The following is a 144,179-nucleotide window of genomic DNA, read 5'->3' as shown; positions in this document are numbered from 1 at the left end:
TAAAAATACAATTATAGAAATAACTAACACTTACATGACCTGATCAAGGGGACGCGAACCATAAACCCAATATATTAAAATGTATCATTTTAAGTTAGAGAAATCTTGTGCAATATATTCAGGCCCAGAAATCGGCGGTATTCCAATGTAATTACTGAAAAACCTGCCGACACCACCAGGTCTTCAGTTCCTTATGGAAATTGGATAATGTAGGGGATTGCCTGATCTCTTTTGGCAATGCATTCCAGAGCCGGGGGGCCACTGCTGAGAAGGCACGTTCCCTCGTCCCCACCAGCCGCACTTGAGACGGTGGTGGGAGCGCGTGAAGAACCTCCCCGGATGAACTCAAGGTCCGCACTGGCTCATAGGGGGAGATGCGATCACGGAGATAGGTAGGGTTATCACATGGGGTTTGGGCTCTGTCCTAGGACGCTTTCAGAATAGGGCTACATCCTGGCTCTGTTCTGACAGTGCTGTAGGATGGAGCCCTGAGAACATGGGTGGCTACCATGGCTGTGTTCTCAATTGCTAAGCCATAAACAGTGTGTGTGTGTGTGTGTGTGTGTGTGTGTGGTGGTGGTGGTGGTGGGGAGCCGGGCAGCAATGGTTTCCCCAGTGTTATGGGGAAGGGGAGATGCAGTGATACAGGGGGCTTAATGCTGGTTTCCCCTGTTGCCCAACAGATTTTCCCCACTGGTTGATGGCTTCCCCTGCTGTCCTCTGGCTTAAGGATCCCAATGTGATGAGGTTCTTAGTCATTTTACTCTTACAATTTAGGTTTCATTGCTTGTTTTTAACTTCCTAATATTTTAATGTTTTGATTTGGTTTTTTTAAAAAACAACTACTTTTTAATTTATTTAATTGTGAATTGTTTACACACTGCTGTTCCTAGTTTTCACAGAATACATATATGAGTTCTGAGTCTACACATTTGCAAAGGAAGTTCTGACCTTGAAAGTAGCATGCCTTAGAAAAAACTTAGTAACATGTAATCACATAAAACTATTGAAAGGGAGATATTACTGAAAATACAAAAATCTAAATATACAGATTGAATACATTAGGAATTAGCAAATTCCATGGTAGAGCTTCATACACAATATGGTCACAAATGACTAATAGAGCACGTTGCTTCAGATTGGGGGAGAATATTAATAAGGCTGAGAGTATTTGAGGCTGAACCAGAGCTTCCCAACATTTTGTTTTCCGGGTGTTTTGGACTTCAACTCCCAGAAATCTCAGCCATTTTACCAGCAGTTAGGAACTGGGGGAACGGAAGTCCAAAACACCCGGAGGATCAAACTTTGGAAACCACTGGGCTACAGAAACTGAGGTTTAAGAGGCTGCTAAAAGTAGAACACAGATTTTTCAAATGTGGGAACAGTAAGTACTTTTCCCAATAACACACACCGATGCACACCAAGGGAAGGGGGGAGCAAGTGGAAAGAAATTTGAGGGGATCTTCTTAGGAAGCAAAGCTCTTTGTGATGTAAACAGGAAACAACGCCCTTTCAGAACGCCTTTTGATCAAAGCCACATGCTCAAACCTAATCCCTGTCCCACAATGCTTTCCCCTGAATATAGTTTCTCTTTAGATATAATTTTTGGTATACAAAAAAAGAAACAGACAAATAGAAACACCTTCAGTTCAGAAGATCCTCTAGAACAGAGCTATCCAAACTTTTTGTGTTAGTGATATGCTTTTTAGACATGCATCTTTTGTGACACATTAATTGAGTTTTACTAACAAACCAGAGGTTAAACTGACCCCATTATAAGAGTTTCATATAGTATATATGTTATAAAACATACATTATATAATATCTATATTATATATTACATATACATTTCATCTATTCTTTACTGTATAAATGAGGCTTGGATTTTTTCCTTATATACTATAGTTGATTCTTGTGTAGTTTCCTCCATAGCCACTCCATGTAGTTCATCAAAAACATCATTGTCAACAGATTTTTTTATCCATTTTAGTGGTCACTACTCTTGTCACTTCCACTGCCACTGCCACTTTCTCCTCCTCCACCTCCTCCTCCACCCTGTGGAGTGCCACAGGGTTCTGTCCTGGGCCCGGTTTTGTTCAATATCTTTATTAATGACTAAGACAAAGGGTTAGAAGGCACAATCATCACATTTGCAGATGACACCAAACTGGGAGGGATAGCTAACACTCCAGAAGATAGGAGCAGAATTCAAAACGATCTTGACAGACTAGAGAGATGGGCCGAAACTAACAAAATAAAGTTCAACAGGGACAAATGCAAGATACTTCACTTCGACAGAAAAAATGGAATGCAAAGATACAGAATGGGGGACTCCTGGCTAGACAGCAGTACGTGTGAAAAAAATCTTGGAGTCTTCGTGGACAACAAGTTAAATATGAGCCAGCAATGTGATGCGGCTGCAAAAAAAGCCAATGGGATTCTGGCCTGCATAAATAGGGGTATAGCATCTAGATCCAGGGAAGTCATGCTACCCCTCTATTCTGCCTTGGTCAGACCACACCTGGAATACTGTGTCCAATTCTGGGCACCACAATTGAAGGGAGATGTTGACAAGCTGGAAAGCGTCCAGAGGAGGGTAACTAAAACGATCAAGGGTCTGGAGAACAAGCCCTATGAGGAGTGGCTTAAAGAACTGGGCATGTTTAGCCTGCAGAAGAGAAGGCTGAGAAGAGACATGATAGCCATGTACAAAAGGAAGTCATAGGGAGGAGGGAGCAAGCTTGTTTTCTGCTGCCCTGCAGACTAGGACGTGGAACAATGGCTTCGAACTACAGGAAAGGAGATTCCACCTGAACATCAGGAAGAACTTCCTCACTGTGAGAGCTGTTCGGCAGTGGAACTCTCTGCCCCGGACTGTGGCGGAGGCTCCTTCTTTGGAGGCTTTTAAGCAGAGGCTGGATGGCCATCTGTCGGGGTGCTTTAAATGTGATTTCCTGCTTCTTGGCAGGGGCTTGGACTGGATGGCCCATGAGGTCTCTTCCAACTCTACTATTCTATGATTCTATGATTCTATGATTCTATGATCCTCCTCCTCCTCCAGGGGCAGCCAACATGCTCCAAGTGCATGCCAGTCAGCCTTTGTTTATGGGGGTGAGGTGGGGTGAGGGAGAGAAAGTTTTTCATGTGACATACCTGAGGACTGTGGATGACAAAATAGTGTGTTGCAACACACAGTTTAGAAAGCTCTGCTCTAAAACAAAAGACCCATCTGATTTCCTTATGAGAAATTACCAGGTACCTTTTAAACAAAAGACAGTAATCTCCCAGACAAGCAGGCCTGTAGCGAGGGGGCGGTTTTAGGGGTTCAACCCCCCCCCCCCCGAAATTTTTCAGGTTATAAAAAAAACCTGGTTTACTCATGAATTCAGTACTTCACCTGATACTCAACTGAGAAGAAAAAATATTACTGATTATCCTGGCCTCAAAAGAACCTTCCCTATCTATCTATCATCTATCTATCTATCTATCTATCATCTATCTTGTTCATAATGCCAACTACAAAATGTGATATCAAGAGACAGAGAATTCATTGCTTAGGTGTATTCATATTTAATGCCTGCTTGATATCCTACAACATTTAATATTCAATAGTTACTGTTATTTGGAAGTTATATTTCTATAATTGTCCTCAGGATGTTAACTTGAACAACTAGAGGGAGATTTCTTTTCACCTACTTTTCAGCTCCTGTTCATTACAGTTTCAGCTATATGGTCATGCTAAATTAACACTATGGGATAATCCCAAACACTAAATCGAACTGATGGCTAAAGTAGTTGGGTGCTGAATGCTTTGACTGTTGAAAAAATATTTATACTCCAGGGTTAGAAAGATAAATATTCACCATTTCTCATTCAGTGTTGAGAAGATCTCTCTGTTTTAGCTATACATGAATAATGTATTTTATGGATGCCAAATTCAAGAAAATGTATTTGTGGAAATATAGTCAGCTTATATTCATATGTATCCATGTTTGTGCTATGTATCCTGACCTTTGCCTTTTTTCCTTTTTTCATTGTAATTATGTTTTAAAAATTCAATAATGTGTCTGCTGTAAACATTCTTAGCCTGAAAACTGCTAGCTTTTTTGTTGTAATGGTGCTCTTGTAGCAGTGAGACCAATATTTGACTTTACTGCAGATAATATTACAGCTATACTTTTGTATTCAATTTTGTATTAAGACCACTCTGGAAAATGCAAAATTTCCTCATCAACAATTTTAAAAAAAATCTATAAAGAAATTGCACAAAATAACAATAGTGGATACCTTGTTGCATAGGGGAGAAAGAGTCGCTGGATGTATTCTTTCCATCTTTTTGTTTTTGCCAGGCACTGATACTGTGCTGGTTCTCTGTGAGACCTTCTAGTTACTATATAATAAAGTTTGAAGTTGACTCAAGGCCGTGTGGCTAAAAAATGTACACTGCCAATGCATGCTACAATGTACATCAAGAGTGATACAACACTTTTTAAAAGTCCCAGGATATGTGCTAGGCTTGTGCATTTTGGCCAAACCTCGATCCATTTCTGCTGGCCTAATTCTGGGAGACCAATGGATCCATTTTCGCGCACCTCCCAAAAATGGCCGGGTTGCTGAATAGCCATTTCTGATCTGCAGCTCTCCTTTCCATTCCTGAGTTTCTTTAATGTCTTCCTTTCAAGGGAGCCTAGGTCAAAGAAGTATCCTTCCTGGGACCCTTTCCTATCTTCCTTTCAAGGGTTTGGAGAACAGGGTTAAGGAAGCAGCCTTCCTGGGAACCTTTCCTTAGGCACAGCTTGCATTCTTCTATTCTGATTGGCCCAACAGGCAAGGCTCATAGGGAAACTCTATGCAAGCAGCACACAGCCTCTCCATGCCGCGTGATGCCAAATAGGGAGGAGGGGCCATGATCGGCTACCATGTTGTCCTGTAATGGATGAAAACATGTGATGGCCCTTACCATTACGGCCATCCAGTCAAGCCAAACAAGCTGGATTGGCCAAAGGGAACCGATCACTCCAATCCATGCACAAGTCTAATATCTGCTGCAGCTGATCCCTATGTGTGTATCCCAGATCATGACAAATTTGTAAACCCTCCCCCCCGAAGCACAGTAAAGGATCCCAAACAGAGGTTGCCATAATTTCCAGAAAAGTCCTAAGACCATGGCTTGGTAGCAGGGTCCCCCTGGAAGGGGAAAGTGCTTACTTCCATACCTACCAGTAGCTTCCCACCTTTTTTTCTAACCATATGCTCCTGGTGCACTGAAATAAGGAATAAAATCCTGCAAAGAGGTTTGAGGCCAGATTCTATGTTCAATGTAATTGCCCTCCTGGCCTAAAACCTATTCTAAACCTGTAAATTTAATCACTTCACAATGAAACTGGTTCCTCTTAAACTAGTTACACACTGGATTGTAGTGTCCATGTAACAGTACCCTGCATGCTTAGCTACCTTCACAAGACATTAGTTTTGTGCAAAGATACTTCACACAAGATGTGGGAGATTTGCTTTTAAAAAGTGTTTGTCTTGTACTTGTTTTTGTGGATGCAGTCTCATATAGGTTGCATGTTCTAATTGTGATGGTTGTTTTATCTTGACAAAAATTTTAAAAATTAACATTTCTCCAGACACCCCCTACAGTTTATATTGCCAGAGCACAGCTGAAAGCGTTTCTTGACGGCACAGTAGTAATTGATAAACTATTCAGAAAATCGAATGCCAGCAGTCTATAGGGAAACAAATCAATGCAGGTCACATATGTAGGCTGCCTGCAGGGTTGTCTCTTTCACACAATCTGCCCCATACACTCAGGTTCTCTAGGGGAAATGTACTTCCAGTAGCCTGGACTAGACTGGCAACTGTCACCCAGAGGACCTTTTTGTAGGCCACCCAAGACTCTGGAATGACCTATCAGAAGAGATTTGACAGTTAAACATGCTGTCTGAATTTTAAAAAGCATTAAAGACCTATGTCTTCTGGCAGGCCTACCGAGATGATTTTGAACAATGAATTTTAAAATGACATTTTTATATGTGTGTATTATTTTATTGTTTTACAGTTGGCTTTTAATCTCATTCTTATATGTTTTGATCTATATACTTTACATGGTTTTATGTGTTTTAATTATATCTTATATTTTAATCTATGTTGTACCCACGTCGATTCTTGGGGAGAAGTGTGTAGGAAATAAAATCATCATCATCATCAAATTTTAACTCCTTAAGTAATTTCTTGCCTGGTTCTAGCCAACCTTTTGCATTGCAAAATTTTAGATCAATCTATGAAAAAAAATTCATTTGATAACATCCTAGAATCAACACGTCTGTGCCAGAATAGAATAGAATAGCTTTATTGTACAACAAAATAAAAATTCTGGTTATAATAAATGGGATGTGATTCATTCCATTCATTTTTAATATAGGATTTTAAATTCAAATAAAGGACATGTAATCCACACTAAATGACATGGGAACTTTATCCCAAAATGAACTATTAGTCAGGCTGGTCCTGGGTTGTGGCCTCTTAAATAGCAAACAGGGGATATATACCGTTATCTCCTAGATTTGTCCTAAAAAGATGATTTTGAGAATTTCTACCCACACTTCTAAGCCCATGTAATTACTGTTTTTATATTAAATCAGTAGCATGGAATACAAAAATCACTGAACATTTTGATAGAAACGGAAATAGATCCAGTCAATGATTTTTAATTACTCCGTATTCTATAGACCTATTTCTGGATCAGTGACAATAATGTAACATGAACTGAATTCCCAAAAGCTTCATTTCTGAATGTTATTTTGCACACACACCCATCGCTAACATTGCTCAGCCAGCTGTCCTTAAAAAAAACTCCAAACCCCCTCTTCCTGCTGTTTCATATTTAAAACACCAATACACCAACAAAAGGGCAGTCAAATTTATGTGAGCACTTCTCATACAAGACATTTGAAGAGGTTAATTGTTTAAGGCAAGAGAATCATGGGTGGGTCTTTCATTTGGAAACATTTGCAGGTTAAGCAGAAGAAATTTGTTCACAGTACAGTCAAAAGTTTAGCACAGAAGAATCACCAAACATTCTGCTGAAAAGGAGTGAAAATATAAAAACTGTGGACAGGTCAAATAGTCAAGATATGTAAACGCTGTGAAGCTGTAATTTAATCATGTTCTATCAACCCATGAAGAGGGGGTTGTCATCCTTTGTCGCCTTTTCCAGTGCTCAACTCACATACTATATGAATTAGAGAATTTTCCTCCAAATTCTCTCAAATCCAGGAAGTCCCATAATGGAAGTCTCGAAGTTTCAGATGTGGATCTACATTTTGTAGCCTTCCAATTAAATCAACTCACTTAAACCATTAGAAAAAAAATATTTTCAAGAAAAAATGACTCTCCTGCAGAGTTTAAATGCCCAGTCTTCAAAATCACAAAGGAAAATATGGAGAAATTTAGATTCCATATGCCAAATATCTTCAACTGTTTGGATAAATAGAAACATATCCTGGCACTGGATCCCACCTACCCACTTCCCCTCTCTCCTCATTGGAAGTACCTAAGAAAGCTCAGAGCATTCTTGGGGATCCATCTCACCTGGCATATTCTTTTTTTGAATTATTGACATCTGGCAGATGGTACAGGGTGACAAAGAAAGGACAAACAGACTGAATGATCACTTTATCCTAGAGTGTGGCTATGTTGAACTCTGTGGTTTCGCATTGATGTGGCATTGGGGGCTGTGTGGTGGTGGTGGTGTCTGGTGGGGTGTTAAGTGTTTTTTTGCGGTTTATGCAGGGGAAGGCATATAATTTTATTTTGAAGTACCACAATGATAAATAAAGCTATTCTTCTTTTCAGCCCTTCTTTCTACATGTGTGGTTTATTATCCATACACAATAAATCAGTTTTGTAACTGGAAAGAGAAAGACCTATACAAAGTACAAAAAAATTTTAGAAGAGGAAAACTCAAAAAAATAGAAGATTTGCCCATGGAATTTGCACTGGTGGCTATTAGCTGACTGCAATCGTCCATTTTTGCATCTAAGCATCTATAGCGGAAACCCCAAGGTCTCCAGCATTGAGAAAATACATGTTGACAATGGATACTCACCAAAAGGGCAAGTTGCAGTTATCTCTATTTGTCTAATTAAAATTCATGCAAAATAGAACAAAGTTCTGAGGGAAGGTAGGATCTTGAAATGACAGTAATAGAGGCTGATTGGTGAAACACAATTGTTAAAACTTGCTCAGTCCTTGCTAAAGAATTTGTACTTATTTTCACTCACAAAAATCATTTCACCAAAACTGAAACATCAACATGTTGGAAAGCTTGGGAAAATAAGGAGGATTACATGGACATATGGCTTGATTGCCCCAAGGTAAACCAATTCCGATATGCTCTTCTAGAGCTAATCTCATCTATCACAAAACAGACAAGAAAGTTTTGTCCAGGTGTCCTGTTACTTTCTATTTACTTCAAAGAAAACAAATCCAGAAGGTAGAGAAACTGTGTGGCCCTTAATTGTCACAGCAACTCACATAGGGACAATTAAACATCCGAAGACAAGGGACCTGTCATTAGATAATTGGTGAAAAACAATTTCAGACACCTCGAGTTTTGGAAAACATTATGGAAACATAAGAGAATCCAGAAGTCATAATACTTTTATTGAAAAACTATATCCTTTTAATGAATAGATAAATACAAGATCACAACCTTCGAAACTGCCTCCATATCATATCGGTCTTTGTAAAGATACCCTATGTTTTGAAGCTCTCAGTTGTATTGACAAGGATTCCAGTTCCATCTTGACTCCATTAAAAATTAATAAATAAGACACTGAAATGAATGGATATACATTGCCTAATTATTATGTCCTGATTATTTTTAAGTTGAATGATTTTATTGGGAATTTTATATTAATTGGAATTCAATAATAAGAGAAAAGGGATTTTTTGGGAGGTGGGTGGGATAATGTTTTAATTTTACCCCACTGTGGGTAGACTCCAGACAGAGCCGGCCCTAGGTATTTTTCAAGTGTAGGCGAACAGAATTTTGGCACCCCCCCAAAAAAACCAATCACTGAAAAATAAAAGCGTTGGATAAGTGAGAATGTTGGATAATAAGGAGGGATTAAGGAAAAGCCTATTAAACATCAAATTACATTAAGATTTTACAAATTAAGCACCAAAACATCATGTTTTACAACAAATCAACAGAAAAAGCAGTCCTGACTGCACCCCCGTATGTTTTGCGCCCCAAGCAACCGCTTAATTCACCTCATTGTTGGACCGGCTCTGACTCCAGACCATGACCTTTTGCTACCATTGCCTATGCCAGCATAGTTATATTGTCAGTGGCATCACCCATAGTCTGGATTCAATACCTGAATGTACTGTGCAACAGCTACTGAAACAATAAGAGGAATAACAACAGTGGATGAAGAGGAAACTGAGAATCCTTGCCTGTGTAGAAATGTGTCTACACCTTTCATTAGCCAATTTTGAAAAAGATTAACCTTTCCTCAATTCCTATGATTTATCTACCAAAAATAGGAAAGCAAACCCCTTTCACTCATGTATAATATCATCGCCATTATTGACATCAGAGGATGACATTTTGAGATAAAGCAAGAGAACAGGATTTTAGGTTGCCATTTATATTTCCATGACAATGTCATAATATTGTGTCTTGGCAATCAACCAGCTCTATATTTAGCTGCTGGACCCTTCTCTTTTTCCTTATCTGCTCTTTTATCACCAGATGCCAGCTGTAAGCATTTATCCATCTGAAGGCCTACATGCATGCTATCAGGGAGTCGCTTATCAGATAGAGAATCTGGCAAAGAAAGCACTAAATTATTTTTCCATAGGGACAATTGTTACATTGTTTCCCTTGTGGCCAGGAGTCACTTCAATGGTTTTGTCATAATGAAGCTACCATATTTACTCATGTATAAGTCGAGGACAGTTTTGGGGTCATAATTATGGATTTCAATATGATCTCTAGATAAGTCGAGGACCATTCTATGGAATTAGGACAGCGCCAGCATCTATCAGGTAACCAATGCCCCCTGGTTACTATCACCATTTCCCAGCTAAGGCATTCAAAAAAGCGAGAAGCACTATCATGGCTGAGAAAGTAATTGGGGCCAATTCTTCTTTTGGGTTCTCCAGGAGTGAACAGAGCTATTGCCTTTCACTATTCTACTCAGAGTAGGACATGGTTCCTTTTTTGATATGACTTAAGGTACAATATTCACATTAACCCATTTTTAAATCAACCCAGTTGTTCTGGGTTGATTTTTTTGACTAAAATTTCTAGACTTATACATGAGTACATTTTGGCTGCAGCTACTTTTCAAAAAGTTGTAACCATTTGTGGCCATTTGTTTATTTCATATAGCAGATGGCTTATGAATCTGCAGAAAATATATGTTTTGGTTTTCCTCAATTTGGCAGTCCCTGAAAAGTGTTGGGTTATAACTTCCATTATCATTACCCAGCAGTGAGAATTAGAGTTACTGTAAAATAACTAGAAGGTTACAACTTGAAGAAAGTCAATCTAAGATTTGGAATTTAATGCCTTCCCCCTTTAAATATAAAGCTTAGCAAATTACAAGTAAACTGCATTCATTTGTCCCAGTAAAAGTAGCTTCACATGTTTAGATAGACCAGTGTCACCCTCATCCTGTGGTTTGTTTTCTGCTGCCCTTTAAACTAGGACTCGGAGTAATGGGTTCAAATTACAGGAAAGAGATTCCACCTGAACATTGAGAAGAACTTCCTGACAGTACGAGCTGTTCAATAGTGGAAATCTCTGCCTGAGAGTATGGTGGAAGCTTCCTCATTGGAAACTTTTAAACACAGACTGGATGGCTATCTGTCAGGGGTGCTTTGATTGTACTTTTCCTGCATGGCAGGGGGTTGGACTAGATGGCCCATATGGTTTCTTCCATCCCTATGATTCTATCTTTAGAACATTATTATTTTTAGACCATACATGAACAACATAGTCATTGTAATGCTTGATCAGACTAATGGACCATCTAAACGTGAAATATACAAAAAGTAGTTTGCCCTGTGATAAAACCTAAATTAATTTCTTGTTTCCTTCTGATTGCTCTGATTAGGCTGGGCTAGATGAACATTGATCTGAACTAGAAAAGACTATTCTTAAAATTCTTAAGCCAAAGAAAACATTTAATGTAGTTTTTTGCTGACTGCCATGAAGTCGATTTTGATATATGGTGACCACATGAATGAGAGACCTCCAAGTCACCCTAACATCAACATGGATTCCTTGACTGAATCTATCCATCTGTAATGTGGTCTTCCACTTTTCTTACTGCCTTCTGCTTTACCAAGCGTTATTGTCTTTTCCAGAGAGTCATGTCTTCTGATAATATGGGCAAAGTATAACAATCTCAATTTAAGACATCTTGGCTTCTAGGAAGAGATCAGGTTTCAGTTGTTCTTGGGCCCATTTATTTGCCTTTTTAGCTGTTCGTGGTATCTGTATAATACTGTTGAACTTCTCCAGCACCTTATTTCAAATGAATTGCTTTTCTTCCTATCAGCTTTCTTCATTAGCCTTAAATGGTTCGGGTCCCCCAGCTTTGAAACTCCTTCCCACAGGAAATTAGACAAAACCCAACATTGGCCACCTTTCGCAAGGATTTGAAAACCTGGCTGTTTCAGCTTGCTATTGACAATGCCTAGTCCCTTAGTTACAAATGCCCAGTCCCTATGTTCCAGAAGATTATGCTGTTATCTTCACTTCGGCCAATACCCGGCCCTATTGATGCCACTTGCACTATCTCATGCTTTGCTGGGTCTTTGTATATCCTGATCACGCCCATTGTACTATGTCAATTGGTCTCGCTGAGTATTGTTTACGTGGCTGTTTGATATTCTTATGTTTTTTTTAAATTGTGTTTTTAACTGCTTTATTACTTTTATTGTTTTTACTTTACCTATGTTTTTACTTTGATGGATCCGGTTTTCATATCCAATATAGAAATGGGAAATACAAAGGCATGGATAATCCTAACTTTATTATTCAATGATATAGCTTCAGGATTTTGTCTAGTTAATTCATAGCTTCCCTTCCTAGTCTTTTTCTGACTTTTGGCAATAGTCTTTATTCTAATTAATTTAGATTAACAGATTAAATATGCTTTAATGCTAAAAAAATTCAAATATTTTTTCACTCAAAATACATACATAGGCTAATCATAATGATAAACCTGAAAGCACATTTTCTGAAGTACTCCTGGATATATCTATGATCCTGGAAGATCAGATTTCACTGGTTGCCATTGGGGTATTTGCATTATTCAACCCTGACCGGGACCACCTTCTACCTGGAAACCGATGTCCTCACTGCGGGAGAACATGCAGATCAAGAATAGGTCTCTTCAGCCATCTACGGACACACACCCAAGATGGAAGACAATCATCCTCGAACTACGAGGGATCGCCTAAGTAAGTAATTTGCATTATCAAAACAGGAGTCCCCGCAGTGGGTTAAACACTTATGCCGGTAGGACTGATGACTTGAAGGTTGGGTTGATGACCTGAAGGTTGCCGGTTCGAATTCAACCTGGGGAGAGTGTGGATGAGTGCCCTCTATTGCTTTGTTTGCTTTTCTATTGTTGTGTCTGGGCATGGCCCCATGTAAGCCGCCCCAAGTCCCTTCGGGGAGATGGGGCGGGGTATAAGAATAAAGTTGTTGTTGTTATTATTATTATTATTATTATTATTATTATTATTATTATTATCTCTAGCTCCCCATGCAGGGACATGACAGAAGCCTCTCACAAGGATGGTTAAAAACGTCAAAACATCTGGGCGCCCCCTCGGCAATGTCCTTGCAGACAGCTGATTCTCTCACACCAGAAGTGACTTGCAGTTTCTCAAGTCACTCCTGACACACACAAAAAATATCACAACTAACTTCCCAGTTAAGTCTGTAAGAACGAGTACCTATTTTGGAGAATAACTCACACACCTGCTAGGAATTGGGCTGCTTCATATTTAATTTTTTATGAAAAGAGGTCTGGTTGGATGAATTTCTAGGCATGCTGCTTACCTAAGAGATGTGGGAATGAACTCAGTAAAGATTTTTTCTACATAAAATGAAGAATGTGAGCCGGTGAGATGCAAACCTTTTCAGGCCATATTTAGTTGCTAGGAATATGCTTAGAGTTCATTTCCTCCTTACTAAGGAAAGGATGGAGCACTGAATAGTGCTTCTGGAGGTGTGATCACATTTCTCCTTCTTTGTAATGACCTGCTTTGGTGCCCGAAAGTGAAAATCTGAGTGCACCAAGAGAATGGGTGAGGGATTCCTGCTCCCCTGATGGGCAAATGTTACTTCTAAATAGGGAAGGATTATGCCCCATCTATCTAAGCTGACATATCTTTTCAGTGTTAGTAGGGCAATCATTCATACTAATCACTAATTGCAATTAAAACAAGAGCTTGAAATTCTCTAATGTGCTCATAGCCTGGGATTTTGAATTAGTCCAAGGCGGCTCAGGGATTTGTAATATACTGTGAGCGTGTTCTGTTCCTGGAAAAATCTGTTTGTTCATAGTCAGGTGTAGTCTGGTGGGTTTAAAAAAAAAAAAATGAGCACTGTGCAAACACAAGCTGACTCCTTTTAAATCTGTCAGCACATTCTTTACATCTGTGCATAAACATTATTATTGCAAACTCAGTGCGTTGCCGCAAAAATGATCAGAGTCCTCAAAAGGTACTCAGCAGCTTCGAGCAGAACACAACTTCAATAGATTAACATAAAAACAAGCAAGGTTCTCTGTGTATGTGTGTGAGTGTAGGAGGCTGGAGAGGCAGCTATTCTGTGTTCAAAGGAAATTAATCAATATTTTTCTTTACTGTCATATGTACATCCAGGGTACATGTTTTGATCTGAGGACAATATTGCCTTATGACGCAAACTTGGCCCTGATCTTTTCTAAAATGCACTGCTTTCACAAAACTTATTAAATGTGGATAAAGACGTCAGATCTAGGGAGAGATCAGAATGGGGCACACTATCGGGAGTTTCTCAAGATTTCTTTATAGAGATCAAACACCTAGAAATGCTCAAATAGTTGTCAGGAGGAAAAATGTTATGCAGTTTTTTATGTTCATAGTAGATGGGATGCTTGATTCTCCCACACGTGGTATTTTGGGATAAGTTTTATTGTTTTTCAGGTTATGCTTTTAAATTACCCTATTATTGAGCACGTCAATTGTTCTACAGGATGAATGAACACTGTGCTATCCTTGGGGAGTGATGTCTTCCATGTTAGTGGGGCAGCAAATCTGCTCCACGTTGTGCAATTTGAAGCTATTCAAGTTGCTAAACTTGTTTTGGGGATAGGAATCAGCATTCTGGGTGGCTCATTTAAAGTTCAGGGGCAAAAACATACTCACCACTCCATTAGCATGGCAGCTACAAACCACAACCAGATAACTGTTATTGCTGTTTTTAAATTGCTTAGATTTTAGCTTCTTTTTGTAAGCCACTCTGAGCTCTGGGGGAGTGTTTTTAAGATGTTTTTTTAAAAAGATATTTTAAAGATGTTTTTAAATTGTTAGATTTTAGCCTTTCTTGTAAGCCGCCCCGAGCCCTAGGGGAGTGGCGGCATATAAGTTTAAATAATAAATAAATAAATAAACAAACATGTCTTTATTTCCCTGTTCCTCCTCTTTCTCTTTTCAACAAAGTGGTACACAGTGTGGAATCCTTTCTCAACTCTCACCATCATCATTATCATGTTAGTAATAATCAAACAATATATCTCAGGAGGATGACAAAAGCCTCCTTGGGCAATGGAAACCAATTCTGTCCATGTTTATTCAGAAGCAAACCCTACTAAGTGTAATGGCAGATGAAATGTTAAAATGCGGACAATCTAAGACATCTCAATCATTATTTCAAGCTGTTCTTGGTGGGTTACAAGAAGAAAAATAATGAAAGAGTGGAAAGGAAGGAAAAGGAAAATGACAACTCTGAGTTAGAAAAAGTGGGGTTAGAAAGGGAAAGAGCAGAGAGAAAAAATGAGTAATGTGGAAAGTGGAAGAAGGCAAATGTAGTCATAAGAAAGGGAGGAATGAGGAAAATAAAATTGACAAAAGAGATGGAGGAAGGGAGGGGAAAGTGGGAGATGACTGTATGGGGAGGAGAAAGGAGAGAAATGGAGGAAAGAAGACATTTAACTAATGTTGTTGGTTAGAGGGAAGAAATATAAAGATGATGAGGGAGCAGTAAAGTTTATCCAACAGGTAGAAACAGCATGTAGACAAGGAAATGAGGGGCAAGATTAACATAGGCGGGAGGTTCTTGTAGGTTGGAGAAAGAGAACAAGAAGATGTTTACCCAGGAATTATTGGGAAGGAGGGATGGAGAAGAAAGACAAAGGGAAAAAAGAAGAAAGAGAGAGGAGGAAAGACCAAGAAAGGACTCCGCAATGTAGCAGCACTATAGAGTAGATCATGCTTTTCTATATACAGGCAGCCCCCAAGTTTCTGTAGTTTTGTTCTTAAGTTGAATTTGTTTGAAAATCAGAACAGGTACATTTGTAAGTGTAACACCAGCCATATGCGTGTGTGTGTGTGTGTGTTCACACACATGCACACACATACACATGCATAGCTTTGGATAGCAAAAGGAAGGGTTGACAACCTTGTGTTTGTTTTGCAGTCTGTGCCTCTGTTAAGAAGACTTCCCCTCTCTTTCTGTCCTTGTGATAATTGCATTTTGAAAAATCTGGCTTGTAGTGAAAATAAGGATTGGTGATAAAGTTTCAATGGAGATATTTTTTCCCCATGATAAATCTTTCAGGAGTGAAACTTTGTGTTGTTTCACCCCATTTCTAACTATGAGTCATTTGTAAGTCAGATGTTTGTAACTCGGGGACTGCCCGTATAGTCAGGCAGTACCCTGAGATCTTTTTCCTTCTGGAGACGAGAGATTCTGCCACTAGGTAAAGGGAAAGATTAGGCATACCTACTATGGATCAACCACTAAAATGTGGTCCCTGATATAACCCTGGAAGTACCCAGACCACAGCAGAAAAAGAGCTCCTAATACCCTGGTCTAAGGACTAAAAGGTAAAGGTAAAGGTTTCCCCTGATGTTAAGTCCAGTCATGTCTGACTCTGGGGGTTGGTGCTCATCTCCATTTCTAAGCCGAAGAGCCGGCGTTGTCCGTAGACACCTCCAAGGTCATGTGGCCGGCATGACTGCATGAAGCACCGTTACCTTCCCGCCTGGAAGGTTGACCTACTCTCATTGGCATGTTTTCAAACTGCTAGGTTGGCAGAAGTTCGAGCTAACAGCGGGCGCTCACTCCGCTCCCGGGATTTGAACCTGGGACCTTTCGGTCTGCAAGTTTAGCAGCTCAGTGCTTTAACACACTTCGCCACCGGTCTAAGGACTACTTACATATAATTCATTTTTTCACATTTCAGTAATTCATAAACAATAGCCAATACCCTAAAATGCACTTTTGTTATCTTCCTTCTTCCATTCATATGAAATGTGTTTTAGCTACTCGTTCTGAATTGTTTAGGCTTTCTTAAGAAAATGGTTTGGGAATATGTTGTCGAAGGCTTTCATGGCCGGGATCACAGGGTTGTTGTATGTCTTTTGGGCTGTGTGGCCATGTTCCAGGAGTATTCTCTCCTGTCGTTTCGCCCACATCTATGGCAGGCATCCTCAGAGGTTGTGAGGTATGGATAAACTAAGTAAGGAAAGGAAACTGAACAAAGGATGCCCCCAGGCAAGAGACAAAAACCTTTCCAATGCTAATTAGGGTGATTAACTGAAGCATTAATGCTGGCTTCCCAGTGACAAAGGACTCTTGACACACCCTGGACTCTACACAGATATATATTCTTTCCTTTCCTTACTTAGTTTATCCATACCTCACAACCTCTGAGGATGCCTGCCATAGATGTAGGCGAAACATCAGGAGATAATACTTCTGGAACATGGCCATACAGCCCGAAAGACATACAACAACCCTGGTTTGGGAATACAGTAGAGTCTCACTTATCCAACATAAACGGGCCGGCAGAACGTTGGATAAGCAAATATGTTGGATAACAAGGAGAGATTAAGAAAAAGCCTATTAAACATCAAAATAGGTTATGATTTTACAAATTAAGCACCAAAGCATCATGTTATACAACAAATTTGACAGAAAAAGTAGTTCAATACGCAGTAATGCTATGTAGCAATTACTGTATTTACGAATTTAGCACCAAAATATCATGATATATTGAAAACATTGACTACAAAAAATGTGTTGGATAATCCAGAATGTTGGATAAGCGAGTGTTGGATAAGTGAGACTCTACTGTAGTTTTCCTGTCGTGAATGGCTCTTTGGACTTTGCTGAATTGCATCCCAAACCCAGCCTAGTTATCATCCTCACCGCTACCACCTTCTGAAACACTACTCCTAATTTGTAGACACCAGCTTTTCTGTGATAAAGCCACACTCCGAAGAAAGCTGTAGATTTAAATGCTTTCAAAAGGAGCAGGGGCGATTCAGTATTTCATTTTGTTATAGCTTCTACAGACCCCCTGCTTTTTTTTTGGTAAACAAATCTTTGGCTTTAAAAATAAAATTGGGAATTGCAAGAATGTTTCCATTTTTTTGGGTTCCTTTCCCCCTCCTGTCAGTATTCCTGGATACCTAATGAGGTGACAGAAAGAATTAAAAATGACAGATTGTTTTGGCTGCAACTGAGCCATCTGAGATATATTTCCCTGTAATACAGCTCAATAAGCTCAGCTTGTGTGAAGTCCTCTGTGTATGATTCATTGCTGCAGCAAGGGTACTCGTGGTGTTTTTAACGAGAGATGGTCGTGAGCTGGGCAGCAGGGAGATGGAATTGCTGTCAGAAGACAATGGTGACAACTGTCTGCCAGCATTGCTACATGAATTCACTGAGGTTGGCCAGACTACAAAGTAATAGACTATTACTCTCTAACACACCTAATTAGGAGCTGCACAGGCTGGCTGACACAAAAAAACACATGCCTAGCCAATCACCTTGGGCAGGGGGAGAAAATGTGCAGCTTCAAATCCGTAATGTCTGCAGATCTGTGGCTGCCCCGTCTGCAGGCCAGTCCCGAAAGCCCTGGAGTTAACTCAGGGAGATTAGAATCGGGCTTTCAGTCCGCAGTAATAAACCTCTTAACATCCATGCACCATTAGTCTGCCAAGTGTCTGGCGGAACAATAAAACATATCAAAAGGGATTCTTCAAGACAGAATGGTTAAGTACAGGTGTTAGACTGATAGCCAGCGTAATTAAGAAAAAAGATCTGTCATTTCACAGTCAGCCTGGAATAAATTCCAGATATCTCTCCATAATCTTTCAAAGTACCTTTATCTCCAGAGCCAGCAAGGGTGACCATGGAACACCCTGAACCCAATTATGTGGCTCTCTGATTAACATATCTTTATTTCTCAAGGCACAGGCTAGAGTGAAATATATTTTTTTAAAGTTTGAACTGTAGCAATTTCAGATATCAAGCACTAGTTATGCTTTTTAACCAGCTCCTAAGGCTCAACAGGATAAGCTTCTCACCATGATTCCTCCAGAGGAGTGAAAAGAATGATGGGCAAATTCAAAACAAGTTGGTCCCATGAAAACAAATGAGTCTACAGAGGTTTTCAGATGAGTAGAAACATGATAATTTCAGATGCCATTTTAAAAATAAAGTTTGTCAAGAGAAAACATAGGCATGTTCAACCAAGTTTCTGAAAACCAAGATCAGTTATCTAGACACAAACACCAAACCTGTATCAGTGGTTGTTTTTGTTCAATGTGTTGTCGAAGGCTTTCATGGCCAGGATCACAGGGTTGTTGTATGTCTTTCGGGCTGTGTGGCCATGTTCCAGAAGTAATCTCTCCTGACGTTTCACCCACATCTATGACAGGCATCTTCAGAGCCCTCACAGCCTCTGAGGATGCCTGCCATAGATGTGGGCGAAACATCAGGAGAGAATACTTCTGGAACATGGCCACACAGCCCGAAAGACCTACAACAACTCTGTTGTTTTTGTTGTTAAGCAATGACTTTCCATCAACTGAGACATTATTACACTATAATGGAGCCCCCAGTGGCACAATGGATTAAACCCTTGTGCGGCAGGACTGCTGACTGAAAGGTCAGCAGTTCGAATCTGGGGAATGAGATTAGCTCCCGTCTGTCAGCTCTAGCTCCCCATGTGGGGACATGAGAGAAGCCTTCCACAGGATGGTAAAACATCAAACATTTGGGCATCCTTTGGGCAGCGTCCTTGCAGACAGATAATTCTCTCACACCAGAAGCAACTTGCAGTTTCTCAAGTTGCTCCTCACACGAAAAAAATTACACTATAATGTAACCAGGACAAAGCTATGCAAGTGGAAGGGACAAATTCAACAGGGACAAATGCAAGATACTTCATTTCGGCAGAAAAAATGGAAATCAATGATACAGAATGGGGGACGCCTGGCTTGACAGCAGTGTGTGCGAAAAAAAAAACCTTGGAGTCCTTGTGGACAACAAGTTAAACATGAGCCAACAATGTGATGCGGCAGCTAAAAAAGCCAACGGGATTCTGGCCTGCATCAATAGGGGAATAGCGTCTAGATCCAGGGAAGTCATGCTTCCCCTCTATTCTGCCTTGGTCAGACCCCACCTGGAATACTGTGTCCAATTTGGGCACCGCAGTTGAAGGGAGATGTTGACAAGATGGAAAGCGTCCAGAGGAGGGCGACTAAAATGATCAAAGGTCTGGAGAACAAGCCCTATGAGGAGCGGCTTAAAGAGCTGGGCTTGTTTAGCCTGCAGAAGAGAAGGCTGAGAGGAGACATGATAGCCATATACAAATATGTGAGGGGAAGTCATAGGGAGGAGGGAGCAAGCTCGTTTTCTGCTGCCCTGCAGACTAGGACATGGAACAATGGCTTCAAACTACAGGAAAGGAGATTCCACCTGAACATCAGGAAGAACTTCCTCACTGTGAGAGCTGTTTGGCAGTGGAACTCTCTCCCCCGGGCTGTGGTGGAGGCTCCTTCTTTGGAGGCTTTTAAGCAGAGGCTGGACAGCCATCTGTCGGGGGTGCTTTGAAAGCGATTTCCTGCTTCTTATTGGGGGGGGGGTTGGACTGGATGGCCCATGAGGTCTCTTCCAACTCTACTATTCTATGATTCTATGATTCTAAGGGTAAGGCTATCAAGATAGGCAGAGCCAAAGCAAACATTAGGAAAATGGTGGTGACCACCTCAGATTGCATGTTTTGATTGCCATCCACCCACAAAAAATTGTGACAGATATATACATTATTCCCATTGTTATGTGAACTCCTAGACATGTGAAGAAGTAATTGTGGTGCTTCTTGCTTAATGTATCAAAATAGCTGGCCCTGCTTTGGGTACTGTGCACCTTGATTTGAGTAAGAAGGGAAGAGGTACCATTTGCTCCTCTACTTCCGTTGGGAAAACGTTTAGAACTAATCCTGACTGAACGAAGATATGTTTCTTGTCAATGACATCATTATGCCTTCAAATCTTATTGATTATCTACCATTTACCATACTCACTGTGGCCCTATTATTTTTACTCTATGGTATTTGACTGGCTGGAATTACATAGTCAAGAAAAATTCCAGTTATAAGTAATAATAACCCAGAACCAAAGCAGCAAATGTACTGAGGAAATAATTGATATAGGAAATTACGTGAAAACGTGAAGGGTTTCTTGTAGATGTTGTTGCTCCCTTTCTGAAAAGTCATTATAATAGCCAGGTTTTGAAGGCCTTGTAAATGAGGCCATATGGAAAGCTGCACCCCCACCCCCTGGTCAGGCTGAGGTTGGCAAGTTTGTTTATCTCGGCCTGATGGAAGGATGTAAGTGGATTTACATGCGTGATTCTGATGCACCGTCAAATCTAATGCACACTTTTGGCTATGTAATTAAGCCAGAAAATATGAGCATTAGATTCGAGTAAATGCGGCATTTTCTTTTTTCTGTTTTTAATGGCATATAAATATTTAAAACTTGCTTTAAGAATAAAACACAATTAATTTTTTTTTGAGAATTCTACACTCCAAAGGCTGACCAGGTTTGGCTTTGATTGAGGTGCTGCCGGAGTATCCATTGTTAAATTACTTGAAGTCTATCTTAGCACATTGGGATATTTGGAGTTGTGTAGTTACTTAGCATGGGCTCAAGCTGTTCCAAATAGCACTGAATTCAGTTTATGGAGGCACTGAATCCAACTATCTTCATTGGATCCATCAGCAGATAGGCTTCTGATGCCAGAACCCCTACATGCACACTTACATTTTCAAAGAATATTTGATTTTCATGCTGGCGTGGTGCAGCAGATAAGTACTTTTAAGCTTAAGGCCATAAAAGCAACTATTGTAAATGTGACTAGTTAGGTAAAACGAATTCAAAAGCATTGTTTCAGAAACACCATTCAAAGATAATGTAGTGTACTAAACTGAGGGTGCATCTACACTGTAGAACTAATGCAATTTGACTCCACATTGATTGTAATGGCTCAATGCTATAGAATCCTAGGTTTACAAGGTCTTTAGTCTTTTTCTCCAAAGAGTGCTGTGGCCTCACCAAACTACAATTTCTAGGATTCCATAGCAGTGAGCCAAGACAAATTGTATTTATTCTACAGTACAGATGCACCCTAAGATATAGAAGCCCTAAAGACGACTTCCTTGTGTGCAATTTTACTTAGGTGGCCATTACAGATGTTAGAGGTGTGCAATTCAGCCAAAAGGCATGCCATTTTGGGGTCCATTCTCAGCTGACCCCTCATTCTGTTGACCGGGAAGTATGGGGAGGGGTTTTGTCGTTTTCATTCAGCAAAGATTCAGCCCACTGGCCTCAATGGGAAACTTTAAAGGGTCAATCCTCAGCCATTTTGAAGCCTATCTGCATGAAACCTACCTCAGTTTTAGATCTCATTTCTGCCAAGTTTCAAAACAATTCACTAATGTACTGATTTTTTAGAATTATTGTAAGTTTTAACCATAACATTTTTTAAAAATAAGGCAAACCCCAAGAGAGAGTTCTGGGAATTGTAATCACCGGCTGTGCCCATTCTCAGCCAATAGAGCATGAATACCACCAGGCTTTTTATTAGCTGAGTAACGGAGAGAGATAAAAACTTCAATCCCATCATGCTCCAAGAGGAACTTTTCAATGCCTGCCCTAAGCAAGTGCTGCTGGGAAAACGAGTTCCCAGGGACCTCTATAGAGGAGAAGGAGGGTATTTTCCAAGAAGAAATGCAGGACACTACTTCTGCTGGGGAACGCGGCAGATCCCTGCCTCAAAATTGCAAACTTAACTCCTTCCCCCCCCCAGAACCGATAAAATCTGGCTCTTTTAATCCGTTTTGCCAAGTTTTTCATCTCCCTACTCCCTATTCTGTTTTTGGATATTATATAAAATGGCCCACCGAAAACTCCAAATCATTTTCGTTCAAACTTATTCAGGCCCAAGCATAGCAGATATCCTCTGTTGCCTGCCTCTCTCTCACTAGAAAAAGGAGGAGGGAGGTAGTAAAATCTTCATCTCGATGTTGATCTGGAATGACAAGTGGGAAACATGTGAACCTGCTTCTAAGGAGATATAGGAGAAGGAATTCTAATATGTTGGAAATTATTTTATGGCCAAAACAGACACACAACTATGTAAGTCATTTTTTTTGTCTTCAGAAATTAATTCTATTTTTTAAAAGAAGGATGCTGTTTGAAGGTGGCTTAGATTTTTAAAACATTTTATGACCTATGGAATGTGATTAATTTAAATTATTAACGTCCGCAGTTGTCAGTGGATTTTGCATATTTTAATTGTCTGAAAACAAGTTGAGTGGCAGCTAGTAGCTTCTGTGTCAGTGAGTCCACTCTGAGTTTTAATCTAAACTAAAAGAATGATCCTGGCTATGGAATGCTCTCCCCGAAATAAATTCAGCACTTTGAATTGCTTCCTTAAATTCTGGACTAAAATCTGGATTGGATTAAATTCCCCAGTCAGAATTTAGAGCCACCTGACGACATTGAATTAGATACAAATAATCTGAAATGAATTAAATGGGCTGGTAATTCTGGCTGGCTAATAAATATCCACAAAACATTAAGAGCGGAATCCCATCAAAGCTAAGCATTTTTAAATCCCATTATTTCAGAGGGAGAGATTTAAACATGTTCTTAACTTTCTCGTTAAAATCAATGGCACTTAAAAGACCTTCCTTTCCACTGGAAATCAGACTGCATTCATTTTTCTATTACTGCAAGAAGAGAGAAACCTCTGCTTTCTGGGACAGTGGCAAATGTTATATATCTTTGCATACTGTACTTTAAAGCATGGTTCCAATGGATATAAATACATATCTCCAGATACACTTTGGAGCTAGAAGGCTCTGGGTCCTTGGATCAGGAATCCCAGCCCAAGGGATTAGAGAAAAGAGAGAGAAAGGAAGAAAAACCATGGCAAAGTAGGATTTTTTCATTTATATAGATGGAGAAAAAGAAAGGAAGAGTTGATTGCTGTGTGAGGTGCAACTGTATTGTGTGTTCTCAGATCATACTTTGCTAATACTGGTAATGGCATGCAGGTTGGGGATGTAAATCTTCATAAATTTTATTCTAATTAGCAAGAATGAATAATTTAACCATTTCTCTCTGTACTGTGAGGAGAGTCTTGAAACTTCAGTTTTGATGGATTAATTGCAGTTAAGAATGTATTATGTGAAAAATATATGAATACATTTTTGTGTGCAAAAAACAGCACAACACTAAGCAAGAAACACACTTTCTGCACAGAAAATGCCATTTCTGAAAAGACAATGCCATTTTCCTTTTGCAGAAATCCTACTTTCCTGCAGAATAAATTCTTACCCATTCATGATTCTTATTGTCAAGGTTTGTTGTAAACTAGGAACCCACATTTTCATTTGGCATTTGAGTATTTATGAATATTCCTTCCTAAATGTGGTTGTCTCTCTGTGCTTGCCATCTGGAGCCATCCATCTTCAAGTCACATTTAAATCACCTTTGACTTTCAGGACACTTGAATTTGGATGGAATTAGCATGGTCTTTGTTACAAAATAAAAATAATTTAAAATTGAGGAACCACAATAGTGCAGGAAGGCAGGGTGATGAGGGTATGTGGATGTATGATCACAGAACCATGGATTGGCAAATCAGTGCAACTGTTCAATTGAAGGCAGTTGCAATATTGAAGGAGCTCAATGCAAGAGGTATACACTATCAATTATGCAACTGTGGTGGAATAGCAGATCTATGTGATAAATTCCTATCTCATTCCATCCATTCTCTTTACAACAACTTCTATTGCAACTGTATAAGAGCTGGTATACAAAATAATTAGCAGATTCTCCATAAAGGATTTTTTTTTGTCTTGTAAAAGCAATCAATACCATTTGACATGTGGAAGCTGTATTTTTAAAGAAACGTAAATAAGGGCTGAATGTACATAATTTAATTCCTTAATATAAATTTCTTGAGAAAATATAGTATGATGCCTGGGGGAAATCAGCAGCTTCTTCAATTGGATTGCTTCTGTCACTGCATGGACACAGTCTCGTTTGATGTCCTCCCACCATTCGTCTTGTATGGAGTCTTTTATCTAAATCCAAAGCAATGCAGTCATCAGCAGGGCAATTCAATAATGGCTCCACAGGAGCTGTCATCTACAGTTTGCTATTCATCTTGTAAAACCTTTTGAGTTTTCAAAGTGCCAAGTAAGGTTGGTATTTCAATCACTTAAGGCTCTTTTGTATGTTCAAAACAGGTCTAAATTGAGGATGAACAGATATTACTGAAATATTCAAACTCATTGTCCTATAGGGGGGCCAGAAGCTACTCTGGAAATGTCAAGAGGTAATTGGATGGTTTGACCCAACTTCAGTCTCAATAGCCTGACTGCCAGTGTGTGAATCAAGTATCACTCTTGTCCATGATATTACACACCACATTACCACCTGGGAATCTTTCTTAAGAGATTTTAAAAATTAAATACATAAGTCACTCTGGAAAGACTGAGAGCTTGGCTCACATATCTTCATGACCAGTCAGAAATGCACCATCATTTGCTCAGCTGCTAGGCATTTTCGGAGGCATACTTGCTCTCTGAAGCACAGATTTAAACAGAAAAGAAATATAATTTAGATATATTTAATGGTCTCAATGAAAGTAACCTTTTTTGCACCTGTTCAGAATTATTAAGAAGCACAACTTGCCCTGACAACTTACACAGGTGGAAAGCCCATGACACATTCTGCAAGAAAGGTGTGGACAAAACAATGTGCACCATTCCAGTTTCATAAAATCCAAAAAATATACACAAATATATTTTAGTCAATGGGGAAATAGATAAGTTAGTTAGGTCAACGTGACATTTCAAAAAATGTTTAATTTTCATGCACAATTTTCATGGAACTCCCCTTCTGGCAAAGTCTCACAAGCCAATATAAAACAAGGACAAGAGGAAAATACAGGTAAGGTTTAAAGCAATGGTTCTCAACCTGTGGGTCTCCAGGTGCTTTGGCCTACAACTCCCAGAAGTCCCAGCCAGTTTACCAGCTATTAGAATTTCTGGGAGTTGAAGGCCAAAACATCTGGGGACCACAGGTTAAGAACCACTGATTTAGAGGATTACAAATCAATGTTGAGAGATTTTCAAATCACTACACGATTACAGGAACTATAGAAGCTTATTGTTGCTGCTGTATGCCTTCAAGTTGTTTCTTTCTTAAGCAAACCTATTATGGGGTATTCTTTGCAATATTTATTCAGAAGACAATTTGCCTTTTCCTCCCCTTGAAATTAGGGTGTGTGACATGCCCAAGGTCACCCAGTAGTTTTCCATGGCTGAGTGGGGATTTGAATCCTGGCTTTGAGTCGTAGTCCTGGGCTAAACCACTACACCATACTGGTTGAGCAGTGTTAATTTGTTGCAGCAAAAGCAACTTTGGTCTCTAGATTCCTCCAGATGGATCTCCAAAACAGAATCAGTTTGTACAGAAACAAAATGTGAGAATTCCAGGGAACCCCTCAAATTGAAGGTGTCTTGTGCACTGCAATATCTAGTACAGAAATCCTGATCCACCATGTCATCCCAACCCTACCAGTTTATGCTGACTCCGGGCATATTAGTACAAACTCTTCATCCATGTATTCAATATTCATGCATTTAATCTTGCTCTGAAATTCTCCCCTTCTCTCTGTAAGTATTTGTAGGTCTCTAGGCCTTCCAGTGTGATTCTGTGGTATGCTTTCAGCCCTTGTTTTGTCAAAATGTAGGTAAAGGTAAAGGTTTCCCCTGACGTTAAGTCCAGTCGTGTTCGACTCTGGGGGTTGGTGCTCATCTCCATTTCTAAACCGAAGAGCCGGCATTGTCTGTAGACACCACCAAGGTCATGTTAATCTACTCACATTTGCATGTTTTCGAACTGCTACGTTGGCAGAAGCTGGAGCTAACAGCGGGCGCTCACTCCGCTCCCGGGATTTGAACCTGCAACCTTTCGGTCTACAAGTTCAGCAGCTCAGTGCTTTAACACACTTCGGGTTCACTATTTTCCATGGCTTTAACTATTCATAGAGAATCTAGGAACATATCCCCCCATAGATCATGTGTGTGTGTATCCTTCATGAAGAATATAGTAAAAAAAAAAAAAGCCAAACAAGAGTTAATCTTCAAAATCTGCCATGTCTATCTATCTATTATTATGTTAAAATGATACCTGAGAAAACTCAAAGGTTGTATTCATTTGTTGAAGATGTCTATACTTTTAGTATGGAGTAAATCTGAAATCCCTTCCTGGCAGGCCCTATATCCCAGAATCTGATCCTAGGTTTTCTGTTTATCCCAGATTATCTGGCAGTGTGGACTCATATAATGCAGTTTAAAGCAGAAAACCTGGAATTAGATTCTGGGATTTAAGACCTGTCTGGAATGGTCCTGAGTGGATTCCATGGACATTATTTCTGAGTAGCAATGTAAACCTTGTCTTATTTCATCCCCAAATGTAAAAATTTAAAATGTCAAAACCTTTCTCCTTGCTGGGTGGAATTATACAAAACTTCATGACTGGCAATTAAATGGAATGGCATTTCTATATGTTGTGGTATCTTATCAAAGGGGAGAAATTTGGAAATATTCTTCATACTCTCACTTTGGATCAAACATTCATAGACTTGTGATCTTAAAAGAATACCACTGCTCATGAGTAATTCTTTCAAATCTAAGTACAGTAGAGTCTCACTTATCCAACATAAATGGGCAGGCAGAACATTGGATAAGCAAATATGTTGGATAACAGGGAGAGATTAAGGAGAAGCCTATTAAACATCAAATTAGGTTATGATTTTACAAATTAAGCACCAAAACATCATGTTATACAACAAATTTGATGGAAAAAGTAGTTCAATATGCAGTAATGCTACGTAGTAATTACTGTATTTATGAATTTAGCACCAAATATCATGATGTATTGAAAAGATTGACTACAAAAATGGGTTGGATAATCCAGAATGTTGGATAAGCAAATGTTGGATAAGTGAGACTCTGCTGTAATTGTTTCATTAGCACACTGGTTTTCAAATTCACCATGTTCAGTTGGGTACACCACTGATACCATTTATATATATATATATATATATATATATATATATATATATATATATATATATACACATACATACATACACATATGTATATGTACACATACATACGAGAAGGAGGGGAAACTGATTAGAATGAAGCAGAAAAGGGGAAAGTACAGTCAATGCATATGATGTGCTTATACTTCCAATCTAATATTGATAAAAGGATCATTACAGGACTCAATACAATCACTTTCCTTCCACTTTCTTTAGAATATGAGTATGGACTCAGATATGGACACAAGTGTGCACACAGATCTTGCAAGCCATTATGAAATTGGGAGATTCATGTCCCATTTCTCTCTCCAGCTCTACCACTTGGCTCAGTGCAAATAAATTGGATTTACACATAGCTTCTTCCATTTTTGAAAATAGCATATTTCACATGCAATGAACAAGATAGTAGAGAACAGACTGAATTCTATGGCAAATCTTTTGATATTGTACCTGAACAAGACCAGCACAAAGTTGGTTGTATGTGCTTAGAGCAGTGGCTCTCAACCTGTGGGTCCCCAGCTGTTTTGGCTGACAACTCCCAGAAATCCCAGCCAGTTTACCAGCTGTTAGGATTTCTGAGAGTTGAAGGCCAAAACATCTGGGGACCCACAGGTTGAGAACCACTGTGCTAGAGGATCCCAGTTTGCAAAGAAAAGTCAAAGACAGGTCTCAGGTTTACAAGTATTAATCAAAGGAATCCATATTAACATGTAACAGTCTTCCCAGGAAGCTTAAAATATATATTTAATAATATATCCATAATAAACAATTTATAAATATATACAACTTCCGGTGCTGCTCTTGGTTCACAAACTTTTCATTGTCTAATTAAGGACAATGACAACATGATATAAAGAAGATGTATTTCCTTTAGAAAAGAGACAGACTTTTACAGCCTTTTAAAATACAAGAGAGAGGGCTAAATATTAAAATATAAGATACACATATAAAATTATTCAGGCTCAGTCATATAAAATGGAATCTAAATTGAGCATATTTCAGTAGCATTGGGAAACCTCACCCCAGAGCTAATAATGTAGTTGCAACAGAGTTTTATACACAAAGGACTACTCTCTGGCCTACTTTATTAAATACCTTAGAGGACTTTGTATGTATCCGTACATCTGAACAATGCAATTTATTAAGATATCTTTCTCTTCTTTCCCTTCTACTGTCGCCTGAATGAATCTAAGATCCTTTTGTGTTTAAATCCTTTATAAATAATGGAAATAGTATAAATACATCTTATTCCAAAGAGCAGAGCTTCATATAACCCAGCAGAAAAGAAAACATCTGATCATTGATATCCCTCCTGATGTGATTAGTTATATCTGTTTTTCTTATTTTAATTACTCTGATGATCAAGATAATTTTTTGATTACTGTTATTTGATTACCTGAAGATATTTAAAAAGAGACTGTCACGATACATCCATTCGCCATTTTAGAGGGAACAATTCATGTTCTACTGTTTTCCAATGCCTTTGATAGTTTCCAGAATTAAAATGAAAGACAGTTCCATTCTGGAACTCCCTGAAGTTTATTTTTAGAGAGCATAACGATAAAAGAGTGACTCAGCTTCCTAAAAAACTACTTCCTATATTTCTGCATGAAACACTATTTAGGGCATATCTCCTGGTTAGAAGGTACCATAGTAATGATGCAACAAGAAATACCAGTAGCAGCTATGCCCTCTAGCTACACCGGAAAAGGGGTGAGTTTGTCACTCAACGAGTCATAATTCTAATGATATATAGCAGGATGTTAGTTGCTGGGCAAAGAAAATGATTACAAATAATGAGTTCTTCCAAATTAATTATTTCCAAGCTATAGACTAAATGAACCCCGGTGGGATTCCTCTTCTGGCTGTGAGTTGTTTCATTGATTTGGATATGGTAGTCATGCTCTAAGCGTATCTTGACAGTTGGATATAGCCACCCTTTACATTTGATATTATGTACACACACAGTTTATTAATTACTAGCATGCTAGTGTCCTATGGAAAACTAATGTAATCCATGAATGAGAATACAGTAGAGCTGGTGCATAAATGTTCATAGACTCTCTTTTTGAATGCAGTACCTCTGACTGAGATCCAATGCTCAAAATAAAGATCAAAAGTAACAAATAAATATGGAACTAACCAGTTTGAGGAGTCATTATATCAAAGCAATTTTATTCAAGCCTACTCAAAAGTACATTCATTGAACATTACTGAATTTACTCAAGGTACATTTGTGTGGGATCACAGCCTCAAAGAACACAAGCAAGTGCCCAAGGAAGTGTTAATTTTAAAAGTTATAATTCAGAAGGTTGCATGGGGATATGGAAAACTTCACTTAAATTTAACAGATGCCAAAATATGGACACAGATGACTGAGTTGCCTTGATAACAGAAATGTCTAATGAACTTGAAAAAGAGAAGCAATTCATTCCCAACTTATGAAGTGCTAATGCAGTAAAGGGCTATACCATTAAAAGTAAATGGAACAGATTTAATTTCCATGGAATTATTGTTAAAGGCAATCTGATCTGTTCTTGAATGATACTTCTATTAGAAAAGACATAAATAACACCCATTTGTCAATGTAGATGAACAGTATGTTAAAAAAGAGGGGGGGAAAGAATGGGAAGGTAGGAGTTCTTGAAAAGTGAAATATGCACCACTGAAGGAAATGCTAATTAGAATCTGGAATAAATTATATTGCATTCCAAACCACAAATTGGTTTGGCAGATAATAGAAAGTGCTGGAATTGCACTAGAAGTATAGAAACATCTGTTGTAGAGGTGTAAATCTGTTTAAAAATTGTGTTGAAAAATATTAATACTGAATGAAACAATAATGGGTGAACTAGAGGCTAGATTTAGGATCACATCACAAAACATTATATATCCAAAGAAATGGCAATATAATGGTATCATGAAGACCAGTTTTCATGGCAAGAATAACGGGCTTCTTTTCCAATTTCCTAATTCCACTCAAGCGAATATGACTTTAGACTAAAACACAATGTAAATATGTTTGGTTGCTTTTCAACAGGTAGTAAAAAAATATTGTTTTCGAATGCCAAATTTATTTTGGGATTATTTTGGGATTTTCTCATGCCCGTTTTCCTTCTTAGTCCTCTGTAATCTGTCCTATATATTCTATGTATCTAGCTAGCTAGCTATCATCCAGCTATTTAACACAATGTCTAGTAGATACATTACAGTTGGCCTCTGGTATTTGTGAAGGTTTGGTTTCAGGACTCTGCATGTTCACCAACAGTTGTGAAAGCACAGGCCCATTATATAAAATAGTGAAATGGCATATCATATAACAAATGACAAAATCAAGATTTGCTTTTGGACATTTAGAAAAATATTTTCAAGCTATGGATGGCTGAATCTGTGGATGTTGAAACCATAGATACACAAGGTCAAAATGTATCTACTTGTTACTATTAGGGGAAAAGGAGTTCGGAAGTTGTTCTCAAAATCTAATTCCTGCCAAGATGTAGCATACATCTTGGTGGCATGCAAGGTCACTAAGGACTTCAGACAAGAACCCACTGCATCCGATCTTCTCCCAAAATGCATTCAAACCACTCCAATTGTCCATTTTTAATGAAGAAACTGAGATTTACCTTGTAAGAAGTTATCATCTGAAAGTCAATTAATTTTTGTTCTGGATCCTTATTCTTCTTGTCAGAGACATGAGTAAAACAAAATTACTGAAAGGAGTTTAAAAGGAATGTAAATTATAAAAGCCAAAGCTGTAAGCTGCTGCAAGGGGAGACTTCCCACTGAGCTGATTATATAACCTTAAGAAAGACAACCAAAGGCTAACAAAACTTGAAATGTTGGACTTACTACGTGTTCCACAAAGAGTTAAAGATTGCTTGCTTTATAAGAAGTATTTCCAAGAAGGAGACAGACAGCATTGAATATTTGAACCCTTAAAGAGAACTAGAAAGGACTTACACTGCAGTGCCATTGTGTTTAAGCAAAATTGATTAAAGAAAATTACTGATATTTTATATCAACTGATAATGTAAATTATTTCCAAGCAAATGGCTGCTAAAAGAGACAGAGTGTTTGTGGATCAACAAAAAATCACTGAACTAACCCATTCTTTTTTAAGAATTAAGGATAATGAGAAAGGACTTTGCAGCTGATATGAAAGAAATAGATAATTCTTTGGAAAAATTGACTGGGGAGCTAACTCCCCAGTCAGACAAGACCAGAAATCATTTAATCTCAAATCTGGTTATCAGAATCAGTCAGAGAAATTAAAGCACAAGGAGGATGAACTTCCAGAGTACCAACACCAGATCTCAATTACAGGGAGAATTTCATGGGAGACCAAAGCCTTTCTGAAGAACAGATCGAAGTCATTCATGTCAAAACAATTGAAGCCCTGGCTGTTTTCTTGAAAGTTTCATATATAGACTTCAGCTGGGAAGCTGATATGATCTCTCAACAGGAATCTTATATGACTAAACAGAGAAACCTGCACACAGGTGTGGTGGTTAATTTTGCAATATCTCAGATTTGTGATTTGATCTTACACCAACTGAACACTTTGATGAAAAGATATGGAAACAGGATAAAAACATATCAGAGGGAAAAGAAGAAAGGGAGGGCAAATACATAGAAAAGAGAAGAACGATGACAAGAAAACTGATGAAGTTTTGTGAATTGGAAGAGGTGGACAAATTGACTAAGCTGAACAAGGAGAAATATTTGTCTAGCTTCAAGAAAAATTGAGATTTGTTTATTGTTTTGTTATAATGTTGATAGGGGCATTTGTCGATTGTAAGATTTTTGAATTAGCAAAACGTTATAAACATGTAAGTGTGATTATATACTATCATTTAATGAGAGTAGACAAAATCTGAGATCAAATCATCAGATAGTGAGTATGAGGTTTGTAGACTAACCTTTTTTGTTTGCTTCATTTGTGTTTCTGTGTATGTACATTTATTTGTGTGTTTTATTTTTGTGTTCATGTTTTATTCTTAGCAAGTACTTAATTGTAGTGCTGTCATAGCAATAGGTTAAATGTAGTTGTGTTGTTTAAATATAGGTAAAGGTAAACTTTTCCCCTAACATTAAGTCCAGTCGTGACCAACTCTGGGGGCTGGTGCTCATCTCCATTTCTAAGCTGAAGAGCTGGCGTTGTCCATAGACACCTCCAAGGTCATGTGACCGGCATGACTGCATGAAACACTGTTACCTTCCCGCCGGATCTATTGATCTACTCACATTTGCATGTTTTCGAACTGCTAGGTTGGCAGGAGCTGGGGCTAACAGCGGGCGCTCATTCCGCTCCCGGGATTGGAACCTGGGACCTTTCGGTCCGCAAGTTCAGCAGCTCAGTGCTTTAACACACTGTGCCACCAGGGGCCCCTGTCTAAATATAGATATAATCTTAATAACTTGTTTTTTTTTTTTGTTCTATTACTCTTGTGTAATACTTTTATTGAAAAAAATTACCTTTTAAAAAGAAGAAGAACATTGTTACTCCCACCCAAGGAAACCACCACTTCTACCACATTAACCAGGTTAGGATCAGATCTATGATAGCAAATCCCCTTATTGCCTCTTCCATCTTCTGGATAACTACATTGCCTATAATGTAATTGAGGAATTTGTTAGACCTGGTATCCTAGGAAGAATTTGTCTTCCAACAAATGTCAGGATAGTTGAAATCTCCCACTGTATCTCTCCTATGTGATCATCCTTTCCATACTTATCCAATGGGTAGATATCCTTGTAAAAGCAACAAAAATGTACATTAGGAAACAGAATGGAATTAGGCCATATAATCCAGTTTCTGAATCCAGATTATCTGCTTTGAGTGAACTATATGACAGTGTAGACTCATATAATCAAGTTCAAAGCAGATAACTTGATTCAAAAACTGGATTATATGGAAGTGTAGGTGGGGCCTGATTCTTACTTTGGGCAGTGAACGTACAAAAAAGTGGCACATTTGAACCCAAGGCCCTGTTACATCAGCAGCCGTAAAATTGCCTATCTTCCAAATTCCTGATTTGGTTGGGGCAGTTTTGATTAATCCTCTATTGTTCCTTCCTTTTCATTTTTGTTTTCAAAATGTTCCCATTTCTCTTCCTCTTATTTTCCTTTGTCTTCAACTTACTTTAATTACTACAGATGGAGTTTAAAGTTCAGAAATGGTAGGGGTAGGAGAAGAGGAGATTGCATGTCACAAAAAGCAAACTGCGACAGCATTTCCTATTTGTGTGTTCTTCCTTATTTTGTCACCTTGACCACACACTGGTGTTGCTTGATTCACATGTCCTATGAAATACTGTACAGTATGGGATTGAAGAAACATGTAACCATTCCACTATGTAATTCCTTTTATTGTCCCACTTTAAGTAGGGGTGTGAAAAGAAAACACAAATCTTTTTCCGGAATAAATTGTCCCTACTGTTTTGGGATATAACACCACAGGTGGGTTTCCTCAACACAACTAAAGCAAAATCATTTAAAGAAGAGTAGTTGTGAATGTCCAGTCTGTGGATTTCTTGGTTATTCCCTGCACAGTTCTCTTTGAATTATGAGTTTGTAATTCTGATTTCATCCAGGTTGATTTGCACAAGAGGAAGTTCCCCTTAATCTAGTGTGTGGTTTTCAGGGTCTAGGGAGCATTTCCTATAATAATAAATCTTACAGACTTTTCTAAAACTGCACAAGAGAAGGGGACTAGAACTGGTACAAGGAAGAGGTCAACCGTAATCATGGCCTTGGGACTAGAAGCAATGTTCCGTATACTTTATCCAGCACACCAAGAAAATAGAAGAAGTATTTAGGAGGCTAGGGTTCAGTGGCAATCACCCCCTTAACAATAATACATTAGCTGATGAAAATCCAAATGACTTTAAAGGATTTTGCTGTATTTATAAATCCTGTGTAGACTTCACCTTCAGTACTCAAACATAGGTATAATTTGATAAGATTTTAGTGTGGTTAATATGTGGAATGGGAGCCACGTGAGAGTCCAACTGCAGCTCTTGTGCCAGCAAGGCTGTCAGCAGATTTTGTGGCTTCCAGTATTTTCTTAAACATGCTAAAATCTCTTTCTGCCCTGCAGGCTTTTGGGGAAGGAGAAGCATCTGGCATACAGGAATGATGAAGAAATTACTGGAAAGATGTGGAGAGCATAGAGAAGTATAAAAGCATAGAAGAGAATGGAGAAGAGAGGAGACAGAACTGGTTAGTTGGTGAGTTGTGCAGTACCAGGAAAGTTGCAGTTGGCTAATCATGCTGCTGTGCATGTTTTCCAGCTGCCCCAATTTGACAGGAAATGCACCAATCGATCCTCTAATATCTTGCTTTTTTCACTGTTTTAAAAAATCTCTGTTTCTCTCTTTTCCTCTTAGTTCTCCTCAGCTTAGTTTATTTATTTATTTATTTACAGTATTTATATTCCGCCCTTCTCATCCCGAAGGGGACTCAGGGCGGATCACATTATACACACATAGGGCAAACATTCAATGCCCATAAACACATCAAACAGAGACAGACAGACGCAGAGGCAATTTAACCTTCTCCTGAGGGGATGTTCAATTCTGGCCACGGGGGGAGCAGCTGCTTCATCATTCACTCTGATGGCACTTCCTCACTTCCTCATTCCAACGTTGTAAATTAGTTAAACTTGCCTCCCCACTTTTATAAGTGGTACCTTATTTCCTACTTGATAGATGCAACTATCTTTTGGGTTGCTAGGTCAGCAACGAGCAGGGGCTATATTTTATTTTTAATTGACGGGTGCTCACTCCGCCACGGGCTGGCCTCAAACTCATGACCTCATGGTCAGAGTGATTTATTGCAGCAGCTGTTCACCAGCCTGCGCCACAGCCCGGCCCCAGTTGTAGCAAACTGAGTTCACTGGTTAAAAATAGTTCTGAGTCCACTTTGGGGTTAGAAAGGTGGGATACTGTAAACAGTAAATAAAAAATAATAGTTTGCCGTCAACTCAGGAGCAAAGAAAGGAAATGAAGGATGGATTCTTGCCATTTCCTTCCCAGTAGACTCAAGCAAAAGCAAATTGCTGTAGACTGTTCTAGTCAGCAAATTCCTTCTGATTAATAATGTTTAGCGTCTTACAATGTTATCACACTAGGGCTTTTAAATACCTCACCAGACGGGGCTTTTTCTGGTGGCATATGCCGGTCAAGCCTTAGGTCATCCACAGAGCCCACTGATTTCCATCACACAATATGTGGGAACTTCCAGAAGGCTTTGTGGATGATCAAGGGTGGACCTGGTGTATGTTGCCACTATGGCAACATGGGAGGATTTCTGTGTTGCATAGAAAGCCATGGGGGGAACTATTCGGTCGACGCTTCCCCCCATGTGATTAGCTTCCTCAGGAGCCAGGTGATGTGGACCGTGGGGCCGCGGATTCCTCATGCCCTTCACTGAGGGTCGACGGATTTGCCATGACACATAGCGATTCCGGTGGCCATGTGATGAGGTCTTAAGTGGGCAGCCCCACATTTCTGCCACCCGCAGAATTCTAGGAAATGTAATTTAGGGTGGGGCTCTTTGAATTCTCAGCTACAGAGATCCTTGCCTTGCCAAACTACATTTCCCAAAATTCTGCAGGTGGTGGAAATGTGGTGCTGCCCACTTTAAAGCTCTGGTGTGATTAAAGGTAAAGGTTTCCCCTGACGTTAAGTCCATTCGTGACGAATTAATTGCACACTAATGTTGCTTGGCCACCTGTACACACATTGTGCAATGTGAGCAGAATGGAGGCTTAATGAAAAAGTGAGAACAAAAGAGAAAACTACCAAAGTCTGGAGAAAAGTGGAAGGCCACTCAGTTTCACGCACACTTTGAGAACCCAGGACAATCTTGTAGGATTTAAGGCATGGTTATGAGTTAGACAAATACATAAGGGTAATTTGTCCCCTCTAGATCATAAATTGGCCACAGTTGTAGGATATAAATTTGAAATCTTCAAAATTACCCCCTAATCTACACTTCAGAATGTTATGTTAGATTTTGTTAGCACATCTAATCCTTCTTCTATTCCCGCATGACAGGGGGTTGGACTGGATGACCCTTGTGGTCTCTTTCAATTCTATGATTCTATCAATATATCTGGTATTAATGGAAGCCTTCTCCAGAATCACAGCCTTTCCAGACCATAAGAAACACAAGTAATAAGCATAAAATTGAGATTTTAAATGAGAATAGCAGGAAGGCTTTACACTTACAGTTAAAAGGAGGCAAAATCTTCTGCTTCATCTGCAATGCATCACTCACTCACTGCAAAGTAAGGAACTTGAAATGCCACTATGAAATAAATTGCAAGCAGTTTTCATCTCAATGCCCACCTGGATAAGAACTAAGGTAAAATAAGCTAACAACTTTAAAACCATGCCTTGAGCAACCAACACACTTTGGTTGCATACACTAGAGAAGACAACACAACTAGTGTATGTGAATAGTATTTTGAGTCTTTACAACTAAGAAGTTATTAATTCAAACAAAAGTGTTCAACAGCTCTTTTATTTTTGAAGTTTCAAACAAACAGGCCAATAAATTGTGCTCTTGATGGGTTCCTGAAAATGGCTGCTGGGGTGCATTTGCAAGTCATGCAGCCCTGGACGAAATGAATGCACACTTAATCCTTACCTGCTTTTGCCTTTACGAAGTTCAAAAGGAAGAAAAAGGCAAAATCTCTGCAATTTGGTGTAGCTAAAAATCAAGGGAACCCTGATTTTAAACCCTGCCCCTACTAAGATCTCAGTATGTGGCCTTTCAAGAGCTATAGTCTTTCAGTATGTAGAGTCACAGAGCAATAATATAGATGTACTGTTCAAAGCTGTTGTAAGGATTTTAGAGAATATTTTAGCATTCTAAAGTGCTTTAGAAACACAGAGTGGTACTGTTATCTTGATTAATGCTGCATACCTTCAAAGATGAAAGCCAGGATAAATATGGTCAAGCAACATCAGAGTGAGATCAAGAAGGCAAAAGCTATGAATGAAGGAGAATATGCCATCTAAGAACACGGGAGAGGGAATTTTCGATGACTTTTCCTAGACTGTGAAATGCTTTTTCAAAAGAGACCAGGAAGGCTTTGTTTTAAATTGTGACCAAATTATGTAGTTGTTAGCCTCCTTGGGTCCCCACAGGGAGACCGTCCCACCCAGTACATTCCATAGGTATGCATACTCCACTTGCTTTACTACCATCAGATCCGCTGAAAATGCCAGCCACAGATGCAGGTGAAACATCAGGAAAAAACGCTGCTAGAACACAGCCATAGAGCCCGGAACCACACAACACCCCAGTGATTCCAACCATGAAAGTTTTCAACAATACAACACTATTGATGTCATTGAAGAACAAGGGCAGTGGCTATAGACAATGGATTGGCCTATATGAGAGTCAATTAGGGGCAATTTTGTCAACTATTGAAAAATTCAGATTTGGATCCCTGTTAAAACTGGACTGACATCAGCAGGCCTTTAACATTCAACTTGTCTTATATAGCTGGATGTTGAGCGAAGATCTTTTGAACTGAACACAGTAGCAACAATGCAATCATAGGAAGATACTGTATTGGTGTTCCATTGAATCTCCCAATATGTTCCAATATGCCTAATGTTGCATGGAATTGGAGCAATCAGGAACATAAGACTGGTTCTACACTGTTCATCTTTGTAAAATCACATTCTGTTGTGTATCACCACAATTTGGAAAACGGCCTCCATGAAGAACTACAATAATTTATTGTATCTTTCATAGATACAACTCATTTGAACTCCTTAGTGTTGATTTTCATTTTCATTTCATCTCTTCCATCAAGTTGATGTCAAGATGTCTCTATTTCTGGTGCATAACACAAATGTAGGAAGTTTATTTTTCTGTGGATACCTTTTAAATAAATTCTCTCTTCTGCCTGAAGAGAATTAGATGTTGGCCTTTGACCTCTATTAATTTTTTTAATTTAATAGTTCTCTGCATGCATTAATAAATATTATTACCCATGCTTTGTACTCTTGCATTTCCATTTCCTCTTCCCCAAAGCTTTCTCATCCACTGCAGCAGGTACCCAGTTGGAGAGAAGATTAGCAAAAGCAGAGGGAATAAATACAGAGAGATTCGAGACCAGGAGTTCACCTCCTCATCAAAAACAAACACAGAGATCTGAATAAGTCGCTATCTTTTAATAATTGACTACCTTGCACAAAAAGTAATTATAAATGAAATTGCTATCTAAAAGGCTTGTTGTGCAAAATAACATTATTTTCCTATTATTTGCTTCCTTTGGACGGCTATTTAAAAGGTAATTTCCATGGTACATTGTTGGATGATTATAGACTCAATCATGCAGTTACAATGGTCATGTGAAATTGTATCAAACAGTTAAAAGAAATCATAGGACACTGACAATTCACAATCTATAATACTACACTCATGATCTTGCTTGAAAAGCTGCTAAGTAATCTTAAAGATTGGCCTTCCTTCAGGTTTCCTTCCTTTCAGTTCAGGCTCCCTAGAGTTCCAATTTCACAAAAACACTCATAAAAGCCATGCTGAATCAGACTGGGAATGTAACTAGTTCAGAATCTTGCTTCTTGCATTGTGTCCATTTATTCAACTCCTGGACAAGGAATACAGCAATTATAAACATCTGCACTCTCAATGTATCTTCTTCTCTCTGTACAAACCTTTTCATAGGGGCACTATATGTATACAAGCAGTCTCCAAGTTAGAAACATCCAACTTACATATGACTCACAGTTAGGAATGGGGGGTGAGACAACAGGAAGTGAGAGAAATCTACCCCTCATAAGGAAATCCACTCCTGAAAGAGTTATCAGGAAGAAAAGGAATCTCCCCTGAAGCTCTATCACCAATTATCACAAAGGTAGAAAGTGAGGTGAAATCTTCTGAACAGGGACAAAGACAGCAAGACAAATACCATAGGGGTGTTAACCTTTCCCTCTACTATCCAAAGTTTGTGTGTGTGTATAATCTGAAGTTACACTTAAAATTGTACCTCTTCTGACTTACATCCACATTCAATTTACAAACAAACCCACAGAACCTATCTTCTTTGTAACTTGAGGACTGCCTGTAAGCAATCTGTCAGACTGGATTTGATCTGTGGACATTTCCAAACAAGGCTGAAACCCATCCCAAAACCCACTTTGTCGTGGGTTTAAGTCGCCACGTCACCCCCCAAAAATGGGCTTTCCTGGTGGGGTGTCCCCATGCCATCTCAGTAACTCCTGTCCCCCCCTCCCCCAGTCTCCTGACACATCATTTCCCCTTTTAAAGCCTTTGGGGGTGGGCATTGGGGAAGAGGGGAAGCGGGGGGGGGGGGCTTTCTTTGGAAGCTGAAATAAACAAGATGGGAAATGGGAACCCGCCCCCAGGTTGTTCCGGGTAGTCTTGAAACTATCCATAGATGAGTCCTCACAGGCCCAATATCCCATTAGACCCAGATTTTCAGGAAGGCCTGGACCTAATGGGGTATCAAATTAATTCAGGAAAAAACAGGGTTTACCTGCTTTCTCACAAATTAATTCGCTTTCACCTGAGGCATCGTTGAACGCTACTGATAAAAACCTGACAGGCCCTACATTTTGGGGCTGTCTGGAAGGGCCCTGCATTGCTTTCTCCGACTGAGGCTTTTCATTCATGTCTTTCCAGTTGTAATACTCCTAAACAGCAACAGTTTTGCATCTTAGAATAAAGCACACTTATGAATAATTTTAGAAGACTACTTTTGTTTTAATGTATGTTTTAAAACTGTGTTAATGTTAGTGACTTTATTTATTATAATGATAACGTGTGTATGTTTTAATTTATATTTGTTTTAATGTTGTGAACTACTATATTTATTCAAGTATAATGCTCCATTGAATCTAATCTGCACCTCAATTTTGAATATTTAATTTAGCCAAAAAAAGGTGTGCATTAAACTCAAGTAAAAATGGTATCTTGATTCCCATTTCAGGAAAAAATGTGGAATGACGGCAGTGAGGATTGTGAATTTAACAAAATGACAGCATCCTAAAGTAGTTTATTTTAATGTATAGTAAACATTTGAGCATAGGAATGTCACTTTCTCCAAAATGGCAAAGGAAACGTTGGATGGAGGCTCTTCTTATTTACGTGATAGAGGATGAAGAGAGTCCCTTCTAGGTGTAGATTTTTCTGGAAAATGCGCTTTACATTGTACTTAAACTTAATGTTATCTGACTTGGTAGAAGTCAGAAGTGTGAATCTACAACAGTGCTGACTTTCACATGTACTTCACTGCCTTTCTGAAGCTCTTCTGCATTTCCCACTGGCAATACAGTTTTTCCTCATAATGACAGCATTTCAGCTGGACTCCATGAAAGAGTTAGAGGTGGTAAAAGCTCCTAGGAGGAAAGCTGATAAGTGTAATGGGGAAGTTACCTTGTGTGTGCAAGGGAAAGGGAAAATATGGTAAGAGACAATATAGACATGTATAAATGAGGAGGTCTCTGGAGATGAAATACAGGAAGAGGAAAATCAAGATAAGATGCTCCAGTGGGAGCCAAAAAAGGCTCACATCATTTCCCAGGAACTGGAGCCCAGACCATCCCATGTAGAACCTAAAGTATGGAAGTAAGAGGTGAAGGTACTTCATCTTTTTGAGCCTGAAATTGCAACATGTGTACAAAATGTTAAAAGAAAAACACTAACATAATTGAGCCAGTTGTCCTGATTTGCAGCTAACTTAAACAGGAATGGTGAGATAAAAGAATGCACTCATTCAACTTGTGGCTGAGATCCTTTTCACTCCGAACCTTTCCTTAATGGAGTCCTGCATTCTAAAAAGAAGTCACAGATGCAGCATTAGAAGACATTGTAAAAGAGGCTCTGCTGGCTGCCAACAAACACTAGGCTTTGATATAATGGATGGGGAGAGATCATCAACTTTTTAAAATTCTTTTTTTGCTTTCTTCTGAAATATAATAATAATAATATAATAATAATTTTATTTTTATACCCCGCCCCATCTTCCCGAAGGGACTCGGGGCGGCTTACATGGGGCCAAGCCCAATCCACAACAATAAAACAAAGCAATAAAACAGATCAAATAACAATAAAAACAAGTCATAAAAATCACATAAAAATCACAATATGAAACTTGAATCACCTTTCTGAGTCACCTGGATCTAGTATCTCTTTGAAAAGCACTTGCTTTTTTTTAGCTTTCCCGTTTTTAATCATTTTATGCTGTATGCCGACTTTTATGACTGTTTACTGATGTTGATGTTTTACTGATGCAACATTTGTTTTATTCTCAATATTTGTTTTATTGTTTTATTGCTGCTGTTGTATTGTTGTCGGGCATGGCCCCATGTAAGCCACTCCGAGTCCCTCTGGGGAGATGGGGCGGGGTATAAAAATAAAATTATTATTATTATTATTATTATTATTATTATTATTATTATTATTATTATTGCTTTGAGGTGCACTGTGTTTGGATCTATTATGAATCATGTTGCTCCTTCTGGGTGTATGTGTGTTCTGGACAGAGGCCATGGGAGCAAGATGTTCAAACAACACATAGGACTTCCATCACATTGGGAAAATTCCCTGTTGTAGAACACTTTGCCGATGCAGCCAGCACAGAGCCTACCAGATCTCACCATATGAAGCACAGCTACTTCCTGCAGGACTCCAAGATGGCTGCATCAGAGAAGTGTTCTGCAATGAGTTATTCTTAACATGGGAGACTACCTGTGTTCAGATTTAAAATGCTGGGAACAGCACAGGAGCACTCCAAAAAGGTATGTTTTCTGGCATGTGGTGGGCAAGCGGGTGATGCAGTTGATGCAGGGCACTGAGTGTCGTATTCACCCCGCTATCCCCCACATCAAGAACCTCCATGTGCTGAGGTCCTTTTGATGCTTGGAATCAAACAAAGAAAAATAGACTGTAATAATGTCCCTACTAAACCTAAATGTATCACATTTTGCATAGACAACAATCTTTAAATTTAATGTTGGCAGTTTTTTTTAATCCAAATTGTAAATAATGGAGCCACATGACATGGTAAAAGAGGTCCTGCTGGCTGTCAACATAAACATAAACAGTTTCATTGACTTATCAAAACTATTTTATTTACCTCAAAGTCCTGCAGATTTCACCACACACTTTCCATGGCTATTGTAACACTGACTATGTTGACAGCATTGTCAAATCGGTGAGATGACTGTAATATTTAAATCAATGACCGCTAGCAGCAGAACGTGGGAAATTACCTTTTGAGATGAGAACAACTCCTAGAATCCTCAGTCAGCATGCAACTCCACCTCAATGTCATCATTGACAAATTGCTGAGCAATGTATAAAATAAACCTCAGGCAGCATTGATTAGATAGAGTTGTGTTTGGATTTTTTTTTATTATGCATAGGAACTCCATTAATAATATACTATGATACTTGTACCTCTCCTTTCACCTTTCATGTTTTAGATGTGCATGCAATACACTGTGAGTCTGCATCTAAACAAGCTAAGTGTAAAAGTGACATTGAGATACTTGAAAGCAAAGGGAGAACATTTGACTCATCATAGGCTGTGGAACCCATTGAAAGCTATACAGAGTAATGTGAGATATGAACAATTATGGTATTAATTGTACTCCCGCGCCATGTTTGCCTGCTAGATCATGTCTGTTGAATTGTAACCTATGTACACTTATCTGAAAGTAAGCTCCATTGATTTCACCAGGATTTACTTCAGAGAGAACACATAAATCAGGCTGGTTAGCTTATACATTTATGATTTGCTTTGATTTTTGTTTCTTTTAAACAATTGTGCTTCTTAATAATAGCAAGTCAAACAGCTGTCAGATAATTTATTAGCAACTGCTAGTATTGATTCACTCTGGCATGACTTTTGTTTCCAGTCTATGGTGTTGTGACATCGGACTGGAAACCAACAACTAGGCTAAACATTTATCATATAGGAACAATTGAACCCTCTAGTGGAATCAACACAACATTGCAATTGTCTGTTTATGATGACTTAGAATAAGTAATGCAAGTACTTCTAAAGCATGCTCTGTAATACAGTAATGAAATTGTGATGAAAATACTATTAGCCTGCTATCATTGAGGCCAAATTCACTCTTTTTAAGGTGAGCAAAAAATGCAGAGTTCACCTTATTTATTTATTTTACTTTTTCACTTCCTACCTTGGCCTGTTTTTTTTTTTCTTTTCTTTAAGCCTGTGGTTTTGTTGCATCTCATACAATATTTCTTTGCTGTTTGGAAACTGATGTTTTAATTTACTAAGCCAAAATGGACCAAAGTAAATGAAAAAAAAAGTATATATTGACAGCTCCTTCTAAACCTCTCCGGTTGTACCACATATATGAATAGAAATCCACTTCCAGATCATTCCAAACTTATGTGAGGGAAAATAAAATGCACACCTGGATTGCAATGTTTGGATTTGTTTTTAATTTCCAACTTGCTAGAATACAGTAGAGTCTCACTTATCCAACTAAACGGGCCGACAGAAGCTTGGATAAGCGAATATCTTGGATAATAAGGAGGGATTAAGGAAAAGCCTATTAAACATCAAATTTGGTGCTTACAAATTAAGCACCAAAACATCATGTTATACAACAAATTTGACAGAAAAGTAGTTCAATATGCAGTAATGTTATGTTGTAATTACTGTATTTACGAATTTAGCACCAAAATATCACGATATATTGAAAACATTGACTACAAAAATGGCTTGGATAATCCAGAAGCTTGGATAAGCGAGGCTTGGATAAGTGAGACTCTACTGTACTTCTAAAGGGATAGGGAGTTGGGCTGATTCACAAATTATTATTTCACAAACACACCTGGATTGCTTTTTTAAAAGTAACTTTTACATTAATATTAAAGATTGATGGACGCAAACACATCAGGCAAGTCCATCTGGTCTCCTGTGATATTTCTAATTCTAAAAAAAAATACTGGACATAGTGGTTAAGAATAGGAAAGGCAACACACATCTCACTGTACTGTTTACTCCATTGAATAGTCTGACATGGAAGTTATTTTGTGGGGAGAAATATAATGTGGAGATAGGACTGGCCACATAGAAGTGGATAGCATACCTCCCTCTAAAGGCAGAGTATTGTTCTTTGAATGTTTAAAACAGTATTTTTTGTCAATGCCTATGACATTCATGAAAACCAATGGATAAAATGGCTGATTTCTGAGGACCTCATCACAAAGGCCCATGCATTGTGCTGAATCCATGGGCTCCTGGCAGGGAGGCCAGGGAGAAGCGATTACTCCATGCCCCACATTGCACGATTTGCCTTTCCATTCATCCCATGGGAGAGAATTGTTCATGCCCAGCTTCCCCACCATTGCTGGTAAAGCAACATGGGAAGGCCCCTGTTTTACCATGATGGCAGCATGCACCGCTTCATCTCCTCTTTCAGCACAGAGCCGCACTGAAAATCCTTGTGTGTCATCTAATGGGCTCCATGCTGAAGTGTAAAGCAAGGGCATACGATGGGCAAATCATCCCCTGTGATGTGGTGAATCAAAAGGCTCTTCCACACAACCATATAACCCAGAATATCACGGCAGAAAATCCACAATATCTGGTTTGAATGGTTTATCTGAGTCCACACTGCTATATCATCCTGTTCAATATGGATTTTATACCAAGAGAACTCTCTGTTTTGTAAGAACTCTACAGAAAACCAAAGAGAACTCCTTGTTTTTGTAAGAACTCTACAGAAGATATTTTTGGCAAGTGGAGCCCAGTGGTATGAAAGCTGCCTAGCATTCCTAAACTTCTCTTTAACAAATCAGTGCTAAAATTCAGAGTATCAAAACAACTTTTCCAAGAAAGATGGCAATGAAAAATAGCACACTTGAATATAACAAAATTAAGAAAGATGACATGTATCTCAGAGCTGGTATAAAGTTCTATTTCTTTCAGTCCCTCCTTAAACCTCAGTCTTGCACAATGTATCCCCTTTTTCCTACTTTGCAACCAGCAGAATTGTTTGAAATATATTGGCAAACCAAGTGTCCATGTTAAAGCATTGCTTCTAAGTATTTTAAATGAGTATCTGCCAGGCTTTACACAGAATTGACAAGAGACATGGATGCTTTATACAGTAGAGTCTCACTTATCCAACATAAACGGGCTGGCAGAACGTTGGATAAGTGAATATGCTGGATAATAAGGAGAGATTAAGGAAAAGCCTATTACACATCAAATTAGGTTATGATTTTACAAATTAAGCACCAAAACATCATGTTTAACAACAAATTTGAAGAAAAAGTAGTTCAATACACAGTAATGCTATGTACAGTAGAGTCTCACTTATCCAACATAAACGGGCCGGCAGAACGTTGGATAAGCGAATATGTTGGATAATAAGGAGAGATTAAGGAAAAGCCTATTACACATCAAATTAGGTTATGATTTTACAAATTAAGCACCAAAACATCATGTTTAACAACAAATTTGAAGAAAAAGTAGTTCAATACACAGTAATGCTATGTACAGTAGAGTCTCACTTATCCAACATAAACGTTGGATAAGCGAATATGTTGGATAATAAGGAGAGATTAAGGAGAAGTCTATTAAACATCAAATTAAGTTATGATTTTACAAATTAAGCACCAAAACATCATGTTATACAAAAAATATGGCAGAAAATGTAGGTCAATACACAGTAATGCTACATAGTAATTACTGCATTTATGAATTTAGCACCAAAATATCATGATATACTGAAAACATTGACTACAAAAATGCATTGGATAATCCAGAATGTTGGATAAGCAAGTGTTGGATAAGTGAGATTCTACTGTAGTAATTACTGTATTTATGAATTTAGCATCAAAATATCACGATGTATTGAAAACATTGACTACAAAAATGCGTTGGGTAATCCAGAACGTTGGATAAGCGAGTATTGGATAAGTGAGACTCTACTGTACTTGAACATCTTTACCCATGAGGGCAGAAGAAGAGTGTATTTCAAATGGACAATTGGGCAAGCTAAATATCGTAACTAAATAATGGAAGTTTCACAAGTTACCAATCACGTGTTCATCTGAGTAACCATTAAGAGAATATTCCTTAACTTGGTGCTCTTGTAATATCTTGAATTACAGCTCCCATCATCTGCCAGCCAGATGTGTCTATCCTGATGCCTTCTAGTGCCCTAAGACTACAGCTGCCATTATACCCATCTACCATTATGTTCAACCACTGTAGACAATGAGTCTGTTGTCTAGGAATGCTAACAGTTATGATCCATTGTGCATAGAGTATATTAGATTAGGGAAAGCCAGTCATAGGGGTCAATACTATGACATATGGACCAATGGTTTGACTCACTATATATCGATATGCCACTGCAAAAGCAACTGGGAAAGATGTTGCTTGCATTAGACCCTTTGGACTTTTCAACTGAGGGGTAGAGAGAATGCACTCACCAAGCAAAAGGACTCAGAATGGATTTACCCTGTCATATAATAAAGTTTGAAACAGTGTAGACAGTGGTTCTCAATCTTCCTAATGCCGCCACCCTCATGTTCCTCATGTTGTGGTGATCCCCACCATAAAATTATTTTCCTTGCTACTTCATAACTAATGAAGTAATTTTTCTACTGTTATGAATTGTAATGTAAATATTTGATTTGCCAGATGTATTTTCATTCACTAAACCAAATTTGGCACAAATACCCGATTTGCTCAAATTTGAATACTGGTGGGGTGGGGGTGGGGATTGATTTTGTCATTTGGAAGTTGTAGTTGCTGGGATTTATAGTTAACCTACAATCAAAGAGCATTTTGAACTCCACCAACAATGGAATTGGACCAAACTTGGCACACAGAACTCCCATGGCCAACAGAAAATACTGGAAGGGTTTGGTGGGCATTGAGTTTGAATTTTGGAGTTGTAGTTCACCTACATCCAGAGAGCACTGTGGACTCAAACAATGATGAATCTGAACCAAACTTGGCATGAATACTCAATATGCCCAAACGTGACCACTGGTTGAGTTTGGGGAAAATAGACCTTGACATTTTGGAGTTGTAGTTGTTGGGATTTATAGTTCACCTACAATTAAAGAACATTCTGAACTCCACCAATGATGGAATTGACCCAAAGTTGGCATACAGCACTCCCATGACCAACAGAAAATACTGCAGGGATTTGGGAGGAATTGACAGTCTTTGACAACCCCTCACAACCCCCTCACAACCCCCCTAGGGGTCCTGATCCCTAGACTGAGAAACGCTGGTGTAGACCCATATAATACAGTCTAACTGCATTGAATTGCATTATATGGGTTTATGCAGGCCTTTGGAGATACAGTCATTAATTAATCAGCTCTAGAGGGTTTTTAATAATCTATCCCGTATTTATTACGACTTTACCATTTATATGTTTTGAATGCAATTTTTTATCCTGTATTTTTGTTTTAATTGATATATTGTATTACTGTTTTATCTTTTTATAGTGTGATTTGTATTATATTGCCTATGTTTTGTTCTATGTTGTTTGGGCCTCTGCCCCATGTAAGCCGCCCTGAGTCCCCACGGGGAGATGGTGGTGGGTATAAATAAAGTTTTTTTTATGCTGACATATGTATAATGCATTATATGGCAGTGTAGATCCAGCCTCAGTTAGGGCTGTTTATGACACTTTCTGAAATCCTAGAAATCTGCAGTCAGTCAGTTTATGCAACATGAGGTTAAATTCACCAATAGTCTGGATCAGCATAAAGCATCTTCATTCCAGCCACCTCTATTCCCTAGTTTTGAATCGTTATATAAAATTTATTTTCAGCTTTTAAAATAAAGTGAGAAAATTACTATGTTATCTGTCCAATGCAGCTAGTAGTGGCAAATGTGGACATTTCCTAGTTTGGAATATAGAGTTGGCATGCTGATATTGGAGGCTTGCATTTTGAACTCTCTTTAGCCCTTCCCACACCAGCAGACAGTAATCTGATTTTAAGTAGAATTCCTTTTCCTCAGTTTTACTTAGCAGGGAATACCCCTGCACATTAGCGCTCACATACTTGACGTTACTCGGCACCGGTGATCAATGATTAAAATATATGATCAAAATCAAATATTTAGTTTATACATCAAACACATTGGAAGTCAAATATTTGATTACTATCTGAATATTCAGAGAATGCTGGAGAATTGAGCACATCGAAGATAAAGAGAAGAATTTTGGAAAGTAAATGGCTTTTCGTTTTAAATCTGATAGTCTGGAGTGCTGCTGGTGTGCTACTTTGCTGAAACCAGACCAGCATAAGCAAGAGCAGCATGAGGAAGGCATTGGAGGAATAGTTTACTTGGAGAAAGAACATTTTCGTTGCTTTTCTTATGAGTGCTGCATGACCCTGAAACAATTGCAACTGCTTGCGTAATATATACAAATATATTAATACCAATCATATACCAATAGGATTCCAGATCTGGGAAAGTGTCAAAGGTCGGATGACAGTTCTATTCCCTTTTTATGTCTGTTTCCCCAGGCAAAGACCTATATGAAATCATATTCATGCAAATATCTCTGTGCTAACAACTTTCCCTGTCTTATCAACCAGCGTTGTTGCCACTGACATAATTTCTGAGCACCCAACCAGAACCTAGGGAGTTAAAGGTTTAATAAGAAGCTCCACTGGTGCTTATGAATGATTGTATTTGTTCAAATATGTTTGTAACACATTTTAAATAATTTTTATCTCAAATTAACAGTAGTGCGTTCAGTCTAGAGCTGAGCTGAAACAGTTCATGGGTTTTTCATGAACGTTTCATCACTGTTACAAAGTTCCTCTTTTTCAGCTTTTTTATATTCATTGTCAGAATATTCTTTACATATGAGTCTGTTTTCCGTGATGTTACAATGCAATCAGAATGGATTGGCTAAGTAAATGTGTGACATCAGTTTTTTCGATACATGATCACTCGTTGGCTAAGATCAACAAAGTTCCTAAGTCAGGAAAAAATTCAAGCTGAGGGTGGGCACAATATTGTACTAAAGCAATGATACTCAAGCCAAATCATGACAATGAAGACGGGTCAGGAAACTTGAATATTCAAGCAATGTGTTTCTCGAGGAAGAAAATATTCCACTGAAATTTCCATCTTATCAAAAAGGGTTGGGGTGGGGAGGAATATATAATAATCAGCACTGGTCTTATTGAAACCTAAGAATGTAACACAGAATTGCTACCTATTTGTATTAGAATCGCAATGACACAAGTAATTTCTACAGGATATCCCACATTCGAAAAGAGTTTCTAATTCTTTGGATGTTATAATATGACCCACATATCTGCAGCAGACATGTTTCTGAGCTTTGCATGGATACACAAAACTACAGATAATAGTGGGGCCTCTTGAAATAAAGGATTTCTGCCTCAAGAGTAACATAGAATTGCATTGGAGGACCTAGAAAATGCTTAAAGAGGACATATTTTATCAGATGTGCATAAATGAAATCAAGGGATACTGTCATTGGAAATGTAATGTATATGTATATGAATGAATATGCAATATTAAATGTAATATGTATATGCATGGATTTCAATCAAATCTCTTTCTTGAAATATCCCAGGTTTCTTTTCAACCCTATCTACCCTACTTTCCTGTCATAACCTGTTTCATGCAGTGTTTCCCATATCCATTTTCATTCATTTTCACTGAGCCTGTTTATCTTAAATCAGATAATCAAAAATAAATAAATAAAGTGCTTTAGCAGTAGTATATTAGTGAAAGGAGCCCCAGTGGCGAAGTGCGTTAAAGTGCTGAGCTGCTGAACTTGCAGACCAAAAGGTCCCAGGTTCAAATCCCGGGAGCAGTGTGAGCGCCCGCTGTTAGCTCCAACTCCTGCCAACCTAGCAGTTCGAAAACATGCAAATGTGTGTAGATCAATAGGTACCGCTCCGGCGGGAAGGTAACTGTGCTCCATTCAGTCATGCCAGCCACATGACCTTGGAGGTGTCTATGGACAACACTGGCTCTTCGGCTTAGAAATGGAGATGAGCATCAACCCCCAGAGTCAGATATGGCTGGACCTAATGTCAGGGGAAACCTTTACCTTTTATATTAGTGAAGCATTACTATTGTTTTGTTTAGTGCTAACATTCCTCCTTCCCCCTTTCTTGATCTCTGTTGAATCTGCATCCTGGAAACAATAGTGGTGTTTACTTGGCATTAATTATCACTACTGTCCTTCATCCCCACCCCCAAGAGAATACAAACACAAAGGTATAGCTATATTTATTATTATTATTATCAACACAATGACGTTGTATGGCACAGCAAACAAGATAGATATGCTGGATTTCGTTTAGCAAAACCACAAGTCGAACACTTCCCAAGTGTCTAGGACTGTGTGATGTATTTTCTGATGATGTGTGCAGATCCCAGTAGGGTGGCCTTTTGCAGTTGGCAGATGGTGATTTTGTCAATGTCTATTGTTTCCAAATGCCGGCTGAGATCTTTTGGCACAGCACCCAGTGTGCCCATCACCACCGGGACCACCTGTACTGGTTTCTGCCAGAGTCTTTGAAGTTCAATCTTGAGGTCCTGATAGCGGCTGAGTTTTTCCTGTTGTTTTTCATCTATGCGACTGTCACCTGGGATGGCAACATCAATGATCCAAACCTTGTTCTTTTCCACAACTGTGATGTCTGGTGTGTTGTGTTCCAGAACTTTGTCAGTCTGGATTCGGAAGTCCCACAGTATCTTTGCATGTTCATTTTCCAATACTTTTGCAGGTTTGTGATCCCACCAGTTCTTTGCTGCTGGGAGGTGGTACTTGAGGCATAAGTTCCAATGAATCATTTGGGCCACATAGTTGTGCCTCTGTTTGTAGTCTGTCTGTGCGATTTTCTTACAGCAGCTGAGGATATGATCAATGGTTTCGTCGGTTTCCTTGCACAGTCTGCATTTTGGGTCATCAGCTGATTATTATTATTATTATTATTATTATTATTATTATTATTACTACTACTACTATTATTATTACAGTAGAGTCTCACTTATCCAAGCTAAATGGGCCGGCAGAAGCTTGGATAAGCGAATATCTTGGATAATAAGGAGGGATTAAGGAAAAGCCTATTAAACATCAAATTAGGTTATGATTTTACAAATCAAACACCAAAACATCATGTTATACAACAAATTTGACAGAAAAAGTAGTTTGATACGCAGTAATGTTATGTTGTAATTACTGTATTTACGAATTTAGCACCAAAATATCATGATATATTGAAAACATTGACTACAAAAATGGCTTGGATAATCCAGAGGCTTGGATAAGCGAGGCTTGGATAAGTGAGACTCTACTGTATTAATAATAATAATAATAATAATAATAATAATAATAATAATAATAATGATGATGATGATGATGATGATGATGATGATGATGATGATGTTATCTGCCTCTCCTCATGGCTCAAAGTGGGATATAACATGATTTAAACAAAATGTACTGAGCCTTCTAAAGTGTAATGGATTGTGAAGTTAATAAGTATTTATGGATTCTAAGATCACTGTCAGAACATCCTCAGCCATCTCATCAAAGATCTCATCACACTAATTCTTAACTCAGACACAACTAGGAAATATCTATATTGTTTATGGATACATATTGGAAATTAAACATTTTCTTTTTCTAGAAAATCTGACAGTCAAACTGAACACTCAATGTTATTCAATTACTGCAGAATTTTAAGATACCCCAATTAGAATTTTTCCCAAATATGTTTTGAACAGCTATCAAACTGCAAAAAAAATTCCAATATGTTTTGAACAGCTATCAAACTGCAAAATTTGGAGCTCAACATATCAAAAATTGCTGCAATACCCCGTCTGACAACTTTTCAGAAAAGTAACAACGCCTCATATCCTCAACCCAAAAAATAATACTTGAATATGGTTTCAACTATGTTTTGCCAATTTTAGCCAAAAATATTTTATCACTGAGTTTGTTTATATACGCCATGTATATAAACAATGTATGTTTGCATTGGTGTGTGGTTTTATAGATGAGAAAATGTCTGATATTAAATGTCTGATATAAAAATACAAGACCTTGAAGGACAGATAAAGATTGCATAATACAAGACTTTGTGAAACAGAAAAAAGGAAGAAGCAGCTGAATGGAAGTATAGCAACAGGTTACATACCAATGAAATGCTGTTTACAAAAAAAATAAAAGTATCAAGATTCAATTGACAAATTATTATTGTTGTGTCTGCTACTATTTTATGCATTCAAACAAAAGTAAAACAAATTAAAAATTGAAATTAGAAATGCAAAAAAACCCCCTCCAAAATAGCAGACTAAAGGGGGAACAGGCTTTTCAATAGCACAATACAGTAGAATCTCACATATCCAACACTCACTTATCCAACATTCTGGATTATCCAACACATTTTTGTAGTCAATGTTTTCAATACATCGTGATATTCTGGTGCTAAATTCGTAAATATAGTAATTAATACATAGCATTACTGCGTATTGAACTCCTTTTTCTGTCAAATTTGTTGTATAAAATGATGTTTTGGTGCTTAATTTGTAAAACTACAACCTAATTTGATGTTTAATAGGCTTTTCCTTAATCCCTCCTTATTATCCAACATATTCGCTTATCCAACGTTCTGCCGGCCCGTTTATGTTGGATAAGTGAGACTCTACTGTATTAAATTTAGTGATGTTGGAGGAAAAGTGCTATTACTACACCTGTGAAAACCAACAAAGAATACCCATCTTTTTGAAGTCCCATCACTGTTACCGATCATTCCCAAAATTTCACACAGCCATAAACTGAAGAGCCATGTGACTGTGACTTCCATGTTTGGGAGCAGCCCATTCATTTACAACTTGGAACAGTACATTAGAGAAGCCAATAAGACTGAAGCCTGGAATTACAAATAAAATATAATAAATCAGTTTTGTTAGCCTCTAACAGATTGAAATCCTGGCAGGGTAGGAAAAAGGCAAAGGCCCTGCTGTGAAGCAGAGGCAGGCATCGCCGATCTGTGATGAAGGTAAATGCTGATTTACTAATGAACCATTTGTGCCTCAAGGACTGATGAGCTTGGAGAAACAAAGCTGCTTATTACGTGTTGGGAAATTCTGTAAAGTGTACATACCCGAACTGCATTCTGTACACCTTGCTGAGAGCTTTTGGCTAAGAGACTGAACCATGACATCTCCAGTTCAATTGTCATTATGGTCTCCAACTGACTAAGCAAGTGGCCTTAAGCAAGTCACCATGTCTCAAGTTGAACTCACCAGGGGTGTATATGTATGTCCATCTTTGTGTGCATATCTGTTTGACTGTACGCATAATACTGGACTATCCAATTGGATTGCTGTAAGAATGATTGAAATATTCTATATGAAGCACTCACAACATCATTAAAATATTGATGGCACCAAGTCTTGCATTGTGAATTCATAATGATGTAGTCAATACTCCTTTCCTTTTACTTCCGTTCCATCAGACCCTTCCATGTTTAGGCACCAATGGACGTGATGCAGCATACCCCTTCTTTGATACAAAGCCTCTGTAAAACTAGGAAAAGGGAAAGATGCATGGCAGTGCAGAACCTTGCTTGCCAGTAATAGATCCAAACTTCATATGAGCTGAAGCAAGTTCAAATTAACCCATGTGACATTGGTCCCTCTTGAATCAATTGGTACTGGGCTGAATGGTCAACTAGTCAGATCCTAAATGAAGTAGCTCTCTTTACAGGCAGGTTACATAGAGATAATTTGCACACAGTTTGAAAACCACAATACCCAAGTCCAGTCAGCATGATTAAGTCATGGCAAAGGCCCATGTTCCAACAAAGAATTCACGGCTAGCCAAAGAATTGTGTTGTTGCTGCTTCCTCCAATTCCTCTCATTAGCAAACACTGAGGAAGAACAGTGGCAGTGATGTGGTGAAAAACAGGTGAATGAACAGGTCAAGATAGCAACATGGAGTGCCAAGAACACTCAAGCAGTGTTGCTATCTCAAGCTAAGAAGCAGACTGCCCCCCCCCAACTCACACAAGTTGAAGGGCCTAATACTCAACACCAGCCAAGTTATTTAGGTGCATGAGACGGAAAGCACTACAAAGCATGTATCCTCACCCTTGCAAGTGAAAGAAAACAAAATTAAATAGTGATACATGCAAAGCTATAGACAGGCCCCAAGTAGGTGAACTACAATTCCCAGAATCGTTGGTCAATCCTCCCCAAACCCTGCCAGTATTCAAAGTTGTCCATTTTGGGTCTGTGTACCAAGTGTGGTCCAGATCTGTCGTTGGCTGGTCATCGTCTGGCTTCAGTGCTCTCTGGATGGGGGTGAACTGCTACAACTCCCAGATTCCAGGGGCAATTGTCCCAAAACATCTGTCAGTATCCACAGCAGGCTATGTTGAGTCTGTGTGCCAAGTTTGGTCCAGATCCGTCGTTGGCTGGGTTCAGTGCTCTTTGGATGCAAGTGATCTACAACTCCCAAAATCAAGGCCCATTCCCACAAACCCCTGCAGTGTGTTCAGTTGATCATGAGGCTTCTCTGTGCAAAGTTTGGTCCCGGTCCATTTTCGGTGGGGGTCACTGTTTCTCTAGATGCAGGTGAACTATAACTCCCTTTCCCACAAACTTGTCCAATATGCTCTTTTGGTTATGGGGGCTCTGTGTGCCAAATTTGGTCCTGGTCCATCATCAGAGGGGTTCGGAGTGCTCATTCATTTTAGGTGAACTATAAATCCCAGTACCTACTACTCCCAAATGTCCAGGCCAATTCCCTTCAAAACCCACCAGTATTCAAATCTCCTCCTCTGCTGTGTTTGCTCTGCAGACAGATTTGAAAGGGAAGGGCAGTAGGTCATGCAAATTTCACACCAAATTTCACAGAACCTGTGGTGGAGGACAATGCAAAATCTAGGATGAAATGGTCCCCAAATGAAAGCATTCATTGGGTGGTGGTTCGTAGTGTTTGTGAAGGACATTTTCAGCAGTTGGGCTACATGTTCATGGAGGTCTCTGTAACTGCAATGTCAGAGGGAAAGAGTGACTTGGTGGCTCCTCAGCACTGGGAACTGTAGCCTGTTTGTGGAGGCTGGAGACTGTCTGTGTGAGTAGACACCCATGTCACATACACACATACGGGTTTTCACTTTTATTATGGGTATAGATATAGATATATTGACGTTCAAAACATTACACTCATCCACTAATTTTTGGGATTTTAAAAAATGTTTTACAAACATTTTTTTAAAAAACTACAAGAGCTAACTACTTGAGTTTTATATACAATGCACATGATAACCAAGGCATCAATTCCCAGAAGTTTCAGAAAGATTCACACATCTACCAATTTTGGGTTTTTAAAAAACATTTATCCCTCAAAAAGCCACAGCAGCAATCTCCTTGAATGTCTGTTTCTCTATGACTCACAATTAACCATAGAACTTCAACTTAGCACAGATTTATACTACTACTTATTTACTTTAGTCCTCTTTGCACATTCAATTATTTATTATTATTAGACTGACTCTAAATTGCTGACTGCTGCAGCCCTCATTGGGCTTTCTGATGCTGGGCACTACATTCTGGGAAATGTAGCTTAAGGCAGGACTTTTTGAATTCTCTGCCACAGGGAGCCTCACCTTCCCAAACTACATTTACTAGAATGCTGTGTTCTCAGTCTCCTGCCCAGCCCAGCTAGCTACCCTTCCTTATTGTGACTGGCAAGCAGCCTCACTCTAGCAATGACCTCTTTGGCTTTACCAAAGTTGCTTAATGCTTATACTGAAAATTAAACTGACTTTGGGAGGCTTCCGAATGTTACAGAATCTTAACAAAAATTATCGGTAAGGGTTTCAATGCTTAAAATTTTCTCCCCCCTTTTTTCATGTTTTTAATAGCGATTCGTTTGCATGAATCTAACGAATTACTAACGACTTATGGGACTAACAATAATTTTGCATTGGCTATATATATGGACCCTACATGGTTTGAGTCCAGGTTACCTAAAGGATCACCTTATCCCATACAATCCAGCCCCCACACTTCGGTCTTCTGGGGGGCATTTGCTCCAACCAGCTCCAACTGTCACCCAGGGGATCTTTTCATCGGCCACCCCACAACTGTGGAATAACCTGCCTGAAGAACTGTGACAGCCAAAGGAGCTATTGGAATTTTAAACCATGTAAAGATCTATCACTTCTGGCAGGCCTACCCAAACAATTTATAAACATGAATTTTGTGTCCTTTCTTGATCTCTGTTTTGTATGTATTTTGTAGAGATATATTTTGGTGTGTAAGTTTTATGGAGGCATGTTTTAGTGTGTATATTTTTAGTGTTTTGCTGTGCTTATGTATTTTAATTGTTTTGTAACCTGCCTCAATCCATGAGGAGAGGCAGGTAAGAAATATTACTACTACTACTACTACTACTACTACTACTACTATATAAGCTTTGGATAGCATAGGGAAGGGTGAATACCCCTGTGGTGTTTGTTTTGCTGACTGTACCCCTGTTCAGAAGCCTTCAACTCACTTTCTGTACCTGTGATAATTCGATTTTGAAAAAATTGGCTTGCTGTGTAAACAAGGATTGGCGATAAAGCTTCAGTGGAGACCTCTTTTCCCCATGATAACTCTTTCAGGAGTGAAGTTCCCTTCTGATGGTAGATTTCTTTTACTGCCTGTTGTCTCACCCCCATTCTTAACTATGTCATTTGTAAGTGGGATGTTTGTAACTCAGGGACTGCCTATATGTGATTAGACCATCCAAATGAAAGGAATAGGTAAAAGGTGAGTGAAATTTGACTTAATAGTACTACACATTAAAAGGACCTTGGGGTTATTGTTAATAATGTTGAACATGAACCAGTAGTGCATTTCTGTAGCAAAGAATCTAAATGCTATCTTGGCCTTAACAGAAACATAGTTTCCAGATTATGAAGATCCTGTATTGAGCATGGGGTTGGACCTGATGGCCCATTGAACTCCTTTCATCTCTTTGATCCTATGATTCTATGAGACAACAGCAAAGTAAATAATAAAGAATTGCCACTCTTTCATGACACCCCAAACCTTCTGATAATGATGATGATGTTTCTCTCTTTACAAAAGAGACTCAAAGTGGCTTTGGACTGACGTGTCTGCTAGTGATAGGGCCCGCTATGTGAGAACTGCCTGTTCACTTGACTGGCTCCAACTAGCACAATACAATGAACACTTCTGTTTAAGAGGGACAATGGTGAGGTTTTTACTCAAGATTTCTCAACAGGTACTAAAGCAAACACCTTCATTCAGCCCCAATTCTTGGTTTCATCACACCAAGACAAAGATAAGGCCAATTAATCTATAGGCATAAGATAATTAGTATTCATATTTTCCTCATTAGCACATGGCCAACCTTTTATTTTATGGCTGACACTTTTGTGAGGTGTAGGATGGGATTAATTGGGAAGCCATGGAATGTGTGGAAGAAAGGATGATCTAGAGCTCCTGAAGTGAGTGTGCCTGTGTGTATTTGTGTGTGAAGAAAAGCTGAGGCAAGTGTAAAGAAGTGTGATGTTTTAATTTATGGATGACATGTTTATTTGATTTTGTTTAAACAGTCAGGTTTGGCTAAGTTTAAAATGGTAAGTATTAGAGTTGATAATATGTAGGGGAAGGTAGCCATCTTAGCATTCTAAGGCAGGTTACCCTAGCAACAGGGGCGGAGCCAACCACTGTTTGAAGGAAAAAGGAGGGAACGTTTTAAAACCCAGTCAGTCAGTGAGAGTCTGTAATGGTGAAATTACAGTGAGGACTGATTCTCAAGTGGAGGATCAGGGTGGGAATTTGAGTCAATTCTAAAATAAGGTGACTTATTTTAGGCAGTCTGTGATTGTTAGTCACAGGAGATAGACTGGTTCCAGGATTGAGGGAAACCAGGAAAGCAGACCTCTGGTAGAGCCAGACTAAGCAAGTTGGGTGACTTGTTTAGGGCTAGTTGTGGAGGCTGTGAAGTAAGGGGAATTGATCCCAGTAGATCCAAGTGATCAGTTTATAGTTTGGTTTTGAGAGAAGAAAGTATTTTGGAAGTTAGAACACCTCAACATCTATTTGTAACAGTTATTTAAGTGCCTTAAAGAAGTTATTGAAGCACTAAGCTTTGTACTTGAAATAAACTTGTTTTGTTCTTCAAACCATCTAAGTCTCTGTCACAATCATATTCTAAGTTAAGCAACGTCACCATCAAAAGTGAAATAAATAAAGAAAGCTTAAAAAGAATAAGTATCCTCTGCCTGACATCTCCATAATTGGTGGCAGCGGTTATAAGAAAAAAAATATATAATCATCATCAAGACATCTTTACAATTGGTGGTAACTGTGTGATGGGATCAAAATGATTCCTCCTCTACCTCACCTCTTTACAGCAAGAGAGTGAGACAATTCTAGAGATAAATAACTCTGTGATTCTGAAGCAGAGGGCTGCTGTTGACTCCATGCTGACTGACCAGTGGGGTCATTTGGACATCTCGTCCACCACATCAATTCCTTCTGACCATAGCTGCTGTTTCCATCTGCTACTTTGGACCAATATTGATTGCCATGCCTTCATACACAACGATCTTCTGTAATGAGTCCCCTTCGGGGTGAGAAGGGCGGGATATAAATGTCGCAAATAATGTAGGAGGGTGATGCTTGGATGATTATGGCTATATTTATTATGATTATTTTTATTACAATGTTTACAATTGATTTATTATGCTTATATCTGGGTATTTATGTTTTTATAATCCCATGTGCAGTTCTTCAGTGATGACACAACCTCTTCATCAGGACTCAGCATCATCAAGGGGTCAGATGTAAAGAATGAATGGGAGAAAAGTCTGTAAAAATAGTGGCAACAGGAGGGAAGAAAGCCCTTCCGAGAAATGCAAAGAAGGAGGATATTCCTGCTGTTTGCCCCCTGCAGATGAGAAAATGCAAAATGCAACATGAGTGCATGCAAATGTGTGCAAATGATATGTAGATTTTTATCTCATAGTTTATGATGGCCCAGAATAACCATCTCTGTTGCTAGCATTCCAGGAGAAATCAGCCTTTGCTTTTCTTGATCACACAAAAATGTTTAGGATGGATGGTTGTCTTTTCCATTTATGCACTTAAATGGAAAAAAATTAAAACCAAAAGTCAAACTTTCTGTCAGGATGGAAATGGCAAAAACCAACACCAATCAAATGGGAAGATAATTGTTTACAGAAAAGGTTTACTACTTTAGATAAAGTGGAATCTATTGCAAAACAATGAAGAATCTTTAGCCTCTTGACTGGCTATTCATATGGAACATCTCCATGTGCAACCTTTCTGCTGTCAAAATCTCCAATCAATGATTGAACATAGATTTCCCTCCACTTCAACCACACCAAAACCTCTTGCCATGTTGGGTTTCAGAACATTATTTGTATTATAAGTATCTGTATAAGTGGAAGCTTTTAAAAGTTTCATTGGTAACTTTTTTATAGCCTCATCATTCTTCACTCCCAACATGTTTGCCCTTGTCAACCAGACATGGCTTGAAACAGTAGAAAATGTGCCTCTCTATAGATTACATAGAAGAACAGTATATGAGGAGCATGAGAGGGCATGGTTATAGAGACAGGCATTAATATGTCTCCCACACAAGGCTCCAAGTCCTTCATTCAAATCACAGATACAAAAGGCTTATTTTTTAATAGCCAGCATTCAATACAGTAGAGTCTCACTTATCTGAGCTAAACTGGCTGGCAGAAGCTTGGATAAGCGAATATCTTGGATAATAAGGAGGGATTACAGAAAAGCCTATTAAATGTCGCCGGGCCTGGCACGAGCAAGTGGGTGAATGGGGAGGGCCTTTGTGGCCCTCCTCCTTCACCCACCCACCCGTGCCTCGGCTCCTTCGCCATGCAGGGGCCGGCAGCACCGGTGCCCTGCGTGGCAAAGGAGCCAGCCAGCTAGCGGGTGAATGGGGAGGGCCTTTGCGGCCCTCCTCCTTCACCCACCTGCCCGTGCCTCAGCTCCTTCGCCATGCAGGGGCCAGTAGTACTGGCACCCAGTGTGGCGAAGGAACCAGCTAGTGAGCAGGTGAATGGGGAGGGCCATTGCAGCCCTCCTCCTTCACCCGCCGCCTGTGTCTCAGCTCCTTCACCACACAGGGGTCGGCAGCACCAGTGCCGGCCTGGTGAAGGAGTGAAAGAGTGAGCCCGCCCTCTGTCCCTCGCTCACTCACCCATCTGGGATCTGGCGGGGTGAGTGGGGGAGGAATTTGGCTGAGATTGCATGGACGCTCGGATGAGCGGGGGTTGAATTAGTGGGGCTTTACTGTAGTTGATGGGCAGGTAGGATGTTCTGTGTCTATCTGTAAATATGGACATGTTTTTGAGAATGTGAATCAAGGAAGCCCAAAACTGTTTCATCCCTCAGTCCCGTCTTTCCATTCCCCTCTCCTAATATAAAAGTTACTTGATTCATATTTTTATTTCTTCTCCACAGTTTTGATTGTAATCCTATGATAATAGGCTACTTTGGATTAAGATTTGGATTCTGCAAATTAAGGCCCTTTTCTGTACTTGGATAAGTGGAATAAACATGCATGCACACATGCATTCAAAGTACAGGTATCCCCTTCTTAATTTGCAAGTTAGGGACCAGTGCACTGTCAAAAAGTGAAAGTGGTTGAAATGTGACCCCCCCCCACACACACACACAGCAAAGCACAAATACAGTACTGTATAAGACCAGAGACATACCACAAATGACCAGTACAATAGAAATAGACTATTTCTCCAAAATAAGTAAGTAAATAAGGCTGAGTCAATGAATAGGAGGGGATGTCATATTTGCAAATATTTTCTCTCTCTTTCAAATGTGTTTCATATTAAGTAGCTCTGCAGGGAGAGGTGATACACAGTCCTCACACTCTTTAGTGTTGAGTCTTCAGACAACATCGCAGCATAGTGATATCGAATGTAGCATCTGCACCACTTATAAGTTAAAAACTTAAAAAGTCATTCACTTAAAAACTCATTCTCCCTAATGATGCCAACATTAAGTCTGTCCAGTTCAGTTATCTGATGATAAGACAAAGTAAGGGGAGACACTTCCTTATCCAAGAGGTACTGTCATTGCTTCGGCTTTATTTGCATAACCATTTTTTGATAGATTTTTTTTACTCAGAATGAGTAAGTAAATGAGGTAATGATGTGCCAGCAGTTGAGTGTTGTACACAATAAGACCCAAAATGTGTGTAGCTCCCGGTGTTGCTTTGGGATAAAGAGGTGACAGTCTCTCCATATGGACTCATGGGAAGTGACCTTCATAATATTGGATTGGAATTCATGCACCGAATGCTGCTCATTGTTCAGATTGGAACAACTAGACGCATGTTCCTGAGTATAGGCAAGTGAGACTTATCATCTACGTGGGGCTTCCCTTGAAGACGGCCTGGAAATTACAATTGGTCCAGCGCTCGGCTGCCAGATTAATAACTGGGGCGAGTTACAGGGAAAGATCCACTCCCTTGTTCAAGGAGCTCCACTGGCTGCCGTTCATTTTCCAGTCCCAATTCAAGGTGCAGACCATCACCTATAAAGCCCTAAACAGTTTGGGACCCACCTACCTTCGTGACCGTATCTCATATCATAAACCTGCCCGATCTCTTCGATCATCAGGGGAGGCTCTCCTGTCGCCACTGCCTATATCTCAGGCCCGCCTTGTGGGAACAAGGGAGAGGGCCTTCTCTGCTGTGGCCCCCCAACTGTGGAATTCACTGCCCATTGAGATTAGGCAAGCCCCCACATTACTAGCCTTCAAGAAAGACTTAAAAACATGGCTCTTCCGTTGTGCTTTTGGAAAGTAACTGTCATATACTTCTTTTTTTTTGCTCCCCTCCAATATCTATCCTCTAGACTGTACCACTATCTTATGACCCTGCTCCCCGTGGTTTTTATTCTTATTTCTTTCTCACCCCGAGTTTTAACTTAGTGTTCATGTGGCCCGCCCTGGTTTTTATTGCTTTTCTGATTTTGTGCTGTAATGTATATTATTGTATTGTTTAACTGTGTTATGATGTGTTGTTTTTATATTTTGTTATATTGTATTGTTCTGGGCATGGTCCCATGCAAGCCGCCCCGAGTCCCTGTTGGGGAGATGGTGGCGGGGTATAAATAAAGTTTCATTATTATTATTATTATTATTATTATTATTATTATTATTATTATTATCATTTATATCTGAGATTTTTTGGGTATTACGACAACTCAAATAAAAGCATTAATTTTTTTTACCCAAATCCATTCAAAATCTGGAGTTATTTTAAAAAGGGAGTAGCGTACTTCTCCAAATGCTCATGCATTGAAACTCCCAGAATGAATTTTCACTGTCTATGCTAAGGAGGGCTTCTGAGAGTGGTAGTTCAACAACATCTATATGTCAATACCTTTTTAGGGGTTAGTTTCATATTTCTGACCAAAATATGACTTGGCTATGTTGTCTTCATTTGGAATGTTATTGTGTGTAATGTATCTGTGGGCTTTGTGCATAAGCATGATCTACGTTATGAAGACCTTAGCCTTCAGAAGTGGAATATAAATAACTAGGTAAATAAATAATGCCAGTAGCTATTATATCTGTGATACTGTGTATTGTAACAAGTATTGTGTTCTTTGCATATAGCACTGAATTGGAGGGCTGAGAAAACAGCCTTAATTATATGGAATGTTTCAGGCAGCTTACATTTTGCAACCTCAGCAATCCAGTAGTTATTCCATTTCTAAAACTCAGGAGCTGTCCCTCCCCATTTCACATTAATCACCTTTTACGAAAGTCTAATTGTCAGACTTTGGCAGCCTTCTAATTATATTGGGCTCAAATAGCAACAATTGGAAGTGTGTCTGGCCATACAGTTTACATAACAGGACAAAACACCGGACCTGATAGTTCAGTTAGTTAAGAAATAGAACTAAGATGAAATTGAAAGGAGAGCAAATGGCTTTAAAAAAAAAGAAAAAACAAACATTACTTAGTCCTTAGAAAGACACATCAGTGTTGCAAAACAGTGAAATTTTGTAATGCCATGATTTCATTATCATAGGGGCCCAGCAAATGTTTCATACCAGTGATATAAGAGACAGATTTCTTACTTACTAACTTAATTTTTTTGAAGCTCAAGACAACTTGTGCAGATTGAGTTTTAAAGAGAAGACATCCAGATGATTTCAGTTAAGCTATAATATAGCATTTTATCTTGGTTGAAACGTCTTCATTCTTATCTCTATTGAACAGAAACACCCACAGCAAAAAAAAATAATCTTAGATTTACATGAGAAGTAAGTTCTTCTGGGATGTTGTCAGTAGTATACATATGAATTTCCACTGGGATCAGCACCGTTTATCCTAGGAATTGATACTTGCATAAACAGTTTAGAACAGCCTATTTTCTACTGCTGAAATAGAAGCTTCAGCACAGCCTTGATTTTTTCATGTATCCCCAAATCCCACTTGCATTTTTAACATCCTTCCTTTGTATAGAGTTGTGAAACATTCAATACAATCAAACTCCATAATGCACCATCTCTATATGGTTAGGATTAGGCACAAGCCACTTCTGATGGCAGAAATGTCCACTTGCATAATATTCTTCAAAGAGTGGATCTCACTGACAAGAGAAGAGAGCAATCTGCTTGTGCCAGTGATTTACTAGCTAAAACCAGTTGGCTGAAGAGTAGAAAATAGAGGTTGAAAAGGAGTGAGATGGACAAGGAACTGAGTTATGTCTGAGTGAGACACTCTTCAGCCCCAGTGCCAATATAAAGTTGGGTCAAGACAAGGGTTGTCTGAAATCATTCCATCATTGCTAGGCTGACAGCTGGGCTACTGTCAAGCTCTTGGACATCTTGGTCAAGTAGGATTGTGCCCTTTTGCAATATTTTGTGAAGCAACTGTTGCATAGAAATTCATGCCTTTTCCTCACTGTTTATACTTTTCAACTTTCTTTTCACAGTGGGAAACATTTTAGTATGCTCTTTTCTCATTGCCTAAAGTATATATATATATATATATATATATATATATATATATATATATATATAGGCCAGCAACCAGAGTTGCTTCTGGAGTGAGAGAATTGGCCGTCTGCAAGGACGTTGCCCAGGGGACGCCCAGATGTTTTAATGTTTTACCATCCTTGTGGGAGGCTTCTCTCATGTCCCCGCATGGAACTGAAGCTGATAGGGGAACTCATCCGTGCTCTCCCCGGGTGGGATTCGAACCTGGCAGCCTTCAGGTCAGCAACCCAACCTTCAAGTCACAAGGCTTTTATCCCCTAGGCCACCGGGGGCTCCTACTATCACACTATCATTGATGTCAGATACATATTGCATTGAGCATCTTCAATTTCTCCCTTCTCTTCAATCGCACAATTGGGCTGATGAGACAATTTGAGATTCCGCAATTGTATTTCCACATATCCTTGCAACCCTGTCTCCCTTTGAAACTGTATTTTCCCATCCTGGACCTTCTACAGATATATAAACTTCCTTTGTTTAGTTGTCCAACAGACCTCACAACCTCTGAGAATGTCTGTCATAGGCTCCGCAGGGCTCCGTCCTGGGCCCGGTTCTGTTCAACATCTTTATTAACGATTTAGATGAAGGTCATCAAGTTTGCAGACGATACCAAACTGGGAGAGATAGCTAACGCTCCAGAAGACAGGAGCAGAATTCAAAACGATCTTGACAGACTAGAGAGATGGGCCGAAACTAACAAAATGAAGTTCAACAGGGACAAATGCAAGATACTTCACTTCGGCAGAAAAAAATGGAATGCAAAGATACAGAATGGGGGACGCCTGGCTTGACAGCAGTGTGTGTGAAAAAGACTTTGGAGTCCTCGTGGACAACAAGTTAAACATGAGCCAACAATGTGATGCGGCAGCTAAAAAAGCCAATGGGATTCTGGCCTGCATAAATAGGGGAATCGTGTCTAGATCCAGGGAAGATATGCTCCCCCTCTATTCTGCCTTGGTCAGACCACACCTGGAATACTGTGTCCAATTTTGGGCACCGCAGTTGAAGGGAGATGTTGACAAGCTGGAAAGCGTCCAGAGGAGGGTGACTAAAATGATCAAGGGTCTGGAGAACAAGCCCTATGAGGAGCGGCTTAAAGAGCTGGGCATGTTTAGCCTGCAGAAGAGAAGGCTGAGAGGAGACATGATATCCATGTACAAATACGTGAAGGGAAGTCAATGGGAGGAGGGAGCAAGCTTGTTTTCTGCTGCCCTGCAGACTAGGACACGGAACAATGGCTTCAAACTACAGGAAAGGAGATTCCACCTGAACATCAGGAAGAACTTCCTCACTGTGAGGGCTGTTCGGCAGTGGAACTCTCTCCCCTGGACTGTGGTGGAAGCTCCTTCTTTGGAGGCTTTTAAGCAGAGGCTGGATGGCCATCTGTCAGGGGTGCTTTGAATGCGATTTCCTGCTTCTTAGCGGGGGGTTGGACTGGATGGCCCATGAGGTCTCTTCCAACTCTACTATTCTATGATCCTATGATTCTATGATATGGGTGAAACATCAGGAGAGAATGCTTCTCGAACATGGCTATACAGCCTGGAAAATGAAAAACAACCCTACGATTCCAGCCAAGAAAGCCTTCGACAACGTGTTTTTGTTTTTGTTTTAGAGGATTTCTGCAGTTTCAGCTTTGAAAACAAAACAAAACAAAAAGGCATATGCATTGTTAAAATAAACAGAAAACAAATGGCTTTAGCATAGCATGGGGGTGGAGAGGGGGGGGAAGAGGGGGAGATGAAGAGGATCTGACCCATTGGTGTAACTTTATTGGTGGCATGCCAGCATATAAGCAGAAAAGAGTCTGATGGGATCATTAGGGGATTGGGGAGCTAGGGATGGAATCATCATGCAATAAAGCCCTCTCATAAACTGTCTGAAAGAAGAGCTAATAACAGAAGGCAAACTTTCCTTCAGTTAAATTGGTCTTCAGTATTGATAAGGAATTTCCCCCCCAAAAAATTCAGGAATCCCCAGAAGATGGTGTAAAAATTCTGGTCTAGTGGATTCATTTTGAATAATACTACCACATTTTATTATATCTATAAAAATAGGGAGAAATTATATGGATGGGACAAGGGGGGAGAGAAAGGAATTTACATGTGGCTTAAAAACAAACTAATCTCTTTTTACCAAGGATTACTATTAGGTGTTTGTTTATCCAGTACTAAGTTTATGTGCAAACTAATTCAATACACTCAGCTCCCATCGCCGGAATATTTTACTTCACTTTTATGCAGTTTTCTTTTGGGTATTTGCATTTAGATACTATCCATCTAAAATGAGAAATCCAAATAGGAAACAAAAATCTTATAAAAAGTTAAGATTAAAAAAAGAAAAAGAAATCAAATGCCTGAAAGAACAAAGGCAGGAGATGAAGTGGGAATATATCTTTGGGGCCCAACTATATAGCAAAGGGGACATTAATGTCAAGGGAGAAGGTGAACAAGGGGAAAATAATGACAGAAGGGCCGAATTATTTAAATAGTGTCGATTGTTAAGACTTTGCATTGCAATATGTTTCCTTTTGGAAATCCTGAGATAATGAAACTCAGATTTATTCAGGTTTTAGGCAGAGGGAGAAGATAGACGTAACATAAAAAGAAAGCTTGGCACAGTGAACACAATGCAAATGCACTTTCACAACAAAGATGGACAAACAAACCTACTCCCTATTGAGCATACTTTATATAAAAAATCTTCTCAGAGGGAATTTTGAACCCGGGTAAACTGACTTTTGGTAAGCAAATGTATTGCTTTCACACATCAACATTAATTGACCACTGTAAAAATCTGAAAAACCTGTAATCATTCCCCAGCCTTTGAAAATTCAGGGCAAGGGTCATGATTTACATTTTCTGGATCTTATTACTTTCTGTCCCATTCCCACAGCTGCATAAACATGGTTTATGCCTGAATACTTAATTTAACCCAATATACCATCCACAAAAGCTTATGCCAGAAAAGAACCAGAGAATCATAGAGCTGGAAGACACCAAAAGGGCCATCCTGTCCATGCAGAAATATGAAACAGTCCAGGGCCAACATGCATTAAAAAGCAACCAGAGAAGGCACATTCATGGGTGCGGCTTCGAAGCTATGGAACTCACTGCCAGAGGAAATTAGATCAGCTCCCAGACTGTTGTCTTTTAGGAAAGGTGTGAAGACTTTTTTTTGAAAGCAGCTTTTAACCGAAGACATTTTAGGGTCACATGGGGTATTTTAGACTGTTTTTAACATATTGTTTTAATATGAAATATCTGTTTTTAGTTGATGGTTTTATGTTCTATGTATGTTTTTTAGATGATGTGAGCCACCTTGAGTTCGCTCTAGAGAAAGGCAGCATAAGGAATCTCCGAAATAAAAAATACACCATCAAAATGCATCAGAAACAGATGACCATCCAGTCTCTGTTAAAGACCTTCAGAGAAAGAGTCTCCACCACACCCTAAGGCAGCGTGTTGTGCTTATGAACAGCACTTTTGTTGGAACTCACCTAGAATACTGTGTCCAATTCTGGGCACCGCAACTTGAAGGAGATGTTGACAAGCTGGAAGTTGTCCAGAGGAGGGCAACTAAAATGATCAAGGGTCTGGAGAACAAACATGTTTATCCTGCAGAAGGGAAGGCTGAGAGGAGACATGATGGCCATGTGTAAATGGAAGGGGAAATTATAGGGAGGAGAAAGCAAGCTTATTTTCTGCTGTCCTGGAGACTAGGATACGGAGCAATGGCTTCAAATTATGGGAAAGGAAATTCCACCTGAACATCAGGAAGAACTTCCTCACTGTGAGAGCTGTTCAGCAGTGGAACTCTCTGTCCCAGACTGTGGTGGAGGCTCATTCTTTGGAGGCTTTTAAACAGAGGTTGGATGGCCATCTGTCGGGGGTGCTTTGAATGCAATTTTCCTGCTTCTGGGACTGGATGGCACACGGGGTCTCTTCCAACTCTATGATTCTATGAAAGCAATCAGAGGGATAGCAATTTTCCTAATGTGATTCAGAGAGGTTTATTTATTTCCTATGCTAGCACCAGCTGCACTTCCAGTTCCCTTCCATGTGAAATTTGAAGAATCAATTGCTGTCAGTTGTTATCATCTAATTATAATTGTATCATTTAACAAGTGGCTTAGTTCTAACCCACAGTTTTTGAGGAAGCTAAACCAAATGTCCTACAGCAAACATTTTTGACATGAAAACGGTTCCTCTGAGGTGGGAATTTCTGAATTTTTATCTGTCTGTGTTCTGTAAGTAATGCTGCCTCTCTATTCTACTTTGGCCCGACCTCACCTAGAATACTGTATCCAATTCTGGGCACCATAATTCAGAAGAGATATTGACAAGCTGGAGGGTGTCCAGAGGAGGTTGACTAAAATGATCAAAGGCCTGGAGACCATGCACTTTGAGGACTAGCTTAAAGAGCTGGGCATGTTTAGCCTACAGAAGTGAAGGTTGAGAGGAGACATGATCACCATGGTTAAATATCTGAAATGTTATAAGGAAGAAGGAGCAGACTAGTTTTCTGGTGCCCTTGAATCAATAGGTTTAAATGATAGGAAAGGGGATTCCACCTGAACATTAGGAAGAACTTCCTGACCATAAGAGCTGTTCAACAATAGAACTCTCTCGGAACAATTCTTTGATTATGCATTCTGGTCTCCTTTGCAACATTTATAAAGATTACAGCACTAGTTATTTTAGCCTTGTTTTCTCAGATGAAAATGTTTGAGAAATACAAATTAAGTACTCTCTCTTTCTCTCTCTCTCTCTCACACACACAGATATATATATGAGAGAGAGAATGTTTGCTACTAAAGCTTTGCTCTTCTGATGGGTGGGGGAGTGTTCCACCTTTTTTTTTAAGCATAAATGGATTGGTCTGCAGGGTGTGTCATTGACAAGTGTTCTTGTTTGGATCAAACTCTAGGAAGTCCATTTTAAAACCACCATGTCATCTTTCACTTTCAGCATCAAAATGGAATTGTTCAGGGCAGACAAAGTACAAGCAGAATAGGACCTACCTCTGCAGGTACCATTTTTCATGTTGGCTTTCATCTGCTCATCCAGAACTTCCTCCCAGTTGCCTTAGGAGAATTTAAGACAAATGCCTACATTTGAGAAGATCTACAGAATCATCAGTTTTTGAAGCGCAAAGAATCCTTTGTGACAGCCCCATTCCCTTCCTCATAATCCAGACAAAGACTAGGGTTTCCAACCTGCTTCTGGAAACTCTTAAAGTAAAGTGTAAACAATTGCACCATTTATGCACAATCCAATAACAAAGTAGATATATAGGAAATATCATTTGATTTATTCTTAGTATTATTATATAACTTCATCGATAAGCAAGGTGCTTTACAATATAAGAAAAGCAAATCAGGCACATTTCTGACCTGAGAAAATTGCAACTGAAATTTCAACAGTGGTGAGACAACAGAGAAAAGCCAGGAAAGAGACAGGCAAATGTAACAAGGAATGAATGTGAGCAAATGCAATTATAATTTTTGCATTGAAGAATTATTACTGTTTTAACACAAATTCATTGTGGATCTTTCAATATACATTAAGTCCTATCTATTATTATTTTTTAAAAAAACTATGAGTTAACACTGACTTTGGTTGTATTATTTAGTAGAAAAAAATAATGTATTTCCCATCATTCCACATTTCATGAATAAAATAAAAGAGATAAAAGTGTACCTATTAAAATCTAAGATGCCAGTGAGAAATCCACACATTTGTATAACTTATGTGCAGATTGCTTGGAAACTTGCAATTTTGAGAAAATGGGAATGAAATCCAATAGATGAGGTGTTTCCTAATACCAATATTTCTGACTTTGTGAAATTAACAAATTAAGAAAAACACTACAGCTATCTTTTCCTCAGATATATTAGCTGATTTTTAAACAACTTGTTATCTCCCTGTCTATAGTCTGAAAGAGGATGACTGTCGAAACTATACTATGTGATTTATCCATATGTATAAATTGATCCCTTCTCACCCAGTATCAGCATCCAAGTACCTAAGATACAGAGGGCCCTTCCACACAGCCATATAACCCAGAATATCGAGGCAGAAAATCCCACAATATCTGCTTTGAACTGGGTTATCTGAGTCCACACTGAGTCCATATTCCAGTAAAAAGCAGATAATGTGGGATTTTTGTTCAGCTGTGTGGATGGGGCCAGAGCACCCTTCTATACTGGAGAAGTAATGCTGCCTGACACCACTTTAACTGGTATGGCTCAATGCTATGAAATCCTTAGATTTGTAGTTTGGTGAGGCACCAGCACTCTTTGGTAGAGAAGGCTTTGTTAAAGAACAAATCCTTGGATTCTACTGTATTGAGCCATGACAGCTAAAGTGGTGTCAAGTCAACCTGTTTAATACTGTATTCTACAGTGTAGAGATACACCCAGAGAGAGATAAAACCTTTTTCTGATAATAATGTCCACCCAGCCTTCATCTTCAGTAGACAATATTGCAAAGACTGGAAACCACATGTCCTTTGTCTACTTCTCTGAAATTCAAGTTCTGGCCATGATTTACCTGCAAAAGTAGGTGGTGGAAAATAATATTCCATTCTATTAATCCTTCTGCAAACTTTCCCTTAAATAAGAAATATTTTATTTTAATCTAGAAGGATGAAATAAAGAAAGATTTACATTCACATAAAACTTCCCTGGTCCTGTAGTGGCTACCTATCATAATTCTTTTCTTATGAGAAGACTCCCAAATATTTATAAGTTACACAATGGGCAAGTATTAAATAGGTAACATTCTCCAGAAAAGCCGCCTCACATTAAATTACTGGTGCAAATATTTTTATTAATTTGGTGGATTTACATCTAATGAACCCTTATTTGTTTAAATGGAGAATGGCTAAAAACTCTTTGCAGCATGATTCTAATGATATTTGTTCTATTTCTGTTTATCGTATTGAGTGGGATTTAATCACTAGCTCTTAGATATGGCAAGAATATTTTTAAAAACCCCAATACCTGAAAACTATATTTCTTGTGTGTTCAGAAACCCTGAGAAGTAGAATCCTGGGTTCATGAGAATATTCGCAGTTCAAAAATTATTTTGCACAAAATTCACTTGTGGTAAATTTCTATGCAGAAGACAGCCTTTTCTGTGGCAAAAATGCTGTTTTCTGCACAAAAACTTCAAGTACAATTTTGTACAGAATAAGTCCTAAACTGTGAATAATCTGCAAAAAGTGTTAAAATTATTGTTTTCTTTAAGTATGAAACCACCAAATTGCTATTTATTTCTGCAGCCTTAAATGCACATATGGAAATGTGGAATGTAAACAACAAGTAGGTCCAAAACTGTGTTTGTAAATTTGGCTATAAAGCAAATATACATTCCCTGGTCAACATACTCCAGGAGCAAAACAGGCTTCCATTAGAAAATGGGTGAAAAGGCACAAAGAAATAAATTCCAGTTTTACAGACTCTATTTGATATCATTCTTTTCTTTTAGAATTTCTTCCCTGAGATGTATCACACTGGACACATTTGCAATGATATTGGCCATGCTGACAAACAGTTACAACAAAAATATACTAAGGAGAGGAGAGAAGGAAGGGAGGCATTCCTCCACCCCACAAGGAAAAGGCATTAGATTTCCTGAGTATTGTATCATGCTGATGACATATCTGGAGCTGGGGAAATGATTAACTGTCCCCCGGGGGTCCATGTAATATTCTATTCTGGACAAAAAGATCTTTTAAAACATTCCAAGAAACTGTAATAGTGACTGAGGTTTGGGACCCATAAGCGTAAACTGGTTCTTTCTCTGTTCCCTTTCTTAAGTACCTGCCAGCCACTGAAAGATGGAGCGTTAGAGAGCATTTTGTGCCAGCAAGCAGAATGCAGCAACTTTTCAGGATAAATTCTATCTGCTGCAAACAGTTTTGTCTAGTAAGAAGCCATGAATCTAGTAATCTGTTCTCCTCGACAATAGATTGCGACAACCCATCAACTCTCTAGGACTCATGGCTCCCTATCTTTCTCTTACCAAAGAAGGCCCCCAAGTGCCCTTTACAACTGTGCCATTAACACTGTCAGTGTTGCTGATACAAAACTGACTTAAAACAAATATCAAGGTTTTTATTACCCACAGCTTTATTAGTTTTGAGGATTTTACTGCTGACCCTTTAGTATTTTTCCTGCTTTATGTCTCCTAGATTTTTACAGCTGGTTTTTTTTTACTTTTTAAAAAATTATTTTCAGCTGCTTTGTGGGAACATTGAGGATTGCTTTGTGGAGCTTGTGTTTTGGAGGGATAAGGAAGCAACCATCAAACAAAAACAAACCCTTGAAATTTAGCCCAGTTGATGTTAAATTGCTTTTTAAATTCCTGAGATTATTTTTGCTGGTCTTGACATGCGGTACTACAAGAACCTCTCTAAATATTTCTGCAATGTTTGAATATTGCACTATTTGGCTGTTGTACATCATCATCACTGTATGTTCTATATAATATCACTCATCAACATTTTATTGCACTTTATTTAGAGTTTTACATTGCAAAATGTGTATGATGAGGTTTATGTGTTTTAAATAATAATAAAAACTTTATTTTTATATCCTGCCCCATCTCCCCGAAGGGACTCGGGGCAGCTCACAACAGGGACAAGCCCGAAACGACAACACAACATATTTGACTAAAACTTAAACATTTCAACGATGCACAAAATAAAATAATGGAAAATACATTAAAATCCAAGCAGATAAAATCAGAGTAATTAAAAGCAACCAGTGGGGACACGTTTCATAAAGTGCTGTATCATGGAAATGAGTAACAGTGATAAAGTGTCATACGCTTTTAAAACATAAAGAAGAATTCTGATGACAGCTCTATTGGGCCTATTCATTCAAACGCACTCTGGAACAACCATGTTTTCAATTCCCAGCGGAAAATGGGCAGGGAAGGAGCTAACCTGATCTTAGGGAGAGAGTTCCAGAGCCGGGGGGCCACTGGAACTCTCTGGGCACTTCTCTTTGTTTAGTAATTTATTATTTAAATTTATATTGATGTTATTTATCTCTTCTTTTGATTTGTTTTGTTGTCCATTATGGCATTGAATGTTTGCCACTTTTGTTCTGAAAACAAGTCCCCTTGCGGAGATAGGGCGGGTTCAAATAAGGTTATTATTATTAATATTATTATTAATATTGGCAAAATAAAACACTTGCACTTGTTTTTCAATACTTGGAGAACACTCCAAATCAACAATGGTTAAATCGAATATATTTCAATGGGTGAGATTTCCTGTATTTCCATTAGTAGGATTATATATATCTTTTGACTAGGGTGATGTTGCTACCAAGCAAACACTTTGGAATAATTTACTGTATCAGTATGTGCTAACCAACTATAGCCTGAATTCTATTGGTACAGAATCTTTATCCACCTAGAGTAAACTCAGGGAATCAATTATTGACTAATGAGTGAACATTTATGTAAACCTCATTCAATGGGCCTTCTGTAGTTAGTGCGATCAATGTTTCAAAAGTCATTACAAAACGGGGGGTGCTGATGCTTCATTTCTAAAATATTTCTAAAGTATCCTTAGTGGAAAAATTTAATACTATTATGAGAGTAACAAAATTTCGTTACTATTTTGTTATAATAATTGTGCATAATTACTATAATTGGGGAATTTCAGGGGCTCCTTTCTCCCTCATACTTACAGCTATTGTACAACTTGCTACAATGGTAGAACACATTTACCACTGTTAGAACACCAAATTTCAGATTGTTTCACTTATCCATGGATTTTTGATGAATGTTCAATTTTTTATAAACAACATTTTTAATAATAAAGAAATTTTGTTCATGGTTTGAAAGTGTTATTTCCTGTTTAATGGTGTAGTCCTTACTTTGAAAGTAGTTGTACTCTAGGAAGTTGGTTTTTGTGGTACAAACTTCATTAAATTGGTGGTGACGCAACAAGATACTATAGTTAAATGTGTGATAGCAGAATGTCCCCACACAAAGACAGAGTTGTTTGCAGTTTAATACACTTTCCCCACATTTCTATGATTGAACCAATTAAGTACTGACATTTATAACCCAGTAACAAAAATCATAGTAATATACCATCACGGGTCATCTGGGCCAACCCTCTTCTTCCAGGGAGAAGGGCACCATCCAAACACCCCTATTGAGTTGGAGGGGAACACCAAGGACCATCCATTTAGGGATTTCTTCCCTTGCAGCTGGCTGTTGTTAGGGAGGGACAAATCTCTCTGCTATCCTGATTGCTGCTTTCTGATACTGATGCATTCTGGGAAATGTAGTTTAAGGCAGGGCCTTTTGAATTCTCTGGCATAGATCTCCTCCCTTCCCAAACTACATTTTCCAGAGTACTGTGCTGTTCCCATAAAACACCGCGCCCTCCTTTCCTGCTTCTAATGGCGATTTACAAAGGAATGGGAGCTTTATTCCTCTTTGCATGCTTGCATACTTGCTTGCCATGACAATGAAAATCAAGCTGACTTTGAGAGGCAGCCTTCCAAGATCTACAAAACTAAAATGAAAAAGTATGGGGTAAGCTTTGATTCTAAAATATTTGGTGTGGGCCACACAAATGCATCAGATACAACTTGTGACTTACAAAACTTCTGATTTTCTTCCAAATTCCAAGACTTTAGAAAATTTTGCACATGTCTAGTAGTTAGGAATTACCAATGAGATTCCAGCCTTATTTGATAGTAGTCAGGTAGTAGATTTTAGTGCTTTATGCAATGTGACCACTGATAATTCTGGTATTTCATATTTTGGATTTAATGCCTGTTATCCACAGTCAATATGCACCTTAGTCTTATACAGTGAGATGTTCAAAGCCTTCATTGCAGCTGCCTAGATTTTCAACTGTCTGAAAAGGTTGAACTGAGAACAATGTGGCTCATGTGAAGGCTGTTCCAAATACTTCTATATCCACCATACAGTCCTGACCTGGCTCTGAGCGATTTCCTTCCCCAAGCTCAAAACCCACTTCAAAAGATATCATTCTGGGACAATTGAAAACATCTAAGCAGCTGCAATGAGGGCTTTGAACAGCATCTCAAGTGAAGACATCCTCCACTACTATGAAGAGTGGCAGCAATGATGGAATCACTGCATTCAATCACAAGGAGCCTATTTTAGAGGGGATAAACTGTAATTGGATGTATGTTCAATTTTTTTTTAAAAAAAAATCATTCCCATTACCTTTGGGACAGGCCATGTAAAACAATGTAATCATTAATACAATAAAATTGTAAAAAAATGTAACTGTAATTTATTTATTTTGCAAAGAGGGGTCTCCTGCTTTTTTAAAAAGTGACAGTTTTCCACGAGATTAGCCCCCAAACTTCAAGTTGACCCAGGAAGCTGCAGTTTTGGAGACTTTCTTAAAGTGGGAAGAAAAGTGTTGAAATTATGTTGCCGAAGACCAGCCAGAATCGCTGGGGTGCTTAGTGCTTTCCGGGTTGTATGGCCATGTTCTTGAGCACAGCCATACAACACGGAAACCACACAGCACCCAGTACTGAAATGACTATATTTGTTCTTCAATGGTGAAAATTTCACCCATAGCTCTTCTGAAACTCAGCCAGACATTCCAGTTATCAAAAAACAAGTTCTGAACATGACAGAGGCCCTACATTGGCAGTGGAAAACACATTCAGAGGAATAACTGTGTCATGTATAAAAACCCTTCTGACTCCTCCCATAAATTCCAGTAGAATATGATCTCATGTCAGAAATTTGCACTCTGGGATTGTCTACTATATTTTGGCCTTGGTATCCACTGTGGTTTGGTTTTAGAAGCCTCAATTGATATCCAAATTTGTGGATGTTTACACAAGCAAAAGAGCCAAAATCTACAAAAACTAGTCAATGTTCTTATTTAATGTCTAGTTTTTTACAACATATATATAGGTAAAGGTAAAGGTTTCCCCTGACGTTAAGTCCAGTTATGTCCGACTCTGGGGGTTGGTGCCCTTCTCCATTTCTAAGCCGAAGAGCTGGTGTTGTCCGTAGACACCTCCAAGGTCATGTTGCCGGCATGACTGTATGAAGCGCTGTTACCTTCCCGCTGGAGCAGTACCTATTGATCTACTCATATTTGCATGTTTTTGAACTGCTAGGTTGGCAGGAGCTGGAGCTAACAGTGGCCGCTCCTGCCGCTCCCGAGGTTTGAACCAGGGACCTTTCGGTCTCCAGCTCAGTACTTTAACGCACTTCGCCACTGGGGCTCTTAACACACACACACACACACACACACACACACACACATATATAGTAAACTTTTACAAATACTGAATTTTTTGCACACTCACGCTGGCAAAATTTGGTTGCACAGCTATAAAATATGTAACTCATCAGTTTTAACTAGTTAACATTGTTTTTGTTATTAAATTATCTTTGCTTTAAATGCTGAATTGTATTAAAGTTTTAAAATTGTTATTTCGTATTTGCTGCTTCAAGATTGGATGGAATATAGATATTAAAAAATATAATAAATAAAAATACTTTTCTTTCTTCTTTCCTTTTTTAAGCAAAGCAAAAAATGAACTTTTCACCCACCCCTGTTTAGAATACATTATGCATTTTGGAAACTTACAGATAAGCAAACAATGTTGTAATTATTTCTATAAAGATAGAGAGCAATAGTACTACTATCCCAGGATTTTCAAAAAGTAGAATGAAAGCCAAGACGGTACTTATTAATTCACATGATGACATCTTTTGTTCTTTTTCCTCAAGTGCAAGTCGAAAGGGCAGTGTCAGCGATAATTTGGAACTTCCTGTCTTTTATCAGTATGTGGCACAGCCTTAATGTTATTTAAGCATTGCTTTTGGTGCCTCATGGATTTAAGCAGCCTGATGAGTCAGATCTGAAGGTCAATAAAGCTTATGGGGGCGATGTAATTGGTTGGCCTGAGGTGAATGGAAGCTAAAGGGTTCTGACTACTGCACTTGAGTAATGGACTCAGCATTAGCTTGAACTTTGAGTGTAAAATATATGCATTGCACAGGATTTCAACTACACTTATTCTGACTGTGGAAATTGTCACAGTGGGTGCCCTTTCTCAGTTTTAGCACCATATTCCACTTTAAGTGCCAAGGCAACACCAGGTGGAATCTGAGATCTTCAGTTTAAGGAGAGATAATGAATTATTCACCAAAGAGATCTTGTGCCTCAGCTCCAGGGTTCCATCAATAGGAGCCTAGTGTCTAGATCGGTGGTTCTCAACCTGAGGTCCCCAGATGTTTTTGGCCTACAACTCCAGAAATCCCAGCCAGTTTACCAGCTGTTAGGATTTCTGGGAGTTGGAGGCCAAAAACATCTGGGGACCCCAGGTTGAGAACCACTAGTCTACATCAAAGGAAGTAATATCTTGGTTTTATCAGATCTTACCTGAAATATTGTCTGGGACACCATAGTTCAGGAAAAATATTGAAAGTGTCCAGAGGAGGAAGAACAAAATGATCAAAGGTCTGGAAGCAAAACAATATAAGGAGCAGATATGTTTAACTTGGGGGAGTTAAGAGGGGATATTATATGCTCATTTAGATACGTAAAAGGATAACATTTTGAAGATGTAGTAAATTTGTTTTCTATTGTTAGGACATGGAGTGATGGATTCAAACTGCAGGAAAAGAGATTTCACTTGAATGTTTAGAAGAAATTCCTGGTAGTAAAAAGTGTTTGGCAACGGAACTTTCTGCCCCAGATTGTGGTGGATTCTCCTTCTTTATAGGCTTTTAAATAGAGACTGGATGCCCATCCGTCAGGAGTTCCTACATGGTAAGGTGTTGGATGGCCACATGACCTTTGTGGTCTCTGCCAACTCTATGGTTTTAAGGGCTGAAGCCATGGCAGTTACAGTGGAATTACATAGTGCCATAATTGTGTAGTGTGATAAGGCCCTATGGGTTTCACGATTACCTTAAAACACTTAATTGGTATTCAGGCAAGGTGGACATTTTGCCCATTTGTCTTGTGCAGAATTTAAAGAAATATTGCCACTGATTTTATTAAGGGTAGGAGGAAGGTAGTATTGGGCAACAGATCAGTTTCAGAGAACAGGCTAAGGATCCTTTAATGTTACACAATTATAGCTCAATGGTTCCACTTAACTATAATAGCAGCATCCTTTGGAATCCTGAGGTTTGAAATCAACAAAGGAATTGTTAAAATTCTCAGCCAGACAGCTCTGGTGCCTCCAAACTCCAAACTCCAAACTCCAGAATTCAGTAGGGATGTTGCCATGGCAGTCAGAGTAAAATCATAATGATAGCCATTGTTTAGTGCAAAAAGGCCCATATGAAGACTTGACATTAAAAGCATCCCTCTCTTTGGATGTGTCACTGCTTTGTTTTATGGACGTGTAAGAGCTTTGGGACTTTATAAGATGGAGCAGGGGGGAAACGGGAAAGCAGAGGGAACCATCTTACCCCGTTCCCTACTATCTTTCCCCATCTTGAGGGGTGACCAGCCATCCAACGTCCCTATCCATCTTTTCCCCACATTCACCAATCTTAAGGCTGTTTGGAGTTGTGTTAACTCCTGAAGATGGGTGTAGGATTCTGTTTTCGCAAGACATAGGAACAGAACCCTACACTCATATGATGAGGCCTGTAGTCAGTGGCTGGTGCTTCACTTGTAAGTATGGCAGGAAATCATCTCTATATTTTGATCTGAACTTTCATAAAATCTATCTATTATATTCAACCTATTTTTGAGAATAGGGTTAAGTAAGGACTGACTGATAGTAAGCCACCAGATATCTTGGGTTGTGATAGCATATGGGCTAAAAGCAGAGCCTGTGAAATAAAACTATCCTTCAAATGTTGTTTGTCTCACAAATGTTCAACACAAGCTATGGTCTTTCGGAGAACCAAGGCAGGCATCCTGCTGCCAATTTTCCTATCCCCCCCACAAAAATTGTCCTTTCCTTAGCTATTGATGGGTAAAGCACATCTATCTCCCAGTTATGCTCCCAACATATCTTTGGCCTTTTTTTGTTTTTAATGCTAAGATTGCACAATTGCTCTAAAATTTAAATAATAGAGCAAATGCAGTAGCAGGATTATTGAGGTGTGTGGAGCTGTGCCTATAGGACTTCAGAATGGCAAACTGGCAAAATTGCACTATTGAAGAGAGATGAAATGTTGAAGGTGTTCAACCCAGTATGTATCCATTATCTCTGCTAATGCGGAATAGTGGGTTCATTTCTTGCATAGTAAGGGCTGTCCCATATGTACTGTATTTGTACACATCCCCCCTCCTTACACATACACCTACTGGTGTTCCTTCCATACACAGAACATGCTGACATTTCACTAGTTGATAGAGAAGAAAAAGAATATCAACAAACCAAATAACAATGCTTTCTTGCCATTCAGTCTTGAATAGGTCTTTCAACTTGTTTTAAATTCTTCTCCCAACACCATGAAATCACTTTGTCTCCTCACTCCCATGAAATCTTAAGTGGTGCCCCTGTATATTACTCCCATAATACAATTAAAGCAATTTTAGCCTTTTTGAAAAATGTAATACCTGCTGCCTGCTAGTAGATAAATGTGTGCTACCTAACAACCTTAAAAACAATAAACCATAAACCTAAATTATTGTAGAAGTCAATTAGTATGCCAATTAGTCTATATTGCAAGCAATTCAGTTGGAAGAAGAAAAATACCTATATTGCTTGCTGTCATACAAGGTGTCAAGAAATGAACTTTTGTCATTTAGGATTTGCTAATAATTATAAAGGGGAGTTTGACGAAGTATGATATGATTCTATAAAGCTGAAACATAAAATAGCTAACCACCAAAATGGTAAAGACTTTTTATATTCTAGACGTTTTTAAAGGGTACACATGGTAATAGAGGTTCACATTGCAATAAGATAAATAAATCTGGAAATGCATATGCTTGATGGCAGTTTCATGCAGGTTCTTAAACAGGATTTTACTGGAAATGTTTTCAGTGCTAAAAAAGAGAAAGAGGGAGAGAGAGAGAAGATAGTAATGTAATGGGGTTTTTTAAAAAAGGAAAAGCACTATGATCCATCAAAAACAATACACAAAAGCAAAGTCTCACATTATTCTTGAGAGGATCGACAAAACAAAATAAAACAAATCTCGTGTAATAATAATCCATTCAAATCCATAAAGTTCAGTCTCCCAGAATAAAATTTACAACTCAAAGAGAGCAAATACCTTCAAACAATATTATGCAAATACTTTATGCTTCAGAAATAAGAATTGCCTTGCTAGATAGCTTAACAGTTGCCACACTCCTCCAAAAATCCACAAGAAGGGCATGAAGGCATTCACTCAGACTCACACATACATCACAGCCCACTGTTAATTCCTTACAATTTTGAATCCAAATTTTAAGATTTTTAGCTGATTTTACTATAAGGCCAGCCCGTGAAGTTTTGCTACCTGAGGCAGAGAAAATGAAACCCCTTCCTCATACATAAACTGACAATACTGCTGAATTAGTCTTAATTCAATGCTGACAATGAGAGACCATCCTCCACAGTAGCATCACTCAGGAGATGCAGGGAGTACACTCAGTACCCGGTGACACACTCAGAGGGGATGACATCAAAATGATTTAGCAATAAATTTTGTACAGTGTTCCAGCAGAAATTATTATTTTTTATATTTTTTAAAAATCCCTGCAGTTAGAGATAATGACAAAAACATTTTTCATCAACCCAGCTGACAGGCACTTAATAAATATACCTACAAGGTTTGAGCTCTATAATAATTGACTCTTCGAACCTTCTAATCAACATATGCTCTGGTCAGAGCTGTCATTATTACCCAACTACTATGACACTTTGCATCACGGAGTTTCTGTCAGAGTAATTTACGCAGCGTAGCAGCAGTTGGATGGAGTCAGAGGAACGCAGCACGAAGAGACAACAGAGACGATGGTAAAACTATATACAAGTTTTACTGAAAGCAGTAATAAAGACAAACAGACTTGAAGACAATGGACAATGGCTTCTCAGCAGACAGCACTCGACTCAACTCAGAACTGAACTGATGCAATCAGTAATGCACAAACACTTCTGTCTGGACACTCCCTAGTTCCAGCCACACATCAAAGATATCACAGCTTCTTAGCAATTAACTCTTTCCAGACTATAGTACACTCTGGATGATGCAATCAGTATGCAATACAGACAAGACACAAATTTCATCTAAACACTACCAATACACAAATCCCACATTAACAGTTTCATCTCAGTGAGATATTTATTGAAAAACTACAGCAAAATGTGCTGCAGGATGTCTTGTAAAAACACTTTTTGCAGTTTAATAAACTTGTTCCATGCTTTTAATGCTAGAACCAATTAGGAAATGACATTTACAATGCAGGAACAAAAAACATGTTACATGGTGTAATGAAAAATATTCCAAAAAATGGTCAAGACCACGTTATTTTTCAGAGTTAAGAAACCTTGGGCTTTATGCTTATTCTGTGCAAAATGGTTGTTCTGTGCAAAATTACTTGCTGAACAAAGAAAACTGTTCCTTACATACAAAATCCTGCAATTGGGAGCTTATAATATACATAGTTGATTTTCTGCTCGGGAAACAAATTTTAAGATTTCAGAGTGCAGGGTTATTATGTTCTGCACAGAAAACTCTTAAGTAAAAATACTGTTTTATTTTGTGCAGAATGATCTCCAAAATGTGAAACGACAATGAAATTGCACACATGATGGTTTTTTTCAGATATTCTTGCAGTTAAATTTCTATAATTACTTGTTGCTTCCTTTATGCTTGAGAGCCATTGTTGTTGTCTTGTTTTCTCTGTAATAGCTATTGTTTTAAAATACATATAAATCTACATCTATATGCTCTATTATTTCATGTCTATATGTTTTAAATGTATTTATGTGGTTACATTTTACTGTGTATTGCCGGGTTTGGTCCCCATGTGAGCCACTCGAGTCCTTTCGGGGAGATGGGGTGGGATATAAGAATAGTTGTTGTTGTTGTTGTTGTTGTTGTTGTTATCTGTATTTATTTATTTATTGATTGATAGATATGTAAAATATTGATTCTTCATTACAAATTGTTAACTTCATCAAAGTCCCCCCACTAATTACTATCAGAAAACTTTCCCATCACATAATGAATCACTATTAAATGAAATTAATAAATCAAATTACTAAATTATTAAATTTAATTAAATCTATCTATACATATATACATTGATGAATCACAACTGCACTTAAACTGACATGAATTATTATGATATGAACTACTGATATTGAACTAAAAGGAAATAAATTGACTAAAATATAGACTATTTCATTGATGCTTGTGCATTTAATTCCTAGTGACTATAATGTGTTTAAGGATGAAAATTGGCAATGGAATCCCTCCATCCCTCACAACCTCTGAGGATGCCTGCCATAGATGTGGGTGAAACGTCAGGAGAGAATACTTCTGGAACATGGCCACACAGCCCGAAAGACATACAACAACCCTGAATGTAAGGAATGTTGACACATTGAATATTTGAACTGCTGAGCAGTGGGGATGCCCTGTTGCTGCTATCATGATTCAGGCATCCCTCTCAAGACCAAAAGCAGGCTGAAACCAATGTCTCTGATGCCAATTTCAGTTTATTGGACATTTTAAAACCAGTCTATGATTCCACTATCGCAACATCCGCAGGAATTGTGAGATTAGTAATTAAAAGGTAAAGGTTTTCCCTTGACATTAAGTCTATTCATGTCCAACTTTGGGGATTGGTGCTCATCTCCATTTCCAAGCTGAAGAGCCGGTGTTGTCCGTAAACACCTCCAAGGTCATGTGGCTGGCAAGACTAGATGGAGCGTTGTTACCTTCCCGCCGGAGCGGTACCTACTGATCTACTCACGTTTGCATGATTTCAAATGGCTAGGTTGGCAGAAGCTGGGGTTAACAGCAGGAGTTCACTCCGCTACCCAGATTTGAACCACCGACCTTTTGGTCAGCAAGTTCAGCAGCTCAGAGGTTTAAATTGCTGCACCACCAGGGGCTCCGATTAGTAATTAGGAATATGCATTTAGAATTCTCAGTCAGAGGGCTCTTCTACTGCCTTCTTGAATTACATTCTCCAAAATTTTATTATTGGCTTTCCAATAAATAGCTTTCTCCTTCAACCCACCCTTCACCCCCCCCTCTCTCTAGCACCCCGTAGTGGGCTCCACCCAGATAATAGAACAGCACCCTAATGTACAATTCCTCCCCCTTTACAAGGATATCACCCCGTGGATAAGATGACCACATGTTCATATAGGACATATATAGTAGTCATGGGAGATTTCAAATATCCTGATATTTGTTGAAAGACAAATTCTGCCTAGAATATCAGGTCCAACAAATTCCTCAATTGTGTTGTAGCCATGTAGGCAGAGGAGGCAACAAGGGGATCCTTTATCATAGATCTGATCCTAACTTGGTTAATGTGGTAGAAGTGGTTGTGTTCTTAGATAGGAGTGATCTTATTCTTCTTTTAGTTTATAGGGCAGTGTGTGGATGGGGCCTATGCCAGTTGTTCAAAGCTGCTCTCCAACACAATCTGATGGGCCATTCACCTCTGATTTAGCCCTTTGGCATTTAATTTCAGCAGCATTTCATTTTAAAACAAATAATTCTGAGGGGCATTGATGCATCTCCAAAAAGGGATTGAGGGCCCCATAAAACTAACAGGCTACTCCTGTCAACAACCAAAAAAAGATAGACTTTCTGCTATTATTTTTCCCCTCTCCCTTTGCTTTCCATGGACTTTTGAGAGAGATATAGCTTGCTTACTTATAGCAATGCAATATAGATATTCAGACTCTTAGTAGAATCATCTTTAAATATATTAGAACTAAATGGGCCAATGTGGACATTTTTGAATTATGTAAAATATCATTTAATATATGATACGCATGTGCTTTTATATATGAAACATGTCAGCTTAAGGGAAGAACAGAGGAAATAAAATAAAAGGAAAGTTGAAACCATTTAAAATGTCCATTGTATTGGTTCATGCATATATACATGTATATAGATTTGTTTCGCTGGTTTGTTATGAATACATAAATTGAAAATAAAAAAAACATATTAATTTAAAATTTACACTGTAAATCGCATGTGTTCTTGAATTCCTAGACATTCCAACATTGCAATCATAGATGCATTCCTAGGAAAAGGGATCATAGGACTTTAAGTTTAAAATAGTTCTATTCTCCAAAACATTGTGCACAATTAATAACATTGACTTAAATCTAAATGCTAGCCTCAACTGGTGTGGATTCATTGAACCAACTGTGCAATGGTAATCAACATTTATGTCAATGCTATTGATACAATTATTCAAGTTTGGATCATTGGATTTTGACTGCTATATTTATCAACAAAAAAATTAAGTACAGATTCATTTGTTTGATTTTGGATTGTTTCTGAGGTCAAATGTATTTATAGTATCCCTTTTACCAACAGAGATGCTCAAATAAATGCCCCCTCCCCCCCAACACACACATATATGGGGTTGCATCAAAGTGATTGCATTCAACACCCATTTTCCCCATCTAGTGGGTGGAAAAAAATGCCCAATGTCCTTCAAGCAAGGTTGAAAATATTAACATTGAGGAGGAGTAGGATACATGTATAGGGGTAGGATGCATGTAGGATACCTGCTTACCAAATGTGCTCTTGTGCCGCATATTCATTTATTATTATTTATTTACTACATTTATATCCCACCTTTCCCACCCTAAAGTGAACTCAGAGCAGCTTACAAGTTTTATGTACATACAATATATTATATTATTAGCATAGGACAATATCAGCATTACATATTACTATATTGTACTATATCACTATATTCTAACATTATTAGTAATATTGCATGTAATATATAATTAATATTATATTGTATTATTATTAGTATTATATTGCATTACATTCATTGCTTCATTCCTGTTAAAAGTTAGGACTAGATGACAGGTAGGATTGGTCATCTTCCTCTTATCAAGACCCACAAAAATAATTAAACTACTATCAAAACTTTTTAATGTGTTACGCTGGCTAGCAAATTTTAGTGGAAAATGGTGTCATTTGCCATGTCTTTCCCCCCAAGAAAAGAGGTATGACAAACACACACACATATTTCTGATTATCTTGTTATATTTGTATATGTGTGTTAAAAGAGGCTAGGTATATATTTTTATTTAAATACCAAACAAGAAAACACTGCCACTTAGGATGCATCCACACTGTGGAAATAATGCAGCATGACACCACTTAAGCTGCTATGGCTCAATGTTATGTACTCATGGGATTTGTAGTTTGCACCAGAGGCAGTTAAAAACTTTGCAAAAGTACAACTCCCACGAGTCCATAGCATTGAGCCACATCAGTTCAAATGGTGTCAAACTGCAATAATTCTGCAGTGAAATATACATCCAGATTATTTGCTTTGAACTGGATTATAAGGCAGTGTAGATGCATATAATCCCATTCAAAGCAGATATGGCAGTGTAGAAGAAGCCCTAGTTTCTGAGCTCAGTTAAAAGTCCTGGCTATCACCCCTGCTACTTCAGGCAGAGGATTTTGAGGCAACATTAAAGCCAAAAAAAGTTATGCATTAATGTATTGTTAATATTATTGAATTTAGTTGCCAAGGTATAGAGCAGGCATGGGCAAACTTTGGCCCTACAGGTGTTTTGGACTCCAGCTTTTAGGTCTTAGCTCCTGAGATAAAAGCAAGGAGGAGGAGGAGGAGGAAGAGGAGGATGAGGAGGAGGATGAGAAGAATGAGTAGAAGAAGAGAAAGAGGAAGAAATAGTAGTGCAATAGGTAACGGTAAAGGTTTCCCCTGACGTTAAATCCAGTTATGCCTGACTCTGGGAGTTGGTGCTCATCTCCATTTCTAAGCCGAAGAGCCGGTGTTGTCCATAGACACCTCCAAGGTCATGTGGCCGGCATGACTGCATGGAGCGCCGTTACCTTTCCGCCGGAGCAGTACCTATTGATCTACTCACATTTGCATGTTTTCAAACTGCTAGGTTGGCAGAAGCTGGAGCTAATACCGGCCGCTCATGCTGCTCCCGGGATTTGAACCTGGGACCTTTCGGTCTGCAAGTTCAGCAGCTCAGTGCTTTAACACACTTCACCACCGGGGTTCCTTAGTAGTCCAATAGTGGTAGTCAGAATGATTTGATTGTCCTTGGATGCCCCAAATCATGTCCTGGATTCTTTTCTAAGTCCCATATGGGAGTGGCTCCATTGAATCAATACAATTTACATACATGTTGACTCCTTACTGTAGTCACGGCTAATCAATAAGATTCAAGCCTGTGATTTTAGGTGAAGGAATGCTATTTGCTGCCTGCCTCAGGCAACAAAATGATTTGAGTCATTCCTGTGTGGAATGCAAACTACATGTTCCCGGGAGAGAGAGATAAAAAGCATATGCCTATGGTCTCACGAATGACGTACGAAGCCTCTCTTGTTAGGAACAGGTTAATTAACTTGGTTATGTATTTTAAAATTATTTCTTTATCATAGATTAATGTGGAATGCAAGCACAATGACATAAAAAGAACCCGCTATAAAAGGAGGTGTCTTGTCCTATTCCTTTGAGATTCAAAGATGTATCTCAAACCCACCCACCCCTCATATTTTAGGTGAGATGGAAGATAAAATCAGGAACAGAATACTCTTCATAAATTATTCCCCTGTGTTATTCACTCAGCTGGCGCATGATAGAAAGGTCCCTTTACTGAGAGGCAACTCTTATCAGTTCTAATATTTATAACTGCCTATTGATGACATACAGTGTCCCATAATGACAGTGCTAAAATTGGCTTTTACTTCCTTAAAGCATCATTGTATTGAACCATGTAACCAGAAAATCACAATGCACTGATCTTTCTTTCCACTAATCCTTCTATGAGAGCTTAATGACTTGTCTGTTCATCTTGAAGATAATAAACTCCACAATAGAAGCAATAGCTGTCTTGGTGACTTTGCATAAATCATTATTTGCAAAAAAAAAAAAGAAAGAAAAAAGAAAAAGAAAGAATGAAAGGAAAGGAAAGGGGAAAAGAGAAAAAGACAAGTGATGCACTGAAGAGAAAAGGAAGTACAGTTCTTGCTCATTTTAAAAAGTGCCCATGTAAGCATTTATTTTTTAAAATACTATTGACTTATAAATTCACAGATAAAATTGTATTCTTTATCAGCTTAGTCAGGTTGATCATGATCCTACCAATTTTAACAACTTTCAAGGCAATGTTTAATTTCTGTAAGAGAAATTTGAGCTTGGTTATCTTTATTTCATTTGCATGCTCTTTTCCCAAGATTTGTAGTATTGTACACAAAGGATTTCCCCTCATTTTGTCAACAAAGAAACACCCTAAAGTAAGGCTTATTTAGTAGTGATGGGAGCATAGCCCTTAAACCAATGGTTCTCAACCTGTGGGTCCCCAGATGTTTTGGCCTTCAGCTCCCAGAAATCCTAACAGCTGGTAAACTGGCTGGGACTTCTGGGAGTTGTAGGCCAAAACACCTAGGGATCCACAGGTTGAGAACCGCTGCCTTAAACCAATGGTTAAAGCCAAATAATCATGAGAATTTGGTAACTAAATACTTAGCTAAAGTTCCATCTTCTCTAATATTTAGATTTGAGGCATATTTCATAGAGAAGTAAGAGATCTTTACAGTCTAAACTGTACATTCCCATTTCCATTGCTGAAAAATATTTCAGTCTCAAAAAGAAGCTTCTAGGATTGAATTTCCATTTGGGGCAAAGTTATGGGGCTGAATGTTTGAATGTTCTAGTTTGTATTTATTATCACCCTCTTTTTAAATAGTTTCAGTTTGGTGTTTAATAGTATAATTGGATTAACTGTATGAGTGGGAGGGGGGAAAGAGGAAGATTCATTGAGCTTTTGTTGGAACTTTTAAAAACTCAAAATGCTGCTAATGTCTGAAGGCAAAACCCAGACCAAGAGACAGTTCTTAACTCAAAATGCTCTTTGAAAAGGGGTGCTCTTAAGTCAAGTTTCAACTGTATTATTAACATATTGTTACTCATAATAAATGTCATGCACAGAGATTGGTTTTGTTCCCTGCATTTTTCTTGGAGCTGTCATACAGTGAAGATCATATTCACTATTCCTCTGGAGGGGTGGAAGCTGTTCTGGGATTCTGGGAGGGTGTCTTCTTTTTTTTCTTTTTTAAAATATGTTTTTATTGTAGATACCAGCGAAACAACAACAAAATCATTCAACATATCCATCCAATCACATATTCTTGGTAACATTACACTTGCTAGTTCCACTTTTATCTCCCATTTATGTCAAGTAGTTTTTCACCCCTCACCCCTCCCCCTCCTTCTGGGAACAGTACTTTCTTTCATTCAGATATTATTTTAACTGATCAATCGTAAGTAGAGAATGATTCAATTCTTTATATTTTCTTTGTCCTTTGACTTTATCTATCAATCTTCCCCATTTCAGCTCCCAATTCTTTTTTATTCATCCTGATATATATTTAGTTCTCCTTTCAAGGATATAATCCTGAAGCATAAAATCAGCTAGGTGTTCATACCATTTTTAACTTCCCACTTTGTTTGCTCTTTCCGACCCAAGGCAACTGTTGCTTGAGCGGCAACTATCATGTATTTTATAATTTCCCCCCCAGTCCTTAGTAATTTTGTTCTTATCTAATTTCTGGATGAAGAATTCTTTATTTTTCAAAATCAATTTATGCCCTGTTAAATCTTCAATTTCTTTACCTTGTTATAAAATTTTTGTACTTTATCTCATTCCCACCACATATGAATATATGAGCCAATTTTCCCACATCCATGCCAACACAATTTTGTGGTTGTTTTAGTTATATAAGCTAATTGGATTGGGGTTCTATACCATTTAGTCACTATTTTCCTTTGGGTTTTGCTTATCTTCATCTGCTTGATTTTTTTAATTGAATTGATCCAGTATTCGATGTCAGAGTTGTTAATGTTCATGTCCTCTTTCCATATCTTGGCCAATGTTTGTTTCAATTTATATTGTTTTTCAATTAATTTCTTATAAATAAAACCCATCAGGGAGGGTGTCTTCTGAAATAGGGAGAAGTTGGCTTGCAAGGACTCTTGTGAGGAATTTCCCAGTGGAAGTTAGAAGAGAGATACCTCGATAGTTTCCACATTCTGTTCTTCCCCTCTTTTTGAAAAGGGTGATGATGGTGGCATCTTTGAAGTCTGCTGGGATTTTCTCGGTCACCCACAATTTTTCAATGTGCTGATGGAGTTGTGTCAGCTCAGGTTCACCCTCTTTAAAGATTTCAGCAGGGATCCCATTAGGCTTTGCTGTTTTTTAGTTGGCTGATGGCTTTGCTGACTTCTTCCAAACTAGGTGGTGCTGCAAGCTCATCCCTGGTTTGCTTTAGCGAGATTTGCAAAAGAACCTCTAACCACATTGGACCTGCAATTAAGGAGGTTGTGGTAGTGCTCTTTCCAACATAGTGCAATTGATATTTTATCCTTCAGAAGTCTGGTTCAATCTGATGAGTAGGGGTGTATGTCATGATTTCTTGGTCCATAGAAAGAATGTGAAAGAATCCCCATGTATCATGGACATCAGCAAGGTTTTGATTTCTTGAGCCTTTTTTGTCCATCAGATGTTTTCGAGTTCTCTGGTCCTTCTTCGGACCTCAGCTTTTCCACCGCCAAGACCCTACGCTTGGAAGGCCATCCTACTGGAACACAAGTGATCACCTATGATGACAATGATGATGATGGTTACTCATAAAAGTGGTAAACTGAGGGTTGTTGAAGAGATAATTGTTTCCAAAGATTAAGGGAAATACAATACTGTATATAACTTTTTCTGTGGATAGTTGGGAAATACAATTCAAACTAGATGGCTATTAAATGGCATAGTGAGGGAGTTGTACCTACCCTTGTTAACTGATTAAGTATTTATACTGAAGAGGAAATATATACATATATAAATGTAATGTACGTTTGTAGGACTGAGTAAACAACAAAGCCACTGAACCAAATCACACCAAATTTGCCACAAAAGACATAGTCATCCAATCTCTGTCTTTCAAACAAAAAAAAAACCTAGAAAAATAAAGTCCAAATTAGAGGACGAGGAAAAGCCATTTTCAACCCTGGCTACCGGTGAGAAGGGTAAGCCCTGCCCCTTTAGGCCCCGCCCACTTCATCTCCTAGCAACACCCTCAGCCACAATGGCACTGGGGAACAACCAGGGTTCACTTAGGCCTCTTCCACACTGCCTATAAAATACAGATTATCTGATTTGAACTGGATTATATGGCACTGTAGACTCAAGTCCCTTCCACACAACTATATAAACCAGAATGCCAAGGCAGATAATCCGCAGTATCTGCTTTGAACTGGATTATCTTGAATCTACACTGCCATATAATCCAGTTCAGTATGGATTTTATACAGTTGTGTAGAAGGGGCCTCATATAATCCAGTTCTAAGAAGATGATATAAGATTATAAATATAATATATAATAATTACTGTGGTATAATAACACAGAACAATATCATCTCTAAAATCAGGACAGTAAATGAAGAGCAACACTCTGGAAACAGGGAAATTCCAGACAGGAAACAACCAGGGCCAGCTGACACCTCCCAACAAAGTATTCCCCCAGGCAAGAAGCAGCCAGGCTTTGAAGCTGCAAGTCCATTAAATGCTAATCAAGGTGGCGAATTGCAGCATTCATACCTGCCAAACTGAGACTATTAATTGCTATTCAACCTGGCCAACCAAGGATTCTGCAAGGTAGAAAGCGGACAGGCTTGCAAGCAGCAAGGCTATTCAGTGCTATTCATCCTGGCCAACCAAGATTTCCCCTAGGTGGAAAACCCCCAGGCTTTGAAGCCTTGAGGCTACTCCATCCCATACAACCTAGCCTAGCAAGGATACTCTATGTAGAAAGCAGCCAGGCTTTTAAGTGCAAGACTATTCAGTGCAATTCAAGCTGGCCAAACAATGTTTCCCCTACAAAGCAAGTAGCCAGGCTTCAAAGCAGCTCTTTTGATTGAGGATGCTACTCCAGCTCACCAAACAAGGATTCCCCTAGCTATAACACAGCCAGACATTGAAGGTGCAAGGCTATTCAGTGCAATTCAACCAGACCAACAAAGGATTAACCTTGGTAGAAGGTGGCCAGGCTTTGAAGCAGCGAGGCTATTCATTGAAATTTTACCAGCCCAAAAAAACATTTTCTTAGAACGCAAGTCCCCAGGCTTCCAAGCAGCAAGCCTATTCCATTGTATTCCAGCTCACCAAACAAGGATTCCCATAAGAAGAAAATGGCCAGGCTTTGAGGCTGCAAAGCTATTCAATGCTATTCCACCTGGCCAAAAAAGGATTCCCATAAGCCACAGCAACGTGTGGCCAGGAACAGCTAGTGTGTTATAGTTCTCTTTAATTTAAGTTCGGAAAGGAGCAACAAAAATAGATAGTTGACAAAAATTATTAAGGTCTGTTATTGTATATAGTTGGCTTTCTGGGTTTAAGATTTTATTTTATTTATCAAGACTGCTTTTATAGAAAGGAGGTAAGGATTTAATTGTATGAGCAAAATACTGATGGATTTTATAGTTTGTTCTATTTTAATAACCGTTAAGAAGAAAATTGGAACTCATTTTTGTCTTTCTTTTTCTTTTCTTTTTTCTATTTCTGTGTTCCACTCTTCTCTTTCTTTCTGTTCTTTTGTTGTTGTTGTTGTTGTTCCCTGTATCAATCAATCAATTTATTTCAGTCACAGACCAGAAATACAAAAAGCATAGAAACAAACTGAAAAAAGCAACATTGTATAATGTTCTGTCATGTACTTTTGTTGTGCTATTTTGTATACTCGGAATTTTTAAATTACATCTTAAAAATAAAAACTTTATTAATTACATTTAAAGTTACATTCAAGCATATATACATTTGGTGCATAAACTCTGGATAACCGCAGAAAAGTTTAAAGAAGAGGGACAGCTCAGAGGAAGAGAGAGAGGAAGAGAGAGAGAAAGGAAGAGAGAGAGAAAAGAGAAAGAGACTAGTTTTCTGCATGCTAATAGAAATGTATGTTGAAGGGCCTCTAGCCACTTGGTGTGTTTGCTTAGATACATCTCCACAATAGATTGAGCAAATTGTAAAAGTTCTAGAGCAGCTGTGTCCAACCTTTCGGTTCTCCAGGTCTTCTGGACTTCAGCTCCTAGAATTCCTGACAATTGGACAAACTGTCCAAGGTTTTTGGAAACTGGAGTTCCAAACACCTGGAAGACAAAAGGTTGGGTACCACTGTTCTAGAGACAGCATGCACAAGGTAGAGGCATTCAAGACTGTCTAAAGTCCCACTGCTCTAGTAGCAAATGTGCTAAAGAGAATGCATAGTTGAGAATCATTCAACAATATAAATGACAGAAAATGGGAATAAGACAACAGGCATCCGAGGTAAATAGAGGACTTTCATTGTCCATCCTGGTTTTAGGGGTAAAGGACTGTCCTTTGGATGGTGAATCCTCAGACTTGCGGTTTTATCTCAGATTTGGCAAAAGTGCTGGCCAGACAGAGCAGAACTTATGGAAAGCATTGCCTCAAAATAAGAGCTCTTTCCTATCATTACTTTCTGGTTTGTTTGGGGATTTATTTTTTTTGCGGGCCCCCTGGTGAGCTACTGAACTTGCTGACTGAAAGGTTGGTGGTTCGAATCCGGGGAGCGGGGTGAGCTCACGCTGCTAGCCCCAGCTTCTGCCAACCTAGAAGTTCAAAAACATGCAAATGTGAGTAGATCAATAGGCACCATTCCAGTGGGAAGGTAATGGCACTCCATGTAGTCATGCCGGTCACACGACCTTGGAGGTGTCTTTACATGGTTTTATTGTATGTATGTGTAAGTGTGTACGTATTGTATGTTTTACATGTTTTGATATGGTCAAAAGTGACTAATCAATAAAGAATTGTACTTTTGTCTATGGACAACCCCGGCTCTTCAGCTTAGAAATGGAGATGAGCACCAACCCCTAGAGTCGGACACGACTGGACTTACTGTCAGGGGAAAACCTTTACCTTTACCTCTACCCCACTTTTTTAGCTTTAATAATAATAATATTATAATAATAAAACTTTATTTATATATTTATTTATATATATAGACTCTCCAAAGGGTCTTTAAAACTTCAGATGAACATTTTGAAATAGAATTGAGTTTGTAAAGAGGTAGGGAAAGTTCCCAACGAAATGCAAGCACACCAAATATTAAACTTCTAGGTTTGTAATGGTTTTCAATATGTCAGTCTATCCAATTCTAAAAAAAATTCAGAACTAAAGGAAGAATTGATTGGAGGGCAAAATTCTACTTGGAGAACCGTGTCCACATTTTGTTCTTTATACTTACACTTAATGGCTAAGGCAAATAGGAGCATCAGCCCAGAAACATTCAGAGCAGGCCAGCCCTGCTTAAGTGGAACCCTTTATGATTTTACTACTTTCATTTGGGAGTGTTAAAGGTAGTGGCTAAATCTGATCCACATTTCCCCCATTTTCTCTTTTGGATATGTTTCTCAAAGAAAACAGATTCCTGCTTGGTTTTTTAATCTAATCGGTCACCATTCAAACATGTGAGGTGAAGCCTTTTCTCTGGGCTTTATTGCAGGAAATCATGAATTAATGGCTAGGGCTACTTTTTTTTTATTCTACAGCATTTGCACACTTCAATAGATGATCATGGATCAAAATTATCTGCTGACTAAGGACAGCACTTTAGGATTGGACAGTTCCATGTGCTCCTGGGCTTGTTCTGCAGGTTATAGGACGGAAAATCTTCCAGCAGCGGGTTCACCTACAGACGCTATTTAAGGCTGCTGTTAAAGATAGAGTAGTGAGGTCCAGATCCTGTAACTAGTTGCAATAAATGCATGCGTGTAGAGAATGAAGTTCCTCTGAAAATTCAAGTAAATGTGTTCAGGGCTGGGATGTAAGTATCAAAACATATGGAAGGAGACATTTAATAATTCTGTAATAGAAACCCAAGATGCTTGTTAAACTTTATTACTATACAGTACTAAACTGTGATGGGACCTTTCAGCCGAAAAACACCAGGTAGAGTGGATTATAGAACTATGATTTATAGAGAGTCCATAGTAGTTAACATTAAAAGGAGACCTCAGAGATTCACCCAGTCCTGCCCCTGACCAAAAGATGTGTATAATCGATTGGTGTGTGCTTTTGGCCAAAGAGAGGTAGCTACTCATTTTCGGCAATAAAAAATAATACCCTTGAAGATATAGCATTAAGGTATATATAGCCTGGTGGAATACAGTTGTTCCAGATCTAGGATTCTAAACACTGTCATATTAATTGCACCACAATGTTTTGGGCACAGTGTATATTGTGTATCACAACTAATTCCTACCTGGAGGTTGTTGTATCTTATTAATGGTAGTTTGAGTTTTGAGAAGTTTGTCTGAGGTGAGACACAGGAATAGCAGGCACGAGGGGAAGGATTGGCAGGGAAGGAAATATTAAAAGGGAAGGAGAAGGAAGAATAAAGATGCCTATGAATGTTACAGGAGATTCTCATTAAAGTATAATCTGAGGACTAGTAGATTCTTTCTTATGTTGGAAAGGGCACACACAAAAGAAGTGTTTTCCAGTAATGGGGAAAGAGCTGAGAAATGTCAAGGGGGCAAAGGAGACTAAAAAGGTTGTGAGGCAGCTCGGGATTAGGAGAAGGAGGCAGGTCAGTTGGATATTCTAGGGATATGGATAATATATAACTGCAGGACTAGTGCTCACAGCAAGTTTTCACCTGCACACAAGTAAAATAATGCACATATGCCCAACCTTCTTAGGAATGCACATTTGCATGTGGTTGTTTTGTGCAGAAAATAACATTTTCAATTTAAAAAACTGTTTCTTATGCAGATATTTTTCCTGTACAAAATAACCATGTGCAGATTTCCGTGGAGTATAGAACTTTAACTGTATATAGTCATTAAAAACTGCACATTTTTCAAAAAACCTTTCCTGCAATGAAAATAACATTTCTAAAACTACACATTGCTTTCTTTAAAAAGAAAATGAGAATCATTTCCATACTTCCCAAATACAGTGTTCCCGCACTTATCACAGGGGTTACGTTCCAGGACCACCCGCAATAAGTGAAAATCTGTGAAATAGGGACACTATATTTATTCTATGTGTGCAGGAGAGCAAACCACAGACCACTTACGACAATGCAGTCTGTACTTTATTTTAGCAGTTACAATATACAGTACAATGATCTCGATTGGAAAAGGGTTCTAAAGTGGAGAGTGGTTAAGAATTTGAGATTAAAAAAAATGTATACAAAGTCATATGGAGATAGTATACCACACCAGTTAAACTACTCCAGATGGAGAGAAAACAAAGTAACCTCTCTTGGAGATGTGGCATGCATAAAGGGACATATTTTCATTTATGGTGGGAATGCCCCCAGTTGAAGAGTTTTTGGAGAACATATTTATAGAAATTGGTAACATTATAGGATTAAACATCACCCCGGATGCTCATTTAGCATTATTAATGGATGCCACAAGGTTGAATTTAGAAATGGAAAAGAAAGAATTGGTGATTGTTTTACTCACAGTGGCGAGACTTATAATTGCAAGGAATTGGAAATAGTAACCAATCTCACACTGGAAGCATGGTATGGGGAGGTATGGAATGTAGCTTTAAATGATAAATTATCAATGGAAATGAGGGTGTTCAGGGGGGAAATTAATAGATCTGATTTTGAATTACACTGGTCAGTTTTTATTAAATATGTTCTAGAAAGTGAAAAAGGAAAGCAATACAATCTTGTTGGTCAGGAATTTTGGATATGACATTTGTTTAATAGTTGAATTACAAATCTTATGGTAAAGGAAATGATAATTGTTCCAGCCTTGGTGGTGGGGTTGTTGTTTGTAAAATGTTTACTGTTTTGTGTTCTGTTTCACTGTAAGTTATTAATGTATGTAAATAAAAATTAAATTTTAAAAATATACAGCACACCGGCAGAAAAGAATTGAAGCTACATAACCCTTTTTTTTTATTTCCAACCCTTCCCTACCCTCCCCCCCCTCGCTTTATTTCTCCCTTTCGGCCCCTTCCAAAACCCTTTGCACACTGCAAAAACCTGCAAAACAGCGAAAATATCATGATAAATGTGTACATTATTATTAATTGAAAACCCGCAAATCAGCGAGAGAGCAAAAAGTGAACCACAAAGTAGTGGGGGAACACTGTATATGTTTTTATATCACTATACTTTAAAAATGAGGATTTGAAAATAATTATACCTGCATTACACAGTTAAAGGAGGCAGATACAACTGTAATTTCCATGGCACTTTCCTACAGAATCCTGGGATTTGTAATTTGGCGAGGCACTTAAAACTCCCTGTGAGAAAATTCTAATGAACTATAGTCCCCAAGACACTTAAAGAAAAGAAGTGGGGAATTAAATAAGTTTAAATTTATAGTGTAGACCAAAGACATCAATCAATCAAAACTTTATTACATTCCAAAGACCCAAGTAGATCAGCAATAAAAAGTGCACAAAGTGCAGACAAATTAATAAACTGATAAAACTGATTAAAATGCAGGACGACACGCTGTACAAGGTTCATATGGACAAGAATGCTGGAAATAAATACAGGGCAAGTTTCAGCCTAAGTCTAATACAGAAAGTTGTCCTGGCTACCTCTGACAGAAATTTGGCAATGGCCAAAGTCACATGGGGGAGATTATTTCCTAATAAAAACTTTATATAGAATTGAGCTGATCTTCTAGGTAAGTTTCTCAGTAGTAGATTAATAATTTGTAGTCAAGCCTGCTTGTAAAAATTGCAGAACAATAAGATGTGATACATACATTTAATTTCCTGGTTATTGCACGGGCAAAGTCTTGCGTTTTATGGGGCTCCTGCAAATCTACCTCAAAGCAATGCAGATAGGAACACACATCTTCTCTTGGAGAATAAACAACAATATTTGACCACAGTCAAGTTTTTAAGATAATTTGTTCTGTGGCAAGGTTCAGCATAGTGTATAAACAGTGCACTTGGAGAACAAAAAACATCTGAGCGAGAATAAGGCTCACAGAATGCAATGTCCCACTATCTTTATTTAATAGATTTAAGAGCCATGTCAAAGCCCAAGTGAACTAAGAGGGATAAAGAAAGACTGATGGAAGAGGCTTTTTAAAATTTAAGCTTAAACTAGCTACTAATGTACTCATCCAATGACGTATCAAACTGTAGCGCACATAATACTCGTGAAGTGTTGAGAGAACTCTCATGATCAGAAAAACAGAATTAGGTAATATCTATGCTAGATCAAAAAGGTGAAGAAGAGTTGGAGCAAGGGATGATAATAGACTAGAATTCTGTTTGTGCATACACATTTCCTAGGATTGTCCAGCTGTAGTAAGAGAAACAGATAACTCTGTCTACCCCAAGAAGGCTACTTCTCCTGATAGCTCTGCTTAAGCCACCAGTCCTGGTCATCTGCTAGAGACCTAGGAGAGCTTAGTGGAGCTCAGTGGAGGCCTAGAAACTATCTTTCAGTTTAGTTCCTAAAAGATTAATGGCATAAATCCAGTCCACCCTCTGCTATAGGTCTCTACAGTTAAAATCTCTCCCAGAAAGAACACTTGAAAAGTTTCTCAAGTACAACACAACTACTTTACTTATTCTAGAAAGGATATATATCAACATAGGGGGTAGCTGCATTTTTGTATTGTTATTATTTTATTATTATTTTGAGAGGACAAAGGCAGCACAGTTATAATTAACTCCCAGAATAACTGGTGGATTATCTCAACCAACCTGATATTTTCTTTCTGATTGACTCTGTGCCCTGCTTCATGAGAAAATGGCATTGCCAAAACAGTTTAAATTAAGTGAGAAGAAATTTTGATTTCCCTAGAAATACCTTCAGTAATGCACTATTTCCTTTGCAAAAATCCAGTAAAGCCATGATTTCAAAATGCTATAGTATCTTGCCTTCCTTCAAGTTAGTTTTCTTCAGTCATGTTGGTTACAGAAACAATAAAAGATGCTCAATAAATATATCTTAAAGAAACATCTTGCCCTTTCAAAAAGCATTTCATTTTCCCTTTAGCGGTATTCAGTTTCAACTTTACTTTACAAGGTCTCAGCTGGGAGCTATTTAACACTCTCAAGTTAGTGTTTATAAGTGAAACTAAGTTTAAATTGGCTGTTTCAGAACAAATGACTGCTCTGTCGAGGCACAATGAAAAAAGGCATCTCAACCTCATGACCGCAAGTACATAAGGCACAGTTGGCAGATTTTAGTAAAGTCTGCATCGCTACCCTTCGAGCATCCTTTGCTATCAGTAAATCAAGCAACGTAATAGAATCGTACAACTGTACAGCTGGAAGCAGTCTGCACCGAGGAAGGATTTTATTACCAAACATTGGTAAGAGATTAGGCTGCACAAGGGAAGAATAAAGTCCATGGTCATCAGGATTATGCTGGCTGCAATCCACCTCCCATTTCCTCCAGCACTGTACTATTTAGGATATCCATGACTTTCTGCTTTTGGTTCAAAATACTGTCAGATATTGCAGATAAGAGTCCAAAATAGGTATGCAAAGCCACAAGGCTTAGTGGGAGAGGGAGGCGCGGAGAGAGGAGTGTGAGTGTATGGGTATATACATGCACATAAACAAGCATACAAACACAATTGGATGAATATGCTGATTCTTAATTAAGCTAATCAATTGTTTAGCGCATTCTTATTTTTGTAATTCTTCTTAAAGAAATAGTCTATTTTGATGAATGAGAAGCATTAAGCACAATGAAACATAGAGTGATGTGCAGCAGGGATTCAAATCTGTGCAAAAGGGAATACCCAATCACCTTTTAAGGGAGATTGAAAGTAATAGTTTTGAAATGATGGGCATGTAAGTTGTTGCTAAAAGACTGGATGCCATTTTTGTTTCAAAACTGAGCTCTTTCATAAGTACAGAGGCCTAAGAAAAGGGAAATTAAGTTGATCACAGCATTGGAACACTTTCCTTACCAGAACACTGAAAATCTCTTAAGGCATTCAAAAAGATGAATCTCAATGTGCAAGTTGTTAGAAATTAGTAATAATAGGAAGAAATGATGTGCCTCCCCGCCCCCCCCCCCCCCATTGGCCAGATCCAGTATTAAATTAGGCATATCGAATGAAGTTTGATCAGCAAGAAACTTGAAACACAAATGGTATGACTATTCTGCACAACATTTACTTGTATGAATCATTAGCACATATTGAAAACACATGTATTTCACTAAAGAGCGGAGATAAAAGATCCTGTAAGAACTTTAATGTAAAAAATGCCTAGAAAATTTCAGGACGTAACATCATATGCATTCTGGTAAGAATGTCTTGCATTTCTAGAGGGGGTGGTAGGTATTTATTTATATGTTAACATATTTATATCCAACCCAGTATAATGGGAATATGTTACCCAGCACTTACTTGTGTTAAAGTAGTATTAGTATAATTTATGCAGAGTTCTTACAGAAACATGCATGATCTCTGCAGAAATTATAAATTCTAATGGGACACTCTGAAGGGGAGCTGTATACACTACACTATAGGATGGGACCTGTAGGTTTCTGATTATTGGGCATGCAATGATAGTACATACTCTATCCAACAACAGTTGTGACATGCCATGAGAAAAACATGCATTGCCATAAGAAAATAGTTGTTTTGAAGCTTGAACAAAATGCAGTTTAACAAGGTGCCACTGCATTTCTGAGATCTTTCCAACACTGCAGTCTGGGTTGTGACTCAGCCTTTGTGTGACTCTGATGAGGATTCTGGGATGCAGTTTAAGGATTCTGGGATGCAGTTTCAAGATGATGGGATTCAGGTTTAGGATGAGTTTCAAGATGACTCTGATGGGAATTATGGGATTCAGGTGCAGAGTGTTCCTGATGTGGGAGATGAGGAAGAGAGAGGCTTTCCCACAGGAAAAATTTGGTTGTTAATTATGATGCTTTTCAGGTGCAAGAAGCAGAAAGAGAGAGCAGCTCCCACCCTCTGTTTGATAGCGCTAACAAGTCCTGTGGCCTTGAGAGTGAAAGCGATGAGGCCATGTCTTTAGATCGGGCTAGTCATCTGGAATTTCTGGGGTTGCGTAGAAGTCTCCGAATAACAAGTAAGAGGGAGTTCAAAGGGCAACGAAATGCCTTTATGTTATGCTATTAAAACAGTCTGTTGAGAGGGAGATATTCGTCAAAGCAATTTCCTCGCTTGAATCTAGAACCAAGTCTGCTTTCCTGTGTTACTTGGTAGACTAGATGTATCCACATTTTTGGGACTTTGGCTTCGTTTTAAGGACCTTGTTTCATGCCTCATGTTTCCATGGATTTGTTTCTTTCAGCCTTGTTTTTATAAATATTTACTGGAACCGAACTTTTTCCTAGGCCTAAGCAATCCAAAACAGGCATCCTTAGCACTGAACACTGCTTTTAGCAGTATTCATATACCATCAGTCCCAGAGACAACAGAAGCTTGTGGTCAGCCTAAGTTTCACAAAGTAAAAGATCAAGACAGTTTATAAGCACCATCTTATAATCCATTGCTTTACATCAGAGGCAAAAGACTTTCAAGGATTCCAGAGAGATGACTGCAACTAGCAAAATCTCCTTTCGTAATGTATTGTTTTAAGCTATCTTACAATAGTCCCAGATGGAGTTAGCCCTTTGTTCTTCTTGTTTTCAGTAAACTTATTTGGATTATCTTTTCACCTTGCCTGAGGTGCCTCTCTGTGTTAAGGATCTTGGTCTTAACAGAAGGTGTACAGATAGCACTCAAGGAAAGCCAGACACTATGGTTTCCCCAAAGGCTTGGGCATACCATCACATTAGTTATCATCTATAGGCAATATCATTCTTTTCCCCATTGTCTCCCATAAAAGGGGGTTAGGACAATATACAATCTGTAGGGTGACTTTGCTCATTCCTGCTCAAGAAATGTTTCAGTGTGTTTGTTAGAGTCATCTTTTAAGTGAAATAGGAAAAGAAAGAAACCTTGGGCTTGTCCTACACTATAGGATTAATGTAATTTTACATAATTTTAACTGCCATGGCTTAATGATATGGAATTCTGAGATTTGTAGTTTGGTGAGACACCAGCACACTTTGGCAGAGAAAGTTCAAACTACTGTTCTGATGATCCACAGGATGGAACTATGAAAATTCAAATGATGTCAAACTGCATTAATTCTACTGTGTAGATATATCCCCAGGGGAGGCAAGAGAAAGACAAATATATATACAGCATAAAACTAAATGCTGGCTAGTGATTCAGGCTGTCCATGGCTCCCAGGTCTGATAAAGAGGCTTTTGTGTGATTTTAAGAAACCACCAAAATAAAGGTAAATTACAATGAGCAGAAATTAGTTCAACGTTCACTTAAAACATAAGATTAATGCCTGTATAAAGTTGTTAAATTGGCTTTTTGCATTTCCATGTGGATCCCATTATTTCTAGGAGGCGAAAATCAGAACATTCTACTTTTCGTTGTGATTCGTACAACCTCTCTTATCTCTGAAGCTGGGTTTCCCAGCTGTTGGAGTGGAGGAGGCTCTTTTCTTATTACACTCTTCTGGCAGTAAACGATAAGGATGACAACAACATCGTATTTTAAATAGCTGTACAAATGAAAAGCTTCCATTGTTATGCAGGGTACTGCCAGTTGTAAATATTAATCTCACAAAATCTAATAACTTAATGAAATCATCTTCGTTGTGGGCTATTTTATATGCTGCAGCTTATAGTGTGTTGCCTGCAAGACAAAGAACAAGTTTATTTTTCACAGTTTTCAAGTGTCTCCCAGTCTCAGAATACCCAGTGTATGTGATGAATTGATTCTTAAACAACCCTCACTCCTCTAGGAATCAGTCTAGATACTATGATAAAGAGGGAGCCATTAGATTTTCCAAACATTCTGCAGACCGGCGCTCCCTTTACTCCAGCAAAGTGGCTCTTTGAAGATGGTACTTTCAGTTTCTAATGGCTCTAGACAACAATTCCTTGGCCTTTCAGAGCCCCATTCCCATTCAAATACAGAGGTGATAATGATGAAGTGTGTGTACTATAGTAATTCTGATTAAGGAATAAAGACACCAATGGAAACAAACTAAACTGTTATTGCAGTAATTTCATTAAAAGTAGGAAAACTAACACTGAACTGAGCTAGTTTCATATTGGCACAAAATGAGAGAAGAGGGGGGTGGGAAGAGAAGAAACAACAATTTATGTGTTTTAAATGCAACCTTTTACCCTTGTATTGCTGTTACAGTTGACTGATTTTTAACTGTTATAATATTCTTGCTCCATATTGTATTACTGTTTTTTATCTTTTATATTGTGATTCATATTATGTTGTTGTTTATTTTGTCCTTATGTCGTTTGGGCCTTTGCCCCATGTAAGCCGACCCAAGTCCCCGTGGGGAGATGGTGGCGGGGTATAAATAAAGTTGTATTATTATTATGATTATTATGATTATTATAAACAAATAAAGAGTAGAAAAGGTAGAACAATCCCCAAGAATATTGGGTGTAGTCACACTACACAATTGGAGTGCTTCAATACCACTTGACCCTGGTTCCCATTTACCGAATCTTCAAGATTTGTAGCCTCATGAGTTACCTGGATTTTTCTGCCAAGAAACTATAATGCTAGAATTCAGAGAAATACACTAGAAAAAGCTAAATTGCTTACCTAATTACAAATCCTAGAACTATGTAAAATTGGAGCTATGCTGTCTAAAGTGCTGTGAAGCTACTAAAATTTTGGATACACCCTGAATTTACATCTCAGAAATATTAGAGTAGGTGAATAAGAGAGGCAAATACTTTGGATGACTGAAAACTACTTATCTCTCTCACTGCTTCTCTCCGTACAACACCATGGATTTTTTTACAGTACTGAGCATGACAAATCAGTGAATCAAAACCAGTGAATCAAAGTTTCCAAGCAGTTTTTCCTTCCTTCCTTCCTTCCTTCCTTCCTTCCTTCCTTCCTTCCTTCCTTCCTTCCTTCCTTCCTTCTTTCCTCCCCCCCCCCCAACAAATATTTTAACACTCTCGCTATTATGAGGTTTAATATAAGATGGCTTTATTATGAATGAGAGTTAGACTCCATCCTCAGATTCCTCCCTTTCCCCGGGTTTGTTCCAATGTATTCCAGCAATAACAAGCCAATTTTCTTAGCTTACGAAGAAGTGACTATAACTTAAATCCAATTGCTAGTCCCAATTACAATAGACCCATTTAATTGGGTGCTGAATTGTAAGTCACTTATACTGAACCACTTATGGGTCTACTCTAATTACGAATGGTAATTAGATCTAGACGTATGACTTTTATTTCTGTATTAAATTTGGAAACAGTAAAAAAACATGATTAATTTTTAGAATAGCTCATACAAATGCAAATATTGTGTTTTATATAAGTGTATATCCACACACCACTTCCAATAGAAAACTTAAACTTTGAACATGAAATTTTTAAAAAAGTAGGAAAAACCAAGACAAATGCCTTCTCAGTATTACCCTTAGCACTTTAATGACTACACCAGCTGGGTAATTACCCCTCCCTGATGACTTCGACATTTTTTGCACCTTGGCCCAGATCTTTGGATTCAACTCATGATTTTAACATTTTATGTTGTATGTTGACCTTTTATGACTGTTTTTATTGATGTTGATGTTTTATTGTTGGTTGATTTGCTCTGTTGTTTTGTTCTGATTTTATACTGTTGTGTCTGGGCATGACCCCATATAAGCCGCCCCAAGTCCCTTCGGGGAGATTAAAGTTATTATTAAAGTTATTATTAAAGTTATTATTAACTGTGATGTATGTTCCCCCTCCAACTGCCATGGAAGGTGAGGCTGATGACGTACGGCACTTATGGAATGACAGCACTGTAGAGAGGTGATGTTGCACTGAGCTGACACAGGCTAACACCATCCAAGTGGGGCACTGGGCATGAGGTGAATTGTGGGGAGGAAAAGCTTGGAATGACAAGCCATACAGAAAAGGTGGGGAACCTTCAATCAGGGTAGATGTAGGTCACTGCACCACCTGCAGAATTTAGTCAATTCCACAGATTGACTTCTACAGCAAGTCTTGTCAGATACCAGTATCTTTTACACATTGTCTACTTGAGGAAGAATTGTCGATATGAATGAGAACTGTTAGATTTGCATTAAAGTTGTGGCCAATAGAGTGTAGTCAAGATAGCCAAGATGATTACAGAAGATAAAGGACCTCATCACACTGAGGGGGAATTAGCCAGACAGCATGGAGACTCCATGGGGCAGTGGGAAAAACTGTTGTCCTGCACCCCACATCACTTGCATTGCTGTCTTCCCCATCACACGGTGGAAAACATAGCTGCCCAGCTTACCTCCATACTGGTTCCATTGTAGGCTATGGGAATACAGGTAGCCATCCTAAGATGCTTCCAGGATGGAGCCAGGACAGAGCCCTACCAGAAGTAGCCCTGCATTGTGTGAAGGGTTTCGGTGGGCTCCATCCTGGAAGCATCTTAGGTTGGCGCCTGAAGTTCATGTGATGAGATCAAAAGAGACAAACTAGGAGATGCTGTAGAAGTTTGTTTTTTAAGGCTACTAAAAATAGGAGACTTTTGCCCCGCATCTCCTCTTCACTGAGCTAATGAAAACAAACTCCCTTTTCACTTTGAATCTGGTCTTCAGCAAATGAATTAAGCTGAAACCCAGTAAGTAAAGTGGGAGGAGGAGACAGAAACTGGAATATTTTAAATGTAGATGAAAAACTAGAATGAATAAATTTATTGGGACTTTCCCAGACAGATTAGAACAGTTGGAGAACATTCCTCTGCTTGGTTCTTTGTCTCATTCCTTAACTATTTTCTACCCATTCAGGGCCTTCTTCAGTTGGCTTCACCTTTCCCTGAACTATTTCCATTCTAAGATTGTGAAGAACTGGTGTCTGGATTTGCTTTTTGTCTACTTTCTCCTTGCCAGTTTTCTTGTATGCTGTGGCTTTTACAAACATACAAGCAGAGATGTTGGGGTTTTATTGATCATACATAGATAACTCAGGAGGCTTTTCCAGCAAAACAATGTAGAAAAGGAAAGCTTTATCCATTAGACTTTACAGTTCACAGGGAATACCTTCTCTTTCCCATGAAAACTGGCCTTCTGGATTAATCAAGAACATTTTTCACATGCATCTCCTGAAATGCTTTTGCCATAGTAAACCCATCTTATCTGAGACAGGAGGATGCCTGCTTAGCCCCTCTTCTTCACTCACAAAGAATTTTGAATCTTATCCCACATGTAGGGACATAACTCCTCCCAATTCGTACTGTCCCAGTCTTCATTGATGCCCCTCTTTTTTGTTTCATATAAGAACTACATGTTCAAGGGTTCACAGAACTGAAACTATGCATCCCATGAACTCCCACAAAATATGTGGCTATAGTGGATTTCTCTCACCAAATTGTAAAGTGCATTCAGAAGCTAAAAGATGATGAATGATGGAGGAAAACATTTTCATATAATACAACTTTAACATGACTTGAATCTTGGTTTGGGATGAGATTAGGATGATGTTGTGTGGTAGTAAATGTTTTTATTTATGTCTAGAGAGCCTCTAGGGCAGTTTATGATGTTGTGTGATAATATCTCAAGTTTCAGTCAGCCACCAAAAAAATTAAAACAGATAACAACTGAAGTCATTAAAATTGCTCACTCCAATATCCCAATTTAGAGAAACACACTTCAGTTCTGGCAAAGAGAATATATTTGTAATGCAGCACAAAAAATGTCATGGAACTTGGGTAGTGTGGACTTTCAAATTCCAGAGATACATCTATAATGTCTCTAGCAGGGGTCCTCAAACTTTTTAAGCATAGGAACAGTTCACAGTCCCTCAGACGGTTGGGAGGCCAGACTATAGATTTTTAAAAATGAACAAATTCCCATGCACACTGTACATATCTTATTTATAGTGCAAAAAATATGAAAGAACAATACAATATTTAAATGAAAGACAATTTTAACCAACATAAACATCATTATTTCAATAGGAAGTGTGGGCCTGCTTTTGGCTGATGAGATAGTCAAGTTAATTAGGATTGTTGTTGTTGTTGTTGTTGTTGTTGTTGTTGTGTGTATTCAAGGCATTTCAGACTTAGGGTAACCCTAAGTCTAAATTTTAAGGCAGGATGGATAAATGATCTTGGAGGACCGCATCTGGCCCATGGGCCTTTGTTTGGGGACCTCTGGTCTATGACACCAGTGTGGTGGTTAGTAGATATAGATCGGACTGACTTTCAATCAGTGGTTCTCAACCTGGGGTCCCCAGATGTTGAAATCCCAGCCAGTTTACCAGCTGTTAGGGTATCTGGGAGTTGAAGGCCAAAAATATCTGAGGATCCCAGGTTAAGAACCATTGCCTTAGATTGAAAAGACATTAACAAATCCACAGACAGATTAGAAGCTGGAGAGTGGAACTTGACTACATCACCATAACTCACCATAAATGCTCCACAGTTTTATAAGGAGAAAAAAAAGGCACAGCCCATGATGTCTCACTGAAGGATGGAGGTTACATAATTGTGTGGCAAGTCATTTCAAGAATAACAAGCATTGGGAAACCCTGTTTATTTGTGACCTTTGCTGACGGCATTTAGCAAATGTGCTCTGAGTGAAGCTTTCAAGTGTAATTTCAAAGACACATAATTAAGACAAAAGATCAGTTAAAGGGAGAACAGAGCTGAGTATATCTCAGTATTGAACTGCACAAAGAAAGAAATGACGTAGGACAGTCTAACTTTACCTTTTATTATCTCACCCTAGTTTGCTTACAGCTCACAAGACCTTCATGGTACATTTTGACTTTGAAATATTTCTCGGCTGAAATGTGCCTTTGAATCACTGCTACCTCTCATTTATTCCCAGCAAGATGTTATGTAGCTTTCTAAAGTTCTCTTTACATAAAGAGCCTTATATCACTCTCAAACATAGTTATCACCCAACAACTTAGAAATGCCTACACACACACACACACACACACACACACACAAAGTGAACACCACTCAGATAAGTTCCTATCATAACGATTGTGACAGGACTCATACAAGCCGCCAGTGGCTGATAGGGGAAGATTAAAGAAAATAGCTATCTAATAATTCCAGGAGTTTCGGAAATGTAAATACAAGCCTGACACAACAGTTCCTTTTCAAAATCCTTGCTCATGTCTACCACTCTGCTATTCCTGCTGGCATAAATCCGAGTTTATAATCAACATTCCCTCAATGCACACTCAATCAACTTTAAAGTCAAATTTTCTTCAGTTCCCTCTCTTCCTCCTTGTTTTATACTAGCCCTGATTTTTAAGCCAAGTAGAACACATTTAGTGTAGGGGAGGGGAGGAGAGAAAAGTTATTTTTATACTAGGTTTTATGCAAAAATACAGTAGGTCTGTGTTATCCACTGGGTTTGGTTCCAGGACCCTCCCATTCCTACCCGCATGGAAATAAATATATACAATGACATAATACAATGGTATCCCGCATATAAAGTGGCAAAAAACAAGCTTTGCTTTTTGGATTTTAAAAAATATATTTTCATATTATGGGATAGCTGATTCCATTGATGCAGAATCTATGGATATGGAGGGCTGACTGTTCTTTCCAGAACTGGTAGTTGTAAAAAGGAAAACCTCAAAGGCCTACGGTAGCATCAGCTAGTTAAATTTTACTGTTTTCTTCCGCTCTATACTTCCCTTTTCCTTTATAAACCCTACAACAAATGCACTGTTGTCTACACCAGAAAGCCTACATTGTTTTTGTATTAGTTTAACCTTTAGAAATGTCACAAAACAACCTGAGAATTGCAATTTGATCATTTTTATGCAGGAGTCGTTTAATAAATGGGTCTTTTGGTAACCAGACAACAAACAAATGGGTCTTTTGTATATCAGGGCAGTCCCTGAATTTTTTAGAATACATTTTTCCTTGGGCCATTTTGACATTACACACCATGCTGCAAAATATGGACATTTATTATAGGCTCCATACTTAGCACATCCAGCTGAGAATACTCAGGGTTCTTGCACATAGATAGGAACCATGGTCTTCTTAGTCACACTGAGGGTTGAATCAGGGAAGAGATTACTGTGATAGGTCTCAAAACAGTTCACAACAAATTATACTCATAGATGGATTTTGGAGAAGATCTTGTTTGTAATCACCTATTGTTTTATGTAATAAATAGTCAATGTATGGTAATGTATTACATAATATTGTACTGTTTGCTGTAAGTTCGATCATCTGGCAGAATCTTTTAAGTAAAAAAAAATTAGGATTTTAAGTTCACTGTCTTGAATTCCAGATGTTTTCTACTGTTACACACATATTTTGGCTGGTGTCTGGTTCCCATGACTCCTGGCTTCCTCAACAATGGCAGAGGCAAGTTCTATTTGTAGCTTGTTAGGTCTGCAATACTAGCTAAGATTTAAGATTGCTTAGGAGATAGCCATAGCTGGAGGAAGTTTGCTTCTTCATGAAGTGGTCCTCCACAGGTAGAAGCAGATAGAACAAGAAACTGGAGATGGTGGTGGATTTTCTAACATGTTGACTAGAATGCCTTGGTTTACCGTAGACTTGAGATGTGAGCTTTTTGAGGTCACCACTCTAAGAATGATTGTATTCCAGAAAATCATATTTCCATGCTGTTGATTATTGAGCACATTTTAAGAATGCTGGAAAAGAGCCACAGTTTATGGAAACAATCTCTTCCTATGCCAATCATTTTGACTGTTGGATCATGTTGTGAGGATAGCCTTTCTAGTCCTCTGCTCACTGCAGTTTTCATCAGATGCAGAAGTGCAATAATATTTTCAGATATATGGCCATTCTACCAAGGCAGCCTATGATACGGTGCAACATAGAAAAATGCTGCATAAAGTCTACCATATCACCCGGGACTTTGACTTCACAAAAACTGTCCAGACCCTCTTAGAAAACCGCAGCTTCTATGTGGAGTTTCAGGGCCAGAAAAGCAGATGAAGGAGGCAAAAGAATGGTTTACCCCAAGGCAGCGTTCTTGCACCAACCTTATTTAATATCTTCATGAACGATCAGCCACAACCACCACTCACAAAGAGCTTTATATATGCTGATGACCTTGGCCTTACAACACAAGCAAAAGATTTTGAAACAGTTGAAAAGCAACTCACCAATGCCTTGAAAGATCTCTCCAGCTACTACAAAGAGAACCACCTGAAGCCTAACCCTGCCAAGACACAAGTGTGTGCTTTCCACCTACGTAACCGCGAAGCCAACAGGAAACTGAAAGTTACTTGGGAAGGCCAAGAGCTCGAACACTGTTTCCATCCTAAATACCTTGGTGTCACCTTAGACCGAACACTAACATATAGGAAACACTGCATGAACACCAAGCACAAAGTAGCTGCGCGCAATAACATCCTGCGGAAACTGACTGGCAGCGCATGGGGAGCAGACCCACAAGTAATAAGAACATCAGCCCTGGCCTTGTCTTTCTCAACTGCAGAGTATGCCTGTCCTGTTTGGCACAAGTCTGCCCATGCAAAGCAGGTGGACATAGCACTGAATGAAACATGCAGAATCATCACGGGATGCCTTAAACCTACACCTGTTGATAAACTCTACAAGTTAGCTGGCATTGCCCCTCCTGACGTGCGACGGGAAGTTGCTGCTAACGGTGAGAGAAAAAAGGTCGAACATTGTGAAAGCCACCCACTGCATGGCTATCACCCTCCTCCCACCAGACTCAAGTCAAGGAAGGGCTTCATGAGAACCACCACTCCTCTTGATGTTCCTCCAGCAGCAGCAAGGGTGTCTCTCTGGGCAGCTAAACCTGGCAATTCTAATTGGATGGCCTCCAAGAGGGTCTTCCTCCAGGGGCAAACCAGGAATGGGCCACTTGGAAGTCCCTGAACAGACTCAGAAGCGGAGTGGGCAGATCAAAAGACAACTTGGCAAGGTGGCACTACCTGGAGGAATCCTCCACCTTGTGTGACTGTGGAGCAGAACAAACAACTCTGCATATGTATGCTTGCCCACAATGCCCTGCCTCATGTACAGAGGAGGAGTTGTTTAAAGCTACAGACAATGCGGTTGCTGTTGCCCGCTTTTGGTCCAAAACTATTTAGTTGCTTGTGATTTCTTTTTCTTTTTTTTATTTCCATTATTTGAAATGTATTTGTTGTACAATGCTTTTGACACGAAATAAATAAACCAAGGGTACATATATTGGTTTGAATATTTAGTCCCAGCAAGAATAGACCAATTGCATCAATGTGTTATACTAGGTGTTAATTCACATTCAAGGGACAATTCCATGTGTCTACTCTCGCCAGTTGGATTCAGGCCGTAGTAATTTACTTTGCTCACCTTTTCCTTGGAAATTGTTAGTTATATCTCCCTATCATTATTGTACTAAGGGTGAGCAAAACAACATAGATATAAAAGAAAGTGTGTTTTAATATTTGCTGAGATACTGAATTCTCCTATTAACATTATTATAAAGGGTTATTATGAAAAATCATAGAATCATATAGTTAGATGAGATCAGGTGTATGATTCTAAAATGCCTAGCTCTCTGCATCCAGTCATTATCTCTCAATCTGGCATACTTTACAAGGCTATTGTAAAGGATTATGTGGGATAACCCTATTATTGCTGCCTTGAGTTCTATGGAAGGAATCTGATAAACAAAAATATATTATGTATCCTTTTGAGTTTCACTTGGATCACCTTCCCACTGCTCTAGGATTATTCTTAAGTGCAGCAGGTTAAAAGCAAGACAAGCAAGAGTGATTGGAAGTCATTAAAGCACTAAAATTAACTTTATTTCTTCCATACTGCAGTTGCCGCAAGTTGACAAAACACCCTGATGTTTCATGACTTGTAGAAATCATTACTGTTGTAAGAAGGTGCCTGGTGACAGCAAGGCTAAATGTAACAATAGCACCTGAAAAATGAGAGCTCTGTATACTCATACAAAGAGCAAAATATCCAGGAATGTTCAATCTTCCAAAAACAGCAGTGGGCTATTGGGCTTATTTCATGATAATGAAAGGCTCATAATCTATGATTGCTGCAGGCAAAGGTGATTTATTGGAGTACTCTCATATATAGGAGATAAACCTATAACTTGCTGGCAGCCATTTTTAAAAGAGAATGTTTTAGTAGGGCATATGTGTATGTGGGGAGGGGTTCATCCTCCTGATTTTGCAGCCCAAGAAAGTAATGATATATGTCTTGGAAATACCAGTTTTGACGAATAGTTGTTATGAAATTATAACCGTTGTTCTACGGTGAGATAAACCTCCATGAAGAAAATACAGATTAAAAAACAAAACAAAATGAAAAGATATTATGAACTATCAAGATGGTATATCCTTCCTTGCAAGCTGAAATATGGTGGAAGACTCTGTGTTTTCCAACTTATACATTAATAACATTTAGCTGCTAGGATTCTGGGGGAAAGAAATAGTACACTGTTTCAAAAGTTGTTAATTCAGGTTCTAGTCTTCAACACACAATTAAAGGCAGGATTCTCTTCAGGGTTTAGTTTGGCATAACTAGCATTTGAAGACCAACCTTGAAATAATGAGACCAGGCACATGTGATTAGATGAAATAAGGGCCACTTTCTGTTGTCGAAGGCTTTCATGGCCAGGATCACAGGGTTGTTATATGTCTTTCGGGCTGTGTGGCCATGTTCCAGAAGTATTCTCTCCTGACATTTCGCCTACATCTATGGCAGGCATCCTCAGAGGCTGTGAGGCATCACAGCCTCTGAGGATGCCTGCCATAGATGTGGGCGAAACGTCAGGAGAGAATACTTCTGGAACATGGCCACACAGCCCAAAAGACATACAACAACCAAGGGCCACTTTATTTGTCCTATTGACTATTTAACCTGAAAAACTTGCTGGGGGTGGAGGAGCAACCTGATTGGGTCTTAGCTGGGGCAGGTATCTCCCCAGTCTCACCTTGGGTGAAAAAACTGGCCCTAAGGGCAATCCAAATTATTTTGGTATTGCTCATCCCAGAGTGTCACATTTTGGAAGGCAGACCTAGGGAACTCCCATCCACAAGCCCCAGAATCAAAAAAGGGAGAGCTAATCCTTATGTCCACCCAAGGGTAAGCTCCTTCCCAGCTCCCAGGAACCTAAAGATGCCATTCCAGAGCCTCACCCTTCACTCAAGTGGTGCTAAGGTATACACTAATTTTTAGGTTTCTCTTCCAAAACGTGCCAGTGAACCTATTCAAATATACCACCCTGAGCCAATTCCCCACATAGACAGTATGGGGAAAGTGATTCCCCCACCCCCTGAAGAAGAGAAGAAATTCCTGCCTAGCTCCAATAAGCAACCAAGTGAGAGGGTGGGTTGAAAAGAGCAGAAAGACAGCCAGAGCAAGGCAGCTGGGAGTGCCCTGGTGCCCTGCTTCAACATGCACACACACCAGACAGTTTAACCCTTGTCTCTATTGTTAATGTGGGATTTGTGTATAGATAGTGTTTAAATGAAATTTGTGTCTTGCCTGTATTGCATACTGATTGCATCATCCAGAGTGTAACATAGTCTGGAAAGAGTTAATTACTAAGAAGCTGTGATGACCTTGATGTGTGGCTGGAGTTGGGGAGTATCCAGACACAAGTGTGTATGCATTGCTGATTGCATCAGTTCAGTTCTGAGTAGAGTTGAGTTCTGTCTGCCTAGAGTGAAAGTCAGGTCCTGTGCTTGTCTGCAAGTCTGTTTGTCTTGATTATTATTGCTTACAATAAAACTTGTATATAGTTTTACCAACGTCTCTGGGTGTCTCTTCGTTCTGCGTTCCACGACTCCAACCAACTGCTGCTGCACTGCAAAATACTCTGACATCTATTCGGGGAGACCATCAAAGGCACTCTCTCATCTGCACCTTGGGTGTAAATTATTCCAGTAAAAGTACTATTTGAGGAATTGGGGAATTGCACAATAATTTCTTTCTCTATATTTCTTTGCCAGCTGTACAACAGTCACATGATATGTCTAGGTCACTGGTTCTCAACTTGTGGATCCCCAGATGTTTTGGCCTTCAACTCCCAAAAATTGTAACAGCTGGTAAACTGGCTGGGGTTTCTGGGAGTTGTAGGCCAAAATACCTGGGGACCCACAGGTTGAGAACCACTGGTCTAGGTGTACCCATTCAGCGGAAAAATGGCTGTGAGGCAGAAAGCATGGAAGCAGTTTCACACACACACACAGTGACTTCCTGAAAAATACTGAAAGTCCAAGAGGATAAAGATTACTTCTTATTCCATGGTTGTGGAATGGTGGTCATATGGTGCCAAAGTGTGGTTTCATCTTCACCTTCTGGTTGACTGTATGGGTAAGCCTGATTGTCATATGAACTTTCTGTGTAAGAAGGATGGAAAAACAACATACAGCTCTACCTATGTCAAGTGAAATCTGTGTAATGCTTGTAAGAAGTTTTATTCAACTTAGGACTTCATCCCATGGGATAAGTAAAACTTTTGGGTTTGTTATTTTTCCCTTAAGCTTCTCAAAGCCCCGTTTTGAAATTAAATGTATTTATTATTATTTATTTCATACATTTATATCCTGTCCTCCTCATTCCTGAAGGGAGACTCAGGGCGGCCTCACATCAGGCAATTATTAGATGCCAAAAATATACAATTAAAATAGTGATTACAGTTAAAACATCAGTTATAAAAATGGGCGATTTTCTTGCCCCCATCACATTATTTCCCTCTATCCACCTTCTTTTCTAATTATCAATTTTCCTTTTCATCACACAGGAGACATATTTCTCCTCCCATCGTCTCCTCTCCCATTTTCTTTGGATATTACTATTTCTTTTTATAAGTACAGATGGTTCCCAAGTCTATTTATTTTACATTTTAAAAGAGATATAAAATACTGTTCCTTCCTCCTTGATCTCAAAACAGTAATGGTGGAAGAAAGGAATCAATATTGTCAATCTCAGCTCCTCCCTCCATGATGATGTCATTGTTATCTTAGCAAGTGGGCAAAGAGAAATTCCCATCACATGGTAAATTGGGCATTTTTACACATCTCTATATGGGGAATTAAAAAAGAAGTTTATTGACAATTGACTTAAAAGCGTAGGAAAAAGACACACTTTAGAAATGGTGAAATACTTGGAACCCACTGTATGAGCTTGCATCATGTGATGGGCTCTGTTGGTTGCTGTTTCTTAAATGTGTAGAAACACAGATGTTATTGCATGTGATTAAGTCCTTAGTAGGACTTGCTTTCAAGAAAATGTTTCAGATTGTATTCATAAAGGTCTACTGAAGATTTAACTAATATTGTTACCAGCACAAATATTCAATTTGTTAGTTTTATGCTGGGTGATGCCTACCATGAAGTGGGGTGCCTTGGAGAACAAAGGATAGTTCATTCCCTCTCCGCTCCACCTTTGAAGACCCCATGCCACCTCTCCTTACTTTGTGGCTGTAGCAAAGGAATTGGAAACTCATTTATTTTCAGCTCATTCTAAATCAGCTAGACTTATAAAGCACTGGACAATGACAATATACTTTTCTAATAAATCCATGCTAGAAGCTACATAAAACGGCAATTCGGCTCCCCTTCTTCAGAGTGGACATAGAGTATTCTTCATGCACAATGTAAGTATAGTTTCATGATGTTTCTCTCTCTTCCTCACACATACACTCTCTCACACACACTGGGGAGTGAGGGGATGCACACAAGCACCACTCTGTTTTCTATGTCACAAACTTCATGGACATATATTACATGGTACATAAGCATAGGAAACAGGTCATCCTGGGAGAGGAAAAACCCAATGGCCCTTGAGCCTGGTGAAGCTGACAAGGATAAGGTGTAGACTTGAAGCAGTTTCTCTACAATGCATCTCATTTGTTTCAAACTGGGTGGGGAAATTTGGATTTTCCAGATATTTAGCATTATAGCCTTGAATACTGGCTTAACTGGGTGGGGCTGATGGAAATTGTAGCCCAAAAAAACCCCCACTATTCCTACTCTTTTCCTTGCATGATTCATGCTGGGTTTTTTTAAAAAAAAGAATGTATCATTTCAAAGTAGTAAATGCACTGTCACACAATCTCTGTCATGTTTAAAATGTCACATTTTCACTATTTGATATTACTTAATAAAAAGTAATGACATGGATTAATTGATTTTTTAAAAAATGACATCAGACTTTTGTCATCTGTGTGATGAGAATTTAATATAAATAAAATCATAACAACAGTACACCTACTGTATGTGTATAATGCGAGTTTAAGTCCCTTCTTAATAATAAAGTATTTAAAATCACAAGTCTTATGGCCATTTTTCCCTTTTATGAAGTTCAGCACAGCTACTGAGCTTATTTCTATATTTGCGATGAAACAAACCCACAATAAATTATGCTATTTTCCCAAAGAGAGAGACCTTGCGGGTTGCATTTTAAATGACATGTCTAAATAAAAGATTTAATTTAGAATGTATGAGAGAGTTATTATATGTTAATTAAATATTCACTGATTGCTATGAATATCTGTTGAAGAGTAATGACAGTTTGTATGAAGACAAATATCACACAATTAAATTCCAGTAAATACATTCTCAATAATAATTTAACATATACTAACAGCCTGATCCACAATCCAGTTAAATTGAAGCACTCAGTTTTAAATCAATTTGGTTTCTGTGTCCTCAACATAAATAAATTAACTTAAGTCCAAATATGTTAGCTTAACTGGGTCATAGACTGGAATTTTTATTATGTGACTATGTTTCTTTATTTCAGAGTTGTAAATGTATGACCAGCCAGCTTACTAGACATGTATTGGTGTCTGTCAGATGCTTAATCAGTTTTTCTATATTCCTGGTCAGATGTTTATAGCTGACAGTTCAGGCAGACTACTATCAGCTAGCATCATTGGTTCCACTCAGTCTTTTGAGACCTTGGTCTCATATAAGGTCAGAGGCAACAGACTGCTCCCATATCAGTGGGTCTCTGTCCAAGGAGCTCAATCTATTTTGGGAATAGAATGCCGCATTTGAGGTAGGTAAGATAGGGGAGTTATGCCTTCAAGTCCCCTGTCAATTTATGATGAAACCATGAATGTCATATGGTTTTCTTAGGCAAAGAATACTCAGAGGTGGTTTGGCCAGTTCTTTTCTCTGACCATCTCATCAGACAGGCAAAATTGCCCATCTTATGATGCTTGCACCTCTCTTTAGGCATGAAGATTATTGGATTCCATCACATGGCATCAATGAGGAGGGGCTCTGTACCTGTAAAGAGTGCAAGCGTCGCAGGAGACCATGATGGCAACCCGGGAGGCTTCCTGTGTTGCATACAAAACAATGTGGGGAAGACGGGCTGTGAAGCTTCCCCTCACAGGATATGGTGAGGGGCAATCCTGGAGATACAGGGCAAGGGGTTCCCCATGCAGTAAATAAAGAACAAAACTCAGCAGACAGGGGAATTCCAAACATGAATCAATCATGGCAAACTAACACCTCTCAACAAAAGATTCTCCCAGGCAGAAAGCAGCCAGACCCTGAAGCTGGAAGGCTATTCAATGCTAACCAAGGTGACCAATTGCAGCATTCACATCTGCCTTAAACAGAATTCAATGTTGCCGAAGGCTTTCATGGCTGGAATCACTGGGTTGCTGTGAGTTTTCCGGGCTGTATGGCCAAGTTCCGGAGAGAATGCTTCTGGAACATGGCCATACAGCCCGGAAAACTCACAGCAACCCAGACAAGAGTTCACATAACTCATGTCAACATTGTGGAAATTGTGTCCAGCCTGCCAAGTGGTGCTGAGCTTGTTGATGTAGTTCACCATGTCGTGGGAGAGAGGAGGGAAGTAAGGGACGCTCCGGATGCTGGCAAGGGCCACCAGAAAACACAGGGCTGCTGCAGACCGCCACATTTTGGAGATGGATCCTGGGTCTTAATAACTCCAACTTCTTTGCAGCCTCTCCCAGACAAGAGTTCTTTCTCCCACCCTGGACATTCCACAGATATATAAACCCCACTTGACTAGTTTCCAACAGACCTCACAACCTTGTCATTGTCAGATTCACAATGATCTGTGGTGGATCTCCCTGTTGTTGCCCAGATTGGGGACCTCTAAGTGATAAGGTATTGAAATATAGCCTGTAGCACAGTGGTTCTCAACCTGGGGTCTCCAGATGTTTTTGGCCTTCAACTTCCAGAAATCCTAACAGCTGGTAAACTGGCTGGAATTTCTGGGAGTTGTAGGCCAAAAACATCTGAGGAATCCAAGCTGAGGACCACTGCTGTAGCACTTGGTATTAAATGGTGGTCTCAGTCCTGCCTGTACTAACCAAGGCTGATTCTGCTTAGCTTTCCAGATGAGATGGGATCTTATGCCTATCTACATGTTGGATAGCTCCTTCAAAATTCAAGCTAAACCCCAAAAAGGATACATTGACCTAATGATGTGGTAGCATCAGCTGCTACTGTGTGGGATCCCTTTAGATGGGCTGAATATTATTTCAGTACCAAATGAACACTTTCCTTCATTCCAGGCAGCCTCTTTTGTGATATAGTACACTTTTCACACTGCACAATGCTTGTGCTGAGATTCTAATTTAACTGCCCAGGCAACATCCCATAGGGTCGTGCAGTCAGAACGCTGCAGTTCTTCCATGGAGAATTCTAAATTTCACAAGCCAAACTGCAAATCACAAGATGCCATAGGATGGAAACATGGCTCTTAGAGTGGCATCCTATCATTGCATATTGTGATTGGGCTGAGGGTGGAGGAGAGAAGTCAAGTATTCACCAATCCAGATAAAAACAAAAGGAATACTTTGAGCTTTTAAACTTTTTAAAACTCCAATTACAACCATGGAAATAAAATGGAATTTGTAGGATCTTAAATCCATTCCTTGTTACACCAACTGCTCTCATAAATGCTTTGCTACCCTTCATTCATCTTGGTAAATTGGTAGTAGTGACTTAATGTGCTTTATTGAATTTGGCTCCATCCCATCCCAGAACATTAATACTTAAATTCGAGGTCAAAATAGCAGTAGTGAATGATGGTGGTTCCCAGTGTCACAGTGGCAATACACCTACTATGGATTTTAGTCTGACCTTTGAAGACTCTGTTCACAGTGCTAAGATGGAAAATTAAAAATAATTTCAACATCTTTGACAGCTCTTTTAAAGCATGGACTAGAATCTGGACCACATTAACTGGCCCACTACCATCAGAATCACAAGCCTTTACAAGTTACAATCTGGAAACCTTCTTTGTACTCTTAAGCATATTCAGGCAGCCCATATATTCATGTGTCACTCTACCATAGTCATGTGACATGCACAAATTCATTATATGAAAGGGAGTTTCCAGTTTCTGAAGAGAAATTAATTTTTTTCACTTTCAGTTTTTTCTTCTTTCTTTTGAATTTCAGTTTGTTTCAAGCTCTGAGAATTGTTGCAGTCTTTACTCGAGAATTTTTGTAGAAATATCATTGTAATATACACAAAAAGCTCCTGTTGCATGGATTTTGCCTAGTAAACACCTTTTTTGTAAACAACTTCTTTAATGTATTATATAATCCCTAATATAATGTTTCATTTTCATTAATGTACACATTAGTTCATGTGCATGATCCTCAACAAAAGTATATGGTACAATATTACATAACTGAAAGAAGTGTGTATTTTGAAGGGTAACTCCGATTTGGTTTGTGAATGTGTACATGTGTGTGAATGCTCAGTGAAAATGTACCCCCTTTTGTCTGTTTGTTAGCCAATGTAACTGTAGGTTGTTTGTCAATCCAATGTAGTTGCATAGAATTTATATGTCTGTTGTTCTTTGTTGTTCTGTAAAAGTTCTACTATACCTCTCAGACTGAAATTGCAATAAAAAGAACCTATGCTTTAAAGTTATTGAAAAGTTATTCATAACAGACATGCCACAATGGAGACAACTACTGGAAACAGATTAATCTATACCTCAAAAATATGTTACATACGAACTTCAAAGTGACACAACAAATGTACCTTTTGAACATGCCAGATGAAGAACTAGAAAAAAAATTAGGGAAAAATATTTTATATGACATTGGCAGCTCAAACAGCATATGCTAGATATTGGAAAACATCACAGATACCCCCCTTAGAAAAATGGGGAAAATACATTATAAATTTGCTAATAATTGACAAAATAACTGTACTCTTAAGAGAATAACAAGAGAACTTTGTTAATGAATGGCAACCAGTGATTCAACACCTTTATAAAAATTAAAAAATTAAAAAGGTATATAGGGGATCCTATAAGACTGTAGACAAGAAGGAAGGGGGTCTAAAGGTGCAAACTTAATTTCACATTCAAAATGTAGAGCCAATAGGGTTGTTGTATGTCTTTCGGGCTGTGTGGCCATGTTCCAGAAGTATTCTCTCCTGACGTTTCGCCCACACCTATGGCAGGCATCCTCAGAGGTTGTGAGGTATGGAAAAACTAAGCAAGGAAGTCCTGGACTTCCCACAGATATATATAAACATTCCTTGCTTAGTTTTTCCATACCTCACAACTTCTGAGGATGCCTGCCATAGATATGGGCAAAATGTCAGGAGAGAATACTTCTGGAACATGGCCACACAGCCCGAAAGACATACAACAACCCTGTGATCCCAGCCATGAAAGCCTTCAACAACACGTAGAGCCAATAATTTTATCTTCCATTCCTAATGGAAAGCCAATCCACTTTTGCCCCACCCTTTCCTTGGTAATGAAGAATTGATGACTCTGGAAGTTGGGTCTTCCTACTGGAAGCAGATCCACATGCAGAGGTGTTCAGATCTCCATTTCTATCACAATATCACTCAATCCCCGTTGAATTATCTGATTGCAGATACTGAGACATGTAGAGATAGGTATCCATATCTAGGGTCATCAGTTTTTACAGGACTTGGTTCACCTGTAGACATGGAGAACATACTATGCTTTCACCCCTTTGTTCTATATCAGGTAACAACTGGCCCTCCAAAAGCTGTTGGACTACAGTTCTCATCAGTCCTATCTAGCCTTAGTCAATAGCAAGGAGTAGTGCATTTTGAAGTCTTCCACATATGAAAACATACTTGTTCCTTCTTCTTGCTCTACATGTCAGCAATTCCCAACCAAGTTTGAAAATTGTATGAAATACATGCACTTTAAATAACATGCATTTATTTGTAAGAGTGAAAAAGAAAAGGCAAGGAAAATGAAAAACTAAATTGTGCAATCCCATCTGGAGATTTTTGAAGAATATGAAGGATAAAGTCATGTCAGAGAGATCTATTTATGGGGCGGTGGGGGGAGTAAGTGCAGCAAATCCTTCCAAGTGTAGGGACTTACATTAGATAACCTGTCAGATTTGTAATTCAATGAAATAATCATTAAATGGAAGCTGCTTGTTTCACCATTCTTCCCTTATGAGAGAACTCCTGCCTACTATCTGAATCGTCCCATTGTCAACACTCTATCACACTCAGCAGTCACAAAGATTTTGAATCCATGACAATGCTGAGCATATAAAGTAGTGTTGGGCAACATGAGTCATGGGCCATGAGCATTTGCTACAAGCCATTTTGGTGGCACTTGCAACATCCAGAGTTCTACTGCACCTTTTATATAGTAGATTGAACAACTATCTTCTAGGAAGCAAAATGGACCTTTACACTATAAATACCTCTGGGACCTTTTTTGAGTATATTCATGGCTATATTTATTTGTTAGATTGACATCCCAGCTTTCACTCAAACCAATTACTTATTTCAGTTTTTTTCCCCCTAATGGTGTGGTGCTACCTTGAGTGGGTCATGGTATCCTAGACAATCTGGAGTTGACCTTCAGTGACATAAAAAGGTAGTAAAGTTGTGAATAAGTTTGATTCTCACATTCAGGGAAACCAGGAGCATGAGGGTGATTTATGTAGTCAAACTCATTAGCAATTGCTACAGGTAGTAGATTCTGGCGATCAGTAGTAGTAGCCATTCAGCAGTTCTTCCTAATCAATTTCCCTTTCTTGTTGGACAAAAGTGTATGTGTGTCATAGCCTGCTTTTCACCTCCCAAAAATGCCATCTGCTTTTTATCATTGTGGAAGATCCCGTCCTTGACAGTGTTGAAGTAAGGTTTAGTTCCTAGTCCAGTTAGATTTAGCAAGTGGAATGAAGGACACATCATTTTGTTCTTTGTCTAAGGCAGAAAACTGGTTTGCACTGTCCCTGAACTTGCAGAACCTTTGTCCACTCTGGTTTAAGATGCTACAATTCAATACAATGCCTTACCATCGAAGCTAATCTGACTGAACAAGCAATTCACACAGTTGCTTTAGACTGCCATAGTTGTAGGGACAGGCAGGAAGTAATATGGCATCTGGAAGGGATCCTGGGACCACACATCAAGCAAAAGCACACTTTGGGATTGCAAATTGTCTTCCTGCAGCTGTTTTCATCAGACATTTTAAGGAACAAGGAAGCTTATGTAGTAACAGAGGCCAGCTCATAATTTCAACAAAAAACCTGGCATTTGCACTCTCTGTCAATGGATCTTTGAATTTTTTTCCAGATATGCAGTAACGCACAGCAGAATATTCAACATTTATGCCCTTATCTACCTAAAGCACTTTTTCTCAAATCTTTAGAACCCCCTTGTCTAAATGTTCTTTACCTTCTGTCCCCATCCTCAACCCAGCACAACCATCTGTTTCACAACCAAGCATATGCAGTAGCAACAAGGAAATCTGCCAGTTTTGCTTTCTCTGCATTCATTCTTTTTTTAAAAACACCCTCAGGTTCTTTCCATCCATATATGCATCTAGCAAAAAAACAAAACAAAAACACAAACACAAATAAAACAAAAACTGAAATGAGCATTTGCTTCAGCCCAATTCAATAAGTAAAGCTATTGTCAACATGGTGAGAACCATGCCATGCCAAGTAGCTCTTAAAGATGAGGTATCACCAATAAAAAGAAGGCTTAGTCACATTCAAATTATGACCCATCCCTAGTGTGCAGAGATTAGCATCTGAAAGCTCAAATTATTTACATTTCAAATATGATGAATCTGCACACTTTGGTAAATTCCAGTCAAAGATGAACAGAATCAAAATTGACCAACTACTCAAGCATAGAGATTTCAGCATTCAGTTTGTTGTGTGTGAGTGTCTTACACTGTAGTCAGTAACCAGGTGGTTGAAGTGCAAGATCTGTCAGGTGTTTCATTCAGTCCAAGTCAGGCACAACTGATTCAACAAGATAAGGACAAAAGTGTGATCATCAGTCAGTCCAGGGGTCATTACATGAAGTCAGTAGTCTAGATAAACAAAGATAGGACAGAATGAAACAGAGTTGTTAATTGTAGCCAATCTAAGGTCAGGAAAAGCACAAATGTTGAAGATAGTAGCAGTAGCCAGTCATCAGAAAAGAGTGTTGAAAACAACAAAGCTGCCAGGGAATGGCTGGGAGATTGACAGACAGCTGTCTCAAGACAATAGGTGTTTAATTAGGTCAGTGTTTCCTACTTAACAACTGATGGGATTGACATAGAATGTTATCCCACATGAGGGGGGGTGTTGCATTTGAAAGCAAATTATATCGTTTCTCAGATCCCCTCACACACTGTTCTTTCTTGCCTTTTCTCCTGAAATCATCCATTTTGAAATGTATCACTCAAATAAATGCAGTTCTTGCTCACTCCATTTTAAAAAAAACCCTTGGAAAACAAACTTGGGAATACTTGGCTTTCTCCTCTAATCCCATTACTCTCAACCTTAAACTACTGAAATAGACACCAGTTTTGGGATACTGAGCTTTCCCCTCCAATCCTCCTATTCTGGAGTAGATCCAAGGCATTGATTGTAACTAGACACCACTTCGCGGATAATGGACTTTCCTCCTAATCTCACTACTCTCCATTGTGGAAGTCTGAAACTTAAAAAGTTAGTAATATCACAACTTCAAAAGCCAAGAATATTATGAAGGTGAAATGACAGGAAAAAACAATGCTATTTTGAAATTTTGGTATTTAAAATGATCACTGAAGTGATTCAACACAGACAAATTTGACAAATTTTCGCAGTTTTCTCCAGTTATATACTGAATCTTGACCTCAGAAAATGATCTCTGCCCTTCTTCTACCAATCCCCCTTTCCCCATTTTGTAGAACTTTGAGAAACTTTTATTATTATTTGTAATGGGTGCAGACAGGACGTCCCCCTGAATTGTGGGATGGGCCCTGTCAAACATCATTATCTTTATGTTTTCAAGGTGTCTAGAAAGGGGATGTGTGGGATAACTCCATAATCTCGCCTTCTCTGTTTGTCACTTGATGAAATATGGCTATGAATCTTCGGTGTCTGCAACCTCTTCCTCGGAAGCAGAATCCCTAGAGAACTAACATCCTCTGGAACCACTGTACAATTAGATGCAAGAACTAGCTTCCCCCCACCCCGAATAGGTTAAAGAAATAGGCCACTACAGGAGCATTACGTCTGTGCCAGACACTTACATAATCCTAAACACATTAAACACATTAAAAAGAATTATTTGACATCTGGCATCCAGATTATGGTTTCTGTGAAATGCCCCTTTACCTATCTGGGATCCACAGTGCGTGAAAATATTGAGTTCATGCATATCCTAGATTGTGTATAAATGTTCAACTCTTCCTGGCTGTACGTGCTCAATCAAACAAAGGAGTTCACCAGACAGGAGGATGTCCAGTCCACAGAGATAGTCAAAGTCAAAGTCAGGCTTGGGTCTGAACACAAAGTCAAGAAGCACAGTGGTAGTTTAAAGCAGTTTGAGCCTCCAACTCCCAGAAGCCCCAGGCAGCTTGTTCAAGTGCCAGGAATTCTGGGAGCTGAATTCAGAAACACATGGAGGTCCAGAGGTTGAAGAGGCCTGTTTTAAAGGAAGAGGAGAAAAGAGCAGTCAGAAGGTAAGCTGAATCTATTAGGTGATTAATCGGGTGGAAAGAGTAGTTGAAAGAGTTGTTACAGTAGAGCAGGGGTCCCCAAACTTTTTAAACGGGGGGCCAGTTCACGATCCTTCCGACCGTTGGAGGGCCGGACTATAGTTGGCCACCGAGCAATAACAACAACAACAACAACAACAACAACAACAACAACAACAACAACAACAACAACAGGGTTGGAAGAGACCCTTTGGGCCATTGAGTCCAACCCCCTTCTATCTTTGTGCACCGAAAGCACAAGCAAAGCACCCCTGACAGATGGCCACCCAGCCTCAATGTTAATAATTACTACTACTACTACTACTAATAATAATAATAATAAGGGTTGGAAGAGAACCTTAGGGCCATTTAGTCCAACCCCCTTCTGCCTTTGTGCACCAAAAGCACAAGCAAAGCACCCCTGACAGATGGCCACCCAGCCTCAATGTTAATAATAATAATAATAATAATAATAATAATAATAATAATAATAATAATAATAATAAACAACAATAATAATAAAGAGGGTTGGAAGAGACCTCTTGGGCCATTTAGTCCAACCTCCTTCTGCCTTTGTGTACCAAAAGCACAAGCAAAGCACCCCTGACAGATGGCCACCCAGCCTCAATGTTAATAATTACTACTACTACTACTACTACTACTAATAATAATAATAATAATAATAATAAGGGTTGGAAGAGAACCTTAGGGCCATTTAGTCCAACCCCCTTCTGCCTTTGTGCACCAAAAGCACAAGCAAAGCACCCCTGACAGATGGCCACCCAGCCTCAATGTTAATTATTATTATTATTATTATTATTATTATTATTATTATTATTATTAACAATAATAATAATAATGATAATGATAATAATAAAGAAGGTTGTAAGAGACCTCTTGGACCATTTAGTCCAACCCCCTTCTGCCTTTGTGCACCAAAAGCACAAGTAAAGGACCCCTGACAGATGGCCACCCAGCCTCAATGTTAATAATAATAATAATAATAATAATAATAATAATAATAATAATAAAGAAGGTTGGAAGAGACCCCTTGGGTCATTTAGTCCAACCCCCTTCTGCCTTTGTGCACCAAAAGCACAAGCAAAGCACCCCTGACAGATGGCCACCCGGCCTCAATGTTAATAATAATAATAATAATAATAATAATAATAATAATAATAACAACAACAACAACAACAACAACAATAATAATAAAGAAGGTTGGAAGAGACCCCTTGGGTCATTTAGCCCATCCCCCTTCTGCCCTTGTGCTGTGGGGGCCGGATAAATGGCTTCGATGGGCCGCATCCGGCCCCCGGGCCTTAGTTTGGGGACCCCTACAGTAGAGTGTACCAATACTGAGGGAAACTGGGAGATCAGTCAACAGAAATTCCAGGAATGCTAGGAGTCTGAAATAAAACAGGCAAAGATTTGAATTGTTCTTAGTAGCAGCTGCTCAATCAGGGTATGTTTACATGCTGTTGCATTTGAGCAACTTCCTTGAATAACTGCCACAATTGATGACAAATCATTTTTCAAGTGTCTTCTGTCAGAACCTTGTTCTTCACCTTGGTTGGGTCCTGATGCTCTGCCTCTCTAGATGTTGCATCTCTCTGGGTCATCTGTGCCTTAAAAATAAACTTGGCTACTCCTTATTGCAGTCTGCCTTTACCACTTCTGAACATCAGGAAGAACTTCCTCACTGTGAGGGTTGTTCGGCAGTGGATCTCTCTCCCCCGGACTGTGGTGGAGACTCCTACTTTGGAGGCTTTTAAGCAGAGGCTGGATGGCCATCTGTCGGGGGTGCTTTGAAAGCGATTTCCTGCTACTTGGCAGGGGGTTGGACTGGATGGCCCATGAGGTCTCTTCCAACTCTACTATTCTATGATTCTATGATACCAGAGGAGAGTTTTCAGTTTGTGCTCAAATAATTATGCATATTCTTCTATGTAGGACCTGTTATCCTAACTCTCATCCCCCAAAGAGGACATGAGGCATGACAATGTGAATGAATTCATGCTTGGAAAAGGACTCTAGATCAAGATGCTGACACAGCAGAAGAAGGCATGATTGTTAGTTTGTGCCTTCAAGTCAACTTGTGATAAGATGTGTGTGTATGATTTATTAAATTGAGGTTTTATATTTAAGCAAGGGTTTTGAATTCTTTTTTTTTCACAGGAGAGAGAGGACAAATTATGGCATTGCCCTAAAGTAAGAATTCCCCCCTATGAAATTTTTCCTCAGTCTGTAAATTTCTAGCACTGCAGGATCTTAAAATTTCTTTTGACTATTTAGAAATACAATTTAGGCATCCAAAGAAAAGGCATAAGTGAGATTACCAAAGAAATATCAACACTAGAGATATAAGAGCTATAAGTGTGAATTATATTCAGTGACTCACTTTGCAAGTCAGAGGAATTTTAGTCCATGTGCATTGTTCTGAACAAAGAAGGAATCAAAGTCAATCCTTGGAGTTTACAAAGCTTGGTCAGGTCAGCTGAATATCAGGTCAAATTGAAGCTCCCTGCCCTGAGCTGCTTGCTTTTACAAATTTATCTGGGGTTTAGCAAGGTGGCAGCTCTCAAAAGGGGTCAGGAAAACCCCACTGTGCTGAGTTCTGCAAGGAGGCTACATCAAGCAAGTGTTATACCAACAAGATATTTTAAGCACATGCATGTCCTTTGTTCCATCTTGGCACTATTTACCCTGGCACTATATTTCTGTGGAGGTGGAATTGTGTCCCTCATGGGCCAAGGAGCTATACTGTCGGCCTCACAACTGTGACTAGGGTCTCCCACATCAGTAGACTTTTGCTGAGAAGCCAGACTAAATGTGTCAAAAGGCTGCTGGGCAGCAAAAACATTGCAGGATAGTCTTGGCACAGGATCATATTATTATTGAACCCAAGACTTTGTAGCTCACAGTTCATAGCATTGCTTCCTTCTTCAAACTATCTCTTTATGATAAAATGGAATGCCACCTGGAATAACGTCCACCACACATTGGGCACCATTGGGGTGCTGGAGAATATGTGAGATGAGCAAGGTGGTGTCTAGTTCATACCTGGGTATAAGTAAATAATATAATTGTTTTGGACAACTGGCTCACTTCAACTCTCTGTGACTCTCAGTGTTGAACTACAGAGCCATTATCAGTTTGCTTCACTCATACACAGGGGCTCATTCTTAACTTTGTCTACAGCAGCACAGCTACTGCCTTTCACAGCTTGAAAACTGTGTGTTCAGGAGGCATTCCATTAATACTGTTTTGCTGAATGTATGCTCCCTCCAGGGTTGAGAGTATTCTAAACCAAATGCAAACAAACAAAATGAGGGAGTAGGGGAGGATTGGCTGGGTAGATGTGTTTTCTTTAAAACATAATCAACAGCCAAATGAGAAAAGAAAAAGAGAAATGGAAAACATTTCCAAATTCCGCACACAGATCTGAAGGGTAAAGCTGCTTTTAATCAGAATGCAAGTAATGTTGCGTGTGCTCCAGAAAGTTTATAACTAAATTACTTGATCAAAGAGCTTGTCTGGCAAAGCAGATAAACCTTCTCTTTAAATAGTAGAGGAAATGAAGCATCCTTTGGAAAACATACCATTAAGAAACTCACACATTGTGCATGCTCACAGCATGTTGCTAAGAGTAAGAGGGGCTTTCAATGGAGCTAAACACGGGACAGAAAAGTGGAAACGTTTCAGAAGAGAAAAAGGAGGAAGGAACCCAGATCTGTTGAAAACACACTGAGCTGAATTACAACTTCACTGTTCCTTGTGAATTAATTCTATTGTTATCTAGAATGTGTTGCTGTTGTGCGAGTTCAAGATTACTGTGACATGATAAATCTACAAGATCGTTGGCAAGATTTTTTTCAGAGAAGGTTTTCCATTGTCTTCCTCTGAGGATGAGAGGTTGTCACTTGCTCAAGGTCATGTAGTCACCTTGAAGTGATTTTGCTAGGACCACAGATAAGAAAGTCTGTGCCTGGTGAGCTTACATTAAATAAGATCAGCCAGCACAGAGAACAAAGCACTCTGGGTTGAAGGCAAGTTACAGAGGTTTATTACAGTTTGTACAAAAGGGATGCAAGTACCAAGTCACCACTTAAAAATGTAAAAGCATGTCCTCACAGTAAAATACAAGACATTTTATACACTTTTTACAGCTATTCAGACTTCCCACACCTCCTTCTGATCAACTGAGAAATGGACCAGCTAGGATCCACACAGGGATTGTCCGGGGACTTCTTTGACATTACAGATAGGAGAAGGGGATCCCCGTGATGGGAAGAAGAACAGTTTGTTATTGGTAGGTTTAAAGGTTCAGTCCATTGCAGAGATGCCCCTGTGGAAGGAGCAAAACTGAAGAGAATGATGATGTGAATATGCAGATGATCTATTGATTGATTTAAGTGTCCAGTTCCAAGAAGATCAAGGTGCAAGACCCAAAAACATAAGGTGATAATCTTGGGTGACCAAAGACTTGGCTGCCATTTCAGAAGGCTAATGTATTCATATTTGTTTTAGCCTTTTCTTCCATTAGAACTATAAGCCTCCAGTCATATTTAAACAGATAAACAGCGTAATCACAGCCTTGGTGATAAAGGGATCACCTGTCCCATATGCATTCACATAGGAACTAACATTGTCTAGTTTGGTAGACTGCTGGAGGGACCTTTCTAATTGTTTAATGATCTCCATTCTCAGAAGCTTATGTAAATAGGGAGCATTTTGAGCAGTGACTTGGGGGAAGCAACTGCCTTCATAATATATTTGATACCATTTCATATATTTAAGAATTGATACACAATCAATAAAAGTTACACAAAAATATTTTGTGGGGCTGCCCCTGAAGACGGCCCGGAAACTCCAACTGGTTCAAAGATCGGCAGCCAGATTTCTAACGGGAGCCGGCTATAGGGAGCACACAATGCCCCTATTAAAGCAGCTCCACTGGCTGCCGATAAACTTCCGGGACCAATTCAAGGTGCAGGTTTTGACCTATAAAGCCCTATATGGCTTGGGCCCTACCTATCTCCATGATCGCATCTCCTCCTATGAGCCAGTGCGGACCTTGAGATCATCCGGGGAGGCTCTTCTCGCGCTCCCACCACCGTCTCAAGTGTGGCTGGTGGGGACGAGGGAACGAGCCTTCTCGGCAGTGGCCCCCCAGCTCTGGAATGCACTGCCAAAAGAGATCAGGCAATCCCCTACATTATCCAATTTCCGTAAGGAAGTGAAGACCTGGTGGTGTCGTCAGGTTTCTGAGTAATTACATTGGACTAGCGCCGATTTCTGGGCCTCAATATATTGCACAAGATTTCCCTAGCCTAAAATGATACATTTTAATATATTGGGTTTATGGTTCCCGTCCCCTTGATCTGGTCATGTAAGTGTTATTTATTGTTATAATTGTATTATTTTATTTTGTTTAATAATGTGTTATTACGTTGTTATGTAATGTTTGTGTTGCTTTTATGACTGTAAACCGCCCTGAGTCCCATCCGGGAGATAGGCCGGTATATAAATAAAGATTATTATTATTATTATTATTATTATTATTATTATTATTATTATTATTATTATTATTATTGGTTTAGCTATGATATAGTTCAAGGTACAGTTGCTGCTGGTCCTCCTGGAGCCTCCAGCGGCTTTGACTTATCTTGCTTGTAGTCTCATTAATATTGTCCACAAATGATTAGGGAGGGAGCTGCCAAGGCTCAATAACATCCTTAGCCCAGCAAGGATTTAAACTCTGGATTTCCAGAGTTGAGCACTCAAATCATTACACCACACTGGCTTTGCCCTATCAGCTAGACCAAGTGAAAGGAGTGGGACTTAAATCAATGAGACTTAAATTACCATGGTCAGAACTAATTTAAGTCTCATTTATTTCAGTGAGTCTAACCTGGGTAAGACTAGTATTACAGTGAATCTAGAATCCCTTTGAGTCTCATGGCCAAACATAAACCATTATTGTTTGTTCTATAAGTCATAACAGATTGTTTATACATTCTCCTGGCAATTCAAGGACATAGAAGCAGCTGGGAACAAACTAGGGCAGTAAACTTTCCTATGGTTTGACCTGCTCTTGTATCTCTTAGGATGGGAGATGGTCACAACACGCTAACTTCATTTTCCTTTGTATACTTGTCCCTATATAACTACAAGAATTTATCTTTTAGTTGTGAAGGATACACAACTGCCTGGGACATTGATTAGCTAGGAAAATTGCAGTGGTCACCCTGGGGAAAGTCTTATATCCCAGGATTCCACTGGATGAGGTCAGAACTGTTAAAGTTCTTTGCTATAATAGCCTTGGAAGAATTTGTTGTTTGATGCCTGATTCACTTGCTGCTAACATGCTGGGACCTACCACCTAAAGGCTTGACATGTTTTCCTCTGTTATAGACCTCCTGCTGTATTGATTTATCACTATTGGACTAAGATAGCAAAAACATGTGTTAGTTCTTGGTACTAAAGGAAGTCTTGTTGGGAGGAGGGGGGTGGGATCACAGTCAATTCCAGATCAGAACAAAGGTCAAAAGGCTTTTTAATCCAACTGAGAAATACTCTTTGAAAACTGGAATAGAATTATATTCCTGTCACAGGTTTGGGCTATTTTGACTCAGCTATGACCCAGATGTAAACTCATTCAGCAAGCAGTGAAGTGCATGGGTCACTAATCATGGCATTTTTAAAAGATGAGTCACTAGTCATTTTTGGAAGCATTCCTGTGACAAATGCTGCATATATTTGGGTATTTGACTATTGCCAAATAGGTGGTCCTCATATGGGAATACAATACTATTCCCTACTACAGCATTACAGGTGAAGTCTTTATCAAAAGTTGTAGTATAATACATCTATGCTACTATGTCCTCTGAATGTTTTTTGTTTTCTCTACAGATTTTCCTAATTCACTGTAGATTCACTTTGACAAGGCAACCTTATTATATAAATATTGAACCAAAAATTTGCCCTGTGGTGACTGTTCTGCTTTGAAACTAGTTGTGTGAATCAATATGTATAATTGCCTCCTGTTCAGGTAATATCTTTTGTTCACAAAGAGAATGATCTCCAGCATCAGAGATAACAGAAGGACACATATTTTGGGACTCCCATGTCTTTTAAAAGAACAAATGAGGGTGACTTCCCTTTAAATTAAGACACTTTAATGAATAAATATGATTTCATTAAAATATAGATCAGATAGATTGTCTAATAAAGATGAAAAGACTCAAATCTTGTGAAGCTTTCAACTAGAGAATAAAGGGTTCCATATATCAATACGGCTTAACAGCATCCTTATGTATTGGTTTCCCAAGTTAAAAATTCAGATAGTCAACCATATTAAGAATTATGCTGTGATTTTCCAAAATTATTTGCATTCTTTTTATATTGCAAAGAAACTTTCAAGATGATTATGCAAAATGAAACGTCAAGTGCAAGAACACAAAAAATGTTGGTTTACTGTATTATTGGCTACATATTTATCATTTGGTTTTATGGTGCAATCTTATCTCCAATAGTAGGGCAACATGGCTATGAAGAAGTTATTATGGGGATATAGTTACACTGACTTAACATCAGAATTGTTATAATGGGAATTGTACATTTGCACTTTGTTGCTGACCTTTGCAAATAGAATAGCGTTGTGTGCATGCTTTTTCGAAACTAGCAGTACCTCTTTCCACAAGGACCACACCATGGTGCTCATCAACTGCCAGAGAACAGCTGCATGTAACTCTGGTCCCATATAATGGAGGAAGACTTTTCTCTTGTCCATATCATCCAAAGTGCACCCTTGTAACCAGCTGGTAACCAGGGAGATAGAGGCACAATCAAGTGCCCTGTCCTTGTGAATTGTGGGAAACAGGAAAGTTCCTCTGCACCCCCTGTCATACAGTCTGCCTATGAGATGTAGGATTTCAGCCCGAATCTAACACATTTGAAGGATTCCAGATTTGGGAAGTCTGCAGACTAAGGAAGTCATGGGCACAGAATGTCTCTACAATAACTATGCACTGGATTTTTTCTTGGTTAGCAAGTATATGATTTAAAAGTATTGGGAGTGGTTTTCCCCAATAAAGACTCAAGTGAACAGAAAGTGGTGCAGATAGGTTTGCACTGTGTGGCCTCCAGCATGTTCTCTTTATGATAGCTGTGAATATTGTGGTTTGAATATCCCATTGCTTGGGGAAGAAAGGAGTATATAATTAAAATAATGAAATTGACATCATGTTCACTATAGTATAAAATGAGTAAAACAACATTAATATACTTTTGGTGGCATTACAGTACAACCAATCTCACTGTAGCTGGCATTCTATAGCTATATGTATGCCTACATTTCTCTTAAGCCTGGACACGTCCTTGTTTTATTTCTGCAAAAGTTGGTATTCCTTTTCTCCCTCCACAGTGCCCAAAGTCCTCCTCTTCATTACCCTTACAGCTAATGTAGAATCACTAAGCTATGCTGAGCCAATTAATACAGCCAGTGGCTCATATGGGTATTAGTCCTGTGCTTTTGGGGTAAACCTTGCCCCATTTTGTTCCTTGCTTTTGTTGGGGCCCCCGAAATTTGGACCATTATTGGGGGGGGGGGGTTCCCATCCACTGCCTCCCATTCCTGGCATTCTCCTTACATGACACCTGTTGTTGCTCCTCCGGAGTAAGGCGTTCCACTGCAGGCAGGCCCAGAATGCACCTGCAGGCCCTGCCAACCACCAAACATGCCTCGCCACACTCTCTGAAAGTGTGTGTGTGGCAGGGCCTACAGGCAGGCCCGGAGCTCACCTGCAGGCCCTGTGTAGTGAACCTTACCTATTAGGCCTGGAATGAAGCCTGGGAAACAGTGAGTGAGGCAGGCATCCATTTTGTAGAGGAATGCCAAGCAGCCATCTTGAGTGTGGTTAGAAAGGGGGAGGAGCTTAGAGAGAGACTCCTAGGATTGGCCAACCAGAGCAGAGGGGAGGAGCCAAAAAAAGAGCTCCAGAGAGTTCTGTTTTAGGGTTTGAAGAGAGCAGTTCGGGTTTGGAGTTTGGAGGGTGTGTGTGAGAGAGAACTGAAAGCTGTGGAAACTGACAGGCTAGGTCAGGCAGTTTGGATCTCTTGAGAGGAAGGTAACTCAAGGGATTGACTCTCACTACTGGGCTGGTTAATAGAAGGACTCTAGGTTAGAGTTAATTAACAACCCAGGGAAACTCATGACTATTCTCAGCAAATAGAACGAGGGTTTTTGTGACCAATAGATAGATTGGTTGGTTGCAACTGTTTGAAACTAAGTGAAGTAATTCTGAAACATACAACTAAGATAAGCTGAAGAACGTCTGTAACCGATTGCGCTAATGTAACTCTCTGAAGTAATCATTTACCTGTTTTTAAGAAAATAATTTTTTATTCTATTTTCAACTTTCAAAAGCTTTCACAGTGTATATTTTCCATCAAGAAGCCTTAATACAAGTTCCAGCAATACAATAAAATATCACAGAAAAGCCTCATAGTGAGCATCAGTTTGGGAGCCAGGGGCAGAAACAGTGTGGGCAGGAAATGGGAGAAGCTTGCCTCAGGCACATTTAACAACAAAAAATCCTAAAGACATTTTAGGTTGGTGGCAGCTACCATTTTAAAAGAAAATCTAAAATCAAACTGTATATCTCACCTTTCACATACATCTGCGTGTGTGTGAGCGTGAGTAGAGTGGAGAGGTGTCCAATATATTTGGTGTCCGCTCTCATTTTATTATACCCTGCCAGCCACCAAACACACCCCACCAGGTAGGCCTGAAGCATCCCTACAGCCTAACTCCAGGCCTGTCTATAGGCAGGCAAGGAGGCAATTTTGCCTCAACATGAAAGCAGGCTTTTGTGTCAAGCAGATTTTTATGTAGGGAGGGGGCTTTCTGTTTTGTGCTTCTAAAGCAATGGAAAACACGAAAGAAACAGGATAAATGGTAAACATGAATTTCACACACATGATTAATTGCTATGCAGTCTCCTATGGTGCAACAGTTATTCCAATCCTTTACCCACTGTCTTACTGAGCTTCATAGACAGCAGGGCTACGTGTGCAACCATTTATGTTGCTACAGCAGAGTTAGTGCAACCATTAAGATTGAAAAAAATGCATAATGGGATTTATACCAGCATGAACCATTACAGGATTCCAGCAAGATAAATAGACAGACAGACAGACAGATAGATAGATAGATAGATAGATAGATAGATAGATAGATAGATAGATAGATGATCGATTCCTTTCTATTTTTCCTGCCAATAATAATAAATGTATCAAAAGGCCAAGGGTTAACACAAGATAGTGATGGTAGTGGAAGAAGAAAAAGAGAAGAGAAGGAGGAAGATGAGGAGGAGTTATTGTTATTGCTTTTATATAAGATCATTGTGAATAGAAATGAAAGGCTGCATTTGGCTGATGAAGAAACACAAAAATTAAAGTTGCCATACTTGGTCTTGCTTCTACAAAATTAGCTCAGTTACTGCTGAAAAACACCCTTAATTATGGTACAATTAAGTATAATTAATAAGACACTCTGGGAGTGTGTGTTGCAGAGAGATAGTGTCGGCCCTTGGGTACGACCTATGGTTTGATGTTATCACAGTGAAACTTGTGGGCAGCCTTGCCAAGCTACAGAAATAATAATGATAAAGTTTTAATTCTGAAGCAACTTTTTAAAATACTCAATATTTGCTACTGAAAAAAAGTAGTTTATACCTGCATGCAGCAGTGCTTGATATTGAACACTGGGTGCCTAAACAAAAAAAATCAGAGTAAAAGGGAGTAAATTCACTCAATTGAAAAACATTCGGTTTGGGGGGGGGGGGATGAACCTGCTCTCTGTAGTGTCATAATCACACATGTAAATCGCTACATGATGCACCACTCATCAAATCATAAAACTAGTTCAAATGTGTCAGTATAGAAATTAATTGTCTCCAGCAACACAAAATGTTCATAATCACAACTACAAAGGAGTAATGAAGTCAGTAGATGAATGTTACCAAATGATAAAAGAAAACACGAAAGAATAGTTTTAAACTGTGATTTGCCATACTTAATTTGTTTTTTACCTGACCACACTGTCCTTGTTGCATTCTATACCAGTTTCACAGCCTGCACAAACCTGGCAAGCTGTAGAAGTTAAAGTTCACTGTGTTTTAATCTAAAATTTAAAGGAATTATTGAGGTAATTCAGCCTACAGACTTCATCACACGAGGCAAGTAAACTGAGCTTACATGATGCCATGTACATCCTACTACCATTTTGCCTCCTCTTGATAAGGAAAGTTCCTCTGTGACATATGTTTTTATTCTAATATTTATTTCAGAGTCCATATAAAAGTTTCTAGTAAAATGATGAATCCGTTACCCATCTCTGTTGTACCTAAGGTCTGGACTCCATTAGCAACACAAACACAATTCTCTTGGGGTCTAGGTAACTGTAACATGGATTGTTTATGTCTACTATTGGAAACAAGAAGAAATTCCCACCCAAGATTTATGGATTACAAAAATGTTGGACATGGCAGATATTGACAAACTGACGAGGCTGACTATTCTATGATTCTATGAGGCTTATACAATCACCAGATCCTTCCAAATTTGAAGAAGAATGGCAGCCCTTAATTGACTATTTAAAAGAAGAAAATAAAATAAAAATATTGGATTTTTATAGCATTAAGGGATTATTGGTAATGCAGAGATGTAGGAATAACCGGGGGGGGGGGGGGAAGAAAAGTTAGTGTCAAGAATAACAGGATCCCCAATGATATCCAAAGGATCCTGGATAAGTTTTATGACATAAAAGAATGTTTTTTTTAATTATGGAAAAGACAGCAGAGACAGGTTAGGAAGCATTAGTAAAGGCTTTCTATTTTCTATTTCTTGACATTTCTATCTCCTTTGTTTCAAAACACTATATACCCACTTTTCTATGCTTCTGTTTTAGATTAGAAAAGAATTATTTTCTTCTTTTTCACCCTTTTTAACATTTTAGTATTCGATAAAAATGGAAGAAGACAAATATACAAGATGTTAAAAATGCCCATGCTCTATATCCACTCTTCCCCATTCCTCATATATTTTGCAATAAAAATTATATGGAAAAAAAGAGATCCAAACAAACTCTGTCCCATGCAATGCTAACTGCCCGTTTTTTAGGCAGAGAACTTTGAATTTGTGAAAAAGTCCCTGGACTGTTACACTTGGAAAATTTGTCAATTTTAATCCAACCTTAGTTGGAGGTAAAAATCATAAAGAATTAAGTCCCACCCCATTGCTTCTTTTCCCAGCAAAATTTGAAAGAAACTTAATTTTCTATTGCTAGTGGAGTTGAAAGTTTATTTATTTAATTTATAAATAAATAAATAAACTTTATCTTTGATTGCCCTTTGCCCCTGAAGTCCACATGACTACAAAGGAAGTGTCCTCTACCTGCTTTGAGAGCCCTTAGTGCCACTTTAATTTCCGACAGAAATAATACCCGAGACAAATCGTAGTTTGGTGACTTGGGCTAGATATACATTTATCCAAATATTCCAAACTGCTTTGGAGCTGTCCTGAGAAGCATTTTGTAACTGTTGGCATCCAGATGGTGGGCTGAGCTGAAGTTACATTGGCCCTGAAACTTCAAAAGTTGACAAGGTGTATTTTCTGCATTGAAGCTAGCCGATAAAGATATCATTATTTTGTGGAATTTAAATTTTATTGTATATTGCTCCAAAATCAATATGACTATCCTGAACACGTTTTCTGGATGAATGTTTGAAAGTTCAGAAAAGCCTCAAATACTGGAGTGTATTAAGAAAGAATGAAACACTTCTTGGCTAATGAAGAGTTAATTACTTCTCTAATAGCCATATCACATAGAAACAGGCATCAGGAGCAAATTGTGGCTGAGTACAGGCACAAAATTTGAAGAATACTTTCAAGACTTGGCTGTTTGGTTGTGCATTTAAGTAAATCAGATCTAATTTGCCAAATAGTCACTGTTGAATGTTTTTAGGTTGAATGTTTTTAGGTTGAATGTTTTTATATTGTGGAATGATATTTTAAATTGTAAGTCGCTCGGAGTACTCTGGTGGAGAGCAACTAATTAAGAAATAAAGTGAAGTGAAGTGATTACTACATTAAATGATTATTGCAGCAAAATTACTTTATATACAAAAATGGAAAACTAAAGAATTATCCCTAAAAGCAAATTGGATTTTTAAGGTTCTAGAACTGGCAGAAATTGACATGTTATCAATGGATAACTTTTTTAAAAGAATGAAAACCATTTATATCATTTATATAGAAAAAAGAAAATGTAAAAAAATTCAGGTCAGCAACCCAACCTTCAAGTCACAAGCCTTTTATCCCCTAGGCCACAGGAGGCTCCATTATTTTGATTATACAGTGATATAAGTCATACATGGGAAAGATACTGTCTTTACAAATTGTATAACACTTATATTGCTCAACAATTTGAATAGTTTTATTCGATGCTTATACCATAGGTCTTTCACATATACGCCAAACAAATAAATACACGAAAACCAGATTATTAATTACAATTTGGGTTTTTTTTCCCAAAGTTTTTTGTGGGAAAACTTTTAAACTCCTTCTTCCTAACACCAAAGCATTTTGTTGAATGAAATTGCTGTCTCTGTGGCTGAAGCATCTTTAACACATACCCTTTGAAAACAAAAACAAAAATAAACACCACTGGAGAAAAAAGGGTACAGGTGGCCTGAATATTTTCATATGATTTTAACATACACACAAAAATTTAACACAAACTCTAAAGGAAGGATTTGTTGTCGATGTTATTAAAGAAGCAATTTTTTTAAAAAGGACTGTGATATGGATGCCATTACTTTCATCCATTCAGGCTGTCTGCCAAAATGATTTTAATATAATATTTATTCATCCATACAAGCATAATAATTGATATTTGCAATTCAATAATGCTACTTAACAATTTTTTATTTGTTTCAGATCTTCCTTCCCTTCCTGCCTTCAGATCAACAATCCTTATGTCAGCATATCCATTGCTCTAATGACCCTTTCAAGCATCAAAGACAAATATTAATCATGAATCTAATTTTTCAAGTTTTCTTTTTCTCCAATTATTGTTATTTTTTTTCACTAGAAAGGTCAAACATTAAGTTGGGAGAGTTAAACTATTGGAGTTTTGTAAAAGCTCCCATTATAAAATTACAGGAACTGCATTGTGTTACATTAAATGGATAAAGAATAGCATCTAATGTTTTGCACAGTGAAATACCAGAAAGGGGGGGGGGGGGGCTTCCATGGCTGGGAAATGCTATCCTAAATCTGCATTAAGGGACAATCAATGTTTAGATGAGGGAAAATATTTTGGTAGTTGGAAACTACCCAAGATACTCATGTATAATAGAAGGAAGGTTTGGGAGTTGAAATTAGGGATTTTGCTATGACCCATGGATAAATCACATGTCATTCTGCAGATGGGGAAACTGTGCCAGCTTTGCCTTTGGGGGACTGCCTCATCTAGACACCACATTCAAAAAAGCTGGAAGTGAAGCTGCAGGAGAGAAAGTAGAGGGGTCACTGCTTTCTTAAGGTTCTCCAGAGACAGACTAAGCTCTTGCGTATTCAGAAAAGGGGATAGATCTATTTTAATAAGAGTTAAAGTTTAGTACTTACATTGACCCATGGAGAGATTGACTCAGGTTTTTAGGATTGATTTTATGACTAGAATTCCTGGACTTATACATGAAGATATAGAGTAAGTGCCAACCCTTAACCAGGGTAGAGATGATTGAGGGAATGGATGCCCATCCATAAAACTCACAAAAAAAACTTAAAAACTTAAACATAACTTAAAAACATAAACATAAAACTTTTTCAGCAGCATGAGCCTGTTTGCCTATACCTTTATGATGGAGTCCACCAGCTTCTATCCACGATGTAGAGCAGCTTCCAGCAGAGATCCACTGCAAAAGTCTAGGTGAACCAGTGAATGCCGTCATGGCGGCAAGATGGGAGGCTTCTTAATAGAAGTCAACAAGGATCAATGTGGGGAAGCTGGGCAGCTGATGCTCTCCCCTGTGGAATGGGGTGACAGGTGAGTTGGGCTATGTGGGGCTTAGGGCAACTGGTTCACCATACTCTCTGATGGGCACTGCCGGATTCGCCATGATGCGTGGTAATTCCGGTGGCCCGTTTGATGAGGTTGTTACGGTTAAAAATGAATCCACCAGTTCCTCCATGGGATTTTGACAGAAAAATGAAAAACTGGACATGAGGAGATGCATTGTGAAGAAATAGCGGCCAGAGATGGTTTTCCAGTGTTTATTAGAACATACAAGGTTGCTGTTAGAAGCGATGTCTTGTACTGGAGGACTCATACTGAGATTTCAGAGGACTGGGCACTTGTTTATTTTTGGAACCAGGAAAATTAAAGAGGGTGCTGCAGGTATGTTAACAAACAGAGACCTCTAGGACAATTTCTGCTAGCCAGATGACATGAGTAACCAACTAATTCCCACTTTGTTCTGTATGACTTCCAAGGGCTGCTGTTAGTGAAACCATTCAGGTCACATTTTCTCCACCCTTGCCAGGCAAATAGCATGTCAGTTTGGCTTGCACTATTTCATCCTTTCCTCATGTCAGGGATTACTCTTCTTCAGAAGAGGAAGGGAAGCAGGAAAGCATTCATGAATCTGAGGGCAAATTGCAGTCTGAGGTGGAGACTTTGCTAGTACCCTCATTCCAGGAGAGGCGAAAGGAAACAGAGCAGAGATGTTGTTCAGCTAGATTAGCTGCCAGAAATACAGCTGAATAATTAGGAACTGCCCTAGCAGCTGTGTGGGGGACCCAAGGCTATAAAAGCTGAAGCAGGTGCAGCCAACTCTTGCTGGTAACAAACTGACTCTAATGTCTTCACTCTCTGTGTGCCTGCTCCAAGTCTGCATCTGGATTTATGCCTGTTTCTTTGTCTGAAGCAAGACTTCCTAGCTTTCTTTTGCATTATTTCACTGAGTGTACTGTACTTTGTTTTGCTGAAGTAAAGCAGTTTTCATTTGCTTACCACAGTGTCTTAAGGTTGTTCTTGAAAGACAAAACAGGACACCTTATTCTCTACTTTGTCTAAGAGAAGTTATTTTTAATTTTGTTATTTTGTAGTGGGTTATGTGCCCTGTTTTTATTGCATTAGGCCCAAAGCTTCTAGGGGAAGGAAGAGGTTGTGTTTATGGACAAATAACACCCCTGTTTTCCCATTGAGAAGTAAAATTCTGTCTATTCCAAGAGGTGTATAGTTTATTCATAAATGTCTTAAGAGTAAGCAAATAGGTCGGTAGTTCTCAGTCTGTGGGTCCCCAGATGTTTTGGCCTTCAGCTCCCAGAAATCCTAACAGCTGGTAAACTGGCTGGGATATCTGGGAGTTGTAGGCCAAAACACCTGGGAATCCACAGGTTGAGAACCACTGAAAGAGGTGACCTCGAAGGCTGATGAAAGAAGGCATGCCACTCAATCATCTATATAGACAGAAATATAAAGACATGTATAGCTATAAGAAACCATGCTATGAAAAGTTACACTTTGAAAGACAGGACCTGCAGGGGATATGTTTCAACACACACACACACACACACCATGGATACCTGAAACCATGATAATAATGAATCCTATAAAATTGTGTGTTTCCTTGAATCAGAAGCAAACAATAGAATTACAGGAAATGTTTGGGGTTTTTTAGCGTGGGTAAATGAAACAATGGAAATTGAATCTGTGGTTAATGAGGTTGTAAAGTCCAGCTACTATAATACACCAGGTAATAGGGCCACTGCAGGGCTGGCTGGAGCATACTGTGAATTATAATCTAAAATGCAGGTTTTCCTACTTCTGAGTCTTGATTCTCATGTACCTCCCATTTCTCTTCTCTTTCATCTATTCTTTTTCTTTTCCCTCTTCTTTTTTCATTAATTTTGTGTAAAGTTGTATATTCGTGCAACAATTAAAACTGAAACTATGAGCAGGTTCCAATACTTTGGAAAAAGATAAGAAGCCCAATAATATCAGGCAGAGGCATTAGTTAATTCCAAGGTTCTGGGATGAATAAATTTATCACAGTGCAGGGAGAAATTGGGGCAAGAAGGAGAAAATGTGTAATGTAAATGCTGTTACATTTATCTCAGTATTCTAAATCAGAATAAGACGCAAAACTAATCTAATATAACCTTTTAGAAATCAACATGGACTAACACTCAATGAGAAGGGTTCAAATCCTTGTTTGGCCACTGAATGACATTGGGCATGTCACACTCTCTCAGTCTCAGAAGAATGCAAACGCAAATCCCCTCTAAAGAAATGTTGCAATGAAAACCTTGTGGTAGGTCACCATAAGGAATGTCGTAAGTCAGAAATTACATGAAGACAAACAGCAACTCTATCGAGGGCAATTTCAGGATTTTGACAATTTTAGAGACTGAATTTCGAACTGAAAACAGAGTTTATAGTGTGAGGAAAAAGTTTCACTCAAAGTTAAATACAATACTCAACTTCTTTCAAAACTGTTTTTTCCCTGTTGCATCCCCTTCATCTTTTCCAGTTTGGAATATACAGCCCTGGTCAATCCTCTCCCATCTCACCTTCTCAGCTGCTTTTAAAATGTTCCAGTTTCTCTCTCTTCCCCTATTTTTTTCACTTCATCCTCAGCTAACTTCAATTGCTGTAAACTGAATTCAAAGTACAAATCTAGTTTGAACTCAACGAACTCAGCAGGAGAGGGAGTATCTTCCCTTTCTCAGTAGATTCAGAGCAAATTGCCACAGCCTCTGCTAGATTTGGTATAGAAAATCTATTGCTGTGTGACTCCAAGGACGTCATCATCAATGCCCAAGATTCGCCATGCATCATGGTGAATCCATGGGCTCTTGGCAGGGTGTGTGGGGAACCCATCACTCCATGCCCTACATTGTGTGAATTGTCTTATTCCACATCCTACGTGGGAGAGTGTTGCTGTCCAGCTTTCCCCTATTGCTGATAAGGCAACATGGGAGGGGTCCTGTGTTGCTGTCCTCTCCACTTTCAGCACCAAACCCAGCCAGAAGTCCCCGTGCATCGTCTAATGGACTCGATGCTAAAAATGGAGAGGAAGTGGCATATGATGGGCAAATCGGACCACCTGATGAGGTGGCAAGTTGCTTCTTGAGTTAAGCAGAAGTAATAAAGTCATCTCCAAAAGTCAGGATAGGACAGAGACTTGCAAATTAAAAGAGATTTTCCTCAAAAAGATTGCAATTGAATTATAGCACTCCTGGAGGAGTGCACTATGCGATCTCCTAATCTATCCTTTGAAGACACACAGATCTCCCATGACCATCTCCAATATCACCAAAATAAGATCTATATTGTTGAGAATCACCCCTAATTTAATTTATCTCTCCCCTGTTTTAGTCCTGACTTTTGTTTGTTTTTATAAAATTTAATGAAACTTTATATGTTAACCTTTATTTCTACTGGTTTCCTTCTCTTCACTCCTTCCTTTAATTGAATAATCTTCTGTGTACACTAGGACTGTACAGTGTCACTGCAAAAAAACTGCGTCTTTTATAGACTGAACACTGCAACACTTACTATTTTACTATGTTACTTTGGAAAACTCATATCCCCTTGAATGGGGATTTAATCCTAGGTTAATGTGTAAAGGTTTATAGCCTGAGTCATTAAAAAAAAAATAATGGGCATGCAGGCATTTCTTTATGCCAGTCATGTTTTTTGTAGCAATATTTTTTTTATCTAATTATATTCCATTTATTTCCACATAATGCTCCAGCCCTCCCCATTTTTATTCTAGGAAGAACCCTGTGAAGTAGGTGAGGCTGAGAAACTATTATTCACTTAATGTGAGCACATAAATGTTATGTTACAGGGAAGCTGGGGTCTGATGTGACCTATAATGCACACTGGGTGAGAAGGTGGGCACGAACAGAGTTATACCAGAAAACCCTGCTTTTGAATAGGTTTGATTAATGTATTTTGACCTCAGAGGAATTTACTGTATAATATATTTATTGTTAAATGATCATGCTATGTGAATGTTTGGACACACAGAGATTATTGAATGCATTGCTTTGTTGTTGTTTTTTTGGGGGGGATTA

Source organism: Anolis carolinensis, chromosome 5, assembly GCF_035594765.1.
Source record: "Anolis carolinensis isolate JA03-04 chromosome 5, rAnoCar3.1.pri, whole genome shotgun sequence".
In the NCBI taxonomy this organism is placed as follows: Eukaryota; Metazoa; Chordata; class Lepidosauria; order Squamata; family Dactyloidae; genus Anolis; species Anolis carolinensis.
The sequence above is the reverse complement of the archived record's forward strand: the minus strand, read 5'-3'. Positions refer to the sequence as shown.